The sequence below is a fragment of the Natrix helvetica genome (assembly GCF_964273705.1).
Source record: "Natrix helvetica genome assembly, chromosome: 5".
NCBI classification, from domain to species: domain Eukaryota; kingdom Metazoa; phylum Chordata; class Lepidosauria; order Squamata; family Natricidae; genus Natrix; species Natrix helvetica.
This window is the reverse complement of record NC_138551.1, coordinates 76,687,814-76,831,992: the sequence shown is the minus strand read 5'-3', so window position 1 is coordinate 76,831,992 and position 144,179 is coordinate 76,687,814. Positions and strand designations below refer to the sequence as shown.

General features: G+C 41.2%; 4 protein-coding genes across 6 annotated transcripts in view; 2 read left to right on the top strand and 2 right to left on the bottom strand.

The window, feature by feature from the left end:
* Positions 1 to 11,889, bottom strand: part of LGI1 (leucine rich glioma inactivated 1) — an 18,436-nt gene extending 6,547 nt beyond the window's left edge. Inside the window, exons 1-5 of the mRNA XM_081955988.1 lie at positions 11,081 to 11,889; positions 10,594 to 10,665; positions 5,585 to 5,656; positions 5,408 to 5,479; positions 1,793 to 1,864 (exon numbers count right to left, since the gene is read on the bottom strand). Coding sequence (XP_081812114.1) covers positions 1,793 to 1,864; positions 5,408 to 5,479; positions 5,585 to 5,656; positions 10,594 to 10,665; positions 11,081 to 11,280 — 488 coding nt within the window. The 5' untranslated portion in view covers positions 11,281 to 11,889. The remainder of the gene's footprint in view (positions 1 to 1,792; positions 1,865 to 5,407; positions 5,480 to 5,584; positions 5,657 to 10,593; positions 10,666 to 11,080) is intronic.
* An 18,302-nt stretch (positions 11,890 to 30,191) lies between these two features.
* LOC309392562 (protein FRA10AC1 homolog) lies at positions 30,192 to 78,289 on the top strand. Of its 3 annotated transcripts, XM_081953955.1 has the most exons (15): positions 30,192 to 30,399; positions 48,764 to 48,840; positions 50,952 to 51,038; positions 51,119 to 51,164; positions 52,179 to 52,255; positions 53,043 to 53,126; positions 55,214 to 55,298; positions 57,455 to 57,500; positions 65,747 to 65,860; positions 67,033 to 67,075; positions 71,422 to 71,549; positions 72,645 to 72,683; positions 74,087 to 74,165; positions 75,155 to 75,246; positions 77,287 to 78,289. In XM_081953955.1, exons 1-14 carry the CDS (start codon positions 30,367 to 30,369, stop codon positions 75,195 to 75,197), a joined length of 981 nt encoding a protein of 326 aa, XP_081810081.1. In that variant the 5' UTR covers positions 30,192 to 30,366; the 3' UTR covers positions 75,198 to 75,246; positions 77,287 to 78,289. The 3 variants fall into 3 exon arrangements, with proteins under 3 accessions (XP_081810081.1, XP_081810080.1, XP_081810082.1); XM_081953954.1 differs by lacking the exon at positions 77,287 to 78,289 and having other exon boundaries at positions 30,193 to 30,399; positions 75,155 to 75,270; XM_081953956.1 differs by lacking the exons at positions 30,192 to 30,399; positions 77,287 to 78,289 and adding an exon at positions 30,468 to 30,595 and having other exon boundaries at positions 75,155 to 75,270.
* Positions 78,290 to 86,084: 7,795 nt separating this feature from the next.
* PDE6C (phosphodiesterase 6C) lies at positions 86,085 to 126,097 on the bottom strand (the record flags this gene model as incomplete). Its single annotated transcript, XM_081953924.1, has 22 exons — positions 86,085 to 88,019; positions 89,739 to 89,889; positions 90,891 to 90,974; positions 91,058 to 91,132; positions 94,089 to 94,152; positions 94,242 to 94,349; positions 95,001 to 95,101; positions 95,238 to 95,325; positions 97,974 to 98,083; positions 98,648 to 98,755; positions 100,802 to 100,948; positions 106,058 to 106,126; positions 106,221 to 106,364; positions 109,388 to 109,537; positions 109,704 to 109,751; positions 112,521 to 112,587; positions 112,684 to 112,748; positions 112,841 to 112,915; positions 114,823 to 114,963; positions 115,240 to 115,329; positions 116,018 to 116,170; positions 125,618 to 126,097. 22 exons carry the CDS (start codon positions 126,095 to 126,097, stop codon positions 87,955 to 87,957), a joined length of 2,583 nt encoding a protein of 860 aa, XP_081810050.1. The 3' UTR covers positions 86,085 to 87,954.
* A 9,234-nt stretch (positions 126,098 to 135,331) lies between these two features.
* RBP4 (retinol binding protein 4) lies at positions 135,332 to 143,948 on the top strand. Its single transcript, XM_081953959.1, has 6 exons — positions 135,332 to 135,478; positions 135,740 to 135,889; positions 138,961 to 139,097; positions 139,500 to 139,606; positions 141,565 to 141,777; positions 143,724 to 143,948. Exons 2-6 carry the CDS (start codon positions 135,755 to 135,757, stop codon positions 143,735 to 143,737), a joined length of 606 nt encoding a protein of 201 aa, XP_081810085.1. The 5' UTR covers positions 135,332 to 135,478; positions 135,740 to 135,754; the 3' UTR covers positions 143,738 to 143,948.
* Positions 143,949 to 144,179: the final 231 nt, after the last annotated feature.

Genomic DNA, 144,179 nt, shown 5'->3' with positions numbered 1-144,179 from the left:
CTGGCATTGCCTAGCGGACAGCACCAGGAGGAGTCCCTCCCTGTGTGAGCGGATTGGTCGTAGGGACGTGTGTGGTAGGGTGCGATCCTGCAGATAACTAGGTCCTATGCCATGGAGCGCTTTAAAGATGGTAATCAATACCTTGAAACGCACCCGAAAGGCCACAGGCAGCCAGTGCAGCTCGCGCAGGAGGGGTGTTACGTGGGAGTATCGTGTACTCCCCATGATGACCCGCGCGGCTGCGTTCTGGACTAGCTGCAGTCTCCGGATGCGTCCCAAGGGAAGCCCCATGTAGAGGGCATTGCAGTAGTCCAGGCGAGACGTCACCAGCGCATGAGTGACCGTGCGCAGGGCACTCCGGTCCAGTAGGGGGCGCAATTGGCGCACCAGGCGGACCTGGTGGAACGCCCCCCTTGCCACGGCTGCCACATGGTCCTCCATTGACAGCCGGGCATCAAGGAGGATGCCCAAATTGCGCGCCCGTTCCACAGGGGACAGTTGTTCGCCCCCTATGGCCAGCGATGGTGTCAGCTGGCTGAACCGAGGTGCCGGTAGCCACAGCCACTCGGTCTTGGAGGGGTTGAGTTTGAGTCTGTTGTCCCCCATCCAGACCCCGACGGCTTCCAAACACCGGGACATTACTTCGACAGCCTCGTTGGGGTGGTTTGGGGTTGAAATGTATAGCTGAGTGTCATCAGCGTACAGGTGGTACTCAACCCCAAAACCACGGATGATCTCACCCAGCGGCTTCACATATGCGTTGAACAGGAGAGGCGAGAGGACCGACCCCTGTGGCACCCCACAAGTGAGTGGCCTCAGGGTCTACCTCTGCCCCCCTGTCAACACACATTGCTTCCGGTCGGAGAGGTAGGAGCCGAACCACCGCAAAACGGTGCCTCCGACTCCCATCCCCTCCAACCGGCGCAATAGGATACCATGGTCGATGGTATCAAAAGCCGCCGAGAGGTCTAATAGGACCAGGATAGAGGAACAACCCCTATCTCTGGCCCTCCAGAGATCATCAACCAACGCGACCAAGGCTGTCTCTGTGCTGTGCCCGGGTCGGAAGCCGGACTGGCGTGGGTCTAGATAATCGGATTCGTCCAGGTGTCGTAGAAACTGCTGCGCCACCACATTCTCAACAACCTTCGCCAAAAAGGGGAGGTTGGAGACTGGACGGTAATTAGCTAGCTCCATTGGGTCGAGCGAAGGCCTCTTGAGCAAGGGTCTCACCACCGCCTCTTTCAAGGCGGTTGGTAAGTATCCCTCACCCAATGAGGTGCTCATAGAGAACAGCTAATGCTCTCAGTAGAGACGGCTGAGAAATACATTCCATTCCCGTTTCTATGAAAGGTTACACAGATTGTAATTTCCAAGCATATGAAGTAGTTTTTTCTCTTTCTTTCTCCCTTCCTCCCTCTCCCTTTCGCAGGGCCATTTGATAAACTATTTAAAAATGCACCCAGATATAATTTTAAGAAAATCCGACTGTGAGATAAGGTTGCCGCAAAAACACATTATGGTAGAGGACAATCTTGTTTTAGATGTTCTGCGGCACCTTTCTGCAATCTGGGCATATTTGGAAGCTGCCAGCTTGCAGAAAACTGCCTTGAGGAATGCTCCTAAATGGAAAAAAAACACCTATTAGATGGATGAGATAATCGATGATAAGTGGATATAAAATGGATAACTTCAGGCTCATTGGATGAGCAGTTGTTCCATAATAAGTATCTGTGAGCCTTTTTTCTTCTTCTTTCCTTTCATAATGGGAATATCAAAAAAGTTTTCTTACACATTTGTTAGTGAATCCAATCCTTTGAATATGTCTTTAGGGAGTGTTTGGAGGTTATTGTTTGCAAGACTCCTGTAAAAAAATATAATTAGGGTTAGATTAATCTTGCATTCTTTTTTTCCTGTTTGATGAATCACTACTAGGATGGAAAATAATAACCCATGCAGTGCTATGATGTGATTCACTATTGCAATTAGTTGTAGCAATACTAGTAATGCTAATATTATTGTAATATGGTACATGTTTACTACTTATACTTCAAAAAGCACAATTCCTGCTTAAATATTACACCCGCACTCTCTATTGTTCTAAGCTCTCTGCTGTCTTGCCAACTCCTAACCACGATCCTTGTATTTTTACCAATAAAGGAGAACAATTGTAACTGGGTTGAAATGAGGGGTTCTTGGTGTCTTTGAGCCTGTTTGTTTTCTTGCAGACGTTTCATTACCCAAACTATGTAATATCATCAGTGCTCTGATGAGGTTATCTAGTTTGGGTAATGAACGTCTGCAGGAAAACAAGCAAGCTCAGAGAACATTAAGGATCCCTTGTGTTTTTGTTGTTATTGTTAACAATGAAAAAGATTTCAGGGTATTTTAAGCATTCTCTGTCCTCAAATTCTACCTTAATAGCAATTCTACCTGCAGAACAGGTAGTTAACATGTGTTGACTTCAACTCCCAGAATTCCTCAGCAGGCATGTTGAGAAATACTGCTCAGAGATATCATGTGCTAGTCATTCCCAACTCTAGGGGACAGTGCTCATCTCCATTTGAAAGCCAAAGAGCCAGCACTGTCCGAAGACGTCTCCGTGGTCATGTGGCCATCATGACTAAACACCGAAGGCGCATGGAACACTTTTACCTTCCCACCAAAGGTGGTTCCTATTTTCCTACTTGCATTTTTATGTCCTTTCGAACTGCTAGGTTGGCAGAAGCTGGAACAAGTAACGGGAGCTCACTCCGTTATGCGGTGCTACGGATTTGAACCGCTGAACTGCCAACCTTCTGATCGACAAGCTCAGCGTCTTAGCCACTGAGCCACCACTTCCCTCTTCCCACGTCTATGATCACCCTTAAATTGTTTTCCACCCATGTATGCCCTTTCACTAGCATGGAAGGTTTCCATCCCATCATAACCTTCCAGGATAGTCCAAGAAAACAATAACAGTAATATATTTGCTTTCATCAAGCTGTTTATTATTCATAGTCTTAAATGGGAAGAAAAGATGACTAAACAATATATTACGCAAAAAAATGCCGGTATAACATTGACTCAGTTCCAACATATTACTCAAGGTGTGTCTACAAGCCAATTCCGAGGACTTGATTGTTTTTTTTATCCCTTTATTAACAAAATATCATAATACTAGCAATAGTTTCACTATTTAAGAGTTTGTGGCCTCAGCTTGACTCTTTTGAACCAGGAAAATAATGGTAAAAAGTCTCTGGAGTTTATCTCAACTATCTCAATTGATGGGTAATATATTTACACTTAATTCCAGAGCATTCTGTGGACCATGGACCACTTTGGCCTTCAAGCCCATCATATTCTTGAAATCTGAACAATGGAAAATGCCGAATAATATCAGGATTGCAGGTATCCAGGACAGGTTATATGCCTCATAACGCAACTGTGCAAATGATGCTATTGCATTCATCACATTAGGGACATAAGTCATTTTGATGAAGTGGGGATGCATGCAACGATAGTTGCTCCCTTGCTCCTACAAGGGGCTCACAATTGGGGGGGGGGGTTGTCATTAGTTAAGAAACAAACTGGTAATAGAGGTCTCCACTGTTGGAGCATAATTTGGCTACTTCTCAAAATAATTTTAATTTTAAAAAGGATGAGCATTTCAATCTGGCTTCCTTTTGATGACTGCATCTCAAGCATCTCCCTCCCTGCCTCCCTCCACAAAAAAGCTAGAGTTAAAAAAATGTGCAGGGCCTGGCTACAAAATGTTTTTCAGCTTCACATATATATTTGATCCATTGATGAATGACCAGACACCTAATAAACTAAAAAGATTTACTGTACTTTGGATAACATTCAAACTAAAAAGGTCAATTCTATCTCCTTCACCTTGGAGTCTACCTATTACGAAGCCCACCTGTGCTCTTGGTCAGCCTTTTTGCGCTCTATATAATTGTAAAAAGGCCCTCCTCTTCTCCTGTCAATTATCTGATCAAAGAGCCATCTGAGCTGAGCCAATATTAGGCGGCACTTTGGAGCAGAGTCACTAGAGCAAAGAGAGAAGCCGCAGGGAGTCCTTCTCTCTCTGTGTCACTGCTCAGAACTTAAGAGCTTCCCACTGCTAATGGTGGAGAGAGGATCAGCAAGCTGCGGTCAGCTGGAAGGAGAATGACAATGATGAAGTTTCTCCCCTTACTGTGCGTTTGTGTGTATTACAATAAATACATACACTGCACTCATATGTATAGCCTCCAGGTCAGCAACAATGGTAACTTCAGGAGGCCCCAAATGCTCCTATACACACAGAGAACACAATTCCCATTAGATGCAATGGGGGTCTACTTCTAAACAAAGGCAAGTAAGATGGCGTTGATTGTGAGCTATTGGTGCACCCACAGGACAAAGAGTAAATCTTTGTTAGATCTTAGGTTATTAAAGCAGCCTGGGAGGCGAACACATGATGGGTTCATGTGGTGGTTTTGACCTCTTGGAGAGAGAGGGTGGGCCCATCAGCCTTGAAGGAGGAGGAGGTATATCACTCTTCAAGAGGTCTGGAGGCTGTTAAGGTCTAGATGGGACAGAACACACTTCAGCTCAATCCTACTAAGACCAACTGGCTATGGCTGTTGATGATGTCAGCATTTTTGGTTTTGGATGAGGCTGCACTTCTCCAGTCAAGACTGGTTATGTAACTTGAGTGTCCTTCTGGACTCACAGCTCCTGTTCAAAGAGCAGAAGTTAGCCGTGGCCAGGGGTCCTTTGCACAAGTTCCTCTTGTGCACCACTTCACCCCTTCCTCAATCAGAAGGTCCTTCAGCAAGTCATTCATGCCCTGGTTATCTCACAATTGGTTTATTACAAAGCATTCTACGTGGAGACCACCCGGAAGCTCCAGGTGGTTCAGAATGAGACAGTCCAAGCAGTAACAGATGCCTCAATAGTGTGTCACCATTGCTACACAAGGTTCATTGACTGCCAGTTGGCTTCCAGGTGCAATTCAACTTGTTGGTTATTACCTCTATGGAATAGCGCCCAGATATCTGAGAGCCTGCTTATCTCTAACTACTTTTGCCCACCCAGTATGTTCCAGCAGAGCAGGTGCTCTGCAGATCTTCTGCAGTAAACACTGCCACCTTGTGCAACCCAGGAAGTGCACTCTCTCTGTGGCAGCATCCCCCAGAAATAAGGACAACATCCTCACTCCTGGGCTTCTGGAAAGGTTTGAAAATATGGATTGGTTCAAAGTCTGTGGTTGAAGTTGATTACTTGTTCTAAGATGCCTGTTTTGTTTTGTTGCTTTTGCTATCTATTTAGTTTGGGGGCCTGTGTAATTTAATGCTTTTAAATACTTTTATGTTTTCCTTGGTTTTGTACATTGGAGTTGGAGGGCCAATAAATTTAAACAAACAAACATACTTACAAGTGAATTAAGGACTTCAGCCCGCGAAAAGAAGTGTTGGAAATTGATTTGATGTTGTTGTTTTCTATAAATCTGTAATGGGGTTACAAACACAACTGGTCAACGCTGTCTTCATCTCAGGCATTCAACTCACTCAAAAAAATAAATAAATCTTGGACCATAAATATTTCAACTCACAAATATTCTAGATGAGGAAGGCCCATGAAAGCATCGCTACTAATGGTCTCAAATGTGTTTGCATTAAATAATCTGTAGAAAGAAATATTAGACAAATAATAATGTGACATGGTCTTAGATATACATAGATTTTTCACAGTACGTCATTATTTTTAGGGATGAAGATTATATTGCCTACTCTGCTATGTCCTAACAAAATGAAATACACATACACATATACAGAGTCTAGATTATCTTTCCCCAACCTTACATCCTCCAAGATGTGTTAGAACATTTCCTAGAAGGTCCAGCTAGCAGATCTAGTTCTTCAAGACATAAATATATGTTATAATATATATGAAACAGTGTAATGATATTGACTAAATGAGCCATAATTTAAAGAACTGGCATTTCTGAGTAGCTTCCTACAACTCCACAATGTCTCCTTCAAAGTTATAGAGTTTGTCTTTACGAGAAATACATGCACTGCAGTCAGAAATATTGCCTCAAAATTATATTTTTTTCTAATGCTTGAAGATGAATCAAATTGCTGCAATTTACATAATAGCCCTCATTTGAGAGTGCCATCACTATTCTCAGCTGCATATGGAACTTTTGCAAGGATAATCATTGCTATTCATTCCAACAAAAGAAACATATTTAGGCCCACATCAAACACACAAAATGGTGTGGGTTTTCCCCCTCCTTAAATGAACCACAAATCCATGTATTTTTAATGAACACCAACTCTATATCTATGTGTGTATGTGGGCTAATGGTAAAGGTTTCCTTGTCCAGTTGTGTCCGACTCTAGGGAATTGTGCTCATCTCTGTTTCTTGACCAAGGGAGCCAAGGTTGTCTCTGTGAGGTGGGTTGGGTTGAGACCTGCCCTGAGTCAACCAGTTGGCTTTTATCTCTAAAGGGGCACTAGAATTCAGAGTCATCTGATTTCAATGTAAATATCCTATTCATAGAATAGGACATTGATTTTAGGATTGCTGTTTTGGGCTGTAAAAATCCAGACCACCACTAGAAGGCAGCAAGGAGGTCATACCATATTCCTCCAGATGTTTGCAACTTTTAACAGAATCTGCTCTTTGCTTTCCTCTATCTGGTTCTTTGAAGTTAAACCTTTGCTTCTCACTTAGGGTCAAGAATGTTGCTCTCCCCACCAAACATGGAATTTAAATGAGAAAAAAATAATCCTGAGGTACTAGCAGATTTTTTAAAACCTTTTAATACTCATAAAGGAGATGGGGAGGAAATTTATTTCATTAGTTTATAGGCTGCTCCAGTTGTGAATAACTGAGAAATGTACAACCCACCTCTGTAAGTATCTAAGATGAAAAAGTACAATCTTCCCCAATTCATACACTATCATGATATCGTACACACTTCTATACTTCTTAGAATTATAGAAAATTTCCCAAAAATATGATGGGACCAAAGTAGAGATGTAGTTAATCACATTTAAGCAATAACATATAGCTCTACATAGCATAAAGGGCATCTAACTTCAACCCTTAAGGAAGCCTCAACTGGATGAGAGGGTTGTAACCATTTCTATTTTTAGCAAATGCTCCTATCAACATGATATTTGTATCTGAAAAGGCTTTTTGCAACACGCATGCTACTTAAACCGTTGTACCAATGTAAGTTACATGATTGATGGAGTAATATTTTAATGTTTTTCTGCACCGCTACATCTGTTATCTTGCTAATTAAATGTGATATATTAAATTTAAGTATTATTTTTCCCTGATATTTCCTTTGTACTTAAGTTTAAGCAAATTATATAATTTAAAGAGTTACTACATAAATTAAAGGTAAACTGAAGAAAGTCTTTACAACTTAAAGAGTCTTTATAACTTACAGTTTTTAAAAATAGGCTGAAATGCATACTTTTGTTAAATCTGATTGAATTTATATAAAGGATATCCTAAAAAATAGAGTTTCAAAGTTTTTTATTTATTTTTTAATTAAATATATACTTCCAAATGAAAAATATTAAGACTTTTTGTTATAGTTTTATTTACTGCAAAGATCGGGATGCATAATTGGACTAGATGTAAAACATAGCAATAGAAATAAAAATACTGAAGAAGCGTTTTGTTATTTTAAAATGTTCTTGAAGCATTAATCTCTACTATTGGAACAGTATTTTACTAATGCCTTACATTTTTTTCTTCATCACTAAAAGGAAAGAAAATTTGGTTCTGCCCATCATCCAGATGTCCAAGAGCTAGTAGTAGAATTTTACTTCACTCCCTCTCTGCTTGATGATTTTTATCTTAGTCACTTATCCTTTGTGGAATAAAAGTTTCATCAGATCTATCAATTCTCAATGAGACCATAGAACAATTGCAGCCATGGATGGATATTGTTTGGGTCATCCATTCTGCAATTCCCTCCTGCAGTGATGCTCTCAGGATTAAGATGATTCTTCACGAGATAGGCAAGGCAAGGTATCACAAGATATCTCCCTCCCTCCTTCCCTCTAAAGAAGTTCTGTATACACAAGGTGGAAAGTACCATATTATTTGGAGTATAAGATGCACCTTAAAATGCACCTCCTCAAAAAAGAGGCTGAAAATCTGGGTGCATCTTATACACTGAATACAGCATTTTTTGCCTCCTGTCTTTTGTGTGCCTGTTTTTTAATTGTGATTTACTGCAAACCAGATTGTGCCTCTTGATAGGTTCAGGGCTAATCTCAGCCATCCCATTGGGAGAGGGGGATTCTTGAAAACCCTCTCAACTTTTTCATACTGGTGGTTTCAAAAATAGTTTAGATTCCATCAGGAAGCAGGAACTAGCTACAGGTAGTCCTTGACTTTATTTAATGTCTCTTCAAAGTTACAATGGCACTGCAAAAAAGGGACTTATGACCATTTTTCACACTTATGATCGTTGCAGCATCCCCATGGTCACATGATCAGTGTCCTGGCATCATGGAATCAGCTTTTGTGACCTTCTGACCAGTAAAGTCAATGGAGAATCCAGATTCACTTAACAGTCATGTTAGTAATTTAACAAATGCAATGATTCACTTAACAATGGTGCCAAGAAAAGTCGTAAAATGGGGCAAAACTCACTTAACAAATGTTTCACTTAGCAACAGAAATGTTGGGATCAATTGTGGTTGCAACTCGAGGACTACCTGTACAAATGTTAACTTTGCTCACATTTTTTGTGTTCCTTACATCTCCCTTAGAGTAGCTCCACCTGTCTTTTTCTGTTATAATTGTCATCAGTCTTCATCAAGCTAATGCCCTCCTGGGATCCTGGGACTATATCTTTTATCAGCCAACATGAAGATGCCAGTTAGGGGTATATGGGAGCTGTAATCCAACAAAGCTGGAAGATGCCAAGTCAAAGAAGGCTGATCTACACTATATATTCTTGGGAATTACATTCTGCCTTTTAGCCTTGCCACTAGAGTTTCAATATTCTGAACATGCTTTTCTGGAGAGAAAAAAAAATTATTGGGAAGTGGGAGCAGTAGTTCACCAATGCAGAAAGGATAACATCACAAGGCACAAATGTAAATGGCTTCAAAAGCCCATCTCTCTTTCAATAACCACCTTATTTTCCAAAGATCACAAAGGAGCTAGTATTTTGCATTGAACGTAAAGAATATGCATCAGAAATAATGTGGCATCATCTACAAAACTAAAGTGAGAAAATTGGTATCCTGAGATTCTCTAGGATATCAAGTTACAGATCATAAATATCAAGCAATCTACGTTTCTCAAGTTGCCAATCTGGACCCAAATTGTACATCTATATGTCAAAGGTGTGATTTATATCTACTTACACATTAACATGTACCATTTCCATCTACAAAAAGGTCACGACAAAACCTGCTGAGATGGCACACTGGCATACTCATGGCTAAAATAGCCACTAAAGGCCTTTCCTTCTACAAAAAAACATATCTTTTTCATCATCTTTTTTCTTCCCCACACGATAAAGTGAGATTCTTGCCCTATTCCCAATTATGTTCATTTTATTCTGCAAAAGATCCGGGACAAACTGTATAGTTCCCATGGTAACTATATTTACTCGTTTGTTTGGGATTCAAACCCCAGCTGCATGCACATTCCTTCTGATCAGCTCCCAGTATACAAGGTGAGAAAGAAAAGAACACCACCTCACTGACAAGAGTATCAGCATCAGAAGTGGATAGTGATCAGTCAGACATAATGCTTAATGTTAAAGCAAAATTATGCCCTAGGCCAATTTGTACAGTTCACCGTGTGTGAGACTGCCAATTTAAGGCTCTTCTGAAAAAAATAAGTTGTATTTCCTGACAGGTCTCTGAATAAGACGTGTCTTAATTTATGGACCACATTTCCCCATAGAACTTGGGTTTTTCTTCAGGATCAAAGGATGCTCACCGAAGAAATATATTTCGGCTGGGTTTATTGCAACCAACAGCTTTCAATTCTCGTACAGATCACAAACAGGAAGGATCTATCCCTATCATTGGCATGGAGCTTGCTTATAAAATCGCCCCATTGAAATCTAGGGTTCCTTTCTGAGAGAAGCAAGTTTGTTTAATCAGCCACAACTCTTAGCGTTCAACCGCACCAATTCGGAAAGTGTAGAGAAATGATTTTTGACAAGGCGCCTTTATCCAGCCTCAGACAAGACAGTACATGACAGGGTGGTACACCGGTGTCACTGCCCTAACTAGAATTCACATTTACCAAAGAAGCATTCTAATACAGAGCAACGATGATGCTAAAGCAGACCCCTAAGCAGCACTACAAGAACACAGATCAATACCTTGAAGAAAAATAACAGTCATTATAATAACCTGCAGGTATGACACACCTTTCATCACTTCCACTGGAAACACTAGGTGCATTTTTGTTATATAATAGCTCTGCACTAGCTCCTCCACATCAAACAAGTACTGGTACTTAAAAGCCTGTTAGCGGAGTGGTGGTTTGTTTTTGCTTTTTTTTTTTTTAATAAAGACACCCGTTTCATAACAAGCAATCACCATATAAACCGTTCTCACAGAAGTTGCAGATTGGGCCAGAAGATGAAACTCCGTTCTGGTATTTTCGTGAAAACAGATCTCACAAAGGATCTGGAAGAAGAAAACGGGAAGGGGGGAGGAGGGAGGGGGGGAGAGAAAGCAAAGCAGGGGTTAACAGCACCGGAGCCGGTCGGGGAATCGTTTTGTCACCTGGTTACCTGTCCCGTCCGTCCCCCCCCCTCCTCTGTCAACAGAAGTGACAATTTCCAGCGGGGGAGGATGGCCACCGCCGAGAAACAGACGGTGTCGCGTTCAGAGAAACGCGCAGAGGGATCCAACTTCTAGTCCCCTCCGACACCCCTTCCCCGCTCTTCCTCCTTCTCCATCCCGGCGGCTCCCTTTGCAATCCCAGCGGGTCTTCCCGCCGGACGGACGGTGCGCCCACCCCGCATCCCAGACCCTCTGCGCGATCTACCGATAAGCGTGTCCTCCCCCCCATCCTCCCAAGTGCTTACAGCCCCCTTACAGGGAGGTAATGTCGGGCGGCACGGTGCGCGGGATCGCCCGGGCGTTGTCACAGAGCGCGTTATCTTTGGTACAAGTGCACGAAGCCGGGCAGGCGGTCTTCCCGGGTCTGCTCCCTTGGGTCAGCAACAGGGCGGAGAAAAGGAACAGGAGGGTAGCTGCGGAGGGTCTTCCAAGGGGTGGCCGGCCGGCTTGGCCCATCCTTGGGATCCGTTCTGGTTCTGGCCAGTTGGAAGGAGGAGGGCGAGAGGAAGAAGCGCAGCCCGAATCATGAACGGACAGGCGGGAAACCTCCGCGTTGTTGTTGTTGTTGTTGTTTTACCGGGCTGAGGGAGATGGTCTGCGCGGAGAGCCCGGACGAGACGGCTTCCCCTTCATCCCTCGTCCCTGGCTCGCGTTCTCCCCGTCGCCAGCCTTTCTTCGTTCGCCTCTTCCTTTCCCCCGCGCTGTCGGGGCGGGGAGCTGAGAGGGTCCGAGCCGTTCAGCCGTCGGTTGTTTGGGGATTCGCCAGGCAGCCGTGAGGAGCGAGGGGAACCTGAGGGAAAACGGGGGAAGAGGACGGGGGGATCCAACCAGCTGGAGAGGCGAAAGAGCGGAAAAAAAGGAGAAGGGAAAGGAAAAGAAAGAGGGAGACTCGCATCCCCGCGAAACGCGTAGACACACAAACACACACACACCACGCATACACCGGCGCGCGCGGCGGCTGCTACCGCTCTGCTGCTGCTGGGGGTTGCAAAGTGTGACGCACGCCGCAGAGCCGAGGCACGGCTTTCACTTTTCTTAGGGGAGGCCCCTCTTCTCGCGGCCAAAAATAGGACCACCTTCTGCTCGGCTGGTGGCGGCGGCTGCGTGGGCGGGCGGTGGGTGGAGTGGGGGCTCCGTGGGAGGAGGAGGAAGAGGGAAGCAAGCAGGCGGGGAGGAGGATCTCTCTCCACCCGCGTCAATGTTCCCTTGGGGAGGGAAACCGGGCTTTGCATCTGCCAGCCGAAGAGGGGGAAAAAAAGCCGGCTTTGCGTGGAGGAGGGAAAAAAAAGCGAGGGAAAACATCCAAAGGGCGGCGTGGAAGTGTGTGTGGGGTGTGTTTGTATTTTAATATTTAAAAAAAAACCGGTTGGCGAAGGTGTGAGGCCTTCGATTTCATTTGCACAGGCTGGCTGGGAACCGCTGCAAAAACAAACGGACGCCCCCGGCACAAACACGCAGCCTCTTGTTTTATCAACCGAGCGTATCTGCAAACGGGCACATTAAAACCCAGCCGGCAAAATAAAATAAAATAAAATAATGCTTTCTCGTCTTCTTTCCCGTCCTTAAGCCCTTCCTGAATGTGCAATAGTTGGGTCTTGCGGGCAAGCTGAACCCGCGCTACTATATTTTGGAAACCTCCTTATAGGAACCAGGGTTAGAAAGGTAGAAAGCAAGGAAAGTGCAAAGTGTAGCCATCATGGTTTGAAGCACTGGAGGGTTTATTTGTTACCTATGGATGAACCGGGCCAAGGCTCCCCGCAATATTTTCGCTGTGCGTCTGACACATAAAAGAACTGTTGCATCACGGCGAAAGGAAGCTTATTAAAAATAATTAACATTCCTTATTTCAAATGCCGGGCCAATTTCTCCTAGTAACTTATTTTAGGAGCTCTTTAAAATTCCAACTAAACAAGGCACGTGCTAAGGAGATCCTCGTGCATCTTGCAAAGATTTAATCTTTGTGCAGCTTCATGTGAGCCCTCAGGCCATGTATCTGTGATCCCCCACCGTTTGTCTGACAATTTATTTCTGGCAGCTGCTGTGTACCCCGAAATTGCAAAACAAAAAAGAAAGCAATAGTTTCATTTGTTTCAGTTTTCTCAAATCTCTTCTCCCCCCTACTCCCCCCCCCCCCGTTATCCCTCCTCATAAAGGTTCAGCAGCTACAGGCAATTTTGTAGAGCAAGCTGGCTGAGGTATTCTGGGAATTGAAGTCCACTTATCTTCAAGTTGCTGAGGTTGAGAAATACATCTATAGAATGGTGAATAGAAAATAGAATGGAATGGAATAGAATGGAACGCTTTGACACAAAAGGAATTTGTCTTGGTGCATATGCTCTCTGTACATAAAATAAAAGAATCATAAGGTACAACAATGATACTCATAGGCAATGGTGGGATTCAAAAACTTTTAGAACCTCTTCTGTAGGTGTGGCCTGCTTTGTGGGAGTGGCTTGTTGGCCATGTGACCAGATGGGAGTGGCTTGCTGGCCATGTAACGGTGGGAGTGGCTTGCCAGCCATGTGACTGGGTGGGCGTGGCCAACTTGTAAAATGTGAAACTCACTTAACAACGCTCTTGCTTAGCAACCAAAATGTTGCCTCAGAAACTCTGGCATTTGAATCACGCAAGTCTTAAAGCTGTCAAGTTACAAGACCCTTGCACACCTAACCCTTTAGAAAAAATAACCCCAGGGGAGTTCAAACTTGACAGCTTTAAGACTTGTGGACTTCAACACCCAGAATTCCTCCTCTTGCTCTTCATCTTGATGATGTACGGACGGGCGGGAGGAGGCAGCTGGAACCGGTTCTAAATGGCACTGTAGATTTGTGGAACCTCTTCTATAGAAGAGGTTAGAACTGGCAGGAACCCACCCCTGCTCATAGGGTACAAATAGTAATATCTTAGTTGCTTAGCCTTTCTCCCACAACATGGACTACTGTAAAGGTGTAGACACGAGAGGTTACCACTGACTGAACCTTGTTTGTGGCACAGTTGCACTCTCTTTCTGACAAAAGGAAGGATTGGTTGGCTCACCCAGTTCTTAGACTTTCTCTTAGCGGCAGTCAAAACCATTTACAGGCAGTCCTCAACTTACGACCACCATGGAGCCCCAAATTTATGTTGCTAAGTGAGAAATTGGTTCAGTTTTGCCTCGTTTTACAACTTTCCCTGCCACAGTTGTTAAGTGAATCACTGCAGTTGTGGAATTAATAACCTCATTGTTAAGTGAACCTGGCTTCCCCATTGACTTTGGCTTGCAAAAGGCGCACTGCAACCCTTACCATGGCACACTGCAACGTTATAAACGCGAGTCAGTTGTCAAGCATCTGAATGTAAATCAGGTCACCATGGGGATGTTGCAGTGGTCACAGGTGTGAAAAATGGTCGTAAGGCACTTCTTTCAGTGCTGTTCTAGCTTTGAGTGGTTACTAAGTGAACTAAGTGTAAGTTGAGGACTACCGGTACTTCATATTGCTTTGGGGTGACTGCAGTGTGGTGTGTGTTCTCATCCTGGTAGTGTGGAAGTGTCCACAGAAACAACAGTTGTGTGATTCATTTGATAACACTGAATCACAAACTAGCCTACCATATTTCAGCCAACATTCATAAATACTTGGCAAACACATCTTAATGTGCTCTGTATTCTAATCTACACCCCACACTTGTGGTTTACCACAACGCCATCATACTCTAACAATCCCACCCTTTTCCCATGATTGCTTTGTACTGGCTTCATCTTGTTCCCAGCTCAAGGTAAACGAGTATTCCTAGCGTAGGTGTGCAGATGGTCCTAGACTTAACGACTGTAATTGAGCCCATACATATGGTTTTAAGCAGGGGTGGGTTCCTGCCAGTTCTAACCTCTTCTATAGAAGAAGTTCCACAAATCTACAGTGCCGTTTAGAACCAGTTCCAGCTCCCTCCCCCTGCCCGTCTGCACATCATCAAGATGAAGAGCGAGAGGAGGAATTCTGGGAGTTGAAGTCCACAAGTCTTAAAGCTGTCAAGTTTGAACACCCCTGGGGTTTTTTTCTAAAGGGTTAGGGGTGCAAGGGTCTTGCAACTTGACAGCTTTAAGACTTGCGTGCTTCAAATGCCCGAGTTTCTGAGCCAACATTCTGGTTGCTAAGCAACAGTGTTGTTAAGTGAGTTTCACCACATTTTACAAGTTGGCCACGCCCACCCTGTCACATGGCTGTCAAGCCACACCCACCTGGTCACATGGCTGGCAAGCCACTCCCACCCGGTTACATGGCCAGCAAGCCACTCCCATCTGGTCACATGGCCAGCAAGTCACTCCCGCAAAGCAGGCCACACCTACAGAAGAGGTTCTAAAAAATTTTGAAACCCACCACTGGTTTTAAGTCATGATAGTTGTTAAGAGACTCACAATGTGACTCCAACAGGAGTGTCAAGAGAACACAACAGTTGTTAAGTGAAATCATTTTTATCAATGGGTGGTTTTTTTTACCAGAAACCGGAACAAAATACCAGAAACTAGCCGAAACACACTTAAAATTGCAATCATGTGACCACAACTCACTGCAATTGGCCGTAAATGAAAATTATTTTTAGACACCCACACAGATTGAATAAACATCGGAAGAACCAATTTCAAAAATCGATTGCACAAGTCAGGCATAAGATTTTTTTCAATAAGTGTACAGGTAGTCCTTGACTTACGATCACAGCTGAGCCCCAAATGTATGTTGCTAAGGGAGACATCTGTTAAGTGAGTTTTGCCCCATTTTATCTTGCCACAATTTGTTAAGTGAATCACTGCAGTGGTTAAGTTAGCAACATGGTTGCTGCTAAGTGAATTGGGTTTCCTTGTTTGACTTTGTTTGTCAGAAGGTCTCAAAAGATAATCTTGTGCAACCGTCATAAATACGAGTTAACTGCCAAGCGTCTGAATTTTGATCATGTGACGATGGAGAAGATGCAACATTCTGAAGTGAAAAATGGTCATAAGTCACTTTTTTCAGTGCCATTCCAACTTTGATTGGTCACTAAATGAACTATTGCAAGTCGAAGACTATCTGCATTACCTCTGTTCATGGAAGGTATAGAGGTTTAAGCAACATCCTCTGCCCCTTTCTCTTTATTCTGAAGGTCCATTAAGGAGGAAAAGATGGAATATATTTTTGATTGATAGAATTAGTAGTCAATTATGCAGTTCATAGTCACTTTAATGATGAGATATTTTTTCCACATTTTCCACCACCACATGAATTTTCCACATTTAGTATCCCAATGCATGTGTCTGAGTGTGTATAGGAATACACACCCACGTAAGTCTTTATCTTTATGTCTCTGTTTATGCTTGAGAAAACAGAATGTTAATATTTTCTATCTTGGAACTTCAGAGTTGAAGAGCTGGCTTAAACTATCCGGTTTAGCCACAAATCTTAATGTTGCAATTTATTATTCTTATTGTAGGGCATAACATTTGATCTTGTATCATCCTTTCTGCTGAGTAGAATTCTATTCTAGAATTTTGATGATACAATTTTATGAATTGTGGGAATTTTTAGTGGCTTATTTAAGCGTTAGTACTGGAAATCTAAGGAAATGGTAGAAATCTTCAGCTTCAATTTGAATAAATTTTCTATTAATACCAATGTAATGGTACCTGGTTGATTTTCTTGAAACAGGCTTCGTAACTGTAGAAGTTTCCTAATACGATTGTAAATAGAAGACACAATTCCTAGCTCAAATTAAGGAGGGTTCATATATTGATATGTCCAACATCCAGATAAACCAGATTGAAGATCTGTTCCAATGTCTTAAATCAAGGTGTTGAAGAGTCAAGAATGACTTTTATGGATCATTGAGTAGCATATTATGGCTGTTTCCCCAAATTATATCTTCACTCCAAAGAAATTACATTTGTAATTTTCATCCTTCATATAGCTGGATGTGCTCTGAAGTTGGTCTAATTTTAGGATCTAATCTTACAGTTCTAGTTATCACTTTACATTATTGAAAAGTGGTTGTCTTCAGAGTTTATTTTAATAAGAAATCCACTTCTTAAAATTCGTATGACCTCTTTTCTAAAACTCTGCAAGGCTCTGTAGTTTACATTAGGAAGCGAGTGAACTATAGTATAGTTATTATAAGCTAGAATTGTCTAGTACCATTATCTGGTATATACAGAGGTGAAATCTTCATACGGGGATGACAGACAGACAGCAAGATAATTCACTTATGGTAGATTATGGGTTGACTTTCAGGCTACATAACAGACAAATAAGAAAAATGCAAGTCAATTATCATTCAATAAAAATGTACTCAAAATTAAAAATATAGTCAGAAGAATGATGTGAAATTCCAAGAACTGAGCAGTCAGGATAATATGACAGGAACTGGAACAGATTAGAATAGATTTGTTTATAGCAAATTGACTGAAGCTTGGCTAGAAGTTTTTATACTCAGAATTCTCTGGCTATTTCTCTCCCCTAGCAGTTTTTCAGATACAAGATAAAACTTTGGGTGTTTTCAGAAAGGATCATTTACAACCCCTGATGCATTTTTGGGAATTCAGAAGAGAACTAGCTCCTCTCACAAAGCAGGTGAGTTATTGATCAATGACTTTGTCCACAAGAATACTGGTAGTCCTTGACTTACAACAGTTCATTTAGTGACTGTTGAAAGTTACAACAGCATTGGAAGTGACTTATGACCATTTCTCACAGCAGCATTCCCCATGTTCACATGATCAAAATTCTGATGCTTGGCAACTGACACATGATGGTTGCAGTTTCCATGGTCACCTGAGCCCCTTTTGTAACCTTCTGACAAAGTCAATGGGGAAGCCAGATTCACTTAACAATCGTGTCACTATGATACACTTAACAACTGTGGCAAGAAAGGTCGTAAAATGGGGCAACACTCACTTAACAAATGTTTCACTTAGATCTGAAATTTTGGGCTCAATTGTGGTCGTACATCAAGGACTATAGATAGAAATAAATCCATTAATAAAACCTAATATAGAAAGTGATGTGAACCTCCAATTTTTGAATTAGGCCAAAGGCTGCAACTTACCCTGTATTCCCCTAACAAAACTCCCTTTTATCAGGACTGTCCAAGGCATCTTTCTTTATCTTCCTTCCTTCCTTCCTTCCTTCCTTCCTTCCTTCCTTCCTTCCTTCCTTTCTCTTTCTTTTTCTTTCTTGTCCTTCCTTCCTTCTGCTGCCCATCTTTCCATCGAAAGGAACATTTTTGGGTGTTAAAAGAACAGGATTAATAGCATCCTACCTCCATCTTAGCAAGAACTCATTTCCAAGACAAGCAACAGAGGCAGTATATATACAATATGGAGAAATACTTTGTATTTTGATGAGATCTAAATTCAACTGCCTGAAATGGTTGAATCCATCTAAGGATGGGATGGAGATATATATATCGCACTCGCCATCTTCAATCTCGCTGAAACGTTGCAAAGACAATCTCAATCCTACACAGGAGAAGACCCGAATACAACAAAACCAGCATACCTACACCCGTGAAAATCTATATATATATATATATATGTTATATTTGTGCTGATAAATAAATAAAGGGAGACTAGTATAGATCTATTTCAAGCTATTTAGCACTCATCAGCTAGCCATACCCTTACTGGGATTTGAACCTGGGCTGAACCTGGGCTGTATTACATATTAGGCAGATTTATTAGCCACTAAGCCACAGGCTCTCCTCCTTATCAGCTGAGGCAGGGAAATAGGTATGTATTTGTGTTACCACCCCTGGTATGCCCAAATATGGGAGGGAGCTCACTACTCCCCCTTTCTGTCCTTCGGCTCATTACAGAAGACCATCCACGCAGAAAACCATATTTTTATTTTTAATGTTGCCTTTGCTATCTTTGTGTTGTATTTGTGCTGATAAATAAATAAAGGGAGACTAGTATAGATCTATTTCAAGCTATTTATCTATATCTATATATATATATATATATATATATATATATATATATATATATATATATATATATATATATATATATATATATATATATATATATATATATATTTATTTATTTGCATTATGCCAATTGTGATAGAGGAGGCTATTTCTTGCATTAATGCCTTTTCAGTAACCAGTTCAAATTCTTACATTCTCTTCTTTGGTTAGTAGTTTCAAATATAGGTGCAGAGGTTCAGAATGTGTATGCACAGGAAAAACTTCTAGGCTGAGCTGAACTCTACCATAGGAATCTCTGCGTGGATTAGGACAGGAGATCCTAATAGATCACTAATAACTTTGGCATTTTGAGAGCATGTCATAAGCGCATTTACAGAATGACTGCCATGGTAAGTCTAGCCAATGTACTCTGCTACTAGGAAGAAAACTCACCTCCCAGAATATTCTACAGTACTGCATATCTTTTGAGCTGGCATGTGTACAGTAGTTACAAGCAAGATTTTAGACTGTAGCAAATGCCTTCTACCAATGCCTTTTAGGTAACCCAAAAGCATACTTGGAAGCAAGATTCTTCCAAGACTCAAGAGTCATGCATTCCTGCTTTCTATGCATTTATTTGTAATTAGTAACAAAGAAAGTGTTGGTGGATAACACAGTGATTATGCACAGGATTCCCACAGAACACCGAAAATCTGAAACTAGTCTGATCAGCCCTTTCTACTGTTGTGGGTTAAGACCAGCCAATGGACAGCATCAGAATCACCTGACAGGTAAGCTTAGAATAACAGAATACCTGAGCATCTAATACAGGACCCTTGGAAGTGAGAATATGAATTTTATATCTTGAATGTGCTATATTTGATTCCCCCCCCACACATTTTAGTTTCTCTCTCTGTGACAGCTAGTTAATCATTGTAACCTGGCAACCAGAAATATGCAGTCACGTACATTCTGCAAATCCTATTAACATTTAGGCTGCTACCTCTTCTTATGAATGTCAGCCTTTGCTTTTTGAAGAGCAAAAGTTTGGCAAGCACATCTCGGTTACTTTCCCTCTCCTCCTCCCTATCTCCTCCCCCAGTAGCACTACTATGTCCTGAAACATCCATTAGAAATAAAAAAAGAGTTAGATAGACTACTTTATCCCTTAGAGGAATAGACTTGCTTCTCTCTGCATTTCAGTTAAATCTCTTTTGCCCGGAAGACAACCCAAGAACAAAAATGTGTAATATCTACGCCAGGGGCAGATTTCCAATTTTCCATTCGCTTCTGGCCCTAGTCCATCTGAATGTATAGGAGGGGAGGTGCGACTATCCGGTTGGGAAGTTTTGAGTAAAGTCTGTGCTAAATCAAAAGGAATTGAATTCTTTTACCTGTATGTTTATTAAACTCCATCCTGCCTTTCCTTCAGCTGACCAATTTAGCAATCTTTCTGTCCTTCATATCCCTTTGGTTGGGCTGACAGAAACTGACTAGAACTAATTCCAAATCTCTCTGTGAGTTCCTATGCCTGATAATAGACAGCGCCTGTGCCATTTCTTAACTCAGTCTTTCTCAATCTCGAAAAAATGTAAGATCTGTGGACTTCAAATCCCAGAATCCCCCAGTCAGCATGGATGAAAAGCTATATGTAGGGCTGGCTGGGGGATTCTGGGAGTTGAAGTCCACAGATTGTAAAGTTACCAAGGTTGAGAAACACTGCCTTAACTATTACACCATCCTGGTTTTCTTGAAATCAACACTGGAAATCCTTACAGCAAGGAGAAGTTGCTTTAAGGTGAGACCACCGAGAAGCGGGGTAATAAAATGTTGGCTTGTTGTTACAAATCAGCAGTAGCTGGACACAGTTACCAGGCTCCAGGTTCCTCCTTCCCAACCAACAGAGTTCTGGAATGTTTTTTGAGGCGGAAGGCAGAAATCCAATGAAAAGCTTCCTAACAAGCTGACATATGGCTTTTCATTTACTGCCTTTCGAATATACTTGCTCCAAACTGAAAAGAAAACCTCATGAAGCTGTTTTCATAGCCCAGTTTGTATTATTCAAGGTTTAGGCCTCTCTCTTGTCTCACTGAAGTGATGATTCCGTTTCAGCAATAATCAACTGTGCTTCCATTACTTAAAACATGTTTAGTTAGTTCCCATTTGTCAGAAGCTGTAAGTCTTAAGCTAAATTATGAATAGCTTCTTATAGACATTAGAAGATTCTGATCAATTATATTTGCGACTTTTTTTTTTTTGCTAGATTGCCATGCTGTTTGGAATTAGCCTTTATGTACTTACAAAATTGTTTTTGGCAGCTGATTCTGAATATCTGCCAACTGAACTATTTACCATACATGAAGAAGGAACCAGCCTATTGAAACAAGAACACCAATCAAACATTATCCTTATACCATACTTTATACTGCCGTTATTCAACCTTAGCAATTTTAAGATGGGTGGACTTCAACTCCCAGAATTCCTCGGCTAGTGCAGTTGGCTGGGGAATTCTGGGAGCTAAAAGTCCAAAGTTCTTACAGTTGCCCAGATTGAGAAATGCTTCCTCTATACAAAGGAATACTTTAATTAGGAAGATTTCCTAGGATTTTCAATAGATCTTTGAAACCTTGCTGGTTTGTCATTTATTTTTTTTACATCCATTACATTATTCACTTTAATGGCAACTTATGGCATGCAGAGTGCAGAAAAGGAGCAGAACATAGTAAGCTAAAGACATTAAAAACATGGGGCCGCCCTGGAAACAGCTAAGGCCGTCCTGGAACAGCGTCCTGGCCCGCGGTGCCTCTGCCAGCGAAAATGGAGCGCACAAGGGTGGCAGAGTGCTCATGCCACCACAAGCAGCACCCCCAACATGAGTGACCTCGAGCTGGCCATGCCCACCCTGGCCTCACACACACACACACACGACGTCAAACACAAACCTGATGCAGCTGTCAATGAAATTGAGTTTGACATCCCTGATCTACTCCCCCCCTGCTTCATATTTTTTTGTCCTCATTCTTTCTATATAGCCAACATATTTTTGGGTGATGGTGACCTGTTACTTCCTTCTGTATTCAATCTTCATTTATCCAGTACCAGTTCAGTCTTGTCCTCTTGTTTTATCGGTGGTGCTCAACTTACAACCATTCGTTCAGTGACCATTTGAGGTTACAATGGCTCTGAAAATTGTGACTTAGGACCATTTTTCGCACTTACAATCATTGCAGCATTCCCATGGTCCCATGGTCAAAATTCGGATGCCTGGCCACCGGCATGTATTTATGGCAGATGCACTGTATTACCTCCATTTGTAATCTTCCCAGCCAACAAGCAAAGTCAAAGGGAGAAGCCAGATTCACTTAATGACCGCATGATTCACTTAACATCTGCAGTAATTTGCTTAACAATTGTGGCCAAAAAAGGTTGTAAAATGGGGCAACTGCCTTGCTTAACCACAGGCATTTTGGGCTCAATTGTAGTTGTGTAAGTCAAGGACTATCTGTACCACACTTCTTTTAATTTCTTAATGCTCCTCCCCTGTTGCATTCAGCTTACTTTGATGGGTTTTTCTTTTTCTTTTTGGCATGCCTGAAGGAGAATTTTAGGGACTGAGCTAAAAGACACACACAAAGAAATCTTCCAGGGGAAACAAACTATTGGATCAGCTATATGGTGTCAAATCAAGTTAACTCTGCCAGGGAAACTAAAATGGTCATCTCAGCCATAAAACAAGTAGAAGCTCAAGGACTGCCAATAAGTTAGGAAATAATACTTGGAAGCTGAGCAAAACTTTGGGAAAGGCAAACAAACTCAACTTCCTAGAAAGAAATCTAGGCTGCCTGCACATATTTGTGGAAAGTTATCACCCATCCCTCTCCCAGAAAAATGAAATATCCTAGGAAATATTGAAATGGCAGAATATTATATTTTCCTGGATGTGAAAAGGAAGAAACATGTTTTAAAGAGAGAATAGCTCCCTGCAGCTTCCTGCCCCCACCCACTTTGTCAATGGGCCATTAAGATGGCCAATCCTTTTTCATAATAAAGAGTTCTCCCCTTCAGCTCCAGGAGGATGGGATTAAGGCATGATAATATTGGCCCTTCACCCAACTCCACACGTGGCATCTGAGAACTCAACCAAACCTGGATTCAAAACACAGCCTAGAGAGTTGCCCCTGCATGGCCCCATGGGAGTCTGACAACCAAACAGAAGACAAGATCAAGATCAAAGGCCAGAGAGGGCATAAAACCAGGGACTTTCAGCATCTCAGCCCTTCCTTCTCTTCTTCTCCACCAACATTGAAGCATGTGATCACCTTTTCTGTTCAGGACTCAAGCCATGTGGTCCTGTCCACCAATAAACCATCTTTCCAAGCAGCCTTCATGTCTCCAGTGTCTTTTTCCCCACTTGGAGCCGAACCCAGAAGGACATTTCTTTTAACACATTGAAGAGAAGTTAGGTGTGTAAGGGATCTTCTATCTGAATCACATTCACTCAGAACCAAAAGCTACATCAGACATTAAGAGTACGATGAGAAATGAGAAGTCATATTAAATAAGACATGGTAGAAACTGATCCTTACCTTGTTTAGAGTTAATCATTAACTCTATTACAATCATGACCCAGATTCTTTGGCAAATCTGGTTTTAAAACAAGAACTTGGAAACCAGAAATTCCTTCAAGAACCTCCATCAGGATTATGAGTTCACATTCTTGCCAATACTTTTGTGGCAAGCATCAGACTCAGTTTAACTGAGGCTCTGTTTAATCTCAGCCACAATAAACAAACTGACCCTTTTTAAAACTCCAGCAAGTTCCGCTGAGATTACTAAGATTACTAGACATCAGGAAAAAGAGGGCAGGCAAGGTCCCCAGAAATTATGAACTGCAACATTTATAAATCTGAAATGCAATGTATTTTACTTCCCACCAATTCTTACTTGGTTAAGATTTTAGAGACATACAGAGACCACCAGTGCAATGCTGAAATTATGCAGCCAAGTTAATTTAGAGCAAATTTGTGCAAAACTACCATTGACATTAAAATAAAAAGGCTTCCTGTGTATATTTTCAAAGGAAGTTTTTATAGCTTGGGTGCCTGCCTTCTTTAATGAAAAATAGTGGATTCAGATATCACACTCCCCCATTTATGCAACCATTGTAAATACATGTGAATTGCCAAGTCCCCAAATTTTTATCACATGACTGTGGGGATACTGTCTTAAGTGTAAAAAACAGTTGTAAGTCATTTTTTCCAGTACCATTTATTGTACAGGCAGTCCTTGAGTTACAACCACAGTGGAGCCCAAAATTTATGTTGCTGAGTGAAACATTTGTTAAGTGAATTTGCCCCCATTTTATGGCTCTTTTAAAAAAAAAAACTAAAGTTGTTAAGTGAATAATTGCATTTGTTAAGTTAGTAACATGTTAAGTGAATCTGGATTCCCCAATGACTTTGCTGCTCAGAAGGTCGCAAAAAGGGATCCCATGATCCCAGGGAACTGCCACAGTCATAAATATGAATCACTTGCCAAGCATCTGAATTTTAATTTTAATCATATGATCATGGGGAAGCTGCAATGGTCATAAGTGTGAAAACCAGTCATGCCACTTTTTTCAGTGTTGTAACTTTGAATTGTCACTAAATGAATCACTGTAAGTCGGGAACTACCTGTACTTTTAAGTTTGAATGGTTGCTAAATTGTAAGTAGAGGGCTACCTATATTGGACCTCTACCAATTATTTGAAAGGGCGCTTTATTTTAGAATGAGATTCTTTTGAAAAGAAGAAGTAATCACAGCTCCTTACATGTCTGATACAGCTTGTAGGCTTTCTCAATTTATTTTGTGTGTGTGCTCTATGTAAGCAAGCACCTTGCTGAATAATGTGCACATTTCTATAAAGCAGTGTTTCTCAACCTTACCAAACTTTAAAGACACATACATTTCAATTCTCAGATTTCTCTGAATCAAAGGCTACATAGCTTAAAGTTGCCAAGATTGAGAAATACTGCTATAAATTGTATATTGGTATGCATGTATTAATTATAGTGTAATTTCCCATTTAGTATAAGTCAAACCTTCCTGTAACTGTTTATCTGGCAGTAGATCTTGGCTGGGATTTTTAGCTATTAACATTGCAACATCAATTCTGCAAATAATTATCCTGCTGAACAAAAAGGAGATGCTCATAATCTCACATTTTCTACTAGTGTGGTGCCAGGAGTAACAAAACAGATTCCAAGATTCAGTCAGGCAACCAATAGGCTGGAAGACAAGATGCAGTTGATGTCATTGATTAACTGCTCTGGTTATATAAAGCAGTAGTACTGAAATATCATGGAGAATTGAAAACCCTGATTCTTTTTTTTTTCTTTTGGTTGCTGAGAGTTTCAAACAAGAATGGACAAGCTATTAAGGTTTTTTCTTCTTCTCAAATCTGCAGAACCTGACCAAAGGAAAATATTCAAAGAAAAACACAGCTGTTTTTCTTTTTGTATACACTCAAACTTTCTCAATCCTCATGCCATGCTTACCTTTGGGAGGTTCTTGCTAACCAGCTTAGATCCTTAAGATACAGGTGAAACTTGAAAAATTAGACTATCCTGCAAAAGTACATTTATTTCAGTAATGCAACTTAAAAGGTGAAACTAATATATGGGATGGTCTCATTACAGGCAAAGCAAGATAGTTCAAGCCGTGATTTGTCATAATTGTGATGATTATGGCTTACAGCTCATGAAAACCCCAAATCCACAATCTCAGAAAATTAGAATATTGTGAAAAGGTGCAACATTCTAGGCTCAAAGTGTCTCACTCTAATCAGCTAATTAAGCCATAATACCTGCAAAGGGTTCCTGAGCCTTTAAATGGTCTCTCAGTCTGGTTCAGTAGGAATCACAATCATGGGAAAGACTGCTGACCTGACAGTTGTGCAGAAAACCATCATTGATACCCTCCATAAGGAGGGAAAGCCTCAAAAGGTAATTGCAAAAGAAGCTGGATGTTCCCAAAGTGCTGTACCAAAACACATTAATAGAAAGTTATGTGGAAGGGAAAAGTGTGGAAGAAAAAGGTGCACAAGCAGCAGGGATGACCACAGCCTGGAGAGGATTGTCAGGAAAAGGCCATTCAAAAGCGTTGGGGATTTTCACAAGGAGTGGACTGAGGCTGGAGTCAGTGTATCAAGAGCCACCACACACAGACGGATTCTGGACATGGGCTTCAAATGTTGTATTCCTCTTGTCAAGCCGCTCCTGAACAACAAACAACGTCAGAAGCGTCTTACCTAGGCTAAAGAAAAACAGACCTGGTCTGTTGCTCAGTGGTCCAAAGTCCTCTTTTCTGATGAGAGCAACTTTTGCATCTCATTTGGAAACCAAGGACCCAGAGTATGGAGAAAGAATGGAGAGGCACACACTTCAAGATGTTTGAAGTCCAGTGTGAAGTTTCAACAGTCTGTGTTGATTTGGGAAGCCATGTCATCTGCTGGTGTTGGTCCACTGTGCTTCATTAAGTCCAGGGTCAATGCAGCCGTCTACCAGGAGATTTTGGAGCACTTCATGCTTCCTTCCGCAGTCGAGTTTTATGGGGATGCTGAATTCATTTTCCCGCAGGACTTGGCACCTGCCTACACTGCCCAAAGCACCAAAAAGCACCGACTAGATGGTTCCGCCCCAGGTGCCTGATGGACCCTGAAAGGTTCCTGATGGAGCTTGGGAGTTTTCCTGAATCCCTTGCTCACAACTCAACCGAAGCCCTAGTGGAAGCCTGGGATAGGGCAGCCACTGGGGCCTTGGATCGCATTGTGCCTTTGCGGCCTCTGACTGGGTTTCGATCCCGGGTGGCTCCCTGGTTTACCGAGGAGCTCCGGGAGATGAAACGCCAGAAAAGACGCCTAGAGAGTGGCTGGAGGGCCAGCCGGTCTGAATCTGATTGAACACTAGTAACAATTTATATTAAATCCTACTTAGTGGCGATAAAAGCGGCAAAACAGCAACATTTTTCTGCTCTTATCGTGTCCACAGATAATTGCCCAGCTGCCCTGTTTAGGGTGACCTGCTCCTTGCTTAACCAAGGAACTGGGAAAGACCCCTTGCAGGGTAGGGCTGAAGAATTTGTTCAGTATCTACAGGATAAAATTGCTCAGATCCGGACAGGCTTGGACTCTGACTGGGTAGATTCGGGAGAGTCGACAGGGATGAATCTTGTGGAGACAATCTGGGATGAGTTTGACCCTGTGACCCCCGAGGGCATGGACAGGATTATGGGGAGACTCAGTGCTGCCACTTGTGTGCTGGACCCATGTCCCTTTTGGTTAGTTTCAGCTTCCCAGGAGGTGACACGAGGCTGGCTCCAGGCGATTACCAACGCTTCATTGAGAGAGGGGTTCTTTCCCACCGCCTTGAAGGAGGTGGTGGTGAGGCCCCTCCTTAAGAAGCCTTCCCTGGACTCAGCTTCTTTATCCAACTATCGTCCTGTCTCCAACCTTTGCTTTGTAGCAAGGGTTGTCGAGAGTGTGGTAGCACGTCAGTTTCCCCAGTATCTGGATGAAGCTGTCTACCTGGATTCGTTTCAGTTGGGTTTCAGGCCCGGGTACTGCACGGAGATGGCATTGGTCGCCTTGGTTGATGATCTCTGGCGGGCCCGGGACAGGGGCTGCTCCTCTGTCTTGGTCCTATTAGACTTCTCAACGGCTTTCGATACCATCGACCATGGTATCCTACTGCGATGACTCGGGGGGTTGGGAGTGGGGGGCACCATTTTACGGTGGTTCTCCTCCTACCTGTTGGATCGGTCGCAATTTATGTTGACTGGAGGGCAGGGATCGACCCCGAGGCACATCACTTGTGGGGTGCCCCAGGGGTCGGTTCTCTCACCCCTCCTGTTCAACATATATATGAAACCACTGGGTGAGATCATCTGTGGTTTGGGGGTATGGTATCATCAATATGCTGATGATACCCAACTTTTCATCTCTACCCCAAACCACCCAAATGATGCCCTCAATGTGATGTTCCGATGCCTGGAGGCTGTGCGGATCTGGATGGGGAGGAACAGGCTTAAGCTCAATCCCTCCAAGACTGAGTGGCTATGGTTTCCATCATCCCGATTTGTACATCTTGTCCCATCTTTGATGATAGGGGGAGAATCTATGGGGCATTGCCAAGAGAAAGATGAGAGACATGAGACCGAACGATGCAGAAGAGCTATTGAAGCATCCTGGTCTTCCATAACACCTCAGCAGTGCCAAAGGCTGATACAGTAGCTTTCATGCCACGCCGAATTGAGGCAGTAATTGCTGCAAAAGGGGCCCAAACCAAGTACTGAGTACATATGCATGCTTATACTTTTCAGAGGTCCAATACTGTTCAATGTACAATCCTTGTTTTATTGATTGCATGTAATATTCTAATTTTCTGAGATTGTGGATTTGGGGTTTTCATGAGTTGTAAGCCATAATCATCACAATTATGACAAATCACGGCTTGAACTATCTTGCTTTGCATGTAATGAGTCTATCTCATATATTAGTTTCACCTTTTAAGTTGTATTACTGAAATAAATGAACTTTTGCACGATATTCTAATTTTTCGAGTTTCCCCTGTATGTGATGATATCAGGAAAGGAGGCAGCTATACAGTACTACAGAAAATTGGCTTTCGCAATACATAAAAAGCTATCATTTCAGAAAATAGGTATAGTCTACAGAGCTTTTTCCAGCAATACCATCTTGCCTCTCCCTGAGATATCAATAATCTTTGGCAATACTGTATTCCTAACCTGCCATATGTGATCAAGCGCAACCTACAACATTATAAATCATTTAGGAGCCAAATACAGTCAACAATTGAAAATTGTTACAAATATAAGTAGTTTGGAATAATAGTTCTAAGAAACAGTAGTTGAGGTTCTTATTTTAGTATGGTTGGGTGATAAGAGGTAACAACAGAAATAGGAATATATTCAGATACACATAGATCAATCAGCTTGCTAAATGATTAGTTCTTAAATGCAGGAGGTAAGGTGTTGTTATTATTATAAACTTGTATTCATTAAAGATGAAACTCAAGTCAACTGAACATTTAAAAATGTATCACAAATATTGACTGGCACTGATGGTTGATATGGGTTGCTGCCAGCATTGAAGCATCTTCTTAAAATGTATGTTGTTGTTGTTATATTTATATGCCACCTGGCTTCCAACCTATAATCAGTAAAACATTTTAAAACAAAAAATAGGGAAAATTTCACATAAAAGACACAAGATAAAATCGTGATGTCTGAGTTATGGTATCGGACCCACACTGTTCCTGTTGCGATGCCATGATTGCTGGCAGGTGATGTGCTGAAGAGGCAGCAAACCACAGATTTCAATCTGTCATTCTGCCTATTACATACAGTATTTGGGTGATCGGGACCATACCATTTGATGATGGATCACTTAGATGCCACTAAGTCAGGACTGAAACTAGAAAGGAAGACAACTTTATGCAATTACTTTACAAAGGTCAGAATTATGTACATCATGATATTCCCTGTGATTCTCCATGGGAAGCAAATGTTATGACACTGCAACCGTCATAAATGTGAGTCAGTTGTCAAGTGTCCAAGTGTAAATCACGTGATCACAGGGATACTGCAATGGTCTTGTGGTAAACAGTTCTAGTAATATATGGAACTACCCAAGACAGTAAAAGCGTTCAGCATGACATATATATTCTTTCCTGTATCTTTCACAGCTCTTAGCATAGTTTAAATTTTGCTCATTTACTCACAGTTTCAGATGGCATTTGTGGCTTTACACCTAACTTTTACTTCCTGAAAATCAGCTTAAGCTCTTTGAAAACAGCTTATAATATTTCTGATTACATACATTTCATATTAAGCAGTTTAGAAACAACACAAATTCCATTTTGTTTTACATACAATGATTATATTGATTATATATTGATTATATCAGTCGTAAGTATGAAAAATGGCCATGTCACTTTTTTCAGTGATGAACCTGAATACTCTAGGCTAGTCTAGAGTAGACCTTCACGCTTGCTCTGCTTTGCATCCAAGTTCTCAACTCCGCCCAAAAGCCAGCGCCAAAACAGCCTGTCTTTTGATTTACAACAACCCATCCCAAAGGCTGGGTTTCGATTCCAGGGCTAAAACCAAAACCAATTAGTGTCCAATATTGAATGAAATGTATGTCTCACAGCCCCCCCCCCCCACACCTTTTCCCATTTCCAGATCACACGCGATCATAAAGTCTCTGCCTGTTTTATGAATCTGGATCCCTTTCTCCCCAAAATTAAAGAGAGGGCAAGAGATCGAGCATTAGGCTCGGTTTCTCGGGACCTGCAAAAGAGGGAATCTGCAACGCTCCCCCTCTTCCCGTTTTCTCCCGGCTAAAACAACACAAGAAGGTCCGCTCGCCTCTCCCACCCATCCCGATCAGGGAGCGCCGGGCTGAAGAATCAGCCAGGGAGGCGGCCGCTTCGCTGACCGGCTCCTTTCTTTTCCGCCGCAGTTTCCGACCGATCTTTCTTGTTGAGGGACGCGGAGGCGTCTCTAGGCGGACCGGAGAAGTCGCGAACGAGGCCGAGACGGGGAAGGCGGACTGATTGGGAGGCGGACATGGAGGCCCCCGAGAGGAAGCTGCCCAGGGCTGTAAGTAGCGGTCCTCCGCTCTGGAGGGAGGGAGAGCAGCATGGGCGGCGAGAGGTTTCGGCCCGGGGCGGCGCTGCGCTGGGTGTTCCGGCAGGGAAAACCTTCCCGGGCACCATAGCTGGATGCGTTTTCAGAATATTCGATCGAATTTAAAAATCGGATTATAGGAGGACGGTGAATGGCGGGGATGGTGCAGGTAGTCCTCGACTTACAACCACAATCGAGCCCAAAATGTCTGTTGCTAAGCGAGACAAAGTGGTTTTTGCCCCATTTTCTGGCCAAAGTTGTTACGTGAATCGTTGCAGGGGTTGTTAGTAACACGGTGGTTAATTGAACCTGGCTTCCCCATTGACTTTGTTTGTCAGAAGGTCGGGAAAGGAGGAATCACATGACCCCGGGACACTGCAACCGGCATAAATACGAGCCAGTTGCCAAGTGTATTAATTTTGATCATGTGACCATGGAGATGCTGCAATGTCGTAGGAGTGAAAAATTGACACTTTTTTCAGTCCCGTTGTAACGTTGAACGTTGCAAGTCAAGGACTACCTGTATTTGCATTTCTTGAGTCTGAAGGCTGAGTGTCAGAACTTTAGTCCCATAGTCCCCCAAAAGTGCTTTTTTCAAAAGATAAGTGAACTTTGTTTTTTGAAAACGTTTTGCTTCCCATCCAGGAAACTTCTTCAGATGAGAAGTGAAATGACTTCAAGGAAAAACAAAGTCCAGTTGTCTTTTGGATATTTACCCCCATAACGTTTATTGCAGTGTTAAAATCACAATTCTGATTTCTGTGGACCTCATCCCATATTTAAGATGTTCCTAAGGGAGAGTGTAAGTGCACTAACATGCCTACCATCCCTGTCACTTTTTTTTTTCATTTTGTTCATTCGAATTTGTAATTTTTATTTGATGAATAAATACTTTTATTGTAAAATGTACATCGGCCAGGAGTAGTAATGTACAGTACATGTTGTGCTTGAATGGAGTTTACTAGATGGTCGCTCATCAATAATCTATATGCTGAGGTGGTATTAAATTCAGTAAGTACATTTCATTTTACAGGGGTTCCACATCTTAGGCTGTCATAGTATCATTTCTGTCTTTAGGCCTATGCAAGCTTAAAGGTGAATCAAAACTATTATTGATGATGCATTGAAACTTTGCAAATGCCCCTTATTGCTTCACGCTACAGTTCACCTCTCAATTTTTTTGAAGTGCATTCATAAGAATCATAAAACCATATCACAAAAATCCCTATGTATAGCCAAGGTGAGCATATCCCTCCACTTATAGTCAATTTAGCCACTGTACAGGTTCTGTCATATCTGAATTTCTCTTTTTCTGTTTATTTTATGCCAAAGTAAGTTAATGTCTCATTACGTGCAGAGAGTCTCCCAGCTAGTTGCTTCCCAAAATATACCTTACACACAAGGGAGTAAATCTCAGAAAGCAATTAGGGCAAAGGCTCTGTCTCACCTGAATGTGATAGTTGCAATCTAGATCATAGTTCATATATTAAAATTGTGCAGCTTAATCATATTGAATTTTTCTTGAAGCTTTATGTTAAAAGTGGGGAAAAAAGATGTGCTTGTCTTGAATATTGGGGATACAATTAGCATAATTTTAGCATATCAGCGTTCAATCAAATACAGAATTAAAATGATATGAACTTATTACATGCAGAACTATGTGAAATCACAGCTGCCAATTTAGTTGGTGTTGGCCTTCATATGTATGGAGTTCTTCCCAAGAATCTAGGATGGCGTAATGTTTTGGCGTAATATATGTGTAGATCCAAACAGTGTGTCCTTTTGTAAATGGATAGATGGAAAATCTGTGCAGATTTTTTATGCACTGTACAATATTTTTGGGGTATGATATCCAGTGAACCAATAACCACTGGGACCTGCATGACTGCTTTATGCCATAATCTTTCAGTTTCGATTTTTAGATTTTGATACTTTTTGATCTTTTTCAAACATTTTTGTTTTCTATCCTACTACGCCCTTGTATTGCCACATCAATTATCCACATATTCTTCTTTTCAAACACAGTTCAATGTGATGTGTTAGGTATGGACCAAATCTTTATTAATTTCTTTTTGGAATTCCCACAATATTTTAACTTGATCATTTTCAACTACTTTTTCAAATATAGGATCCCACCAATTTTTTTATTACTGGCCCATGATCATTTTTGCAGATGAACCATTTTGGCGGCAGTGTTATGTTATTGTTGATAAACAGTTTATTTTTGGTCATACAGTCAGCCAGATATTTAGATAGGATTTGGCATTTTTGTCCACCTGTGGAGTCTTTCCCAAGGACCTGGGATAGGAAGAAGTTCTTTGATAATATTAAAGGCATTGTCTCGTAAACTGTTCCAAATAAAGCTATAACTGACTGTGGATGATTTCAGGTGGTGCTCCACTTGTTTTGGGATTGCACTCAAGGTACCTATTATTATTTCTATTGGTACTGTTGGGAGAAATGTCCTTCTGGGTTCGGCTCCAAGTGGGGAAAAAGACACTGGAGACATGGAGGCTGCTTGGAAAGATGGTTTTAATGGTGGACAGGACCGCATGGCTTGAGTCCTGAACAGAAAAGGTGATCACATGCTTCAATGTTGGTGGAGAAGAAGAGGTGAAGAAGGGCTTGCAGGGCTTTTTATAATCTGTTCTGTCCCACCTATCTGTTTCCTGTTCCTGTGTAAGAAATGTATTCTGATTGGTTGCCAGACTCCCATGGGCCCATGCAAGGGCAACCCTCTAGGGTGAGTTTTGAATCCAGGTTTGGTTGAGTTCTCAGATGCCATGTGGTCAGTTGAGTGAAGGTTTATTATCCTGCCTTAATCCCATCACTCTGGAGTTGAAGGGGAGAACTCTTTATTATGTAAAGTGGACTAGCTTGGCCTTCTTAATGGCCCATTGATAAAGTGAGGATGGACAGGAAGCTGCAGGAATTTACTTTGTGTTTAAAATGTGTTTCTCCCTTTTTCACATCCAGGAAAATATAATACTCTGCCTTTTCAATATTTCCTAGGATATTTCATTTTTCTGGGAGAGGGCTGGGTGATAACTTCGTACAGTACTATCTTCATTTTTTTGCCACAGTCATTCTACTTTTATTTATCTTTGTATTTTGTTATCTTCTTCAGTTCTTTTTCTTTCATTCTTCTGTCTCCAGGTTCTGCCATATTTACTAGCCAGACTTTTTAAATCTTTCTTATCAACAATTAAGTCTGGGTGACAAGTGCTTATCTATTTAAATTCTAAATCCCCAGAGCACTTTAGCTTCTTCCTTTTCTGTTATTTGTTTATTTTATGATCCCACCAGCACTTGTTTCCAAGAAAACTACCTTTCTATCAGATCTTCCATTGCCCCATTGTTGCTACTTCCTCATGCCATAGTTTGGCTGTGCAATCTTCTTGCAACAGCTAACTGGATAGGTAGTCTACTATTTCCTAAGCTTCTTTTGTTTATTCAGTGTCAAATTCTATAGATGTCCATCTCAGCCAAGTGCCTCTGGGCAGCTTACAATTCTAAAACTATAAAACAGTTAAAACAGTTAAAAACAATACAACAGTAAAATCAATAAAAGCACTTTTTTTAAAAAAAAGAGAGAATTTACTGTTACCTTATTTTCAATTCTGGCTTTGTTTGCATTTGTTTGAAAAGCTGGTTCTTGTCCAACCAAAATTAGCCCCTCTATCTCTTTTCTCAACTTGTTTGTTTTTATCTATTGCCTGCTTGTTTTTTGTTTTAATGTACTGGCCATATAATACTTTGCCTTGCCTTGTCTCTTTTCTATTCTTTATTTGGTATTTTTTGTAAACCAGTTTGGTTTTTCCATTAATCCTTCATGCTGTATTAGCTTCAGTGTAGCTTCTTCACTGCCCTTTAGATATTCTCCCAATGCTCTTTTTCTTTTTCAATTCTCTGGTGTACATGCAACATTCCACCCCCATTTATACTCCTTGGTCAATAGAGTCTGTTGATATCGTTGTATGGATTTAAGGGCATGATTTATTTTCATTATTTTTCATGTCTTTCTATCCAGGTGTTTTAGATCTGCATGAGTCCAGTCTGCTATTACAGCAGTGCATCTAATGACTGGAACTGCTCAGGTTTTTATTGCCTTGGTGGTATTTCCTCCACTGCATTTGCACTAAAAATTATCTTCACTGTTCTGATGTGTTCACTATTAATCTTCTTCTTGACTTCAGTATGAAGAAGGATGCCTAGGTATTTGGAGCGTTTGTCTTCATCCAGACTCCTGATGTTATTTCCATAGAGCATTTTGATTCCTCCAGTTTTCACTATTTTCCCCCTGTTGATAATAAGGGTGACACATTTGTTCAGTCCAAACACCATTGCAGTATCTTGGCTTTATATGCGGACAGTGTTGAGCAGTGATCCTATTTCAGATAGCGTTTTTCAATACATCTTCAGATTGTCCATGTGAAGGAGGTGGGATAGATTGGCAGATGTTTTTGATGTTTCATAGCCATGACTTGATTTGTTCACTAGTGTTGATGGAGGAATCAGTGCCATGACAGACAGCAGTAGTGATATTGAGTCTCCGTGAAAGATTCCTCCCTTGATGTTAATCTCTCCCAGTCTATCAACATTGACTGGGACCACTCATTTTTGCACCAAGATTCTGATGTTTCTACTCATTCCTATTACCGTATTTATAGGCACTTCATTATCCAGTCTTGTCTTCTTGTAATTAGTCGAAGTTGGTCTTTAAAGTTGGTCTTCCTTCTCTTACAAAGTTTTCAAGAATGATGTTGTCCGTTAGGAGCTGATATGTGCAGTTCTCCTGTGCGCTGCTTGGAGAGTCCAAGCATGGGTTAACACAGCCTAACTGCCCTAGGACTGACTGAGTTTTTTCCTTGACCACGCCCCCTTTGCCTCTGGCAGGTCAGTTTTAAAAACTCAGTCCGCCCGATAGGACTATAGCAGGGGAGCTCCTCAGTTTAGGCCTTTGCTTGGACTCCCCACATCAGAGCATAGGAAAATTCTTGACCTTTAAAGAAATTGAATTCAACTAATCTAATTACAACAACAGCTTCGGTGAGGTCTGCGGATTCCCCTTCATCTGCTTGACTGTAAGCTGAGTGGGGGGGGGGAGGACTTGAAGCTTGCCCGACTTCAGCCGGCGAGCGGAATCGCTGCTGGGACGAAAATCAGCTGTTCGGTGCTTTTTTGCCACTAAATAAAGCCGCAAAAGCCTCTCGGGCGTCCCGGCGTCCCAACGGCTCCGAATTCTGCCCGGCAACAGTGGCGGCCATTTTAAGCCTTTCGCGCCCTTTTCTCCACTACGGGGAGGGTTGCCTTGGCTACTGGTGCTGCGCGTGCAGCGGCGGCCATTTTAGATAGCAAAATTGCCTCATGATATTCCAACGGCAGCAGTAACAGACACAGCAGTCAGACTTCGACAGCAGCAGCAGCAGCAGCAGCCTCACTGACTGAGAGGCCTTGTCCGGGGCTCCGGCAAGGCCGCGTGCTTCGAACAGCTCGTACTCGACTTCCAAGGCAGGGATTTCGCCGGCAGGCTTCCCTCGCCTATTGATTCAACTGCGGACGTTTCCTGGCGTCTGGCTCGTCCAAGCGGTTGCCTCCAGGTCCATCCAGCCATCTTGTGAAACCTAATCACTATGGCAGACGAAGGTTTGGAGGCGCAGGCTGGGCCCTCTGCCAAGAGGCCCAGAGTGGAGCCCCCCCCCCCAAAGGAACTAAGGGAGGGAGAGGCAATCCAAATAGATCCCCTTCCCGGACCTCAGGGGATTTACCCACCAGTAAGGAGGGAACCCGTAGAGGCCATACCTCACAGGCCCCAAAAGCCAGTAGGTCCCCAGACCAGGAGGAGACATGGGCAAGGCCTCATTCTCCCCAAGGGAAGGATCAGGATCAGGATTCTCCCCAGCAGGATGGCTTGCCCCCATCAACTGGGGGGATTTCGAGGGACTCCTCCCCAGATGCTTCCTGGGGCTACCCAGATTCCCCCAGTTCTTCTGTTAGGGAAGAATTGGAACCATGTCAGGATATATTTCAGAGGGAGGAAAGGAGGACCTCCAAGGGCTCCAGAGGGCGCCCGAGAGAGGACAAAGGTCCCGCCTTATCAGCTGAAATGAGGGAGGTGATAGCTAAAGCCATTTCCCAAGGCATAGCTGATGGCCTCAAAGTAAAGGAGGCAGGTCCTTCTGGCACTCCTAAAGCCAGGGCGACCCCTACTCATGTAAGAGACCAAGCCCATGCTTCTCCTGGCACTTCTATTGCCACGGAGGACACAGGATTGGAGGAGGGGGAAATTGATGACTTCGAGTTATCAGAGGATGAAGACCTTCCTCCTGATAAACCGGCCTTTACAGGGCTATTCAAACCATCTTTATTTAAATCGATCCTTCATAAGGCCAAAGCAGCCACTGATCTTGGCTCCACTCCCAAGAGTGCTTCGGCCACCCCTCCTCCCACTAAGGATCATAAGGAGGGCTTGTTCCAGGAACCTACCCCAACCCAGGAACTGATTCCAGTTCCGGATTTATTCCTGGACGTAGTCCAAAGGCAATGGGTCCAACCTGGTACCCTAACCAATCCCAGCGGGGGGGACAAATCCCTCTACGCTGTAGAAGGCAAAATGGATGAGGTGCTGAAGTTGCCTGAGGTAGATGCCCCGGTGGTTTCTCTAACTTCTACTTCTAATCTTCCAGCAGATCTACTTGAAGGGCTCAAGGCCGAGGATAAACGTTCAGAGAAGGCGTGCCACAAGACGCACCAGGCGGCTGCCTGGGCCATTAGAGAATCCACCTCGGCATCATTCTTCACCAGAGCTTCTCTTCTTTGGTTACGACAGCTAAGGTCCAAACCTCCCACAGGGGGTTCCAGATGGCGGCATGACATCAATAAGATAATAACCGCCGTAGAATACTCAGCGGATGCCTCCTTCAATGCGGCCAAATTTGCATCCAGGGCCCTGGCATCCAATGTAACATCACGTCGCCTGCTGTGGCTCCGTCACTGGCAGGCTGATATGAAAGCCAAGTGGAAGCTTGCTTCTGCCCCATTTAAGGGAGGGCAACTCTTCGGGGAGGCCCTGGAGAAGTTTGTCATTGAAACTAAGGACAAACGTAAAATTCTCCCGGCCACCCTGAAGAAGAACGAACGTAAAGGTTCAGGTTCCTTCAGGAGACAGTCATTTAGAGCGCAGGAAACCACTCAAGCTTCCGGATCTACTTCTTCTTATCAGAGACCATTTCCCCAGACAGGAGATAGGGGGCAGGACAGAGCAGCTTACGGGTCCAGGGGAAGGCAGCAACAACAGCATCCCTTTCGGAAGCCATTTCGTGGGGGATCCAATTCCCGACAGTTTCGTAGAGGAAAGTGACCATCACAGGGGTCCTCCCATAGGGGGTCGGCTCCAGATATATGCCGACAGGTGGGAGGAAATAACATCAGACACTTGGGTCCTCAACACAATCAGGAGGGGCCTAGTGCTGGAATTTCTATCCTTCCCTCAACGGAAATTCATCCGTTGTCCCACCCCCAAAAATCCCCAAAAGAAAGAGCTCATGCAGAAGGAGATTCTCCATCTGCTCAACATCAGGGCCATAGAACCCGTTCCAAAGGAACAGGAAAGACGAGGATATTATTCCATCCTCTTTCTAGTCCCAAAGAACTCAGGGGGGTGGAGGGCCATCTTGGATCTAAAGTGCCTAAATCAACATCTGGCCTACAAAAGGTTCAAGATGCAGTCCCTCCACTCCATCCTGGCATGCACTCGACAGGGGGATCTCCTCACATCGATAGATTTGAAGGAAGCTTACCTTCATGTCCCCATTCACCCTGCCCACAGAAGGTTCCTGAGGTTCCACTACGACGGGAGGCTCTATCAATACAGGGCCCTGCCCTTCGGCCTCTCGTCTGCTCCCAGGACCTTCACCAAAATCTTGGCAGTGGTGGCGGCCCACCTCCGAAACCGACCAATTCGGCTAGAGTGTTATCTAGACGACATAATAATTCATTCTTCCAACCAGAAGCAGGCCCGAAGGGACGTTCAGGTGACCATACGGACCCTACAGCATCACGGGTTCTCAGTGAACTTACAGAAGAGTCACCTAGAACCGACCACTCGAATCCAACAACTCGGCGCCATCATCGACTCCGTCTCCTGCCAGGTATTTCTGTCCCCAGACAGAATGACAAACCTCCAGAACAAACTTCGTCTATGCAAAAGGTCCAGGTCAGTGCCGATTTTACAATTATCCCAGCTCCTGGGCATCATGATCTCTTGCCTAAAGGTGGTTCCCTGGGCTCGACTTCACGCAAGGGAACTGCAATGGTTCCTCCTGCCAATGCAGAGATCAAGGGACAGCAACTCGCTGCGACGCGTGAAATTGCAGCCAAAAGTACTTCGCTCCCTGAACTGGTGGAGCACAGCGGCGGTCAGGAAAGGGTGCCTTTTCAAAGAGCCCGAAAGGCTGGTTGTAACAACAGATGCCAGCCTCCAGGGATGGGGAGCGCACTGCCAGGGACATCTTGCGCAAGGCAAATGGACACAGAGGGAGGCGGCCCACAGCATAAACTGGCTAGAACTGAGGGCCGCCCGTCTCGCTCTACGTCATTTTGCGTCTCAGATTGTGGGCCATCATGTACTGTTGTTAACAGACAATGTTGCTACAAAGGCCCACATCAACCGGCAGGGAGGCACGCAGTCCAAGAGTCTCATGCAGGAGGCAGAGTTCCTGGGCAGATGGGCGGAACGACATCTGGCGTCCATAACAGCGGACCACATATCGGGGACAAGCAACCAAGAGGCGGATTGGCTGAGTCGGCAGACGATAGACCACTCCGAATGGCGGCTGCATCCGGACATCTTCTGTCAGATCGTGGAGAAGTTCGGCAAACCGCAAGTAGACCTCTTTGCAACCAACACCAACACACATCTGCCCCGCTTCTTCACTCGTTACCATTCGCCATTAGCGGAGGGGACGGATGCGCTGAGGAGCCCATGGCCCTCAGGACTCCTGTACGCGTTTCCGCCACTCCCTCTCATATCTCAAGTAGTGACCAAATTGCTGTCAGAAAAGGCCGAACTGATCCTAGTGGCTCCTCACTGGCCCAGGAGGTCCTGGTACGCAGACCTTGTCAGCCTCTCCATCCAGAAGCCGTGGAGGATTCCTCAGGAGCAAATCTCCCTCAGCCAAGGCCACATCAAGCATCCACATCCCCAGTGGCTACAACTAGCCATTTGGCACTTGAGGGGGAACTCCTGAGGAAACAGAGGTTCTCAGACAAGGTCATCAAAACTATTCAAGCGTCCAGGAGACCTTCGACCACTAGAATATACAAATACACGTGGAACGCATTTTCTGCCTGGTGTCATGAGAAGGGTGTGCAGGAGTCTTCGGCTTCAGTGCCAAATTTGCTAGAATTCCTCCAAGAGGGTTTGGACAGGGGCCTCGCGCCCAACACGCTCAAGAGACAGGTGGCGGCTCTATCCACCATTCTTACCTGTAAATCATCTCGATCTCTGAGTCAACATCCACAAGTAAAGAGCTTCCTGAAGGGTGCAATGAACATCTCCCCTCAGGTGGTTCATCGTTACCCATCCTGGGATTTGCCATATGTCTTGAAGGCTCTAACGGGGGCTCCCTTCGAACCTCTCAGGAAGGCAAGCCTCCATCATCTGACTATTAAGACGGCCTTCCTCATAGCCATCACATCTGCGCACAGAATATCTGAGTTGGCTGCGCTATCTGTGAGGGAGGACCTATGCATTATCCATGATGACAGGATCATATTGAGACTTGATCCATCCTTTATTCCTAAAATGAATACTCAATTTCACAGAGCCCAGGAAGTGATCCTTCCTAATTTTTGTCCTGATCCAGTTCATCAGAAGGAAAAAATTTGGCATAAACTAGATGTAAGAAGGGCAGTTCGAATTTACATTAAATGATCAAAGGAGTTTCGGTGCTCCGAATCCCTTTTTATATCTTTTCACCCTGGGTCCCTTGGTCGCAAGGTTTCGTCCCACACAATTGGACGTTGGCTGAGGGCTTGCATCAAGCTTGCCTATGAAGCTCAAGGCAGGACTGCACCACGCAGAGTAACGGCACACTCAACTAGGAGCGCTGCAACTTCAGCTGCATGGGCAACCCAGGTGTCTATCATAGACATTTGCAGAGCGGCCACGTGGGCCTTGCCCACGGCGTTCATCAAAAACTATAAAATTGACACCTTTGCCTCGGCAGAAGCCTCCTTTGGAAGACGTATATTACAAAGGGTTGTGGAGGCTATGGAGACCATGGACTCGACCCGCCCTGGGACACAATAGCTTGGGTATGTTCCATGCTTGGACTCTCCAAGCAGCGCACAGGAGAAAGACCGTTGGCTTACCTGAACGGTCGTTCTCTGGGCGCTGCGGGAGAGTCCAACCCCGCCCAGGGTTTGAGAATAGACCAGGACTATGACCTTACAGAGACTTGTTATGGGCGTCCTATTTGAATCTTTCGTTTTTAAAACTGACCTGCCAGAGGCAAAGGGGGCGTGGTCAAGGAAAAAACTCAGTCAGTCCTAGGGCAGTTAGGCTGTGTTAACCCATGCTTGGACTCTCCCGCAGCGCCCAGAGAACGACCGTTCAGGTAAGCCAACGGTCTTTTCAGTTCAGATCGAAAGAACTTATTTTCAGTTAGATGCTATTAGGCTGCATCAGCTAACACACCAATTAGCAGTTTGAAAGTTTTTGGGAATCAAGTATTTGGTCTATAGTTGCCTGGTGCTTTCCTTTTGGGGGGGATCGTTATTATCTATATATATAAAAGCCAAGTACCACTCACTCATCACAAAATCTCCAGAACCGAAAAGCCTACAAACTTGAAATTTGGCATGTATCTTCCTCTTGGCTTCTAGGTGCTCGCTAAGAAAGGATTTTTCGAAATGACAATCAGATCATTAGTATATCTTATACAGTAATTAACATTCTCTGATGCTAAGGAGTTCTACTCCCTCTCCCTACCTAAAAAGAACTCTGTTCCAATTGCCAGTTGCCTCACATTCCGTTACTTCAGTTCAAACTGGCAGATGTTCCACTCCTTCACTCAGGAGTGGTCTTGAGTTCCTTACAGTATTAAACGTGGTACCTCACCAAAATGTCTATGCATTCCACCTATGGAACTGCTTTCGGACTCAAGGCGGTGGGAGCGATATTTCCTTGTGTTTCAATCACTGACCACCACTTAGCCAACAGATTTTGAACCAAATTTCTCCTGCATAGCCCAATCACATTGTTTTGTCACGAAGCACGGGTATCCAGCTATTTGCTTATATAGCTTTTCCTTTCAAAGAGTCCTTCCCCATCTATTATCATTTTACTTTTATTTTATTTTTATTTCAATTTTTAAAATAGAGTAAATAGATTGCTCTCCATCGAACTATTCAATCTAATCAGAAAAGTAGTTTTATGGAAGTTATAGTTTTTATGTCACTTTTAACTGTAGATAACTCTTTTATCTGGTTTTGAATTTGTAACTACTAAGGCAGATAAGAAAATAACTTGTGTGGAGAAGGAGGGGCTGACATTGCGACGACACGACGTGTGATCTTGGAGCTCCAAGATCGCAGTCGATATTTCTGCCATTGGACCGTTCTTTTGGATCTAAATCGTCCCGTAGAGGCGGTGATAGAGAAGAGTATGTCCTGCTGATCTCAGGGATACCGCAAAGTCCCTGATTGATCCAGGAGAAGCTCTTATTTCTGACGACAGAAACACAGCCATTGAAGCTGCTGAAGTTGGGACAGCTCCGGAATGGAAAGAAAGCGGAAAGAGAAAGTGTGTTGAATTGGTGAGGAAATTTTATTATTACAAAAGAGACTACCCCCAAAAAATTAAAGCTAAATTAAAATTGAAGATAGAAGAGAGTAAGCGGTGAAATTAAACTACATTAAACTTAGTGTGTTATCTTTTTTTAATTTTTCTTTTTATGGATGGAATTTTTGCAAATGTTCCCTATTTTCTAAACTGAATGGATTAGTTTTTCTTCTACTACTTTTTATTCTTTTTTATACCTATGGATTAAAATTTTTCTCTTTTTTTTTACAATGCTTGCTTGGATTGTTTTCTCTCTCCATTTAAATTTTTTTATTTAAATTTGGAACATAAAGAAGATATAAAGAGGAATATAAAGAGGGCTGTAACAATCGAGGGAAAAGAAGTAACACTGCCACTTAGAGGCTGGAGGCTTGGAAACATTGTTTTTTCTTTTTTCTCTTTGATCATTTGACACTTTTCAGCTTCTTTATTGAGAGTGATAATAGGAAGTGCACAGGTTGTTTACACAGGTGTTCTTTGGGAGTTCTATCAACAGCTGGATTGGAGGGAAGACAAAGCCTTGACTTGAAAGATTATAATGAACTTGCTTGAAATCTAACAAAAAGCCTTGAATGCTATAGTGGCAGTGTTTACAAGTTGGAAGAATGGCGCAACAGGAAAAAGAAATTTGATTAAAGAAAAAGCAAATGTTTATGTCTGAAATTCAAAAAATATTAGTAGTAACAGAGAAAATTGAGAAGAGATTGGAGAATTTAGAACACAAAACAGAAAAATTTGATGGAAAAATTGAGGATGTTTATCAAATGAAGAAAGTGGAGGACAGAGTTCTAAAAATTGAAGAAAATAATGAGCAGAGATAAGAAAATTGTGGATACTGACAGCAAACTGAGTGTGGTTGCAAATGGCAAGAGTGGAATATAGAAAGGGGAGATAGATGAACTGGAACTGTACCCCAGATTTCAAAGTACAGAAGAAGAAAAGAGAGAACAATTGATGGAGGTAAGGAGAGAAATCTTGACAGAAGCACCAGTGATAACCAGTGATAAAAGACAAGCTGATGGAAGGAGCAGGTAGAGGGTTTCAAGTTTTTATAAGATACGAAATGAACAACAAGTTGCGAAGAGAAGTCCATACAAGACTTACCAAGAAAGTAATCAGAATACTAATGCTACAAATGGCAAGAGACATAAGACAGCACTATTACTGGAAAGATACAGGTTGATGTAATGAAAGCGTATAATAAAAATTAAGTTAAACTTAGTTAAATTTAGAGTATTATGTATAAAATGAAGTGATAATAGTTATAGTCAAATAAATGATTAATAATGATAATAATGTGCATATACATATATACATACATACATACATACATACATACATACATACATACATACATACATACATTGTAACGGCTTGGGTTACAATACAAAACAACAATGCACACACAGCCAGCACCAATCAGCACCAATCTACCAAACATGATACAACCACACAACCAATCATTCCACTTACTGAAACAAAGCCAGCACCCCATCCCCTCCCACCAAGATTTACAGAAAGACGGCAGCTCCGTTCCCATTTTAAGCCCAAGCTTGAAGATGGCAGGTGAGATCTTGCCGAAACGTTGCAAAGACAATTTCAATCTTACACGGGAAAAGACCTGAATACAACAAAACCAGCATATATATATATACATATACATATACATATACATATACATTAGTTTGATAATATGAAATTTTATATAAACTACAAATGGAGACTATGAGAGGAGGTTTAAAAGCTTTGTTATTAAATATAACCAATTTTTAGTTAGAACATGTTATAAAGATGTAATGTTATTGGATGATTTTAGGAGGATTTAATGGAATGCCATTATATAATTTTACTTAAAATTTAGAATATTTCATATAAAAGGTTGTAAAAACAATTATAGTCAAATGAAGGTTGAGGTACAATAACAGTAATATATATAAATATATTTAATTTAAAAAATGTGATTTGATATGAATTGGAAGTCATGACTATGGAAGGGATGCACAGAAATTTTGTAACCAACTGACATACTTCCTATAATTTGCAATGGAAGATGGTTTTATGGGGTTTTTTTGTCCGTTTGTGTTTGTTTAAAAATATTTTAAAAAAAGAACTTGTGTGCATAATTTGAAAGACTGAAGAAACTGTCTATTTTTGGTCCCTCTTTGCAATCTGTTGTATGCATGGTGATAATGACCCATTAGATAATGTTTATGGCTAGAAAATGTGTTTGTCCCTATCATAAATCTATACCGAAGTGTTGCAGATAAAGTATCATTTCATAGTTTGCCATTGTTAGTTGAAAACCTGTTCTAAAGTAAATTGCAAGAGGAAGACCATTTTTTTAATCAGAGATTAGAAACGTTCATGGCCTTTCCATGTTCTGCATTAGTTGTCAAGGTTCCAAAACCTCCGTTAGAAACTGGTTGCCAATTCCAATTGGGAAAAATTATATACTTTTACGATTGTAAAAGGAATGTATGGCATTTTTGAAATCGCTCTTGAAAGTTGAATGACAGAAAATGACATTGATAGAAGGAAGAAAGCTCCTTTTCTCATAAACAAAACTGAAGTTGGATGCTAAAGTATTTGTAAGAAAGGGATATTATGCAATCCTTAAAAACACCCTATTTAATCAATTCCACATTTTCTGGCTGAATTTTTTCCCCTCGTGAACTTAAATCAGGGTTATATGCCTTGCTAAAGAAGAACCATAGCTGTTTGGGAGAAAGGAAATTGGAAATAAATTTTAGGACCCTGCCCTTTGGTGCCTTGTTGTCTGATGCATAGCATGGAATGTTTTTTTTTATACTTTGCTAAATAAGGCTAGGAAAGGGGCACAGTGGCTCAGTGACTAAGACACTGAGCTTGTCGATCAGAAAGATCAGCAGTTCGGCAGTTCAAATCCCGAGCGGAGTGAGCTCCTGTTACTTGTCCCAGCTTCTGCCAACCTAGCAGTTCAAAAGCATGTAAAAAGTAGAAAATAGGGACCACCTTTGGTGGGAAGGTAACAGCGTTCCGTGCACCTTCAGCGTTTTAGTCACGCTGGTCACATGACCATGGAGACCTCTTTGTACAGTGTTGGCTTTTCGGCTTTGAAACGGAGATGAGCACTGCCCCCTAGAGTCGGGAACAACTAGCACATACAGGGAGCAGAATTATTTAACTCATTTTTTGCATCTGTCTTTACACAAGGGATAAAACAGTCCAACCTATCAAAAACAGCACCACAAAAATCAGATTAGGAACACAAATTGAAATAGGGAAAAAATGGTAAGTGAGTACCTGTCTACCCTAGACGAGTTCAAATCACCAGGACCGGACGGATTACACCCCAGGGTTCTGAAGGAACTGGCAGGTGAGATCTCAGAACCACTGAACTATATCTTTCAGAGATCCTGGAGCACCGGGGAACTACCAGAGGACTGGAAAAGAGCTGATGTGGATCCCATCTTCAAAAAAGGAAAAAAAATAGATCCAGGAACTATAGACCTATCAGCCTGACCTCAATACCAGGAAAGATTCTGGAAAAGATAATCAAGCAACGAATTAGCGAACACCTAGAAGTAAACAAAATAATAGCCAAAAGCCAACATGGGTTTGTCAAAAATAGATCATGCCAGACTAATCTTACTGCATTCTTTGACAAAGTGACAAAATTAGTGGATCAGAGGAATGCCGTCGATATAGTTTACTTGGACTTTAGTAAGGCATTTGATAAGGTAGACCATAACCTACTACTAGATAAAGTAGAAGAATGTGGGTTGGACAGCATCACCACCAGATGGATTCGTAACTGGCTGACCAACCGCACTCAACGTGTAGTCTTCAATGGAACTGCATCTACATGGAGGGAAGTATGCAGTGGAGTACCCCAAGGCTCTATTTTAGGCCCAGTACTCTTCAACATCTTAATCAATGATTTGGATGAGGGAATAAATGGGGAAGTCATCAAATTTGCAAATGACACCAAGCTGGCAGGAATAGCCAACACTGCAGAAGACACTTAAGATACAGAAGGATCTTGACAAAATTGAACATTGGGCACTATCTAATAAAATGAAATTCAATGGTGAAAAGAGTAAGGTTCTACATTTAGGCAAGAAAAACAAAATGCACAGGTACAGTATAGGTGGTACCTTGCTCAATAGTAACAACTGTAAGAGGGATCTTGGAGTTCTAGTGGACGACCATTTAAATAGGAGCCATTAGTGTGGAGCAGCTGCCAAAAAAGCCAACACAGTTCTAGGCTGCATCAACAGAGGGATAGAATCAAGATCACATGAAGGGCTAATACCACTTAATAATGCCTTGGTAAGGCCACACTTGGAATACTGCATTCAGTTTTGGTCACCACGATGTAGAAAAGATGTGGAAACTCTAGAAAGAGTGCAGAGAAGAGCAACAAAGATTGGGGGAACTGGAGACTAAAACATATGAAGAACGGTTGCAGGAACTTGGTATGTGTAGTTTAATGAAAAGAAGGACTAGGGGAGACATGAGAGCAGTGTTCCAATATCTCAGGGGTTGCCACAAAGAAGAGGGAGTCAAATTATTCTCCAAGGCACCTGAGGGTAGAAGAAGAAGCAATGGGTTGAAACTAATCAAGGAGAGAAGCAACTTAGAACTGAGGAGAAACTTCCTGACAGTTAGAACAATTAATTAGTGGAACAGCTTGCCTGCAGAAGTTGTGAATGCCCCAACACTGGAAGTCTTTAAGAAGATGCTGGATAGCCATTTGCCTGGAACGGTATAGGGTTTCCTGCCTAGGCAGGGGGTTGGACTAGAAGACCTCCAAGGTCCCTTCCAACTCTGCTATTGTATTGTATTATATATGTGCAAGGGGAACCTTTACCTTTAAATAAGGCTAAAGTATAACTTTGTCAATTATACTTTTTTTGCTGAACAAACTTTGGTCAGTCACACAACTGTTAGGACCTTAGGATCTGAAGAAGCCAAAAACAATTTTTAAATTGTTGCCAATACATAGAATACATTTGGTGTGCAATTTGTCCTGGGCAAAAATGTGAGTGATTATTGGTTCTTCAAGGTAGCTAAGAGTGTCTGCCTTGAAAGTTGTTTTATAGCATGCCCTTGACTTGTGACCAGTCACCTAATGACCATTTGAAGTTACCACGGTAGTTACGATCCAGTTCCAAAGTTCCAGTGGCCACCCCCACTCCACGATCCATTTTGAATGCTCACCAACTAGCCCGCATTTATGGCCATTTGCAACGTCCTATGGTTATGTGATCACAATTTACAACATCCACCCCACCCCAAATGGCATTTACTTCCAGTTTTCAGCAAAAATGTCCATAGTGGACAATGAATTCACTTAACGCCCACATATTCACTTAATGACCAGGGTGATTTGCTTAACAATTGCTGCAAAATTCACAAAATGGGGGTCAATCTTGTGATGACATGCTTGACTATGATGGCGTACGACCCTTAATGAATAAGTTTCCTTATGATCGTAAGACGAGGACTACCTGTACATATTGTTTGGAGTGGGAGGCTTCATTGTAGAAGCCTGCAGCCATTGCAGTTGTCCCGGATTTTTTTTTTCTACCCCTCTGCTCTGGAAAAGAAGAGGAAAGAGTAGAAAAAAAGTAACCCTTTCTTAGTCTACTCCTGGGGTGGGCAATTATAGCAACTTTACGGCCCGTGGACTTCAATTCCCAGAATTCCTGGCTCAGGAATTGAAGTCCACAGAACATAAAGTTGTCCTAGTTGCCCATCTCGGTGTACTCTATGAGCCCTCTTCTCATTTTGCTCTGAAGGGATATGTGAACTCCCTGAAGAGGGAGAAGTACAGGCAGTCCTCGATTTACGACCACAATGGAGCCCAAAATTTCTGTTGCTAAGTGAGACAGTTATGTGAATTTCCCCCATTTTACAACTTTTTTTTTTGCCACTGTTGTTCAGTGAATCACTGCAGTTGTTAAATTAATAACACGGTTGTTAAGTGAACCTGGCTTCTCTATTGATTTTGCTTGTCAACCGACTCATATCTCGGACTGGAACTGTCATAAATATGAGTCAGTTTGCCAAGCGTCCGGATTTAGATCATGTGACCATGGGGATGTAGCAATGGTTGTAAGTGTGAAAAACAGTCATAAGTCCCTTTTTCAGTGTGGTCATAACTTTGAACTGTTGTAAATCGTGGACTACCTATATATGCAGACAGAGATTCCCAGCCACTCCTGCTATATCGTTATTCTTCTTCGCTGTTTTGTAGATTGAAGTTTCTGATGATAATGGATTTTTGCATAACTGAGACGAGGGATACAGAGAAATCTGCTGATGTTTCCCTTTGTTTAGACCAAGTTTTTATTTATGAAGTTAATAGCCATTTTTTTTTTGGTCATTTCATGTTTCCCCCCCACAAAATATGTTTCTGGTTATTTCAGTTTGGAAATTGCCCTTTGAAGCCAATATCTTATAATCCATAAATTTACCAGACTCCATGTTGTATGTTTTTTCCTCCAGATACTTGGCCATGGAGAGTATGACTCTGATTTTAGCGATGATGAAACAGTGGAGAAATCTTGCCAACAGAGAAATAGGTAACATATTGCTCTGGTGGTGTTATAATTTGTATGTGTGCATATAGCAGACTTTTCTTTTTTCTAACAAGGGTGAGCAGAGTATCTTGTCTCAAACAACAGTAAAAAAAATACTGTGGCATCTATTTAGTGGCTGTTTGTCACCCCATTCTTTGTACAAGCAGTCCTTGACTTACAATCACAATTGAGCCCAGAATTTACATGCCTAAGTGGGAAATTTGTTAAGTGAGTTTTGCCCCATTTTACGTTTCTTTCTTGCCACAATTGTTAAGTGAACCACTGTACTTGTTAAACCAGTAAGATGTTTGTTAAGGGACTCTGGTTTCCCCATTGACTTCGCTTGTCAGAACGTTGTGAAAAGGGATCATATGACCCCGGGACACTGCAACGGTCATAAATATGAACCGGTGGCCAAGCATCCGAATGTAAATCGTGTTACCATGGGGATGCTGCAACGGTCATACGGTGTGAAAAATGGTCATAAGTCACATTTTGCGGTAGTGTTGTCACTTTGAAGGGACACTAAATGAACTATTGTAGGTCAGGGACTACCTGTAGTTCTGAGCTTTCGCTTGGAAGATGCTGAGCTCCACTAAAGGCTGGCTAGTGATCCCCCGCTATGTCAAGCACCCAGTGGTCCTCAAGTTATGACAGTTTATTTAGCTACAAAAGTTAATGACAATGCTGAAAAAAAATGATTTAGGATACGTCATGACACAACTATTGCAGATTGTAATATGGCTTGGCAAATGGGTCTCATTTACAACAGTTGTAAACTCCTGGGGGGGGTCATCTTATCCCCACTTGCAACCTTACAGCCAGCTTTTGACAAGGGGAATCAGTGGGGAAGGCAGCACGCGATGTCTCACTTAATGATCATGAAAAAAAAAAGTTGTAACATCAGGTACAGTCCCGTAATGCCTTGCTTAATGATCGCATCGCTTAACGACAAATTTTGCAGTCCCAATTGTAGTCATAAGTCGAAGGTTACCTGTACTGAACAAGAAATCAAAGGAAGTCGAGGTCAGGAAGTTGAGGGAAAGAATACCTGCTGGAAAGAAATGAAGTGTAACTGTCACTTATTACCGTATTTTTCGGAGTATAAGATGCACCTTTCCCCCCCAAAAAAGAAGGTGAAAATCTGGGTGCATCTTATACACTGAATACAGCATTTCTGGCCTCCTGAACCCCCCCCCCCTTTGCAAAAATGGCCATGCATAGCCTTTAGGAGGCTTCCAGAGTGCTCCTGGGGGCTAGGGAGGGCAAAAATGAGCAAAAAATGGGCCATTTTTTGCTCATTTTTGCCCCTCCCCCAGCCCCCAGGAGCCTCCTAAAAGCTATGCATGCCCATTTTTGCCCCCCTTCCCCCCCCCAGCCCCCAGGAGCCTCCTAAAAGCTATGCATGCCCATTTTTGGACAAAATACGGGCCCGTTTTCGCGAAAAACGGGCTGTTTTTGGCAGGTCCGCAGAGTGCAAAAACTTTTCTTTTAAATTTGCCTCTTCAAAATCTTGGTGCGTCTTATACTCTGAAGAAAACAGTATTTTTTCTCAACTTGTCTTTATGCGGGGTCCTTTTCAGCTCCTTGTGACCATATAGAAAGATTTTTCTGCCTGAGTGGGAAATGACATGTATTGCAATCCTATGCTCATTGATTGGGAGTAAGGTTATAAAAAAGGTACATTCATTTATGCTGATTTTTTTAAAATTCAAGTAACACCAGTATTGAATGTGGCATTCAGGAACATTATCTTGGTTGCTTAGAAAATAGACAAAAGGGGAGACCTATAAAAATGGTGGAACGAAAAAAATTGCAAAAAATAATAATAATCTGCTTCCTATCTGCTTTTTCAAAGTCTAATTTTTGCTTTCACAGAGTGTCAGGGGAAAACCAGAGTCTAGACCATTTTGATCTTTGTAGGTATATGAATCCCGGCATCTGAATATGTGTTCCAAGGAAACTACAATTCTAGTTGCCATTCTTGATTCTAGTTATTATCCGAGTATTTTACAATTACTATGTGTACGCAGTTTTCAAAAGAGAGATTCTAAAAATTGCGCAATATCTAAGAAATACTTTCCTTTTTCTTCTCCATTTGCCCTGCCAACCAGCAAAGATGCAATTCTCAAAAAGCCCTTCCAGAAGGAGAAGCAAGACAAGGTGGCCCACAGACAGGTGGCAATGGATGAGTGGGACAGGTACTTCTTCACACTAGTGCAACATTGTCAGAATCGCATTAAGCATCCAAATGACTGGACTAACGTTTTCCTTTTTCCAGGGAAGAAGCCAGAAATAGACGGTTCCATTTCATAGCAATGGATGCTGTATCCTTTAATATTTTAATTAAAAGCAAAAATATACTCTAATATTAAAAAAAGAAACTATGTCTGAACACTCTCAAGCATTTTTTTTTTTTTTTGCGTATGGTTTTATTTTTGCCTTTGTGGTTTTCTTCAAGTATGTTTTAAATTATATTTCTTAAGGCAGAGTTCAAGCATGAACAATTTCGGGTTATCTTGATTTTGTGGGAAGGGAGGAAAAACAGGATATCTGGTTAGATTGGTGTTTCTTTTTAAATGAAAAGAAAATAGTAAGGAAACTCAACTGGCGGACACTAAAATTACATTAGAAAATTGTCAAAGATCAGTCTGGAAGATTAATAGGATGCATTTTCATAGCTATGACTTCAATATTTCAAAATATGAAAATGTAATTTAATAAGGAGAAAGCTGTCTTGTCTTTGCTATTCGCCTATACACATATACATTTATTTAATTATATATCTTAGATGTTCCTTCTCTTTCCTGTAAAGCCATAAGGCAGTGTTTTCCAAATGTTAATTAAGATGAGCAATTAAAAGAAGGCAAGGAATTGTAACTAGGGTTCCTCCATTTCTGAAGCTAACAGCAATACTTACACTGTATGAGCTATGATGAATGTCTATGTATCTCTGCGTGTATGTATTCAAATATATAACAACTGCAGTACTATAAAATGCATATTTATATAATTCTGCAGTGTTTCAGTTTTGATTTAGAATAAATTATTCAAGACACTCAATGTAAATACAGCACCAGTCAGCAACTCTTTAAAAAGTTGTGGGGTTTTTCCAGGTCTCACAACTACTGCATGTATCCTTCAGTTTTGATAGAGGTTGTTGTTGTAATAACTAGGTGTAACTTATCGTTTAATAATCACCATCACTTTAAAATCTTTCTCTCATACACCTTGTATTATAGAAATGTTTTGGGGTTAGTTTTTATGAATTGATCTTAAGATGAAGTTGTTACTAGGCAATCATTAAAAAGAAACATTATTAATTTTCTAAATTCTGTTAGTATGCAAGACATAAGAAGCTTGTAAATGATTACATTTTATACTATGGTGGTAAGAAAGAAGACTTCAGACGTTCAGGGTAAGTACCGTCTTATTTATAGAACTTTATTTCTAAAAGATAGAAAAGCTGAAATCATTAATAATTGAAGACAAATAGAATCAAAATTTATTTGGCATATGTAAATATTTATAAGATTAAATTATGCACGAGTAATTTTTGGATAATTAAAGACTACTTCCTTATTATATTTTACTTATACATTATACTTTACTTGTTCATGCTGAATAGGTTGATGATTAAAAAGTACAGGAAGTTCCTATGTAAATAAATGCACACTTTTCATATCTGGAGATTGTGTAAGAGGTAGTAATGCTGAAACTAATTTTCAGCAGAGCATTCTATCGTATATTTAAGAATTAACTGCAAAATACAAATCCTTTTAATTATGCCAATTGTGTAATTTGGGACTAAACGTAGAAGGCTATATATAAATAGAATATTGTTGAATTGGATCCTATGTTCTGAATGAAAAAGCACACTTCAAATTTATCTACAATGTGGTGGATAGTATTTCTACCTAAACATTATATTTACTAAAATCCACATGGCTAAGTTATAAAAGAATCTGAGTACAGTTATCTTGGCATTTTGTTCTGAATCTTAGAGAAAATCTGAGAAGCATTTTGATGCAGTGTAAGGTAGTCTCAGAGATGTGATTTTTTTTTTTTTGATAAAGAGCGCCTTTTTAGGGGAAAAAAATGATGTGCTAAAGAACTTCACAAAAAAGGAATGAACAGATTTTATTACCAGTTTGAATTAAAAACAACTCTTTTGATCCTTAGCCCCAACTTTTTTTTTTTAACAGAGAAAACGATAAGACTGACCTTGATATTATAAGGGAGAACCACAGGTTCTTGTGGAGAGAAGAGGATGAAGTTGATATGAGCTGGTAACTTGAGCTTTTCTTTATTTCTCTGTCAGGGGAAACCGATTCACCCTAACCCTAACCCCCTTGGTCTGGCCCAAGGACAGCCCATTAACCCCTTCCCAAGCCCATGTCTGCTTGTCTCCCCCTGTATCACAGTATCCTGTGACAGCCCCAAAGGTGGCTTCAGATGTGGCCCCTTTAGAAGTGGTGGGTGTTTTCCTTAGGCCCTACCTCATATGCTCCGTGCTGGTGATGTAGGGCCCACTGATGTGCATTGGGGAAGAAATCTGAAATGAAATGATCGATGCCAGCAGTCTTGTGACTCCGGTTGGTTCTCCCGATTTCCTTTGGGATTACTTCCTTCAGACTAATCCCTGACCTCTTTGCTCACCTTCTCAGTCTTCTTTTGGCTGTAAGGCAGATCAGATCAGATCAACACAAATCTTATTATGATTATAGACCAGCCTAAAGGCAGATCAGTGTTCCCGCTTTCTGCAGATAGTTTAAAAAAAAGAAGTTGGTAAACTGGAGCCTCCAGGCCTTAAAATTGATTAATTCCAGGTTAAGATATGCAATTGAAAGGATGCTAACTGAGCTGCTGTGGTCTGACTGGCAGGCATTCCCTTCCCAGTACTGCTGCTCCCACAGAGAAAGATTTAGCTTCTTGTCTCTTCTCGTCACCCTATCTTCGTAGGATATTTTACAGATTCTCCTAACCTCCTCCTCCTCCTCCTCCTCCTCCTCCTCCTCCTCCTCCTCCTCCTCCTCTTCCTCCCATAATCCATCATCAGACGTTGGCGATCATGTTGGCAATCCTATTTTTGTCAACAGCTGCATGAAAAAGTGCTGCTGAGTTTTGTCCAAACCAGTCCCTTAGGTTTTGAAGCCATGATGTTCTTCTTCTGCCTGGAAACGAAGTCTTACTTTTCTCAATCTCCTAACGTTCAGCAGCACTTAAACAATGCCTGCATTTCATCTGCGCAAATCCCAGTGGCCCATAGGTGGCAGTCTAGAGACATTTTTACAAAAAAACCTCATGGTTGCCATCTACAGTCAACCAACTGATCCATAATTTCAAGGAAGTAGAAGAATAAAATAATTAATGGGTCAGTGTTCAACAGGAAAGAAAAAAAATGCAGTGCATTGAGTAGCCATAATGTTATGCTGGTCAGACAGAGGCTAGGCCTTTTATATATTGAATGACATAGGATGGGACTGGAGTTGGAAACAGAAGGATGGCTCTTAGGATGTTGCAGTATAGGACAGACCCATTACAGGTATATGGGGGGGGGGAAGCACTATGGGGTTAGCAAGATTTAGGGTGGCCTGAATGGGATGGCAGCATGTCAAAATTGTGTGGATGTGACTTCTCGCTCACATTTTAATTCTTAAAGTCTCCTTTGCTGAATATTTTTATTTACTGATTTATTTGATGCCTCTGAGTTAGTCTTGACTCCTGGCGACTGCCTGGATAAGTTGCTGCAGTTTTCTTGGCCAGAGTTTAGAAGTGATTTATCATTTCCTGCTTCTTAGGACTGAGAGAAAGTGGCTGGCCCCAAGGCCACTCAGCTGTCTTCATCCCTAAGGCAGGAAAGACTGGGAGACTCAGAGTCTTCCAGTCACTAGCCTAATACAACACGGGTCCCCAACTCCTAGGCTGCGGCTCACTAATGGGCCCTGGCCTGTTTGGAACTGTGCTGTGGAAGTGATGTGCGAGTGTTTGCGAAGCTCCATGTGCCTGCCGCTTGGAGCTGCATGCAAGCACTCAGCCCGCCACTCACATGGGACCATCCCTTCTCTCCCGATCCCCCTCCAACCAGTCTGCAAAGCCAGGAAGGTTGGAGAACACTACACTATACCATACCGCTTCAGACATTTAGGAAGTGTGAAATAATATACTCTGTATATTATGCTCATGATAAAAGTAAAGTAATCGCAAGCTACTTGAACAATAAATGCCAACCATTTTTTAAAGTTTTCTGTTGCAAGTAATGCCTAATGGCAAATAAACTTGTTGGCGTTTCCACCTATCCATTGTTAAAAGCGGAATACCTCTTTTTGTCCGTTTGTATTTTTTCTTCTGCTCAATCAATCATTCTACCTTTCAGGGAGAAGAGGCTGAGCAAGAAATACTATGATAAATTATTCAAAGAATACTGTATAGCAGATCTGAGAAACTACAAAGAAAACAAGGTAATTTTTAGGTTCTGGCCAAATGTTTTGGAGATAATTTTAGTTCTTTAGCAAATTGTTTCAGGGAATGGGACAATACAGAGAGTTGTTTTACAAAACCATTATTGTTTATGGCCAGTGCACCAGAGGGGGCATTCAGCAGGTTCTGACCAGTTCTGGAGAACTGGTAGCAGAAATTTTGAGTAGTTTGGCGAACCGGTAAATACCACCTCTGACTGGCTCCGCCCCCATCTATTCTCTGCCTTTCAAGTCCCAGCTGATCGTGAGGAAATGGCGATTTTGCAGTATCCTTCTCCTGCCATGCCCACTAAGCCACACCCACAGAATCTGTAGTTAAAATTTTTTAATCCCACCACTGCAGTGCATGAAAACCACATATTTGAGGACAGTTGTTTTTAAAGAGATTTTGTTTAGATAACAAAGCAATGTTGATCTGTTTGTTCCCAATGGCTGTTGCAGAACCATAGCAAATGTTTGAGGCAGCTACTATGTTACTGAGTAGGAGCTATGCTTGGACCTGGCAACTCATGCTTGCTTTGGATGAACACCTAGGGAGCAAACCATGTAGCAGAAAATTCTGTTTCCAAAAGTGGCTCCACAGATCTCTTGCAGTTGTCCTTAAGAAAAGTCACAATGCCATAGTTCTCGCTCACAGATGGTCTGCAGCAGTTAAGACTCAGAGAGATTAGCAAATAAATGGGCAAGATGCATTGAAATGTACCATTAGTTTGATCCAGCACATTTCTTAAGTACAGAACCAGAGAGGAGAATGGTGACATGACTGCATTCCTCTCTTTCATCTTCTTGAAATCAATAGAGAGACTTAAAATTAGCCTTTGGCACAGATGAAAACAGATATAACGTTGGCTATGAATTTTAATGGTTACAATGCTTCTTAGCAGTTGATCGTTTTCGGAAAACCATTCCAGTGTGATGGATGATTAAAAGGAAATATAGCTGAATGGCCAGCCTGTTGAATCTAAGTCGATATACAGGTAGTCCTCAGTTGAGGGTGCTCATTCAGTGACTAGTGGCACCGAACAAGTAATACTTACGACCATTCTTTGAAATGCTGGCTGTCATAGAACATACACAGTCCCCTGATCTCTTCATACTGATGCTTTATATTGACTATCCAAAATTCAGCTGATTAAAAAAAAAGCCTAATAAAAGACAAGCATAACTTTTAAAAAGCCTACTATAAAGCACAGAAGGGACATGGTGGCTCAGTGGCTAAGACGCTGAGCTTGTTGATCAGAAAGGTTGGCAGTTCTGCGATTTGAATCCCTAGTGCCGCATAACGGAGTGAGCTCCCTTTACTTGGCCCAGTTTCTGCCAACCTAGCAGTTTGAAAGCACATAAAATGCAAATAGAAAAATAGGAACCACCTTTGGTGGCAAGGTAACAGTGTTCTGTGCGCCTTCAGCGTTTAGTCATGCCGGCCCCACGACCACGGAGACGTCTTCGGACAGCACTAGCTCTTCGGCTTTAAAATGGAGATGAACACCACCCCCTAGAGTCGGGAACAACTAGCACATATGTGCGAGGGAAACCTTTACCTTTACCTGTAAAGCACAGCTGTGTTATATTCATTTTTTATTTCGTGCACCTCATTCCTAAAATCTGTCACTGCGTTTTTTTGTTCGCCAGCTGTGCTTAAACTGTAAGACATGCGGTAGACTGATCTGACTCTTATCACTAAGCTCACTACGCATGTCCACATTCTTTTCCACATCATTATTCTTTGTTTGCCTGCCAAGAAGGTAGGCAGGAACACTGCCAAAAATGTAATCATTAGCTAGTAAGTTTTGTTTTCATTTTCTTTACAATAAAATGTTTTTCTTAGAATATATCTCGGGTTTATTTTTCTTAATTATGAAGTATACTTCAGGGAAAAACCATGGTTCATCCCTCATTAAATACAATTACCCCAGGAGGGGAACAGGGCTGAATTTCCACCCTGACAAAATCAACCTATGGAATCATGTGACAGTCATTTTCATTATTGATCATTGCTGTTCATTGCTTGCTCTAATAAAAAAACAGTCTTCTAAATATAGAGCCTACTTTCTCCTTCAGTGAATCACATTTCCGTGTGCTTGCTGAATTTGTAAAAGCAAAATACTAACTCTGTATTTGTAAAATCCTTCCAACAGTTTGGATTTAGATGGAGATACGAGCAAGAAGTGGTCTCAGGAAAAGGCAAGTTTTCTTCTTGTTCCTTATTGAGCCTTGGAATCTAACTTAGATGAGCAGAATTCTGTTATGGAAGGGTTTTTCTCACCTATCACTGCAGCCTCTTCAGGCTCCCAAAATCTGATGCTTTGAAGGCTGAAGAACTGCAGGTAAAAATGGGTTTCATCTTATGTTTGTTGGCCTTTCCTAACATCAAGTGTTGATCTAGCATCTTCGTTGACTTACAAAAACCTATTTCTAGTTTACCAGTTACAGCATTGAATTCAGGCCCCAGAGCTTATTGTAGTTAATTGTACCGTAGCCTTCTAATATACCTTAATTTAGTCATGTAATAATTGTTTGGTAAATTGTGATTTTAATGACCTCAGGCTTGCTAAGATTGTTATAGTCATCAAACATCATTGTTATAGAGCAATAATATAGTTTACCACTAAGCATGCCAGATTGTTGTGAGATGCAGTTGTAGGTTTTCTTGAATGTATTATTGGAGTTTCGTGTGTGTGTTAGGATATATATCTCCATCCTCGTGTGTGTGTGTGTGTGTGTGTGTGTGTGTGTGTGTGTGTGTATGTGTGTGTAAAGAGAGAGAACCTCTAATTTATAACCATTTGTTTAGTGATCATTTGAAGTTACAACAGCACTGAAAAAAAGTGACTTATGATCATTTTCACACTTTTTCACACTTACAACATCCCCGTGCAGCATCCCCGTGGTCAAGTGATCAAAATTTGGGTGCTTGGCAACTGGCATTTACGACAGTTGCAGTGACCTAGGATCCTATGATCATTTTTTGAGACCATATGGTGAGCAAAGTCAATGGGAAGGCAGATTCACTTAATTGTGTTTGTCAGACGTGCCTCCTTCAAAATTCAAGAAAGGAAGCCCCCAACTCCATTGTTTTAGAGAAAAGGTACCGTATTTTTCAGAGTATAAGACGCACCAAGGTTTTGAAGAGGCAAATTTTGCACTCTGCAAACCTCCCCAAAATGGCCTGTTTTTCACGAAAACAGGCCTGTTTGTTTCAAAAAAAAAAAAAGGCATGAATAGCCTTTAGGTGGCTTGCAGAGTGCTCCTGGGGCGTAGCCCGCCCCAAAAGCGAACAAAAAATGGGCCTTTTTTTCGAAAACGGGCCCATTTTTTGTCAAAAACATTGCATGCACAGCCTTTAGGAGGCTTATAGAGAATTCCTGGGGGCTGGAGGGGACAAAATTGAGCAAAAAACGGCTCGTTTTCCCCTCATTTCTGCCCCTCCCAGCCCCTAGGAGCTCTCTGAAAGCCTTCTACAGGCTCTGCACGGCCATTTTGGTGAAGGGGGTGGGGCTTTGGGAGACAAAAAATGCTATATACAGTGTATAACATGCACCCAGATTTTCAGCCTCTTTTTTGAGAGAAAAAGGTGTGTCTTATACACTGTATATAGCATTTTTTGTCTCCCAAAGCCCCACCCCCTTCACCAAAATGGCCGTGCAGAGCCTGTAGAAGGCTTTCAGAGAGCTCCTAGGGGCTGGGAAGGGCAGAAATGAGGGGAAAACGAGCCGTTTTTTGCTCAATTTTGTCCCCTCCAGCCCCCAGGAATACTCTATAAGCCTCCTAAAGGCTGTGCATGCAATGTTTTTGACAAAAAATGGGCCCGTTTTCGCAAAAAAGGCCCATTTTTTGTTCGCTTTTGGGGGGGGCTACCCCCCAGGAGAACTCTGCAAGCCACTCTGAAAAATATGGTACTTTTACTGGATATGAAGTGATAGCTTCAAAAGTAAAGCAAGATCTGAGGCTAAAAGGCATGAAATTGTACATATCAAAAGTTTACCCAAATCCCTTCCCCCAACAAACCCAAGCTAAATGTCCAATTTCTAGCACCCAAGGGTGTCTTGTGGGGCCTCATCCATCTGGTATGCAGAGACGGTTAACCTTCACCAGACCTAAACAGGACCATTCAGCCTGCACAGAAGATGGTGAGAACAAAACTCCCTCTTTGTCCCGAGATATCACCTCCAGCACGATTCCCCTCCCAAATACCGAAACCCCCTCCCTCCCCGTTACTATGGCAGCCGATAGCAAGCAAACCGACATAGAGGCTGACTGTGATATTGACTTAACAAGTTAGTAGTGATTCACTTAACAACTGTGGCAAGAAAGGCTGTTAAATGGGACAGAACTCACTTAACAACTGTCTTGCTTAGCAATGAAAATTTTGGGGTTAATTGTGGACATAAGATGAGGGCTGTCTGTAATGTAAATGGTTGTATTAATACCATTATAATATGATATGCCTCTACTACAATTTTAACTATTTGCCATCATTTACATTAAGCAACCCTCTTCTTTTTCATTTCAGATGTAATTATTTTGCTGTTACATAATTTTACTAGCCTATTTATAACTTCTAAAACCTCACCCTGTGATGTCTGCAAGAACTCTAGTTACTGAGTGGTTTAAATGATGTAAACAAATGTAATTTATAAATAATACAATGTATCCAGTATAGTTAGAAAATTAAGTTTACAGGTTGAAATATTAATCCATTAAGCCAAATAGTCTTTGTTTTGAGAAGAGTCTCACTTTAATAAAAGGTGGAAACCAGCTATGGAACTTTTCCATTGTTAAATAATGCTAAATGTCAGGTATTTTGTTTCTTTTCCAAGTACAGGTGAAACTCGAAAAATTAGAATATCGTGCAAAAGTTCATTTATTTCAGTAATGCAACTTAAAAGGTGAAGCTAATATATGAGATAGACTCATTACAAGATAGTTCAAACCGTGATTTGTCATAATTGTGCTGATTATGGCTTACAGCTCATGAAAACCCCAAATCCACAATCTCAGAAAATTAGAATATTGTGAAAAGGTGCAATATTCTAGGCTCAAAGTGTCTCACTCTAATCAGCTAATTAATCCATAATACCTGCAAAGGGTTCCTGAGCCTTTAAATGGTCTCTCAGTCTGGTTCAGTAGGAATCACAATCATGGGGAAGACTGCTGACCTGACAGTTGTGCAGAAAGCCATCATTGACATCCTCCATAAGGAGGGAAAGCCTCAAAAGGTAATTGCAAAAGAAGTTGGATGTTCCCAAAGTGCTGTATCAAAGCACATTAATAGAAAGTTACGTGGAAGGGAAAAGTGTGGGAAAAAAAGGTGCACAAGCAGCAGGGATGACCACAGCCTGGAGAGGATTGTCAGGAAAAGGCCATTCAAAAGTGTTGGGGACTTTCACAAGGAGTGGACTGAGGCTGGAGTCAGTGCATCAAGAGCCACCACACACAGACGGATCCTGGACATGGGCTTCAAATGTAGTATTCCTCTTGTCAAGCCGCTCCTGAACAACAAACAACGTCAGAAGCTTCTTACCTGGGCTAAAGAAAAACAGACCTGGTCTGTTGCTCAGTGGTCCAAAGTCCTCTTTTCTGATGAGAGCAACGTTTGCATCTCATTTGGAAACCAAGGACCCAGAGTATGGAGGAAGAATGGAGAGGCACGCACTGCAAGATGTTTGAACCCAGCCGTCTACCAGGGGATTTTGGAGCACTTCATGCGTCCTTCCGCAGACGAGCTTTATGGGGATGCTGACTTCATTTTCCAGCAGGACTTGGCACCTGCCCCACTGCCAAAAGCACAAAAACCTGGTTCAATGACCGTGGGATTACTGTGCTTGATTGGCGAGCAAACTCGCCTGACTGGAGCCCTGTAGAGAATCTATGGGGCATTGCCAAGAGAAAGATGAGAGACATGAGACCAAACAATGCAGAAGAGCTGAAGGCCACTATTGAAGCATCCTGGTCTTCCATAACACCTCAGCAGTGCCACAGGCTGATAGCTTCCATGCCAGGCCGCATTGAGGCAGTAATTGCTGCAAAAGGGGCCCAAACCAAGTACTGAGTACATATGCATGCTTATACTTTTCAGAAGTCCGATATTGTTCTATGTACAATCCTTGTTTTATTGATTGCATGTAATATTCTAATTTTCTGAGATGGTGGATTTGGGGTTTTCATGAGCTGTAAGCCATAATCATCACAATTATGACAAATCATGGCTTGAACTATCTTGCTTTGCATGTAATGAGTCTTATCTCAAATATTAGTTTCACCTTTTAAGTTGCATTACTGAAATAAATGAACTTTTGCACAATATTCTAATTTTTTGAGTTTCACCTGTAGATGTTACATCGTTAGGAAATGTGTGTATCTTTGCCACTTCAAATTATTTTCTCATGGGCTAAATGCACAGTTTTGACTACATAGTGATATGTAATTTAGATAGTTTTGCCATCTAAAAGAAGCTAAAATATACAGGTATCCTCAACTTAAAATTTCTGTTGCTAAGTGAGACACTTGTTAAGTGAGTTTTGCCCCATTTTACGCTCTTTCTTGACACAATTGTTAAGTGAACCACTGCAACCTGTTAAATTAATAGCACAGTTGATAAATGAATCTGGCCTCCCTATTGACTTTGCTTGTCAGAAGGTTGCACAGGTGATCACATAACCCTGGGACACTGCAACCATCGTATGAACCAGTTGCCAAGCATCTGAATTTTGATCGTGTGATCGTGGAGATGCTGCAAGAGTCACAAGTGTGAAAAACGGTCATAAGCCACTTTGTTTTAGTGCTGTTGTAACTTTGAACAGTCACTAAGCAAACTGTGGTAAGTCGAGGACTACCTGTAGTGTATTCTATTCAAAAAAGAGGTACATGGGGGGATTGTGTTACACTTTTTGTACAGTTGTGTTGGCCTTAAGGTCATTTAGTGGATTTCACAACCTGAACCTCAATCTCTCTGGTTTAAACCAATGTACTTCGCTATTTAACAGAATGACAGAGTTGGAGAATGAAGACCATGGAGGTCTTCTAGTCCAACTCCTACTCTATGACCTATACCAATTCAGACAAATGGTTGTCCAATCCCTTCTTACAAACTTCCAGTATTGGAGCATTCACAACTTCTGGAGGCAAGTTGTTCCACTGATTAATTGTTCTAACTGTCAGGAAATTTCTCCTCAGTTCTAGGTTGGTTGTCTTTTTTATTAGTTTCCATCCATTGCTTCTTGTTCTACCTTCAGATACTTTGGAGAATAGGTTGACCCCCTCTTCTTTGTGGCAACCCCTGAGATATTGGAACACTGCTGTCATGTCATCCCTAGTCCTTCTTTTCATTAAACTAGACATACCAAATTCTAGCAACCATTCTTTATATGAATGCACACTGTCAAATTTACAACGGTGTTATCACACATCACAATACGTTAATGCATACTAGATTTATTTCTCCAGCAACTAATCCTGGCTTGTCTAAAATAACAAGCAATGTTCATGTATTCTGAGAAGCCAGAGAGGAAATAAAAATAAGACACCAAGACCAAATATTTTTAAATTTGCCAAATACTGAAAGTTATTTACGGATCTAATTCTGGATTATTGGGTGGGCTTTTTATTAATATGTATTATTTACATGTCTAGTTGTGGATTATTGGTTATTATTCTAATGCCATACTCCATGTTATGTTGCATAATTATGAGTGAAAGTTAATCAGTTATGGGATATTAGCTAAGCTGATCAAAATTCCTTCATACATTCCCACCTCAAAAACATAACCAGCTAATCCCACAAGTAAATCCTCTCAGCTGAATTTCCCCAAAGTTGCTTCTAGAGCTGAAGCTGAAGCCATTGCTAGAATTAGGAAGAGTGTATTTTTCTAAAAATCATTTGGTTCAGGTTTCTTTCCTCAGTCCTTATTCCTTGCCAATAAATCAGAGGTGCTGGTTCGCACTGGTTTGGGTGAACCCGTAGTGGCGGCGGTGCGAGACTCCGCCCTCCCACCCTGATGTTATCAAGGACCTTTGCACATGCCCAGAAGGTTCTGCACATGCCCAGATGTGCATGCACTCCCGCTACCCAAACGGTAGTGAAGAAAATAGAATAACATCTCTGAAATAAATATATGTGTGGTTATTCTACTTTATATGTATCTTATAGCTTTTCACATTAGTAGGGATTGCTATCTGTTAATTATACAACTCATTTGCTGTCGGTTCTTAAAATAAATTATTCCTTTATAGTTATTGTTGTGGGTAGAAATTCAAAACCCAGGACTTGGATTCATTTTTTCCCCTCTTTTTAACAAGAACTTAATGTTATTTGATGGTGGTGGTCGGGAAATGATTTAGTTCTGTACGTTTGGTGTAAGGTTTAGGATTATGATTGGTTTTATACTGCAGAATGGAAGTATCTGAGGATATTGTCAATCCAGCTAAACCGGACAGTCTGAGGTTAATCTTAAAAAAAAAAAAAGGTTGGGTGGTGAGCATCTTCATACAAATTGGCATCACTCTGAAGGCATCCAGATGAATCCTTCCAAGAGGCCGCATATCGCTTGTGGTTTAGGTAGCATTTAAATGCAGAATAACGTCGAAGAAATCCAGTACGAAACGTAATATATAGCAGGGCTTGGCTGAACCACGCTGTCCCATGTTACAGTCATTTTATTATTGCAGCAAAACGTACACATCACGGCAATCTGCTTTGGGGCAAACGCTTGGAGTCATTTTTGAAGCTAGGTAAAAATACAGCAGGAAGAAAAGTTGAAGAAAAAAAAAATCCTCAGGAAACATCCAGATCAGTGATTCTCCACCTGTTACGTATTATTCATCATCAATTGTTCGGTCAGGGAATCTGAATTTCACACAGATAGAAATAAGAAGGATACTGAGATGTGTTTTTTTTCTGAGGAATATACAGTTAATTCAATTATTATACTTTATTTTTTGTATTGGACCTGATGATCTAAATAGCCGTCTCCAAGATGATAATGTCTTATCATTTGATTTAAGGGTAATGAATATAGGAACTATTGTTTAGGCCAATTTTTACTGTTGTGGCTTTAAAATGCTAACTAAAATATCCCTTTGGTAATTAAATGTCAAAGCAGAAAGCAAGTCTGAAGGACCCATGCTTTACAAGACCTTAGCTATTTTGCAATAAGGGTCAATAGCTATATCATTTAGATTATATACCGCTTCACAGTACTTTACAGCTCTCTCTAAACGGTTTACAGAATCAGCCTATTGCCCCCAACAATCTGGGTCCTCATTTTACCCACCTTGGAAGGATGGAAGGCTGAGTCAACCTTGAGCCTGGTGAGATTCGAAGTGCCAAATTGCATGCAGCCGGCAGTCAGCAGAAGTAGCCTGCAGTACTGCACTCTAGCCACTGAACCACCACTGCACAGCTTCTTACTTCAAGAAGCTCCAAAGGCAGCTAGGGAAACAGAGGGATAGGGAATGTTCCCTAAAATGCAAGGACAATGCGAATTCAACTGTTGTAGGCAGAAATGATTGAAAACAGACAGGAGCAGTGGTGATTTGGACAGAAAAGCTGTTTCTTTTGAAGTTTTTGTTGGCTGTTTTGCAGGAAGACTGAGACACAACAGTTGTTTGCAGACTTTTTGGAAGGCATTTGAATAAACATCAGGACCAGAAGTTTTTTCACGTCAAGCCATAGTAACTGAGCGTCCATTTAAGGTTGAGCACCTAAAAGATCTTGGGCCATGCTTTTAATCACATGTCATTATTTAGATCAAGGGACACCCGTGCCTTAGATTATTTCTGTATTCCCATATCTAGCTGGTGGAGAATCACTGATCTGGATCATGGTCATAAATGCCTGTTCCTACAGATAGAATGCTAAGTTATTTTGTGTGTGGTTGAATATGCTAATTTCTGATAAACTACATTGTAAGTTACATCCATTTATGGCCATTATGTTTCCCTAAGCAAATAATTATGGAGAATTTAAGAGTGCTCCTAGAAAGACTTGTTTTGTATAAAATACCCAATCTCACAGAAATTCCAACAACCTTGGAACAACAGTTAAAATGTGTTAAGGTGAAAAAGTTAAATGAATTGACAATGTATTCTTATTTATAGTGCTAGAAGCTATCCAGAAACACCTGTGAAACAGGCTCATCCCCATTTTTTAAATAACTAATTGTAAATAATATAATGCTTTTTATTTCTATCTAATTATTTTTTCCTTTCCCCATCTATGCAAAATACCAAAAAGATCAGACTAAAGTGTATGCATATGAGTGTATCAATATGTTAATTTTTTCCTCCATTATTAATGATTTGTAGCATTTAATAAATACAATATCCTTAAATATAATACCCTTAAAATGAACATCTCAGCAAGTTATTTACTTGTAAATACTGTATCATGTACAAATTCATACAATTTTGGTAATTTAATTTCTCTCCAGGGCAATTTTCTTGTGGAAGCAAACATTGCGATGAAAAAGAAGGCTTAAAGAGCTGGGAGGTGAATTTTGGTTATGTTGAACATGGGCAAAAGAAAAATGCACTTGTTAAATTAAGTAAGTCCATCATGCAGCCAATATTTATTTCCTTTTCAATGCATCTTAAATGTGTAGAAAAATAACATTAGGAATTTTAAAAATGTTTGTGAAAGGAAATTTAACTACAACGTATTCAAAAGAAAGTACAATTAGGTCCTCTTATAATCCAGGATAGATTGACAGTTAATTTCTGGGTGCATCAATTGCACCCCTCCCCCCAGGTGGCTCAAACTGGTACTTTTTCTTGATCTGTGGAAGAATTTGAGAATGAAGGACATCAGGAAGGTTAATTAGCCAGCTGACTTTCAGCCATCACACAGTCCAAGCAGATACACAACCATTCTAGCCAAAGGTGACCCAAGTGTCTTGATTCCGTGTTATAAATTAGCATTAGGGAATATTTTTTTTCCTATTGAGATTTGCAATATTTATTTCAATTTATTTATTTATTTCAATTGGAGTTATTTAGTTAACCTACAGAAATGCAAAGTGAAATTTTATATTCACTTTATATTTCATTCAGGCAATCCTGAATTATAAAAATAACATTTATATGTGTGTATATGTGCCTTCAATTAGGGTTACTACTACATTCGTATTGAGAGCACCAAAGTGCTTCCGGGTTGAAAGGATTGAATGGTGACATCACCGTTGCCCAGGCTTACCCACTTGGCCTCCTTTGATCTCCCCATTAAATTGACCACCAAAGTGATATCCATCTATCTACTCACAGTTGCCCACTGGGTCAGCAGGAACTGGAGCATGTGATGGAAGCTCTTCTTATCCCGTGGTAGCAACTGGGTCTTGAATGTGAGCCTGTTGATATTTCAGCATCCTAACCTAATGAGCCTGACTCCTGACAACATGCTGGACAAGCCAGTGCCATTTTCTTGACCACATTGGTGGAAGTGATTTGCCCTTGCTTGCTTCCTAGGGCTGAATGAGAGAGACTGGCCCAATGTCACTCAGCTGGCTTTGTGTCCAAGGAAGGACTGAAACTCGGCTTCATGGTTTCTATGCCAGTGCTGTTAAGTACTATACTGAATAGGCTCTCAAAATCATATTAATTTGTAATCACGTATGCCTTTAATGACAATTATTGGTATCCCTCCTATTTGTAGGTGGTTTCCAATCTATGTGTGTGTCTGTATGTGCATATAAATAAAATATGTTCTTCTTTTTTTTTGAAGGACTCTGTCCAGAATGCTCTTTCAAATTAAATTTTCATCACAGGTAATGCACCTTTCAATGAACTACTACTACTACTACTACTACTACTACTACTACTACTACTACTACTATTATTATTATTATTATTATTATTATTATTATTATTATTATTATTATTATTATACAATTGTATCATAGCAGCCAGTTGTTTCGCCGGATTTGGCATTGATTACTAGTCGGGCCCCACCCAGGGGCCTAGGACGTCATAACGTATTTTCGTAATATACGTGCAGATCCAAGCAGTGCAGCTTTTTGCATTTGACTGATGGTGATTTTGTCAAGCTTTAACTGTTTTAAATGTAATTCCAGTGCTTTTGGAATAGCACCCAGTGTGCTGATTACCACTGGAATTACCACTGCTGGTTTGTGCCATAATAGTTGAATTTCAATTTTTAAGTCCTGGTATTTCGTGATTTTTTCATGTTCCTTCTTCTTCTTCTTCTTCTTCTTCTTCTTCTTCTTCTTCTTCTTCTTCTTCTTCTTCTTCTTCTTCTTCTTCTTCTCCTTCTCCTTCTCCTTCTCCTTCTCCTTCTCCTTCTCCTTCTCCTTCTCCTTCTCCTTCTTCTTCTTCTTCTTCTTGTTATTAGGTTAATCTTTGGTGAGATTCACAGGATATAAATTGTTCCAAGTAGGGTGGTTTTTTGTAGAGTCAGAATGTTCAAGTCCGATAAATTTAGAATTTCCAAATAGCGAGGTAGCCCTTTAGGTATTGCTCCAAGGGCTCCAATTACAATTGGGACAACACATGATTTCTTTTTCCACAGTCGCTCATCCTCAATTTGCAAGTCCCGGTATTTTGTGATTTTTTTCTTGCTGTTTATCTTCAATTCATGCATCACCAGGTATTGCAATGTCAATGAACCATACTTTTTTCTTTTCAATTATTGTTATGTCAGGTGTGTTGTAGGCCAAGTGCCTGGCAGGCTGGATTCTGAAGTCCCACAAGATTTCTCTAAAACCTTCTCAACCTGATGGTCCCAGTGGTTTTTGCTCTACTCAAATCCAAACTTTTGGCACAATTTCCAGTAAATAATCTTAGCAACGCGGTCATGGCATTGTAGGTAGTTGTGAAATTTTGCTGCACCCGCTGATCAAGTGGTCGACTGTCTCATCTTTCTCATTACAGAGGCGACATTTGCTGTTGGTGGTAACATGTTGAATTTTTGCCTTCATGCAGTTTGTGGCTAAGGCTTGTTCTTGAGCTGCCAAAATAAAGCCTTCTGTTTCTTTTTTCAGTACTCCTGATCTTAACCAGTTCCAAGTTAGTTTTTGGTCAGCTTTGCCTTCAATACTTTTCAAGTATTGGCCATGCATAGCTTTGCTTTTCCAATTTTCAGCTTGCTTCTCAATTACTTCTTTTTTTTTTTTTAACAGAAATTTTTATTAGTTTTACAAAAAATTTCAGGAAAGGGGATAGTGGATAAAGTTACAAATTTTGGCAGCTACATTATGCAGGAAATGGCATTCCCCCCCAGTTCTCATAACTTTCACTTGTTAATACATTAAGTAATTACTACTTAAAAATATTTTGACAGCATATTTTTACCTTATATCTTCAAGTAATTTCAATCTATTTTATATTAAACAGAAAAAATTCCCTATATTAGCAATTGCATTATTTTTCTAATTCACTTTTGTGATCTAAGTTTTTTCAATGTTGCCTCTTCTCCCCCCACCGGCAAGGCTCCGGCACCTCCCGTGTCTTGTGTATCACATGTGGTATCATCAGCTTTATCTAGGAGCGCTTTGTTTTTTTCCATGAAGGCCTCGGCCTCCATAGTTGTGTTAATTCTAACTCTAGTATCCTCCCAGAATATCAGCATACCTTCTGGCAGAAGCCACCGGAACCAAACCCCTTTCTGGTATAGTTTCTTCGCTAAAAGCGAATATTTTTTTCTTTTGTCTCTAACTTTCTTTGGGATTTGTTTCAGGATGACTATCTCTCTATTCTTGTATTTTAACACTTGCCCCCTTTGTGCACTCAGAATCTCATCTCTTGTAGTCTTTCTAAGAAATTTAATGTGGACCTCCCTTGGAACATTGTGTGTTCTAGCATAAGCTGAATTGACTCTATAGACCAGGTCAATATCCCATTCCAACTGCTGTCTGTCTTTTTTGATATATTCAGCTAATAGCGTTGTCATAATCTCCCTCAAATCCTCATCATCAGCCTCAATTACATTTTGAAATCTAAGGAAAAAAGACATCCTTTCACCCCCCTCGCCTCCCCCCTCATCTCGGCTGTCCCCTCCTCCAAAACTTCCAGTCTCCATTTTTATCTGATGGTTCTCAAGTTCTTGGTTTCCCCTCTGGACCCCCCTCACCTCCCCCCTCATCTCGGCTGTCCCCTCCTCCAAAACTTCCAGTCTTTGTGTATTTTGAGCCGTTCGGTTTTGATTTTCTCTGAGCTGTTCATTCATTTCTTTCAGTTGATTCTTCAAGTCCTCCTGCCCCTTTAAGATCTTTTGGAACATCTGTTGGGTTAGGTCCTCCTCCGGGGGCTTGGGCTGTAACAGAGATGTTAATGTCTGTTGCCCACTGGGGCTGGACGTTGAGGGTGTTGGAGCAGAGCCAGCAAAGCCTGGTTTCCCAGGTGGGAAAGCTTCATCCTCGTTGTGGCCCGCCAGCAGACAGCAGATTTGGACAGTGAGGAGGTTGGGGAGAAACATGGGCCAGTCCTGGAGTCTGTGGAAGGCTCTGATGATGGCTCTGTGTTGGAGACAGAGAGGGGGCCAGAGCCGTATGCCAGTTATCAGCTTCCTTCAGAGTCAGACATCAGTGAGGCTGACGAACAGCTGGAGCCTGTTCCCAGAGTTGTCAGGCGAAGGGAACAGCTAAAGAACAGGGACCGACTTGGGAGTAAGGCTACACATGGACGATGAATGGCCCCTCCCAGAGGAAATAAATGAGCGAAAGGGGGTGGGGAGTTTGCAAGAGACAATTAGTTCGCTTAATTGGTTAGTGACTCTCCGGGAATCCTTGCCAAGTTCTGCAGATATCGGCTTATCAGCTCTCCATAAGATAAGGTCTGTGACTGTAAATCCTCCCTTGAAAGACTTTGCTGGATGTGAATGAGCAGAATTCACAGTAAATTAATAAAAGGGTTTTTTGTCGGGACAAGAAGTTTGCTTCATGTTCTTGGGAAGCCTCGGTCAGAACACTCACAGTTGTAAAATGTCACTTTAGCTAAGCCTATGTCGAATTCAAGGAACAAGAACAATATGAAGAGTTACTGTTCACCTACAGAAAGGGTTTATACGCATAATGACTAGATATACCCCACGAACTGCTGGGGGGAGGGGTGTCCTCCACCCTCTTCCTTCCTCCTAGACATTTCAAGCTTCTTTGTCTCTTAGCCCTCTGATCCTTTCCTCCTGTGACTCTGGCCCAATTTCCACCACATCCTGTTTTGTATTCCCAATCCCCCGCACATTGTGCTAGTCATTCCCGACTCTAGGGGGAGGTGCTCATCTCCGTTTCTAAGCCGAAGAGCCAGCGCTGTCCAAAGACACCTCCATGGTCATGTGGCCGGCATGACTAAATGCCAAAGGCACATGTAGCGCTGTTACCTTCCCACCAAAGTGGTCCCTATTTTTCTACTTGCATTTTTTATGTGCTTTCGAACTGCTAGATTGACAGAAGCTGGGACAAGTAACGTCTTAGCCCCTGAGCCACCACATCCTTTCACCTATTATTGTTGTATAATTTAAGGAAAACTAGTAGAGAATTTACCTGAAAGATAAACAGCGTCGTTATTTTTATTGCCTTATTACTTAATTGGTAATATCATTGCATTTTATTCATCCACGTTTTAAGAAGCTAGTTAGTACCTTTTAAGAAGCTAGTTAGTACCTTGCTGATGAAATAGAAATGCACAAGTGGGCCTGTGTGTGTATAGCCTCTAATTGTATAAGGACAATTGTCTTTGTGGTTAGTAAGTAGTCAGTCCCTTTTTTTCTTCAAGGTGGTATCAGATTGATGAAAACCAGGGTCCTATTTCTTATCCAAAGGACTAACTGCTAGCATTTCCAGATATTTTGAGGTTAAAATTCAGTTTAAATTCTGCTTTAGAATTAACGTGGCACATATCAGTTCAATTGAAATCAGATACTTTTTGAAAGCAGAAAGATTCGGTCATATTTATCTGTAATACAAGCAGAGAAAAGTGTATATTCCTTATTCTCATTTTGTGCAGGCTAGAAACAATGTTGGGCACATCATATTTAAACTATGATATAGGGAAGGTTGATTTATTATATGCAAATATGTATTTAAACTATTACAGTGCTAACCAAATTTTATACATTTTTGAAGATGGATGGACATGTTATTTATTTCTTCTTCTAAAGGAAAAGGGAGGTCAAACCAGGAAAAAAGCAAGACAACAATGAACAAAGTTCCAAAATTTTAAAGGGCAAAAAGTCAAAAGCATCTTCACCACATAGGCACAAAGCGAAGAAAAAAAAGATCCATGAAGGTAAATAGAAAATTTAAAGATTTAAGGTTACCTTTAGGCTCACCATTAATTAAATAACAGGTGCATTTTACATTTTTTAAAATGGGGATATCTGACTCTGAGAGGTTACAATTTAAATTTAGATATAAGACAATACAGGTAGTCTTTGACTGACAACTGGTTGCTTAATAACCAGAGTTATGATGGATTTCAAAAGAGCTACTGACGACCCATCCTCAGAGTTATGGCTATTGACCCTCCCCCTTGGGTACATGATCGCATTTCAAGTGCTTGGGAACCAGCTGTTCTGACCCACGTCCCCAAACAAGACATACCCTCTGTAGTTGAAACAATGATTCCTTTATTAGGAGCACCAGTAGCCATAGCTTACAGCAAGCTAACAAGTCTGTCCGTTAGGAGAGATGAATAGTTGTCTGCCCCATCTATTCATCTCCACCCTCCACTATTTTCCACTATTTCTCCACCCTCCACGTCTCCACTATTTTATCTCCAGAGCTAGGGTGGGGCTTCGCTAGCAGCGGTGGCTCTTCTGTCCCAAGGATCGGCCCACAGATTTCCACTGCTCTCCTCTCCTCTGCCTTCTGCGCAGCCGTGTGTCGGACCCAGCTGTTCCTCCTCTTCCTCAAAAGCTACCTCTAAACCTAGGAGCTGTTGACTCTCCATCTGAGGACTGAGGGATGGCCCAGGCTCTGCCTCTGTGTCTCTCTCTGCCAGCTCCATTCCCTCTTTCCCTTCGGGACTCACAGGTTGCCTTGAAGCTGACCCTGACTTCCATGCCGCTTCCTCTGATTTGGCTGCTGGAGGGGCCGGCAGCCGACCGGCCGCAACACCAGCTCACATTTACAAGTAAAAAACTCCCATTGGATATGCTGGATTTGCTTCACAACTGCATGATTCGCTTAACAACCATGGTGACTTGCTTTTTGACCATCACAGAAACAGTTGTAAAAGTGAATCTGCTCCTGCGGTACCTCAACTTACAGCCACAATGATTTATGTCTGAAACTCTGGGTTCTATTGTTATCATCAACTGAAGGGCACTTGATGGAGTGCAAATGTAAACTAATTATTTCTGAAATGATTTTTTTTTAATAGGTCCAGCATCATTGGAAGAATCAAACCAAACTGATGAAGGTTAGTATTAAAAAAATGTAGGAAATCATTTCTGTTCAGTAAATAAACTTTCAGAATCATGTAATAGGCGAAGCAGGAAGAAAACGAACTGATGATCTAGAGAAAAACATCATAGAAGGAAGAAATGTATTGCTATAGAACCATGATGGCGGACCTATGCACACATGCCACAGGTGGCACACGGAGCCATATTTGCTGGCACGGCAGCCCTCGGCAGCCCACAGCTCCGACATACATGCTCATACTAACCAGCTGATTTTCGGCCTTCTGGAGGGCTGAGGGAGGCCATTTTAGCTCTCCCCAGGCTTCAGGAAAGCCTATGGAGCCTAGAGAGGGCTAAAAACAGCCCCAACGGCCCAACCGGAAGCTCGGGAATGAACTTGCGGTTGGCCTGTTGGGCCTGTTTTTCGCCCAGTTCTGGGCCAGTTCTGTCCAGGAAATCCTACCTGAAGACTTACCTTTATTATAAAGGGCTAGTTTGGTCAAATGAAGTATGAGAGATATCATTCAAAATGTGATAAAGCCACAACACTACAATATAAGCTGTGGGTCTGTGTGTGGGTGCCTTCAAGCTAGCCTTACATCCTAGTGACTATATGGTGAGTCCCTGCAGTTTTTTTGGCAACATTTACAGAAGTGGTTTGCTGTTACCTCCTTCCTGAGGTTGAGAGGATGTGACTGGCCCAGCTGGTTTTGTGCTAGAGGAGGGACTAGAACTTATAGGTCTGTGTTTATAACCTGTGTCTTTTACCACTACACAAATCCCTTCTTAATATAGGACCCCCCAAAAAAGGGCGTATCCAGTGGTGGGATTCAAATAATTTAACAACCGGTTCTCTACCCTAATGACCAAGTGGGTAGGCGTGGCTCTGTGGTCATGTGACTGAGTGGGTGTGGCCAACTCAATGTCACTCATGTCGATGGGCGCTTTAGCCTTAGCTGTTACAATGTAATAAGGGTTAACCGGAGAGGCAGTTTGTGTAATCAGAGCAATAAAGGTTAGGCTAGAAACAACACCAGAATGTTTCCTTCCTGCCTTCCTTACAGGGTTAGCGCTGTAAAGTAGAAAAAACAAAATAAGGTTTCTTCCAACAATTGGTTCTCTGAACGGCTTAAAAAGTTAACAACCGGTTCTCCTGGATAGGTGCGAATTGGCTGAATCCCACCAATGGGTGTAGCTATGAACATGTTTCTTATGTTCCCAATTGGTCACTGCTAAAAATAGTAATTCCAATGGATGGTGATCAGGAATATCTGCTTAATTAAATTTTGTATGGATGATTCCCAATTTTATGTTTAGTGCTTTATTGTTGTTGTTTTTTAAATGTTAAAGAAGTCTAGCTCAAAATGGGAAAATGCTCTTAAAATCATTTTATTTTAAACATTGTTATCTTTTTTAACAGACTCAGATGATCAGGAAGATGGTCCCTCCGAGGCAGATTTCTGGAGAGGTCCACCACAGGATGTTGAAGAAAAAACAAGGTCTTGTTTTTTTCCTGTGACCTTCCTTAAAAGTTTATCTAAACAGAAAAATAATTTAATTAAGAAGCAAAATCATTGTTTTTTCTTTTTATACACACACACACACACACACACACACACAGATATAAATTACCAGTATGTAGGTACTGTATATATACAGTTTTGTGTGCGTGTGTGTCTATCTGTCTATCCCTGAGATGTAAAAATATGAGAGAAATGCATATATACTTGAATAATTGCATTAGATAATTACCATATATATTGAATTGTAACTATTTATAGCTGAACTGATCTATAATACCCTTTTCTTTCATTGCATTCTTTCATCTAAAAAAAAAACACTATGCATTTTCTTTACTTTGATAACACATGCATTTTTATCTTGGTGATTTTTTGCTGTTTCTCGGTCATTATTTTAAAAGCAATCAAAAAATTTAAAAAACATTCAGTAGGCCTATCTAAGATGATTAGATTTTAGAACAAAAATAGATACTTAGCTTGAGAATGTACAAAATAATACGAGCCCTACACCTACTGTGCATAATTATTCATTGTATCTGGAAGATTGGATGGGTTAGTTTCTTATTCTCAGTTTGATCTGTGTTAGGATTCCTTTATTTGCCTCTTCACAACTCTAGAAAACTCAAAAGAACAAAAGTCTCTATCAAATTTCTTCACTATTTAATCTTGAGAACAGGGATTGTTCTTGCTCACGGATATACTTACTTGCCTTACTTACTTGCCTTACTTACTTGTCTTACCTTACTAGAAGTAGAAAGGATAGTTTGCAGTGAATACATTTTGACCTAAAGAGAAATTCCTAAACCTTCAGATGCCTAGTCAGATGAATATTGTCAGCACAACCTTGCTGGTATATCTGTAAGATGTGGAATTTTTGCTGTAGAGCATTTCCTACATGCATAAATAAAAACTGTTATAGTCTTGTTCTGATTCAATAACTCATGTTATGTATTTCCTTTATTTTATAGGGAGGAAGAATTTGATGAATATTTTCAAGACTTGTTTCTCTGAAATGAGATCTCCAAATCTGAAATTTGTTTCTTCATACTCCTCAACATCTGTAAATAAAAAGCAGGTTTTCACATTTTGTTCAAATATTTTTTTTAAAATATGGTTGTTGTTTTTTAAAAAAAATATGTTTTTACTTGAATAGGAAACAGAAATTATCCTCTGTATCTTTCACATCGACCCACAAGTGTTAGTTTAAATTAAAACGTTGGGTAGGAGTTTTTATTTTTAAACATGCCAAGTTTTAAGAATTATAAGTAGATGTAAATCATACTTTCAGTAAGATTCGGTATTATTGATGATGAAAAGAGAATCAGTTTAGAGGAGCTGATGTTAGCTAAAAAGGCAAAAGACATTTGTTTTTTTATGGGTGATCTGAAGCTTAGTGAAAAACCAGAAATTGAAATCCAGTCATTAATAAATACAGTAAGAATTTTAAATACAGATATAGAAATGGAAATTGATTTAGATAAATCTACTACAGGAACAATAAATTGAGGTAAAGTCATAAACAGAAATGGAATTGAAATACCAAATGACCAAACCATCAAGAAGGAACACAATAAAACTTACAATATCTGGGCATTTTATAGCTGAATAATATCAAGCATGGGCAAGTTAAAAATATGTATAATAAAGAATGCATGCAAAGATTAAGAAAACTGCTAAAGACGAATGGTGAAAATGCCATCAAAGCCATCAATACCTGGGCCATACCTGTGATGGTATGGTAACACTGCTGGAATAATTAATTGTACACCAACTGAAATGGACAGTTGGGACTAAATAACAAGAAAACTAATGAATATTCACTATAAATTACATCCTTCTAGATTATATACCAGTGATGGCAAACCTTTTTTGGCTCGCGTGCCACAAGTGAGGGGAGCGCAGGGGGGTCGAGTGCGGGCGTGCCGCACCCATAATGCAATGCGCGACCCCCCCAGTGCGCATGCGTGCACAACGCACGACCCCCCCCATTTTTACATGTTTTTTTTGCCCTCCCCAGGCTCCAGGGGCTTTATAGGAGCCTGGGGAGGGCGAAAAGAGCCTCCCCCGACCCCCCGGAGGCCCTCCGGAGGCTTCAGGGACTGTCCGGAGGCTTCCCTGAAGCCGTTGGAGCGCTTAAAACCACCCTCCGAGCAAACCGGAAGTGACTTTCGGGTTGCTCGGAGGGTCATTTTAAGCGCTCCGAAGGCATCAGGGAAGCCTCGGACGGTCCCTGAAGCCTTTGGAACGCTTAAAACCACCCTCCGAGCAAACTGGAAGTGACTTCCGGGTTGCTCGGAGGGTCGTTTTAAGCGCTCCGAAGGCATCAGGGAAGCCTCGGACGGTCCCTGAAGCCTTCGGAACGCTTAAAACCACCCTCCGAGCAAACCGGAAGTGACTTCCGGGTTGCTCGGAAGGTGGTTTTAAGCGCTCCGAAGGCATCAGGGAAGCCTCGGACGGTCCCTGAAGCCTTCGGAGCGCTTAAAACGACCCTCCGAGCAACCCGGAAGTCACTTCCGGTTTGCTCGGAGGGTGGTTTTAAGTGTTCCGAAGGCTTCAGAGACGGTCCCTGAAGCCTCCGGGGGGCGGGGAGGCTCTTTTTGCCCTCCCCAGGCTCCTATAAAGCCTCTGGAGCCTGGGGAAGGCAAAAAATAGCTTTTAAAAAGGTGAACTCAGCTGGCCAGCGCGCGCATGCACGCTGGCCAGCTGACAGGGCAGCGCCTCGGTGCCCTGACAAATGGCTCCGCGTGCCACTTGTGGCACGCGTGCCATAGGTTCGCCATCACAGTTATATACCTTCTTCACAAAAATGGAGGCAGAGGTTTATTTCAAGTCAAACAAATTGTCATAGAAGAAAAAGTATTCATTGACTGATTATGTAAAAGACAGCCAGGAACAAGCATTGATACAAATTAAAAAATTGGAACTTATTGAATGTACAGGAAACAAAACCTTGAATGTTGAAATGATGTAATAAAAATAAGCAGAATGCCATTACATGATGAATTTCTACAAAAGATCGAGGGGAAGTTGGATAAAGATAAAACTTGGCAACGACTTACAGTTTGAACATTTATAAAAGTTCAAACCTCGCATTTGACAGCTCAAGACGAAACTATTTGAACTAATTCAATCAAAGCCAGAAATGAAAAATCATCAAGTGATTTGAAGTGCAGATTGTGCAAAGAAGCAGAAGAAACAGTAGATCTTATCTTGGCTTGTCTGAGAAGATTAATTATAAACAATGATATAACATCGTCACCAACATGATTCATTTGGAATATCTGTAAAAAATATCATGTGCCAGTAATGAAAAATTGGTAGGATCGTATAGTTGAAAAAGTAGTCATAAATCAACAGGTTAAAATATTGTGAAAATTCTCAATAAAAACTAATAAAGTCTTGGCACTTAACACACAGATTTAACTGGTTGAAAAGAAGAAAGTGTGGATAATTGATATGGCAATACCAGGAGACTGTAGAATAGAAAATAAAGAATTAGACAAGAACACAAAGCATTAAGAACTGAAAATGAAAATTGAAAAATTACGGCATAAACTAGCTGTGATGGCCTCAGTGGTTATCGGCACACTGGGTGTCGTATCAAAAGTCTTCAGTAGCCTTTAGAAAACAGGCACGCTGACAAATTTTCCTTCTGTCAATTACAAAAGGCCACACTGCTTTAAGATGCACCTTGCCAATTCATTATGATACCCTAGGTTTTGGGGAAGAACTCAGTGCATAAGAAGGTCAATACCAGCAATTCCAGAAATGGAAACTGTAACTTCACTTTGTCAGTAATAATAAAAGAATAACAGCTGGAAGGGACCTTGTAGGTCCTCTAGTCCAACCCCCTGCCCAAGCAGGAGGCTCTACACCATTCCCGACAAATGGTAGTCCAATCTCTTCTTGAAAACCTCCAGTAATGGAGCTCCCACAACTTATGAAGGCAACTTCTGTTCCATTGGTTGTTCTCACTGTCAGAAAATTTCTCCTTATTTCTAGGTTGAATTTCTCCTTGTTCAGTTTCCATCCATTATTTCTTGTCTGGCTTCAGGTGTTTGGAAAATAGCATGACCCCTTCCTTTCTGTGGCAGCCCCTTGTTCTGACCTAGGCTTCCTGATACAGCAAAAGGCACACACTTAGTCCCCAAAACACTCATTTCATTTCAACACAGAAGTCTGCCAAAGTCTTTCAGGATAAGGCTGATAAGCACCCACTTTATCTCCCTTGAAACGCTGCCAAAGACCTAACGGGCAATTAGCTTGCAAGGCCATATGGAGCAAAGAGTCAAAAGGAGCTTCAGAATTTAAACTGACCAGAACAAACAAAGTTGCTTCCTGCAAAGGCTCATGTGCTCCTCCTTTATGTCTAAATGGGAAGGGCCAATCACCTCCAAGCCTTACTCCTGAGTCATCCCTTTTGTCTTAACTGTTCTTGCCTTCTAGCAGCTCTGCACATGCGTGCACTGAGAACAGGTTTCCCCTGTTCCTCTGCCTCATTGATATCTGACTCTTTTTTTTAAACAAAGTTTTATTGGTTTTTTTTTATATTTTGCAAAGGGAAAAGGTAAGGGAAAAGTTACAAATTTTGGCAACTGCGAAATGCGGTAGGTGCATCCCCCCTCCAAACTCATAGTATACATTTGCATAAGATTCAATATTAAGTAATAACATATAGTCAGTGTGGTAAATTCAATTGGTAATTTCGATCAGTTTATATCAAGTGACTTTTTTTACTCATTTGTGTGATCTGAGCTTTCTTGATGTCGCCCCATCTCCCCCCACTGGCAGAGCTCCGGCCCCTCCCGTGTCTTGTATGTCTGTTGAGGAGTCTTCTGGTTTTTCTAGGAGTAGTTTGTTTTTCTCCATAAAGGCCTGCGCCTCTATGGGTGTATTAATTCTAACTCTTGTCTCCTCCCAGAATATTAACATACCTTCAGGCATCAACCATCTAAACCACACCCCCTTCTGGTATAATTTATTCACCAATTGCGAATATTGTTTTCTTTTTTCCCTCACTTTCTTGGGGATCTGTTTCAGAATGGTTATCTCCTTATCTTTGTATGTCAAGGCTTGCCCCCTTTGTGCATTCAGAATTTCATCTCTTGTGCTTTTCCTAAGAAATTTAATGTGTACCTCCCTGGGAACATTGTGTGTTCTAGCATAAGCTGAGTTCACTCTATAAGCCAGGTCTATTTCCCACCCCATCTGTTGTTTTTCCTTCTGAATATACTCAGCTAAAATGTTTGTCATGATGTCCCTTATATTTTCATCATCTGTCTCCATCACATTTTGGAATCTAAGATAAAAAGACATTCTCTCAAACTCTATTTTCATTTGTTGGGTGTCAAGTTCTTTGTTTCCCTTCTGCACACCCTCTATCCCCCCCCCTCATCTCAGCCGCCCCATCCTCCAAAAGATCCAGTCTCTGTGAGTTCTTATTAATTTTATCCTGGTTCTCTTTAATTTCTTCTTTCATCTCCTTCAGTTGTCTCTTTATTTCCTCTTGTCCCTGTAGAATTTGCTGAAACATTTGATGAAACTCCAAGTCCGTAGATTTAGGTTGCTTTAAGGCTGTTAACGTTGATTGTGTACTAGGACTGGAGGTTGCAGATGTCGGGGCAGAGGCAGCAAAGCCTGACTTTCCAGGAGGTGGTCTTTTAGATGCCATTGTTTATAAAGTAAAGAGTCCAGTTAATATAGAGAGGGATCAGTCAGAAGGGTAGAACAGCCAGGAGAGTCCAGGAGGCAGAGGGTCCAGGCAGAGGAGAGTTTTTTCTAATCACCCTGGCAGAAGAGCAAAGGTTTTTCACTCCAGGGAGTTCAAAAGCAATCAATCAACAAGAGATTTGTCTGAGTAGCACGGAGACAAAGACCGGAAGCCTGAAGTTTTGAAGGTGGAGTCAGATTTCACATTTCATGAAGACAACGGAAGTGTGCCATCTTGCCCTGCCAGCTTCGGGTTTCGAGGCAACAAATAAAGTTTTCAAAGTTCAAAATTCCCAAAGCTTCCAGATCATCATTATGTTATAAGTTTGAGTCCAAAAGTCCACTTAGTAAGGGCGTGACATCATTGGTTGGCTCTCCCCCTCCTCCTTCCCTTGGGGCTAAGAGCACAATTGCTTCCAGCCGCCTGTCCGAGGGGGGGAAAAATCCCCCTCCCTCCAGCCGCGCCTCTCCAAGTCAAGCCGAAAAGCAAGGTTTACACAGCTGACAAGTTTTGAAGTTTGTAATGGGAATGGGGGAAGTTTACGCCTCACCGCACCGCCGCTGCATCCTTCAGCTTTCTTATCTCCGATCGGCCTCACAGCGAAGACGCCAGAGCGTCTCCCCTTCGTGCTCCTCGGTGCCTGGAGCGAAGTGGGGGCCCCCCGCCGGCCGCCGCCGATCCAGGGGTCCCCCCGCCGCGCCGCTCCTCTGGCAGAACACCTCTGCGGGGCGTCCTGTGCCCCCCAAGGAGTGGGGAGCCCACCGGGGATGCGCGGGGCAAGCAGTCCCTGCCCGTCGCCGTCAGCCGCCGGAACGGGAAGTGATATCTGACTCTTGAGGCAGCACAGAACTCCCAGATGGCTCTGGCCACTCTCTGCCTCCGACGCTGAGCCCTCGTCTGAGCCTCCGCAGGCCATATATATCTGTTTATAAATAACTTTTTTTTTTGCAAAAATCCACCATATTTCCAGTTCCCTTTTCCTCAGGTGAATATGCTTCTTTCTTTTGATTGTCTCCTCTGGTTTCTTAGCGATTCTGTGTTGGCTATCATTGTACTGGCAGTCAGCCACTTTGAGTTTGCCACAAAAGGGGGATGATTAATATTGGTGGGCAGCACTTCAGTCTTGAAGGCAAACCAATGCTTCACGGAAGGCTAGGGGGCAAATTGCAAATTGCAAAGTGACTATCACTTTGAAAGCTAACAGTTCAATGTGCCATCTAATCAGATTCCATCCTTGTTGTATAATGCAGAACTCGGGTGAATGTTCAAATATCTCACTCTGTGCAGAGAAAACACAGATAAAGTTGGCTATTGAAGAACTCTTCGATTAACAAGGCAGTAAATGATATTTGAGCCCTAAGAAGGGAGAGAGGGCGAGAAATAGACTTGAGAATAACTTTGCTTTGATTCTGTATGGGATAAGAAAGGGCAGAGAGAAACCCTGGCAAACGGTTGATGTGCCTACAAGAAATAAAGCAGCATTGCGGACTTTGTGTCCTCACCCAGATTCTCAAAGGACTAACTCTCCAAGAGCTACTTGAAATTAACTGCATTTTTCACAGATCATGCATACAGAAGTAAGGGTGAAACAAGGCTAAACTAGGATGTCCTCAAACGGCAAAGAAAGGTAGTCTTCTTTGAGGGATTCTTTACATAAGAAGGTGGATTTAAAGGTTAATTCTTTGACACGTTGCAAGATGGCAGTCAAATCCAATAAGCGGCAGCCCATTTACATCTATCTAACTGGTCTCTCAAGAGCTTTACAAGAGCTGTTTGCAATAGCTGCTCATCCAAACCCTATTAAACATCTGTCTGTTTTGGAGACTAACTTTCTTGCAGAACTTTGTAGTGCAGTTATTGAAACACTTCTGTACATGCTGATCTAATTCAATCACGTACAAGCAAAGATCCTCTTGTATCTATATTTTGTAAAGAAAAACATGGATATTTATATCTCGGTTGCCTTTCAGTTCTACATTACACCATTATCTTGTGCCAGTCACCCAGAATCATTAGATGAGGCAGCTTACAAATAAAGGAATGAACAAACGAAGTAAGTATAGAACTACAACAGCAACAAATTAATGGAACAGATTTAGAACATGGTTACTCATGGTCATTATCTTTAAAATACAATACAATACAATACAATACAATACAAAAGCAGAGTTGGAAGGGCTCTTGGAGGTCTTCTAGTCCAACCCCCCTGCCTAGGCAGGAAACCCTATTCCCAAGGACGTGCGGGCAGGGGAGGCAGGGGAGGCAGAGCCTCACCTCTCATCATGAAATAATAATATATAATAATAATATCCACAAGGGAGTTTCATATATATAAGAGGAAGAGGAGGGAGGAGGAGGAGCGCGCGCGGGGCGGTGCCAGCTGGGCAACCGGCGGAGGCAGGAGAGTTCTTGGAAGCGCCAATAACCTTCCTGCCTCTGCTGTACTTTGCGCTCTCCTCGCGACTGCAATAGACGTCCAGAAGGGGCAGGGGCTTGATGATGTTGCCGCAGCTGTCATGCGCGGACGGACAGAAGTAGCCAGATTGGCTCCGAGGCAGTCCGGCGGACGAGCGACCGAGGATCAAGCTGCCTGATCCTCCATCGCTTGCTCGCTCACTCTTTTGTCCGCCTGGACCCCTCGACGCCACTCTGGTTACCTCTGTCCAGCCGCGCCCAGCAGCGACGTCATCAAGACGAAGTGGCTTGGAGGCGAAGTGCTTTTCAGTGCTTTTCTGTGCGTCTGGCGTTTAGGTAGATAGCCGGATGTCCTAAATGCCAGATGCACAGAAAAGCAGCTGCTGTTGGGGATAGCGGAGCGCGAGCCGGCGGGGAATGGGATCACGTGTGCTGGAGGCTGAGGCAGCCTCAGCCTCCAGCACACGTGATCCCATTCCAGTGGTGGGTTTCAATTTTTTTAGAACCTATTCCGTAGGTGTGGCCTATTTTGTGGGCGTGGCTTAGCGGTCATGTGACTGGGTGGGAGTGACCAACTTGTAAATGTGGTGAAACTCAATTAACAATGCTCTTGCTTAGGAACCAAAATTTTGGTCTCAATTGTGATCATAAGTTCTCTTCTTTTTTCTTTCTTTCTTTTTCTTTCTTCCTTCCTTCTTCCTTTCTTTCTTGTATCTCTCTCTCCCTCTTTCTTTCCTTCCTTCCTTTCTTTCCTTCCTTCCTTTCTTTCCTTCCCTCCTTCCTTTCTTGTGTCTCTCTCTCCCTCTTCCTTTCTTCCTTCCTTCTTCTTTCTTTCTTGTGTCTCTCTCCCCCACTTACTTTCTTTCTTCATTCCTTCTTGTGCCTCTCTTTCCCTCTTTCTTTCTTTCTTTCCTTCCTTTCTCTTCCTCTGTCTTCCTTCTTTCTTTCTTTCTTTCTTTCTTTCTTTCTTTCTTTCTTTCTTTCTTTCTTTCGTCTCTCTCCCCCACTTATTTCCTCCCTCCTCCCTTCCTTCCCTCCATCCTTCTTGTGTCTCTCCAACGTTCTTTCTTTCTCTTTCCTTCTTTTTCTTTCTCTCTTTCTCTTTCTATCTATCTTTGTCTCTCTCTCTCTTTCTCTCTCTCTCCCTTCCTTCCTTTCTCTCTTACTCTTTCTTTCTCACTCTCCCCCCCCCCCACACACATACCTTCCAGTTGGCGAAAATTTCTGTTTTGCCAGCTGGGAGGCTCGCAAAGAAGCCTCGTTTTGCCTGCTGCCCATGTCACTTCACTTGCTGCAACTCGGACAATGGGGAGGTGGGAGTAGCGCTGTCCGGGTTTGAGGAACGGATGTTCCTTCTGCTCAGCTTACGCACATGAAAGACCCCCGCAGTTCCACATCTACAGCTGATCCCTTCTTGGTCAAAAGGGCGCTTTTCGGTCCCAGCTGGGCGTCTGGAAGAGAGTGGCCGAAGTGGCTTCTCTCTCCTCCTCCTGCAGCTGAAGGAAAAGCCCCGGGGAGACGGGCTCCGCGCGCTGCAGCCCGGCAGTGCAGCGTGTGGAGCCCGTCTCCCCGGGGCTTTTCCTTTGGCTGGTAGGGGGAGGAGAGAGATGGACTCCGTGCGCTGCTCTGCAAGGCTGTCGCAGCCGATCCTCCGCTGACCCCTAAAGAAGAAGCGGTGGTGGATCCTCTTCTTTAGGGGTCAGCGGAGGATCGGCTGTGACAGCCTTGCAGAGCAGCGCGTGGAGCCCGTCTTCCCGGGGCTTTTCCTTCGGCTGGTAGGAGGAGGAGAGAGACGGACTCCGCGCGCTGCTCTGCAAGGCTGTCGCAGCCGATCCTCCGCTGACCCCTAAAGAAGAAGCGGTGGTGGATCCTCTTCTTTAGGGGTCAGCGGAGGATCGGCTGCGACAGCCTTGCAGAGCAGCGCGTGGAGCCCGTCTCCCCGGGGCTTTTCCTTCGGCTGGTAGGAGGAGGAGAGAGACGGACTCCGCGCGCTGCTCTGCAAGACTGTCGCAGCTGATCCTCCGCTGACCCCTAAAGAAGAAGCGGTGGTGGATCCTCTTCTTTAGGGGTCAGCGGAGGATCGGCTGCGACAACCTTGCAGAGCAGCGTGTGGAGCCCGTCTTCCCGGGGCTTTTCCTTTGGCTGGTAGGAGGAGGAGAGAGACGGACTCCGCGCGCTGCTCTGCAAGGCTGTCGCAGCCGATCCTCCGCTGACCCCTAAAGAAGAAGCGGTGGTGGATCCTCTTCTTTAGGGGTCAGCGGAGGATCGGCTGCGACAGCCTTGCAGAGCAGCGCGTGGAGCCCGTCTCCCCGGGGCTTTTCCTTCAGCTGGTAGGAGGAGGAGAGAGACGGACTCCGCGCGCTGCTCTGCAAGACTGTCGTAGCTGATCCTCCGCTGACCCCTAAAGAAGAAGCGGTGGTGGATCCTCTTCTTTAGGGGTCAGCGGAGGATCGGCTGCGACAGCCTTGCAGAGCAGCGCGTGGAGCCCGTCTCCCCGGGGCTTTTCCTTCGGCTGGTAGGAGGAGGAGAGAGACGGACTCCGTGCGCTGCTCTGCAAGGCTGTCGCAGCCGATCCTCCGCTGACCCCTAAAGAAGAAGCGGTGGTGGATCCTCTTCTTTAGGGGTCAGCGGAGGATCGGCTGTGACAGCCTTGCAGAGCAGCGCGTGGAGCCCGTCTTCCCGGGGCTTTTCCTTTGGCTGGTAGGAGGAGGAGAGAGACGGACTCCGCGCGCTGCTCTGCAAGGCTGTCGCAGCCGATCCTCCGCTGACCCCTAAAGAAGAGGATCCAAGCAGGGGTGGTGGTAGCTCCGAGCCTTCTCGCCTTCAGACAGAGCTGATTCTGCACCTTCTACGTTGACCTGGGCATGCGCCCACCAGCTTGCCTGTCTTGTCTTACACAAGTTGGCCAGCTGAAGCCTCCCGCCTTTCCTGAGCAGCTGGTAGCTGCAAGAGGCGCGAAGGGGAGGCAGGTGAGGTTTGCAACCGGAAGGCTGGCATTTCGTCTCTGCAGCGTGAACCAGCTTGGGTGCGACCGGAGAAGCTTCCTTAGTGGAGCTCCTGAAAGGGACGCAGGCTGCCACCGCTCCACTGAAGACATTTCTGAGAAGAGAAACTTCTCCGGTCGCGCCCGAGCTGGTGGAGCGCAGGCAAGCGCCATCCCGTGAAAGGGGCGGGGCAGGAAACTTACTTCCGGGTTCATTGGCCAACCGGATCACACGATCCGGTGCGATCCGGCAGAAACCCACCACTGTCCCATTCCCCGCCTTCCTGATGACATCACCAGCCTCACCAGCCATAAACCTCACCTCACGTCAGACAAATGGCTATCCAACATCTTCTTAAAGACTTCCAGTGTTGGAGCATTCACAACTTCTGGAGGCAAGCTGTTCCACTGATTAATTGTTCTAACTGTCATGAAATTTCTCCTCAGTTCTAAGTTGCTTCTCTCCTTGATTAGTTTCCACCCATTGCTTCTTGTTCTGCCCTCAGGTGCTTTGGAGCATAGTTTGACTCCCTCTTCTTTGTGGCAACCCCTGAGATATTGGAACAATGCTATCATGTCTCCCCTAGCCCTTCTTTCTCTTAAGCTAAACATACCCAGTTCCTGCAACCGTTCTTCATATGTTTTAGTCTCCAGTCCCCTAATCATCTTAGTTGCTCTTCTCTGCACTCTTTCTAGAGTCTCCACATCTTTTTTACATCGTGGCGACCAGAACTGAATGCAGTATTCCAAGTGTGGCCTTACCAAGGCATTATAAAGTGGTATTAACACTTCACGTGATCTTGATTCTATCCCTCTGTTGATGCAGCCTAGAACTGTGTTGGCTTTTTTGGCTGCTGCTGCACACTGCTGGCTCATATTTAAATGGTTGTCCACTAGGAAACATTTAGCCGCTCTTTGTGAAAGGGGTAAATACATCCATCTTTATTCTAAAGATGTTCTATATTTCAAGATAGAAAAACAAAACTATTAGGTATTACCATGCTTGGGTAGTCTTATCATTTCTGTAACCGTGTTTATATTGGGAGACTTATTACAGAGCGGATCGTAATGAAAATCTCTCCATTGCCCTGTGGTCTTAAACTGCCTCTGAAAATGATCCGCCCATATAGATTGGGTGATGAATTCAAGCAATATGGAGACATAAAAATCCATGATTGGATTTCATGACCTTAGATTTCATGGGCAGGCAGCTAATAACTGTTAGCAGGTTTTTCCATTGTTTCTAGCTTTGGGAAAGACAAATTGCTATTGAAAAACTCCCACCTTGTAATTTTCCATTTGGATTGTTTTAAACACCCTTAATGTGGAAATAATGTGTAATTACTATCAACGACACAATTATATACAGTAGATATAATTATAAAAGATATAACTCATTTGTCTGAGTCAATACAACATTTGTAGGCTAAACTGAAAAATCACCCAAAATACTTTTATGGCTTGTTTGCAGCATCCCATACTTAAATAACCACGATTTGCAATGTTTTTTGTCAGTTTGTGGCATTACTTCCAGTTTTTGGACAAAATGCCCATTGTGAAAAATGGATTCATTTAACAATCTCACTGTTAACAATCGCTGTAAAAAAAATATTGAAAAATCAGTTGTCAGGGTTCCGACGGATGCCCTAATTAAATCATGAGCGTAGAGCCAAGCTTCAAAAAAAAATCCAGTCATTTATTAGGAGTTTCATGTCGGCCCATACCCAAGTGAAGCCAGCTCTGACCCCACGTAATTTACGGCTCCAATCATGACCCTGTTTCCTCCCCCTTCCCCTCAGGGTGTGTCATCAATCACATTCGCCAATGGGGCAATTTCACGGGTTGTAGAGACCACTCTCCTCCGGGTGCAGTAAGCTGAGATACAGTTTCGAGAGAGATAAGCCTGGAATATACATTTATCTTTTGCTGCCATGCCGTTTCATCGGTTTCCCATCCCCCCATTTCCTATGGCAACTCAAGAAAAGGTCAGGGATGCTTTGTGAGTTGACATGAGGTCTGATCGTATGAAGCCTTGACTTACCACTACAATGATTTACAACCATAATTCCAGGCTCAATGACGGTCGTAAGTTGAGCACTCTCTGTATTAGAATCCTTTTGCCATATTTAGATACGTTTTTGAAGTAAGCCTGTTTCTAGCCATAAGCTTATGCTAAAAATAGAACTTTCAAAATGACATGACCTATAACTTTATTGGCAATAGTAAAAGTGAAAGAACATCAATTATTCCAGGGGAAGTAACTAAACATAATATAAAACTTACTTCTGTGCATTAATAGTTACAATGCTACAATTACAGTGCTCTGTATTGTGCAATACAGAATTTTATCATGAAATTAACTGAAAGTTGTGTAAAGTTATGGTTTCCTGAAAGTTCACAGGGTTTAATATATTAAATAAAGACTGTTAATTGAGAATAGCAGCAACCAAGAAATGAGACCACAATCACTTTTGACAAAGTAATCTCAGGTTATCCATTTCTTTAAAATGTTCCACTTTCCTTTGGTGAAAATGTTCCACTTCCATTGTAGATGAATAAAGACTGAACAGTTTATGCTCCATTATATTGACAGAAATCCTCGACCTCGCTGAAAATGTTGATCGATTTCTTGATTGTAGCAGAAATACTCTTGCATTTAATTATAAAATTACACATGTTTTTGATTTGCCGTCTGCTGAGTCGCTATTTCCACCATCTTCTACTACTAAAATGCAAAAAAAAAAAAGTATAAATATGCATGCATTTTAATTTTTGAAGTAGTTTATTGGTGTGTATCTTAGCCACAGAAGAATCATCTAAACATTTGAAAGTTCAACTCATTTTCACTGCTGACAACATTGAATGCACTCTGGTGCAATTTTTCCATTATAACCAATGATTAATTATCAGATGTATAAAACATCACACAACATGTCTCAGTGGACATTTTGGAGCATAAAATTAAGTGATAGGACAATATAATCCTCTTTAGTATTTGACCAATATAAGCTTTTTTCTTAGTTGATTTGAAATGATGACACCAGATTGTATTTGTTACGATCTCTCCCCCCCCCTCCCCAAATAATAAATAGTTCTTTTCTGGTTTACTTACATTGGCATTACCAACATTAGAATTAAACTTACATTTGAAAACTGGGGATCACTATGTTACTATGTTATTTTGTTCCTTTTCATTTGTATGGAAACTTGATCCATGGCCTATCGGCGGAAATGCTGAGGTAAAATTAACAGTATAATTTTCAATTGAATTTTGAGGTGCTTTACTTATTTAATTTTCTCCCAAACTTCCTGTTGTAATGGTCCATTCAACTGTATTTTATTTATTGTTAAAGAGTGTGCATTGCACAGCATAATTACATTGACAGCAAGAAGCACTACATGGCTGGTTTCATCCTATTTGGGCCTTATCAGGGGTGGGTAGCCTAATGTTATTATCATCTACTCATAACAAAAAGAGATATAAGTGAATTGATGATTTCTTACTGTTGGCTGATTTATGCTTCCAAAGTAAACAAATAGGGCTATTTATGGGAAAGCCTTGGTTGGATTGGGGCCATTGGATTTTTTATGGGTGTCATTAACAGTCTGAAAAACGTCAAAGTAAATTACAGCCATTGTTATAGAGATTCAACCGCATTTTCAGGATAGTCTTGATTATGGCCTCAAGCATGTGCAAGATACAGCAAAAAAGTAAAAATGAAATATTAAAAAAACTAGTAGCACAAATTGGAATTAATTCAGCAAGCTCATTCTCATTAAATCATACCATTTTCATAGTTTAAGTTCCGCAACCGTAAAGCCAGACTAATTTAGAATTTTAACTTTTGAACTTAGAAAGCTGACTGATTCAAAATGGTTAACAGATAATATTTTTTCAGCTGTGTTTTAATTAAATATGATCTTGGTAAAAATATAGTGGTTCAAAAATTGGTATACCTTATTTCTTTAGTTTTGGTTTATCTGCGTTCTTTTTTTAATTTGCAGCTTTACTGTCCCTCTAAAATATACTATATTAGGATTGCATTCAGATGGATTCTCCTCTAAGTGTATTAGTATTTTCCTTCCTTCCTCCCTCCCCTGAAAATACTAAGGGATTGTGAATTTTGGCTGATTTTCTGCTTTATTGCTACATATTGTTCCAGGATCTTCTGACTAAACCAATTTAAACTCTCTTCATTTAATGGACTCCTGGGATATTTAGATTTTGCTCATTATGATTTGTCATTATTTACACTAATCCCTAAGGATAGCTGGGTTAATCTGTTGCAGCAAAGAACTGATGGAATGTACTGCAGACCATGAAATTATATCAATTAAAACTACATTTGGTACTTTAGGTTCCAAACTCAGCAAAAATTCTCAATGTTATGGAAATGTTTGTATGTACCCATGGGTTGCCTGAATCAGCACATTTATGCCTAACCTTTCTTGACATCTCCTTCTAGCTTTTGCTTTTCTTCTTCGAGAGCTTTCATCTTCTCGTCATAAATATCACCTAGAGCTTTCCATTCCACGCGGTTGTTTAGAAGACCATCAAGCATAGGTGTAATTTCTTTATGGAACCTTGAAAATTCCTAAAGAAATAATGGAGCTCCATATGTTTACCATTGAAACAGAAGATTAGCAGTAGCAGCGCATGCATTTTTATACATAGAAAAATCTTTATTGGATAACAAAGAGGATTGAAAAATCTTATCAGCCCAATATTTTTCTTCAGGGATGCATTTCTTACATATATTATACAAGGGAACTTTATACCTATATTTTATACCTATAAATAACTTTATACCAAATTATTCTCCAAAGCACCGGAAGGCAGGACAAGAAACAATGGTTGGAAACTAATTAAAGAGAGAAGCAAACCTGGAATCAAGGAGAAACTTCTTAACAGTGAGGACAATTAACCAGTGCAATAACTTGCCTTCAGAAATCACGGGCACTCCATCACTGGATGTTTTAAAGAAGATTTTAGATGGTCACTTATCTGAAATAGTATATATTGTCATGCTTGAGCAGGGGGGCTGGACTAGAAAACCTCCAAGCTCATTCATTCTATACTGGCAGGTTTTCCTTTGGCACTTAAGAGTTCCTTCCTTTCGTATAGTTCATTATTTTTAGGTACTATTGTTGATTCCGACACACAACACTAGAATGATGCTAACACTTCTAATATGAAAATAAAGGAGATAATAGGTATCTCTACTGCCAGTTTGTCTCAACCTGCATCAAATACTGAACTCACCAGTCAAGAGGAATATGTAGCTTTGGAAATTGGGAATGTGTTCCTAAATATTTGTTTCTGTTTTAATGCAAGCATATTCTGGCTTTATTGAATGTAATGCATGTGGTTTGACACTTGGCTGGAAATTAATGCTTATAGGAAATATTTTGGGGATTCAACATTTCAGGGCATTCACAAATATATGAGCTTCTTTGTACAATATATTTGCTTGGTTGTTTAATTAACATCTTGTCATTTCAAAAATATCAGCTCTGTGCAGATTTAATCTTATATTTTGTATTTCTACACAAAAACATACATAATAAAATGGAATGATATGAAGTTATCCCTTACCTTATACACAAAGGTACATACAAAATCAATGAAACCACATTGAAGCTTAGGTAATTCATCTCTCTTGGCTCTGTCCATCAAAGGCTAGAAAGAGTTGAAGAAAGTAATTAGTGGACATGTAATCTTATTTTTTTTAAGATTGAATACATGGTATGTAAGATGCTTACAATTGGATTTTGCTGTAAGACAGTTCGTTCAAGATCACCTTGCTCCCAAAATTCACTTGCAACCATCAAAGCAACCTGCGAATGGATAACAATTAATTTTAAGTTTTTCGCATTAGTTGTCAGCTAGTAAAGTAATTAGACCTGTCCGCCATCAAAGCATGCATTGCTCCATGTAAAAGGATATTGTAGAAAAGGACAGAGAAAAGTTTTTTTTCAATGGAAAAAAATGCTAATCGTTTAGAAACTGGGGTTCCCAAACCCAGGGCTGCAGCCCACTACAGAGAATGGAGCGTATGAAGCTCCATTCACTCACCTGCCACTCGCATAAAACTATCCCCGCTCCCTCCCTCCCGCATGGGGCACGCAATCTGGAAAGATTGGGGATTGCTGCTTTAGCACTTTGTTTTTATTTTTATAAAATGTTAACAAAAATAAAATGGTGATAGAAGTGATGAAATGGTCGGTAAACATGGGTGGAGACTATTTTTTAAGCAGAACATGTAAATCTAAGTCCTAAATCAACCCTAACCCTAACCTCCCCCTGGCCAGCTGGTCTTTGGGGCAGGGCACATGCATGGGAGGATCTCACATTGCATTTTGGGGCCTTGAACAGCGCCCCCATGCCCTGTTTTGGCTTCCAGGTTGGTGCAGGAGGATTTCCAGGCTCAAAACAGGGCGCAGGGGGGCAGGGGAGCACGGAAGGGAGGTCATGTACACATGTATGGGAATGGGGCATGCACAGGAGGGGCACATGCATTTCATTTCACATGTGACTATAATACCATCACTGATCTAAGTTAACCATCATTGATCTAAGTAATAAATGTGTTCCTTGTTTTCATTGCTAAAAATGGGTCCTAAGATAAACCATGATCAGATTATTGTCAAGCAAATTCCAGATTAATAAGTACTGTATTTTTTGGAGTATAAGATGCACCTTTTTCCCTCAAAAAAGAGGCTGAAAATCTGGGTGCGTCACATACACTGAATACAGCATTTTTTGCCTCCTGAAACCCCGTCCCCTTCACCAAAATGGCTGTGCAGAGTCTTATGGAGGCTTTCAGAGAGCTCCTGGGGGCTGGGAAGGACAGAAACGAGCAACAAATGGGCCGTTTTTTGCTCAATTTTGCCCCCTCCAGCCCCCAGGAGCACTCTATAAGCCTCCATAAGGCTATGCATGCAATTGTTTTGACAAAAAAGGGACTGTTTTTGCTTGTTTTTGCCTCCCCCCCCAGGAGTACTCTGCAATTCCTCTTAAGACTATTCATGCCTCTTTTTAAAAAAAAAACAATGGGCCCGTTTTCGTGAAAAACTAGCCATTTTTAGGAGGTTTGCAGAGTACAAAAACTTTTTTTCCTTTCAGAAAGCTCTTTAGTTAGAATGATTGATGAGAATTACATTGATCAAGTACTGTACCAGCAGAAACAAAGTCTTAGGTGCTGCAGATTGTCAGTGATTTCTTTGTCCAGCACCTTCTCTCTCTTTCTCCCTATCTATCTGCCTACTGTATTTCTCTCTCCCTACCTATCTACTGTATTTCTCTCTCTCTCTCTCTCTCCCTCCCTCCCTCCCTCCCTCTACCTACCAACCTACCTACTCTCTCTTTCCCCCCTACCTACCTACAGTATTTCTCTCTCTCTCTCTCTCTCTCTCTCTCTCTCTCTCTCTCTCTCTCTCTCTCTCTCTTTCTCCCTCTTTTATTTCTCTCTCTCTCCCCCTCCCTTTATCTACCTACCTACTTAACTACTCTCTCCCCCCCTACCTACTTACTGTATTTCTCTCTTTCTCTCTATCCCTCCATCTACCTACCTACTTTTTAAAAATAAATTTGCCTCTTCAAAACCTTGGTGCGTCTTATACTCCGGAGTGTCTTATACTCTGAAAAATACGGTAATGTGGTCCTCACCACACAATTCGCTGCATGTCATAGTTGTGCTCTAAAGGGGGATTGGACATGACAGGTAGAAAAACGGCCAAAGACAGGCCTAGTTGACCATGGAGCAATAAAAAAAGGCGAGATTTTCTTAACAATGGGCTTAGCAGAAATGTTTGATGAAAGCCATCTGAGGACAGGCAAATCTTTAAAAGTTTGTGTGTAAATTTTCCTTTTCTCAACTCAACTAAAATTTGCCATTTATTTGTAATTTTAAATTGACCCAAAGGGGGAGGGGGATCATTAAAATATACAAACATCAATATGGTCCCTCTATTAAGTACATTAAATGAATTAACTTGCATTGTATTACACCAAATTAGATTTTGATCTGATTCGGCGTAATGCCATTGCCAGCATTCGGAGTCCAGTGTGGCCTTTAGTCTGAAATAGATGCTGTACCTCAGGGCTAGATCGGGCTTTGGTTTGAACTGGAAGGACTCATAACGGGGTTTTGCTTCCTTAAAAAAACTTCTCAAATTTCTCCTCTGTTGCATTATATCTAAATTGCTTTGAAAGTTCAACAAATATTGTACACCAGTGAGGACGAACCTTTTTTGGTTCGAGTGCCAAAAGTGGGGGGAGCGTAGAGGGGTTATTTGCGGGCATGCCATACCCATAATGCTATGGATGTGCTTCCCCACTGCGTGTATAGCCGGGCAACCAGCACTCCCCCCCCCACTTTTGGTGTGCTTTTTTTGCCCTCCCCAGGCTCCAGAGGCTTTCTAGGAGCCTAGGAAGGGCAAAACAGCCTCCCCCCCCAGAGGCCCTCCGGAGCATGAAAAACTGGCCCTACGGGGAACCCAGAAGTTCGGGAACGGACTTCCAGTTTGCTTGTATGGGTGTTTTTTGCCCTCCGGGGGCTTCAAGAGGCTTTTCTGAAGCCCCCGGAGGGTGAAAAATGGTCTCAAAAGAAGGCCAAAGTCAGCTGGCCAGCATGCGCATGCACACTGGAGCTGACAGGGCAACGCCTCGTGTACCCTAACAAATTGCTCCGCATGCCACCTGTGGCACACGTGCCATAAGTTCGCCATCACGGCTGTAGACTGAAGAGCATACATTAAATTCTGAGTTTTGCTTGATTCTTAGGGTGCCTACCTTACTTTGCACCTCCCAGGGTTTAGTGATGGCAGAAAGGTCACAACCGGTCATCATCATAGCCCTTTAAATAAAAATAATTAATTTAGATATTTTTTTTAAAAAAATCAGCACATTCCATGTTGCAGGAAGAGAAACATTAAATCTACTTACATAATTATTTCTTTTTTGGTAGGGTCCATAGTTATGTATTTAATTGCTTCATTCTCATCTTCCATTTTTTCAGTGGCATCCACTATTTTTTGAAACATAGTCCTTTTCCTGAGGAAAAACAGGAACTTTTGTAATAAACATGTCACATTTTTGTGAGTCTGCTTCAACACCCAATATTGTGTGAAGAGTTTGAACTTTCACCTTCCCTCCCTTCCAGTTCCCTGCGGACGATCCAAATCTCTTCTGGATGGTCCCCAAACCCCCAGGCCAAATTTGAGAGATGTGTGAAAAACTCCTGATTAGATGTACTGTAGGTCAATCAACAGAATTGCACCACTGAATTTAATTCATAGATTTTAGGAGCCCGGCCAATAGATTAGTTAACAAGACAGAAAGGAATAATGTTTTATCATGCTATGTTTTAAGTATTGTACTGTCCTGGTGCTTGAATCATGCTGAGTTTTCTTATTAAATCTCAGTATCATATTTACATTGGGTTTTTAAATAGAAATATTACAGAAAGTACATTGAAATGCAATTGTTTTTATGGTCCCAGGTAATTGAATTCATCTGGGATGATGTTTTTATAGACTTTATATCATTTAAGGTTTTATATCATTTAACTTGCCTTTGACAATGATTAAAACCACAAAAGAGCAAAACAGAAGGGCTCTTTAAAATTAGAGTATGACAAAATGCAGTGATGTTAATATGCATAAGAAGACTTCATTGTTTGGTAATAGGAAATAAGGGACTTACTTGAAATACAGAGCCAAGTCAGTTGCTATGATGCAAATTTCAAATATATGTATAACATTTTCATGCTGGCGTTTATTTAGATTTTGGAAGATGTTTAAACTCTGCAGAATAAAGATTTTGTTTTGCAAGTCAGTATTGCTTCCGAAAAATAGCATTTTCTTCATGTAGGAATGCTATTGTTTGGCTATAGCTAGTAGGAATAATTTATCTACCAAATGAACGAAAATAAGCACGGACCTCATCTTGTAGCAGGGTTTTACTGTATTCTAGATGGTGCCTTTCTAAAATGGAAGAGCCATGGAGTCTTGCCAATGGAGCTGCTGTCCTGGTGAAACAGAGAATACATCAGGTTTTGGGGATATTGGCCATATCTTTGCACATTTTAGAACAGTAGTGAACAGCCTGTGGAATAGAGGAAACATTATTTTTGCATGCCCAGAATCATCATCCTATTCTTTTAACGACCCCATAATCCCTTGCGGGGTGGAGTCTGGGCAACTGAAAGGAGCTGTGTTTACTGGCCAGATGCCTTTCCCGTCACCAATGCAGAGCTTTGTTCAGCAGATACATTCTCATTGTGCCCAGAGAGAGAAATACCTGCCTCTACCTAGGATCAAACTCACAGCTTCCTGATTGGGAGGGGAGAGCTCCAGCTCTAGGCCACCGCGCCCCTCATTTTGCACACCTAGAATGTCCCTGGAATAGCTCCTTATTTGAAAAGACCAGGGGCAAAACAGACGTATTAAGCCCTTGTTTAACATACCTATTTTATCTCTTAAAATCCATCGAAACCTAACCTCCAAAGCAAGGTGATCTGTTAGATTTTGAGGAACAAAGTAGGTGCTTTCAGCTCTGCAAAGCTCATGACTTATATTTTGCCCCTTGATGTCCAATGTGGCAAAACAATTTTTCAAAAGTCATTTACATCCCTCCAATGGCATCTGTGTATTTATTTAATGTTAAGCTTGCTACCTGCAAATTCACCATTTCTGATATAGAGTTTTTCATTTCATCAATGGAGTCTTAACACAGATCTTCCTGCTAGTCAGTCTCAGATTCCAGAACTTTTGAGCTCAACATGGGGAATTGCCAAAAGCTCAGAAGATCTCAGCAATCACCGCTGGGGATCCCAGAGACAAGTTTCTTGGGCCAGCAATGACTGTTAGATCAGCCATCGTCTGTTGTCCACCGTTTGCAACCTCTGAGATGTAACTGAGGTTATTAGATTATATTAACAACCTTAATACCAAGTTGTTTTCATTTCAGTAATTTTGAATTCAGCAAATACAAAGTCCCCTTAAAAAATATCATCGCCTTCATCGTGATTCTGATTTATGCCTCTCTCACTTCCAGAGAAGCTCAGAGAAGTTTAAGAAATAAATAAAACCAGATTGCGATGGAAGAATTTGATGTTTAGAAAAACCTATAAAAGAAGGAAATTGTGTTACAATCATAGAGAAATAAGGTAAAATATAAATGGGACTGCTATTAAGAAGAGCAGAGTCTGCTTCTTTATAACAGTTTTTTTTCTTTCCACCTTTTTTAATTTACTTATTATTTTGTTTTTGTTACTTTTTCAGAGTTTACATTGTTTTTATTCTTTGATTTTTTTAAAATAACAATTGCACACTGGCAAGAAAATTAATAAATGGTTTCCTTCTTTAAAATAAACTTAAAATAATCTAAAAACCATCCAGCTTTGGACTGGTTATTTCACAAATTCCTGATTGAATGTTTCTCTTTTAACTTTTTTTTTAAAATCTGACTCCCAGTTAAGCATCTTTCAAGAAAGAATTACAGTATATCAGTGATGGTTAACCGTTTTTTCCTCGTGTGCCGAAATCACGTGCACCTGTGTGTGTGTGCCTACACCCATAATACAATGCACACCGCCCCCTGTGCATGCACGCACTACCCCCCTGCGCCCCCCTTCCGCACATCTGCGCAATCTCCCTGTGCCCTGTTTTGGCCTTGCAGACCTGGGACCAAAAACAGGCTGCGGTATGTGTGGGGGAGGGAAGACACCCTGCCCCATGCCCCTTTTGGGCCTAGCAGGCCTCTCTGAAGCCCCCTGAGGCCTCATCCATCGCTGCATTCGGACCACTGTCTGAATGAATTCAGACCACTCATAAAGGTGGAAAGGAGAGATGGAGCTAAGAATCATCAGCATACTGATGATTTTGAACTCCAGATCCGAGGATGCACAGATGTAGACATCAAATAACAAAGGGGAGAGAATTGAATCCAATGGGACCCACAAATTGGGTGATATAGGCCATGCAAAAATCTATTGCCACACCTTGGGGCAATTCTGCAGGTAAGGTTGGAACTACTCTCTAGTTCCACACCCACCCACCCACAGGACAGTCCAACAATATCTCCTCAGGGGTCTCAAAGACCACTGAGGGATCAAAGAGGATCAGCTTCTAGACTTGCCTCAAAGTCCAGCACTCATCGTGTCTCTCTCGCAGTAGAAGTTATTGATTGAGGGTAGCCAAAGCTGTTTCTCTGCTATACCCACGTCTGAAGACAACATTTAAAAGCGGGTACTGCAATACTACTATAGTAGGCCACAAATAAAAGCACCAAGCCTTGGGTGAAGTATAGCAGGTTTTCATATTTCATATTCAGAAATGAGGAAGAAGAGCAAGCTTTCTCGCAATCCCTATTCCACCTTAAAGAGAACAGTCACATAAGGGTTTGTACTCCCTGACTATCAACTACTGCAGTAGCTAAGTGGAAGTCTACATTCAGCAGCTGTGAATTTCCACGCTTAGTAAGTATTGAGTAACTTTGACTGTAGAGTTCAACTGGACAGAATTGTTTGGACCAACTTATGGCCTTCCCAAAGCATTGCATGCTCTTTATAGTCAAGGATACACAAGAATGATAGCTTAAGCATGAAATGTTTTATAATGACACGAAATGACACATTATTTAGAAACCAAAGATGCACAGAAATGTAGCACTCACTTCATTTGGTATAAGTTGTTGGTTCCTCTGTGATCAATATCATGGCAGAAAGCTGCAGATACCATAGCAAAGGCTTCTAGGTCAGTGTAATATTTCTTTAACTTACCAGTCTATAAAAAAGAGAGCCATTTAAAATCATTTCTTCATATCTACATGTACATGTATATCTATTTCTCTATATAGTATATATCTATATCTACATCGACTGTACATCTATCTCTATATCTCTATGCAGCATATCATTCATATCTATATATATACATACACACACGTACATACACATCTATGTATGTATGTATGCATGTATGTATGTATAGATATATCGGGGGTCGGCAACCTTAAACACTTAAAGAGCCACAAAGGTCCTAACCGGAAGCCTCCCATTCAATTCTGGAGCCAACTGGAAGTCCAGTTCCCACACCATAGAGTCTCCTCCTAGCATGGCATCCTTTTTCTAAAGGTCCTAACTGAAAGCCCTATCAATTGTGGAGCCAACTGGCGACAGGCAGCCACAGCTATCTATCTATCTATCTATCTATCTATCTATCTATCTATCTATCTATCTATCTATCTATCTATCTATCTATCGTCCATCCATCCATCCATCCATCCATCCATCCATCCATTATAATGAAAAGGAAACAAAGGCTTAGATCCAAAGAAACAACCAATACCATTAAAAGAGCAAACATGGTCTGTCCGACATTAAATCCATGCCGCCAGTTGTGGTAAGTGATGTCACGATATCCTTTTCTGATTGTGTACATCCATCTTGTGAGTACCTGTGAAAAATGGAGACATTCCATTCTCTTACCATTGCATTGGTGCTTGTGAACATTGCATAAGGTAACAGCTTCAATGGTCACGGTGAAATGATAAGGCAAGTGAGAGAGATGTACTTTCAGATTCACAAAATTGAGTCAGCCTTACCAGGTAGTCCAGGCAAGAATTACATAAGTATGAACTCTGAACTTTATTTTAAGCTTACATTAACAGAATTTTGAAAGTCTGAAAGTACATCTCTCCCTCCTGACATTCATAGTCCAAAAAACCTAGGAAGATTCCGTTCTGTGATGTTTGCTGCAACCCTTCATTCTGCTGATTCAGCTGCCTCTTATCTGACTGTTACCTAGTTGGCAGCTCTTCCTTTTGTCTCCTAAGGTCATGGACACACCCCAATCCAGTAATAAAGGGAAGATGGATTTGTGCAAGAGTCCCCTGGTTGTGTTGCCAGTTGTTGTTCGAACAGGAGCCAAGAGCTCAAGAGAAATCCCAAAATTGTACACCAATTCTGTTTGGGTGAGTACTACACCCTCCAAAATTAAACATGGAGAGCCCCTCAGATCCTGCGGGCGCTTTATCCCACATGCACCCTTAGACTTGCTAGCATTAGGCCAGAGTCTCCAAACACTGGGAACAGCCTTGATGGCAACACTTGTGCAGCATCACTTGCGCAGAGATGTACAACAGATTATCCTCTGCATACTGATGGTTCTTAACCTCATGCCAATAGATGACATCACCCAGTAGATTCATGTGAATATTAAATAGGAGTGGGGAGTGCACAGAACCATGAGGGAGGTAATAAAATAGGAGTCTAAGGCTATACCTCTCTCCTCCTACCAACAACTGGGACCTCTCCCAGAAGGGAAGGAGAGAAGGCCATGCCCTTTTTTTCATTCCCTGAAGTCAGCCCAGAAGGGTACCCAAACTATTGGTATTGAAGGCCACTGAGAAATCACAAAGGGTCAGGATGGCCCTTGAGCATGAGCTAATATGATCCCTAAACAGGACTACCAACTGGCATTCTGTGGATATAATAAAAGATAAAGGTTTCCCCTGTCCAGTCATGTCCAACTCTACGGTGTGGTGCTCATCTCCTTTTCTTGGCCGAGGGAGCCAGTATTGTCCATATATTTTCCAAGGCCATGTAGCCAGCATGGCTATACACCAAAAGCGCATAGAATGGTGCTATATTCCAATCGAAGTGATACCTATTTATCTACTCACATTTGCCTGCTTTCAAACTACTAAGTGGGCAGGAATTGGGGCAGGAACCGGAGCTCACCCTGTTGCATGGCACTTGGGTCTCAAACCCAGGCTGTCAAAAGCTCAGCTCCTTTAACCGCTGAGCCATCGTGCCCCCTATGGGTACAATAGGAATGGCAAAATAATTAGATTTTCCCATTCTTATCGTGCCAAGATAACCCTTCATAAACGCTTGATTGGATTCACTCTTTGTTCTGTCTCTTGTATCACTCTAGGTGCTCTTTTGCTTCATCTCTCCAAATGTCTACGGAGATTCTCAGTCATCCAGGTCATGGATGTCCCAGAGGTGCTTTTTTCCGCCAGAGGCAACTGGACTTTCTGGTTTTTCTTTAAAGACGTTTTGCTTCTCATCCAAGAAGCTCCTTCTGTTCTGAATGAGAAGCGAAACGCCTTCAAACAAAAACCAGAAAGTCTAGTTGCCTCTTGAAAAATTCATCTCCCCAACTGCCTTTAAAATCCAGGTATTTTTCCAGATCCACATGCAGTAGGAGACTGCCGAGGCACATTCCCATGGAAGGCCATCACATCCCCTCATTCCAAGGTGTGACTAACAGGGTCTTGAATCATGCATCAGAGCCTTAGGAATAACCCCAAATTCCTTCTGAAACCCAGTGGAGCGACCCTTTCATGTCACGTCTAGAATGCGTTTTCTGGTACATTCTCCCCTCAGGTACAGGCCTATTGTGCTATTGCGAAATCAATATCCATTGGCAAAGGTCATATGTCATGGATTTCAACCTGAACCATCTTTATGGGGAAAAAGGTGAAATGAACCCAACCTCTGCTGGTACTTTGAACTTCTCTACAGCTTTTAACTGGAAGAACATCTGTATGCCACACTTGATTAAGTCATGATCTGTAACGGGGAAGTCGCTGAAACGAAATTCAAAGAGTTCAACGCTGCCTGGCTCGGGCAATTCTTCTGCCTGTCAAAGGAGAAAAAGCAAGATAACCTCAGTTGGACAAGTAAAAGATATTGTGAGTCTCTTTTATTTATCATCTTTCTCAGTGTTTATTGTTAGGGGGAAGCGGTGCCTCGCTAGCGGCTTGGAATGATCACCTATGTAGAATTCTCAGGTTTCAAGAGGCATGTCTGAAAAAACTAACCCATTTGATAATTATGAATTATTTTTGCCAGGAAAATATTTTATGGCAGTGAAATTTATTGCTACCTGGCAGTTTCTGTGAGATAAAGAAAATATCGTCTGAAATATAGAAATAGAAAGAAATAGAAATTTAATTTGTTAGCCGCACCCTCTCCGCAAGGGACTTGGGGCGGCGTACAATAAAATATACATACATACATATAAACATAAAAATACACACATATACATACATATACATACATGCATGGAGGAGGTAATAATTAAAAATACATTACATTAATAATAATAAAAATTAAATTAGTCATTAAAATACCCCGAAATAATAATACAATTTAAAAAAGGACTGTCAGGAGGAAAAGGATAAACTATGGTTGAGCCAGGCCAGACAGTTGAAAAAGGTGGGTCTTGAGCTTTACACGGAAGGAGCGGAGATCGGAAGTAATCCTGATATCAAGGGTGAGGTCATTCCACAGGGCTGGGCCCATCACAGAGAAGGCCCTGCTCCTGGGTGTCGCCCCCCGACACTGTTTAGCGGACGGCACCCGGAGAAGTCCCTCTCTGTGTGAGCGGATTGGTCGTAGGGATGTATGGGGCAGGATGCGATCCCGCAAGTAACTAGGTCCTGTGCCATGGAGCACTTTAAAGATAATAATCAGAACCTTGAAATGCACCCGATAGACCACAGGAATCCAGTGCAGCTCGCGCAGGAGAGGTGTTACATGGGAGTACCTTGTCCTCCCCATAATCACCCGCGCAGCCGCATTCTGGACCAACTGTAGTCTCCGTGTGCATCTCAAGGGAAGCCCCATGTATCCAGATCATTTGCTGTAAAATGAAGCTATATTTTACAACCAATTGGCTAAATCAGTGCCCCTTTGGATAAAATCTGGCTCATCAAATATATAGACCCTGTTTGTGCGTGGACCTAGCATTGAGCCTTAAGCTCTAAATTTGGGAAAAGACGCAGAATGTAAAATTATGAGTAGCCTCCTAAGAAAATGAATCTGTATAGTTGTAAAGGGCTCCCTAATCCAGTTTCTTATTATAATGAGCAGTCTGATGCTTTAAGAAGCCTGACAAACAGGGGATTAATAGCACTTTCCAGGTCATGCTCTCTAGCTGTCAAATGTGGCTAATTGGGAATTACAGAATAACAAGAATTGGAAGGGACCTTGAAGGTCTTCTAATCCAATCCCTAGTCGAGTAGGAGATCCTATACCATTCCGGACAAACGGCTGCCTAGTCTCTTCTTGAAACCCTCCAGCGGTGGGAGCACCCACAACTTCTTCTTTTTTAATTAAAACGTTTTTTTTATTAAACATAAATTAAAACATTGGACACTGTGTAAACCAGGTGTGTCCAAACTTGAGAACTTTAAGACTTGTGGACTTCAACTCCCAGAATTCCCCAGCCAGCATAGCTGGCTGGGGAATTCTGGGAGTTGAAGTCCATAAGTCTTAAAGTTCCCAAGTTTGGACACCCCTGGTGTAAACCATCCTGGCAGACTCTATGCCATACATGCTAAGATATTCAGTTATACATTGTATAACTATCATGTTTTTTTAACATTTGATCCATACCATATTTACAAAAAGGAAAAAGGTATCCTATTTCCACCCGTGTTGGTTTGGGTTTATCTTGTACATTCTCACATTTATCATTTCATACATAATTCTAGTCTCTATTCTATGAATCTTGGCTTAGGCCTATTTTGGGCTTTCCCTTTTATATTCCAACCATTGATAAAATTTATCCCAGTTCTTATAATATTCTGATTCATTTTTATTCTTCAATTCCCAACTTCTGAAGGCAAACATTTTCACTAATTAATTGTTCTCCTATTAGGAAATTTCTCCTTACTTTTTGTTTGGGCCTCTCTTTGATAACCTTCGTTCATTATTTCTTGTCCTACCCGCAGGTGTTTTTTGGAAATAGGCTGATGCCCTCCTCAAATATTGGAAGACTGCTATCATGTCACCCTAGTCCCTCTGTTTGTTAGACCAGACATTCCTAGTTCCTGCAACTATTCATCATTTGGTTTAGCCTCCAGCCTCCCAAAATATCTTTGTTTTTCTTCTCTGCATTCTTCCTAGAGTCTCAACATCTTTTTTTAAAAATCATGTTAACCAAAACTGGATGAAGTATTCCAAGGGGGGTATTACTAGTGCAGTATATATCAAGAATACCATGGGAATTCAAATGAAGGGAAAAGAAATATAAAAAATGTATTCCCTTTCCTCCAATTCATAGAAATCCAGCAGAAGAAAACAAGAGTGTATAAAATGAGGAAACACAGATCACAATGCAAACTCTGCCGCTTTAATACATGAGCCATGATGTTACAAGTATGAGCATAAAGGCACCAAGCTAACTTGGTGTAATCACAGTTGGTTCTTGAATAACCTAAAAAAGTCTGTGTTCCAGGAAATACATACTCATTGTTCTGACAAGATCGCTAGATTCAACAGTGCTATTGACAAGATCCCTCGATTCAACTAGTGCTATTGTTCCAGTTGTCTTTGTGCATGGAAGGAGTATAACCTTCATCCAGTGAATGGCCAATCTAGAATCGACGTAATCAGGTCAGCTCGCAGTGACACTGAAACATTTAAATATGTTCCTTGGATGGATCCTAACCTCAGGAGGTTTTACTATATAATCAATACAACCTGAGCAATATGAATCCTGTGCCTTACCAAAATAGGTAGGAAGGTCCAATATGAGTGACATGCTCTGGACCCAAAAAATGCTGAGGTAGCGCAGTAGTTAGAGTGCAGCACTGCAGGCTACTTCAGCTGACTGCTAGCTGCAGTTCAGCAGTTCAATTCCCACTGGATCAAGGTTGACTCAGCCTTCCATCCTTTGATAAAATGAGGAACCAGATTATTGAGGGCAATATGCTGGCTCTGTAAACCGCTTAGAGAGGGCTGTAAAAGCCCTATGAAGTGGTATAAAAGTCTAAATGCTCTTGCTCTTGCTAGATTAGAATATTGTTTTGAATATCATGCAATCATGAAAGAGGCAGAGGGAACCAAACACCCACATTTTATAAAGTCTACTTTGTAAAGGAAGAAATAGTAACCAATTTATAGCAACATAACAATCCCTAGGTAGCTATTACAGGTAATTGATAACATTAGGAACTGAACATGTTTCTTACTTATTATTTATGGTACATTTCTGAATTACATATAGTTTATAGCCCAAAGGGGAGAAAACAGACTGAAATGTGATACTAGGCAGCGAAGAAACAGGATAAAATGGAACATTATATAGCAACAGAGGTAGCCCACTAGTAAAATGAGAGTTACAGATATTCCTCAACTTGCAACTAATAGAACCTGGAATTTCTGTCATATGCCAAGACAGTTGTAAGTCAAGATACCCAGGTGACCAACTGGATGTTACAACATTTTTTTGTGGCGATTGTTAAGCAAACATGGTGGCTATTAAATGAATGAGGTAGCCTGTCAGGCCTGTAGTTAGGTTTCTTTTAGGATCTTTGGCCTGCCACACTTTCTATTAATTTCTTATGCTGTTTCATTAGTGTAGTAGTTGGGAGGGGGGAATAGAAAGGAGTAGGATTGTGGAATGTATTGTTGTCATTCTTTCTAGAAGCTCAAGGTCATCTTTTGTCTCCGCACCTCGACACCTGACCGGAAGCAGAGGTGTGTAGATGCCAGCGTGGAAGATGATGATTGGAACATGTGATGGATTATGGAGTGTGGGGATAGATCATGAACTTTCAACTGGGTGGAATTCCAGGAAGAGAATCAGAGTTGGAATTCCACAGAAGTGCCAACATGCCTGTATGATTAAATTGGAACTTTAAGAATGATTCTGCCTTGGTCTCTGATTGATTTCATGCATGGTAATTGGTTCGCTGACATAGCCATTAAGTGATTGTGGTGATCATTATACAAAATCATCCATAATGAGATGTTTTTGGCCAGAAACCAGAAATAAATATCAGTTTCTTTCAGAAAACATCAAAAATTGCAGTCATGTGCCTACATGACACTGTAAGGGACCATAAGAGTGTCTCCAAAATGTAACTATATGAATATGGGGTAGGGGAATGGTCAGAACCTCAAATCCAGGTCTTAAATACTGTTTTTTGGGGGGGACGGGGGAAGGTCTACCATAGCTTTGAACAATCGCTAAGCAATCAGTTGAGGACTAACTATATAGAGAATTAGATGGCAAAGAAACCAGGTGGACCAGGAGCAGATTATAAGATATGAAGCATCTTCGGCTCATAAGATCTGATTCCAGTCCAAAGTCAACAATGAGTCCATTTACAAAGCCAACTGAAGCATCCTCCCACCTCAAATAACATGAGAAAGTGATGAAGTTACTTTCAGCCGGTAGTTCCTCTAACACGGATTAGTGAAGCCAACTATTTCTATCCAGGAAGAATTATAGCTGGTGAATACAGCTAATCTATTCCATGCTACAGTGGTTTAAGGAGCACCCTTATCCTTGTAAACCAATCCAAATCAGAATGAAGATGACTAGTAGGTAATTCTATTCTGCCAGAGTGGGAATGATTCTCAATTTATTCCCCTTCACCTAAGGTGTTAAAAATTCAACTATTGCTTTAATATTCCTGCTATATTCGCTGATGGAAAACAGAAGTGTATGGGTGTAAGCAAGCCAAGTTCTTGTTTCATTTTGCTAATACTCATTGTAGCAGTTCTGACTACATTTCCCTATAATGGGATCTGTTACATCCTAATTCATAGTTATTAGTGTGTAAAATTTTCTTTCAGACAAGTAGGTATCTCTCCAAGTAAAACCAACAGGCACAAGTTAACAAATAAAATTTAAAAAACCCTAGCTGGTAAATAAATAAATCAGCAAGGATATTTCCACAGTATGATTGTATAGGCTTAAAGTTGACATTTAAGAAAGCATTTGATTACTTACCAGAATTTTAACAAGTTGTTTTTCATCGCAGTCTTCAAAATTTTCTTGATTCAATTTTTCTTGGCATTTCTTAAAGTAAGGAGAAAATGAAATAAATAATTAAGTTTGGTTCATCCAACAATAAGGTTCATACTTCCACCCAGGATGTGCAAGGAACACTCACCAGTATACTTTTAACTTCTGAAGGTGTCGCTTTTGTCTGATACATGAGCATTTCCTGAGCAATATCTTTCCGATTTTCCATCTTATTCAGTTTCTCATATGTGTCAGGATTTAAAACAGACCATCCAAGGAACTGTGTAAGCATCTGAATTGACAAAGAAGTAGAACTGTTTAAGGTTTTCAGTGTGACTTGTCCGATATATTTCAAATTTTGGAAAGGCACATATCCAATAATACTTTTATGCTTTTCTTTAGGATTTCTTAAAAACACATCCAAAGATGTTAAATGATATAGTTGCTAATTTTTTTAGCAAGGCCTCCATATGAAAAAAGAAATAAAAGATTCCATTCTATTACTTAGACCAGGGGTGTCCAAACTTGGCAACTTTAAGACTTGTGGACTTCAACTCCCAGAATTCCCCAGCCAGCAGAGCTCTGGGAGTTGAAGTCCACAAGTCTTAAAGTTGCCAAGTTTGGACACCCCTGAGTTAGACGCTAAATCAAATCCATAGCCCCAATTTAGGCTTCATAGTGTATGTTACACATCAAGAATTCTTTACACATCATATCCTCCAGGTTTTATCATATGTAAAATTTCATGTGTACAATGAACATCTCTTTGTTTGTATGTGCTGGAGAGGGAGTCAACATGTCTGTCAAGTCTTGTCTAATTATGGCATATTATGTATACCTTATGGCTTCTATTTAGTTTTGTAGGCATACAATGTAACACCATTAGGAAAATGAGTCCCCTTATCATCATTAGGACTTCAAAGGTAGGGATTCTAATGGAGCAGACTGAAAGGAAGAAACTACAGAAAGATTGGGAGAAAAGGGACGGATTGCACCATTTTTGGTGTTTGGATGGTGGCCTGCAACAATTATGCAATAAAAAGTTTATGCGATTACATTAAAACCATATTTCAAATATTTGTTGGAAGAGCATGCCAGAGGGTCAATGGAGTGGCAGAGCCAAACTTTGTAGCTAGCTACCAACCTTCAGGTAGGTGCAGAAGTAAGTAGAGGATGGGAAAAGATATGTAGGGAATGCATATCAAAGCCATTTAGAGGCATTAAAATTAATGACCAGTAATGCCTGGGGAAGAAGGTGGCAAAAAAAACCCAAGATGGCAGTCACAATGATAAGTGCCTCAACTCTTTTATGTATGTCTGATATTTACACATACAAAAAGGGTGGCCCTTGATTGACAGTTGCTACTGTTATCTTGACTATTTTGACTATTTTGACACACCCACACCCAGCGATGGCAAACCTTTTTTGGCTCGCGTGTCACAAGTTGGGGGAGCGCAGGGGGGTCGTGTGCGGGCGTGCTGCACCCACAATGCAATGCGCAAGCCCCCAGTGCACATGCGCGCACAATGGGCACGCCCCCCATTTTTACATGCTTTTTTCACCCTCCCCAGGCTCCAGAGGCTTTATAGGAGCCTGGGGAGGGCGAAAAGAGTCTCCCCCGCTCCCCCGGAGGCCCTCCGGAGGCTTCAGGGACCGTCCGGAGGCTTCCCTGAAGCCTTTGGAATGCTTAAAATGACTCTCCGAGCAAACCGGAAATGACTTCCGGTTTGCTCGGAGGGTCATTTTGAGCGCTCTGAAGGCTTCAGGGACGGTCCGGAGGCTTCCCTGACGCCTTCGGAGCGTTTAAAACGACCCTCCAAGCAAACCAGAAGTCACTTCCGGTTTGCTTGGAAGGTCATTTTAAGTGTTCCAAAGGCTTTAGGGAAGCCTCCGGATGGTCCCTGAAGCCTTCGGAACGCTTAAAACAACCCTCCGAGCTTTAGGGAAGCCTCTGGATGGTCCCTGAAGCCTCCGGAGGGCCTCTGGGGGGGGGGAGGCTCTTTTCGCCCTCCCAGGCTCCTATAAAGCGGTGAACTCATATGGCCAGCGCGTGCATGCGCGCTGGCCAGCTGACAGGGCAGCACCTCACGTGCCCTGACAAATGGCTCCAGGTGCCACTTGTGGCACGCGTGCCATAGGTTCGCCATCACTGCCCACACCCATCCATACTAATGATCCATTCATTAGGAGCTGCCATGAACTCTAAGTGGGCCAGATGAGAGCAGGAAATGCTTCAAGGGAAACGAAACTTTCACTGTATCTTTCCAAGATTAGCTTCAAGGACAATTCGCTGAGAACAGAGAGCAACTACATGCCAAAGCTATGCTGGAAGTGCATGTTCTTAAAGCATCTTGTTTGAATTTGATTGGACATGGGGCCCAGTGATGGGAGGCAACTAAGGGAGGGAAAAGTTAGACTTGGGGATTTTGATAGTGATTTTCAGTCCTCGCTATGCATTACTGCAAGTCACTTGACTTCCAGTAAACTATACCTTTCTCGATAAATGGAGTTAAGGATCCTTATTTAGAGGTTCAAGCTGAGGCAGGTCAGATAGTGAGGTTGGGGATGATAACTTTCACGCTGCCTTTACCTTTACCAATATACTGTTCTAACAGCTATAATATTCCACCACCTTTCTTTTTTTCTATTTTATTAAAGGTTTTAACAAATTTTACAAATATTACCCCTTCCCCTTCCCACCCTCCAACCCTCCCTCCCCCCAACCCCCCAGAGCAAAATACAGGGTATGAACATTCAACAATCATACGCTAACATAAGCTAACTGATTTTAACATCCTACCTCCTCTTGTGCTTTAATTCCCCTTTTGTTAAGCTAACTTTAGGTAAATTGTAACATTCTTTGTGAATTCACTCATAAGCTAATTGAAATTTTCTAGTCCGATATTTATTTTGAATATAGTCAATCCATCTTCTCCATTCCAACTTATATTTCTCATCCGAATGGTCCTTCAAATATACTGTAATTTTGGCCATCTCTGCTAGGTTTACTACTTTTAGAGTCCATTCTTGAATAGTAGGCAATTCTTCCCTCTTCCAGTACTGCGCCACCAGCAATCTTGCTGCCGTCGTTAAGTTCCACCACCTTTCTTATCAATGTTTATAACAATGAGTTGCACCTCAGGACATAGTCAAGATATTAATTCCTTTCTTGCAAGGTAAACCACAGCTTGTAACTTCTATTTAAAGGACTGCAGCAGAGATGATCAGATAGAAACATTAGAAAGCGTACATACTTATTGCTTTCTATTTCTTCCTTGCTATAAGATCATAAAGCCAACCAACTTTGAACTTACTTCAGTTATCTGTTCATCATATTCATCAAAGGGTTTGCCATCCTTCCTGTTGTAAAAGGTAGCTACGCCTACAATCTCTTCTTTTTTGTTTACGATAGGTAAAGATAAGACATTTTTGACGGTCCAGCCTGAGTCATCCAGGGGTTCTTTCTAAACAAAAGGAAAAAGAAAAGAAAGGCTATAAAAGTAATTTATGGAGACCAGAATAGCTATATATGATGCAGGTGCATAGGATGAGTCAAACTATATAAAATAAGAATTAATGCTTTTATCTATTTGCTTGCTTAGTCAAATGACCCAGTAAAAATGGTGTTACCTGAAAAGCGAAGTAATCATCTGCTGCTGGATTCATCATATTACAAATCTAGGGGAGAAAATATACAAATAAAGATTGGTTCCTACCTATAAATATTGGCATCCATTAGCACTAATCAAGTACACGTTGGTCCTATTGTTACCTTTCAATAAGGTATTGTATAGGTAGTCCTTGATTTACAACAATTCATTTAGTGGACTATTTGAAGTTACAACAGCATTGAAAAAAGTGACTTATAACTATTTTGCATACTTGAAACCATTGCCACACCCCCATGATCACATGATCAAAGTTCAAATCCTTGGCAACTGATATTTATGACCATTGCAGTGTCCCGGGGTCATGTGATCACCTTTTGCAGCCTTCTGACAGGCTGAGTCAGATAGGGGAGCCAGATTCACTTAACAAACGTGTGACTCACTTAACAACGGCAGAAATAACAATTGTGGTAAGAAAGGTCATAAAATGGGGAAAAAAAACTCCCTTAACAAATGTCTGTCTTAGGAACAGAAATTTGGGGTTCAATTGTAGTCGTAGGTCAAGGATTACCTGTACTCTTTTTCCATCTTACCTTTCTTAACAGGTATTTATTCATTCGTTTGTGATATGAAAAAAGTTAGAAGAAGTCGTGTGAACTGTAAGGAACGCTGAAAGGGAACTAATGAGCACACTTTCCCTATAAAATTCAGTGAAGGAGATTGTGCTTTCCAAATGGAAAAAAAAAATCATTTGGAATTGCCATTTTAGGGGTTCGCCTGAAAGTGGATAATGAAAAAGGCAGTCCTCAACTTATGACCACGCTTGAGCCCAAAATTTATGTTGCTAAGTGAGACATTTGTTAAGGGAGTTTTGCCCCACTTTCCTGGCCACATTTGTGAAGTGAATCGCTGCAGTTCTTAAATTAGAAACACGGTTGCTAAGTGAATCTGGCTTCCCCACTGACTTTGTTTGTCAGAAGGTCGAAAAAGCGAATGACATGAGGGTGGGACACTGCGACCATCCTAAATGTCAGTCAGTTGTCGAGCATCCAAATGTCAATCATGTGACCATGATTGAAAGGCTGAAATGGTCCTAAGTGTTAAAAATGGTCATCAGTCACTTTTTTCAGTGCTGTTATAACTTTGAACAGTCTCTAAGCGAACTGTTGTAAAGTTGAGGACTACCTGTACTTGGAAAGGAATAGTGTATAACAGTAATGGCTAACCTTTTTGTCGTCGTGTGCCGACCCCACCCATAAGGCAATGCACGTGCGACCCCACCCATAATGCAATGCATGTGTGACCCCACCCCCGTGCACCCTGCCCTGGGTGCATGCACGTGTGACCCCCCCTTGCGCTCCCCCTCTACATACACGGACGACCACCCCCGTGCCCTGTTTTGGGCCTAGTAGGCGTCCCTGCAGCCTCCTTGGAGCAAAAATGGGCTGCCCGGGGGGCCGCACGCGCCCCTGCTCATGGGCTCGTATCTCCCACGTGTTCCCCACCCATTGTGCATGCACGGCAGAGACCCAAAAATCAGATGGCCGGTGGAAGGCGTGTGCTTATGCACGGTGGAAATGAGCCGGGGCGACAGCTCATGTGCCCGCAGAGACGGCACTGCGTGCCACCTGTGTCACGCATGCCATAGGTTTGCCATCACGGGTGTATAATAATGGTCAAGACTACCTTTTAGCCTAAATCAGTCTTCAATGCCTTGGTGTCCTTCAGGGTTTTTGAACTAAAATGTTACTGCCGATATGGTCTGTCTGTCTACAAAGCAATACTGATAGTTCTCAACTTACAATTAGTTGCTTAGCAACCATTCAAATTCAATGGACTCCCCACAATGTACTTACAATGTCTTTTGACAGTTCCACACTCCAGGGCAGAGCTATCCTTAAAGTTCCAATTTAATAAGACAGACCTCTTATAAAAATCTAAGCTCCAAAATCAATACAAGTGAAGAAGGAGGCTATTCAATGAAACTTTGGGGAAGGTGGATTTACTGTAAGAGTGCCAACAACTACAGCCTTCCCCGGACTCAGCTTGCAGCTCCTCAAGGAAGGTAAACTTCCTCCTTTGGGAAACCCTGATCTAGAAGCTAGAGCAGGAAGGCTGAAGTAAGATAGTAAGGTAAAGGTTCCCCTCGCACATATGTGCTAGTCGTTGCTGACTCTAGGGGACGGTGCTCATCTCTGTTTCTAAGCTGAAGAGCCAGCACTGTCCGAAGACGTCTCCGTGGTCATGTGACCGGTATGACTAAATGCCAAAGGCGCATGGAGCACTGTTACCTTCCCACCAAAGGTGGCTCCTATTTTGCTATTTGCATTTTTACATGCTTTCAAACTGCTAGGTTGGCAGAAGCTGGGACAAGTAATGGGAGCTTACTCCATTATGCAGCACTAGGGATTTGAACCGCCGAACTGCCGATCAACAAGCTCAGCATCTTAGCCACTGAGCCACCGCATCCCACTAGTAAGATAGTAGGACTCTGCAAGTCAACAGCTTTAGGCATAATCCACAGTTTTTCATGAACAGAGCTGAGGGAAGTCCTGATCTGGAAGCTTGAGCTACTGTCATTCAGTGTGGAGAACATTAAGCTAAATAGACAAATAGTATATTTTTGTGCCACAGAACGCAATTAATTTGATCACAGTCAAACAGCCTAAGTACACATGAAATAAAAGAGAGCTGCGAATAATTGCACCACAATGTTATTCCTTCCCATATACAAGATTGTGAAATTAAATTGATTGGTTCAAATGGGAACATGTAGATTTCCACACAAAACACACATGGCCTGAGAAAGAATTGTAGGGAAGTAATATTGGGAACTTACAAATCCATTTACAGCAACGTAAGTTGGTAAGCCAGTGACAAGACACCAGTGATCTACAGGAGGTGACCTTAAGACAGAGAACGAGATAAAAACCATCATTTCATATTATGCCATGAACTCCTACAGCTATTTACTATTTGAGCACCTAATAAGAAGCACTTACGGAATTACTTGGATTTGTTCTTCTCCATGTAGAATATAATCAATAATCTTATAGAAGTTAACTTCCTAAACACATGGGAGAAAAGCAACACAAGACTCTTAAAACGGATCAACATCCCACAAATTGTAATTTGGACAGATGAAATATATCTACTCACCCGACCATCAGGGGTCTTTGGTCCTTTGTAAGGCTCTACTTCTCCCAATTTAATTGGCCATTCATCATAAAATTCCTGGAAACAATTACATATTATTGGAGTGGCTCCTGAATAAAAGAAGATTCTAAAAACCTGGTGTCTTCCGTAGACAGTATTTTGGTCTTCAATTCTCATCCTCGGCCATTAGATAAGAGAAAATCTGTTTTCCGATTGGTTGCCTAATTCCTAGTATAACTCAACTAAGTATATTGTAAGCTAAATACACTGCAGCATCCACAGAGAAGGACAAGAGAGATGCAATGGGCGGCAAGTATAACCTTGGGAGATGGGAAAGAGCTGCAGCCAGGGCGTTGGTTGGACAAGAGAAATCTCAACCTGCACAAGGAATGGAGATGCAGAAAGGATCTCAAAAGAGACCCACCCATTTTATCTAGACCGTAAAGACAGGGAAGAAGAGAAATGCTTCCAAACAGGAAAGATTTTTTGACTGTAACCTTATAATAAAAAATAATGTTAGTACTCATGGATTTGGTTTCCTGTCTGGACTATTGTTGAATGACTGAGAATAACATCTGTGGCTATTACGAAATGGAAATCCTGTCACTTATGCGTTGTATACTCAATGAATGTAAAAAGAGGGCAGGGCATCTCTCATTCTGCAGGCTATTTTTGAGCCCCTTATCAGAACATTTGGACCAGGCAGGGCCACACTTAATATGGTTAAAACAGCGGGGTCCTCCATGCTCTTTGAGTTTGGTGTTTTTCTTGCAGATGTTCCATTACCAGACTAGTAACATTAGCACTACCGATATTATCATTGCGCTGATGAAATTATCTAGACTGGTAATGAAATGTCTGCAAGAAAGCCACCAAGCTCAAGAGATTTTCTGATTTTTCTTTAAGAAATTTCGCTTCTCAGCCAATTAACTTCTTCAATTTAGAACTGAAGAGGTTTCTTGGATGAGAAGCGACCTGGGCTGGTTCACTCCCTCTTTCGGAAACCTGGTGGTCCTCGACTCTCCAGGGATCACCATATTATTGCCGAACTTAGTCCAGATGCCTGATTGACATAGCCCACTGCAGCCCAAAAGTCCTGAACTCAAGCGATCTGCTAGCCACAGCCTCCAAAGTAGCTGGATTAGTGGCTTCTGCCTCTGCGCCCGGCTGTTGGATGAGATGAGAAATGTCTTAAGGAAAAATCAGTAAGTCCAATTGCCTTTATATAAAAAAAGCACCTTTGGGACTACCATGACCTGGGTGTCTGAGAACCTCTATAGACACTTTCAAGCTTAGAGAGCCCAAGGAACCCACAGTTCAATCCTATGCAACAAATATTAAACAATAGGGTAGGCAAGATTTGCCTTAAACATCAGGTTTCCGAAAGATAAATAACATATCCACTCTAAACACACTTTATCTGAAACTACCGTATTTTTGGACTATAAGACGCACCAGAGTATAAGATGCACCATGATTTTGAAGAGGTCATTTTTTTAAAAAAAGTTCTTGCACTCTCCAGGCCTCCCAAACCCTCTGCATGCCTTGTTTTTTGCAAACGGGGAGGGCATGCAGAGCTATGGGAGGCTTGTAGAGTGCTCCTGGGGACTGTGGGGGGCAAAAACAACCCATTTTTTGCTCTTTTTGGCGCTCCCCAGCCCCCAAGAGCACTTTACAAGCCTCCCAAACCCTCTGCACATCGATTTTTGCAAAGGGGGCAGGGTTTTGGTAGGCCATAAAGGCTGTATTCAGTGTATAAGACGCACCCAGATTTTCACCCTCTTTTTTTGAGGGAAAAACGTGCATCTTATACTCTGAGAAATGCGGTATATTGATTGCAATAGAATTCATGTTCAAAGGCCATGCTTTTCCCTGTATGGGTTTATGGCTTGATTATGATTCCTGCATGGCAAGAGGCTTTTCTTGGAAGCAAGGAATGGTAAGCAGTTAAATTGTTTTCTAGTGGTAAATAAAATTATACTGACCTTCTCTTTGGTCATATCTAGCAGACCAATGGAATATCTTTCGCAGTTTAAATGTTGTCGAACAGTGTACATGGCTTTGTGAAACTGTCGTTCAATATCTGTAAGTTCTTCAAATACTTTATTGGCAGACCATAAAAGTATCTATTGACGAGAAGGCAGGGTGGGATGGGGGAAAGCATTTTAATACGTGGCTGATGAGAGATAGAAAAAACACAATGATGTCTGTTCAAACATTCAAGGCATTTGTGATGTCTGGTAAAGCCTATGACATAATAGGCTGTTTGGAACTAACATAGGTACCAAATATAGGCAATGGCAGCTTAGCAGGTCCTCTCGGAAAGAGAAAAGATAACACCAAACTATCCATACAAAATAATCACATTTCATTGACTATTAAAAGAGATAACAATCATTTACCTGACTCTTTCTAAGTTCAACGTTATACAGGTATGTAATATGGCATTGTTTCACAGCAAGTGAAAGAAACTGAATATATTTATTAAAGACCTGCAAAAAAAAAAGAGAACAAATTTTTGGACGCTATCGGCATTTTCTCAACCTTGGTAACTTCAAAATATGTGAACTTCAATTCCCAGAATACTTTTAGATGAAATATACCGCGTTTCCCCGAAAATAAGACAGGGTCTTATTTTCTTTTGACCCCCCCCCGAAATAAACGCTTGGTCTTATTTTCGGGGAGGTCTTATTATTTTTGAGGTGCAGGAGGCAGTGAGTCTAGTCACCTCATGGCTGCTGCTATATTGCAATATTTTCAGGAAGGCCTTATTTTTGGGGGAAGGATTATTTTAGGGCATGCGCTCAAAACTCCAATTGGGCTCATTATCCATGGAGGTCTTATTTTCAGGGAAACAGGGCAGTACCACTTTCTGCTTAGAGCAGGGGTGTCCAAAGTTGGCAACTTTAAGACTTGTGGACTTCAACTCCCAGAATTCCCCAGCCAGCAGAGCAGAGCTGGCTGGGGAATTCTGGGAGTTGAAGTCCACAAGTCTTAAAGTTGCCAACTTTGGACACCCCTGGCTTAGAGGTTCTCCTCTGATGTGCATAAGAAATCCATGGAGAGAGCTCATGTTAGGCTTCAACAACACTAAAATGTAAGATGATCTCAAGCTGCTCACCGAAAGAGATGAGATTAAGCAAAGCCATGTATTTTCTGGAAAAAGCAATCCGTACTTACATCTTCATCCTCTTTATTGAACTCAGAGGCATTTTGTTTATTAAGTGCCATGAAAACAGCGAGGACTTCCTTGTTTTGCAAAATGGGAATGGTGAGCATATTGTTGGTCGTATAACCAGTTTGCTTATCCACAAAGTCAGAGAAGTGATTATTCTGAAACAAACAGGAACAGTTAATTTATTTTTCACGTGTGAGTTAGGATAATCCTGAGGACATATTTCATCTGCAAAGAACTGAATTGTTACTGCTTGCCTCTAACACCCCTGAGAGATAAGTCTCATTTATCCCTTAACACGGAGAAGTGTAATGAGGGAATGGCACAGTTATATAATGACATCTGCAAGAGGGATATAGGGAGGTAAGTGATGAAACACGCAAATTGTATTGTGAAGTATGTGGATGACACAGCAGTGGTGGGTCTTATCCGAGATGACAATGAAGATGCTTATAGGGAAGAAGTGAAGGCTCGATGCTGAAATAAAAGTAACCTGGTTCTAAATGTTAATAAAACAAAAGAGAGCATTGTAGATTTTAGAAAGAGCTGGCGTAGTCATACCCCACTCAGTATCAAGGATGCAGCTGTAGAGGTGGTCAACAGTATTAAGTATCTGGGGGTGCAGATAATTAACAATTTGAACTGGTCTCCAGATGTCATCCTTAGTGAAGCATGCAAACCAGCATCTGCATTTCCTGCGTCGGATAAGGAGAGCACATCTTTCTCCTTCTGTCCTGGCCACTTTTTTACAGAGGCGCAATTGAGAGTATTTTAACAAACTGCATCACTGTTTGGTTTGGGGGCAGAAGTGCCTCAGATAGAAAGTCCATACAGAGAGTAGTGAGGATAGCCGAGAAGATTATGGGAAGCTCACTCCCCTTTATTCAGGATACTGCTTATAAGTGCTAGGTGTTTAGAGCTCAAAGCATCATTAGAGACCACACACACCCACTTTATGGTCTATTTCTGTTGCTCCCCTCTGGGAGGAAGTTTCAAAGTATTTCTAGCAGGACTATCAGATTCTGTAACAACTTTGTTCCTAGGCCATCTGTCTGGTAAACTTGCAAGATTCGTTTTTCTCAGCATAAACATGTACTGTATACACCCGAACTAGATTGTGTTATTTCTCTGTGTCATATAATATATGTGGGTATATACATAATTTTGCATTTATTTATTTGTTTATTTATTTATCTTGTCATGTTCATGTAGTGTAAAATTGGAGGTGGTGACCTTTAAGAGTTGTATGCAATGAAATTTAATTTTTAATGTATGCCAATTAATGTACATTCAAAGTGACAATAAAGTTATTCTATTCTATTGTCTTCTCTTCTATTCTTGCAACATAAGCTCTGTCATCTACATACCATATTTGCATGTGGTATCATAACCCAAGCATGAAAGGGATGATCTTCTAATGTGACAGACTATTTTGTCATTTTTGCATGATATCCAAATTAGTTCCACTCCAGGTTTTCTCCAAATGTCTTCCAAATGATAACTACACTTTGGATTTGAAGGCAAAGAAATAAATCTAATTACCCAGGTATGCTCACTTAGTGCATTCTAACAATGTGTCTTCTCCTAAAACCACACTGCAGGTGTGTAAGGCAGTTGCTCCAGAGCTGCAAAATATGTTATTGTTCTTTTCCCCCTTTACAGAGTCATTTGAACCAGATTCATACTACCTACAATTAGTAGATATCATGCACATATATTTTTCTTCATTCATGAGTAGATATCCTTGTTCACCCAGATTCAATCAATCCCCAAATGCAGCTCATAGATGAGGCGTCCCTTGTTACGTCATATGTAATTAAGTCTTGTGCATCAGCAGAGAAGATACATCAAATCCTGATGGGTCAATAACCCGTTCTTTGTAACTACAATTCATTGACATTTTATATATTATTACTTTGTTGATATTAATAATTTTAGGTACTTTTACTTTGTTGTAACTGTAGAAGTTATCACATGCAATATAATGTTAGTGTTTACATTATAATTGTATATAGGCTGCTACATCCTGGATCTCACTTATAGATGTCAGTTGGGGTTGTTTTACAAATGAATGTTAACTCTGTCTTAAATTTTATTTTGTTTATTATCTGTCCTGGTCTTTGGCTACAATAAATTGAAAATTGAAATCGATCCCAAGGAAAGATGCAGCTACCAAAGAGTTGCAAATGGGGCCCACCCAAATACTCCACCCCCAACCTCTTCATTACATCAGCCGTTACCTTCAGATCCAAAGTGCTTCATAGACCTCAAAAGGATATTTTAATGAATTACTCAGTTCTGCTTTGGCCTTGTATTTTGTGGAGACATGGAGAAGACAAATGAAATTATTCCAATTGAACTCCACCTTCAATTCCCAGGTAACTGAACCTGTGTTTTCCCTCGAACCTCCATGCATGCATAACGAAGTACTTCTAATTTCGGGATGTGGATCATATGAACATTCCCAAGCATCCTCCCACATACATCCCTGCGGCCAATTCGCTCACACAGAGAGGGACTTCTCCTGGTGCCGTCCACTAGGCAATGCCAACGGGCGACACCAAGGAGTAGGGCCTTCTCTGTGATGGGCCCAACCCTCTGGAATGACCTCCCCCCCCCCGACATTAGAACCACTACTGACCTCCGCTCCTTCCGGCAAAAATTGAAGACTCACCTGTTCCGATTAGCAGGCCTGGCATAATTACAACTGTTCCTCCTGGCAAATGTATTATTAACTGGTTATTTTAGGGGTATTGTTTTTAATTTTATTGTGTGTGTTTTAGGGGTTTAAAATTTAAATTTATATTTATATACTGGCTCTGTACAGTTCTTTTAATTCCATTTTAACCTCCTCCATTCCAACTGTACATATTCAACTTTTTTATTGTATTTTGATATTTTGCATGGACTGTACACCGCCCCGAGTCCCTTTTGGGAGAGGGGGCGGTCTAGAAGCACGGTAAAATAAATAAATAAATAAATAAATAAATAAATAAACCATCTTCTGAAGTTGGTTAGGAGGCATGATCGGTACCAGCCTCTCTTTACCTCTGCACCAGATTTATCTGCAACAGTGTCCTTTTGAGTCTCTCTCTCTGCCTCCCTCCCTCCCTCCCTCCCTCCCTCCCTCTCTCTCTCTCTCTCTCTCTCTCTCTCTGAAAATGGGCAACATAAATAAATAAATAAATAAATAAACCATCTTCTGAAGTTGGTTAGGAGGCATGATCGGTACCAGCCTCTCTTTACCTCTGCACCAGATTTATCTGCAACAGTGTCCTTTTGAGTCTCTCTCTCTGCCTCCCTCCCTCCCTCCCCCCCCCTCTCTCTCTCTCTGAAAATGGGCAACATAGTGGTGGCAGCACCAGGATGTAAGCCCCACTTCATTGTATGTGCAATTTGTCCCATAACAAGTTACTGTCACCAGCTATTTGAACCTTCTTAAATATAAATATGTAGAAGATAAACTGAATTTCAACATATGTATATGAATATAGAGGCACAATTTGCCCAGTTCACAATATGAAACAGTGAATGGATGACATTTCAATATATACTTTGTCATTGAAAAACAAAACTAAACATACACAACACAAGTAATACTATTGCCTTTGGACTATAACTCTATATCGATCCGCTTATAGAAGCAGTTTTATGAAGAAAAAAACCTATTTATTTATTTATCAAATTTGTCTAGTTCCCCATCTCGTGAGAAGTGACTCTGGGTGGCATAAAGCAAAGAAAAAAAAGGATGCAAACCATAAACACATTGAAAAACAATAATATTTACACACACACACACACACACACACACGAGATTCTATCAGTAATAAAGCCACCTCAAGATTCCCCCCCAGTTCCATGAGACCTCCGAGGCTGGATGACAAAGCTAGATCTTCTGGGAAATGAGGAATGAGGCTGATCTCCCTTCAGGGTTGAGAAGGTTCCATGACACAACAGAGAAGGCTTCCCCTCCTTGGTCCTACTGAGAGGTAGGCCTGCAGCCTAGCTCTCTTGTTGGAGCTGATGGGACAATATTTTGTCTTGTAATTGGGGAGATATGGTCCTTCAAATAACCTGGCCCCATGCCATGAAGGGCTTGAAAGATTAAAACTAGCATTTTGAACTGGATCCAGGAGCAGACTGACAACTAATGCATCTTGCAGAGCTGAGACATAACATGTGCTGTTTTAGCACATATAACTGCCCACCCTACTGTATTTTGCACCAGCCGAAGCTTCCAGTTAATCTTTAAGGGCAGCCCTGTGTAAAGTGCATTTCTGCAATCCAATCAGGAGGTGACTAGGGCATTAGTCACTGTGAGCAGAGATCCCCGATCCAGGAATAGGTGGAACTGGTATGCAATACAAAGTTGTGCAAAGGGCTTTCTAAAAGCCAAGACTGCCATCTGCAGTCCTGAGTCTAGGAGGCCCACAGATTGCGCACTGGGTCTGTGATACTTCACCCCATGGTGACAGACAAGGTCACCCAACAGCTTCACATAAATGTTGAATAAGAGCAGGGACTCTGCATCATCTCACATATTTGGTTCTCGGACAGGATCTCTCCTCCTTAAACACACCCCAACTGGATCCAACAACAACACAGTGCCACCTACCCACAATCCCCCCGAGACAATGGAGAAGGATGCTATGTTCAATGGAATCAAAAGCTACGGAGAGATCAAGTAGGGCAAGGATGGATGGATGATTCCCATCCTGTTTTGCCAGAGGGCATTTAAAGCTGCAACCAATGCGACTTCCATTCCATACCAAGACCTGAATTCCGACTGAAAGGAAAACAGATAACCCACTTCATCCAAGGTCCTCTAAAACTTCTGCATAGCCACCTTCTCAATCACCTTCCCCAGAAAGTGGAGGTTAGATAATGGATGAAAATTGCCCAATATAGTGGAACCCAGTGATGACTTCCTTAGGGGGGGGGGAACCAAATCAACCAAAGATAAAGGAACAACTCTCAGTCAAGTCAGAGTTCACCCCTAGTGAGTCCACCCACGCGACAACCCACAGGCTACTTTAACAAGCCAGGAGGTGCATGCATATACAAAACAGTCCTAAGAACCCTGTCAATTTCCTCAGGCCCAAGAGGTTCAAAATAATCACAAATAACAAGGCAAGGCTCCTCTCTAGGCATCTTCTCTGGACCTACAACAAGGCTGGAGTCCAAGAAAATTAAGCCACTTTGTCCAATAGATGCTGAACAAATTACCCTGCACATCTCTGCAAGACGTTATCTGAGTCCATCCTTCCCCACATGACACGTTCCCCCTAAACCACTACCGACCTCCGCTCCTTCCGACAGAAACTCAAGACCCACCTGTTCCAATTAGCTGGCCTGGCCCATTTATAGTTCCATTTTTAACCTCCTGGCAAACATTTTATTCTGGGGTAGCTTTTTTAGGGGTAGTTTTTAATGTATCTCCAATTTTTAATTTTAACTATTATTGTACAGTTTATATGTTACCTCCTCCATCTATATCTATATTTATTTATATTTATGTATTTATATTGTGTTTTAATATGACTGTACACCGCCCCGAGTCCCTTCTGGGAGAGGGCGCGGTTTATAAATTAAATAAAAGTTAAAAGTTAAAAGTTAAACAAGGCCAGAGGATGCATCCACAGTCCATGGATGCAAAAAGGTTGCCGAAGCCTTGATGCTTTGCTACCCTTAACATCACAAGGTAGGCCTTAATAGCAGCTTTAACTCATGTTTGGTCAAGTTCAGCCTTTGTTGAGCACCAGTGTTACTCTAGGTGTCTCTTTTTTTTTTTTTTGAAAATATTTTTTTTTATTTTTGGTTAAACAGACAAACACAACACAGGGAAAAAAATCATATTTCGTTACATATTGTAGAAGTGTGTCGATTGGTTACAAATAACTTTCATACATCACTTCCACAGTCATTACTTATAGTTCATACCACGGTGTATATTTGAAATCAAAAATAATACAATAATACAATACAATAGTAGAGTTGGAAGGGACCTTGGAGGTCTTCTAGTCCAACCCCCTGCCTAGGCAGGAAACCCTATACCGTTTCAGACAAATAGCTATCCAACATCTTCTTAAAGACTTCCAGTGTTGGGGCATTCACAACTTCTGGAGGCAAGCTGTTCCACTGATTAATTGTTCTCACTGTCAGGAAATTTCTCCTCAGTTCTAAGTTGCTTCTCTCCTTGATTAGTTTCCACCCATTGCTTCTTGTTCTACCCTCAGGTGCTTTGGAGAATAGTTTGACTCCCTCTTCTTTGTGGCAATCTCTGAGATATTGGAATAATGCTATCATGTCTCCCCTAGTCCTTCTTTCTCTTAAGCTAAACATACCCAGTTCCTGCAACCGTTCTTCATATGTTTTAGTCTCCAGTCCCCTAATCATCTTTGTTGCTCTTCTCTGCACTCTTTCTAGAGTCTCCACATCTTTTTTACATCGTGGCGACCAGAACTGAATGCAGTATTCCAAGTGTGGCCTTACCAAGGCATTATAAAGTGGTATTAACACTTCACGTGATCTTGATTCTATCCCTCTATTTATGCAGCCTAGAACTGTGTTGGCTTTTTTGGCAGCTGCTGCACACTGCTGGCTCATATTTAAATGGTTGTCTACTAGGACTCCAAGATCCCTTTCACAGTTACTACTACTGAGTAAGGTATCACCTATACTGTACCTGTGCATTCCGTTTTTGTTGCCTAAATGTAGAACCTTACTCTTTTCACCATTGAATTTCATTTTATTAGATAGTGCCCAATAAAATGAAATTCAATGGTGAAAAGAGTAAGGTTCTTTATATATCTTACTATCAACATCCCACAACTCTCATTTGACTATAATTGTTTTAACATCAAATGAAATAATCCAAAATTAAAAACAAAACCACATAATGGTCGGCTGCTATTAACTGTGCCAACCTTTGCAGGACTTTATGTGAGATCTTTTCCATAGCAGCTTCATCGTCCTGGATTTCGGAAAGCAACTCCAAAAGTATCTCACATTCTTCTACCTTGGTCATCTCTTGGACCAAGGTAGTCATTAATTATTTCTAATATCATCCAATAACATTACACCTTTATAACATCTTCTAAGTAAGAATTAATTATGATTGATAACAAAATTTCTAATCTGTTTTTCTCCAAGCTACCATGGGTTTTAGAATATGTCCACTCCCCGCACTCCTGGAAAAAGTGGGGATGGAGTTCAATGGCTGGTGCCCCTTATAGTTAATACAAGTAGTCCTCAATTTACAACAGTACATTTAGTGACCGTTCAAAGTTACAACGGCACTGAAAAAAGTGACTTATGCCCATTTTTCACACTTATGACCTTTGCTGCATCCCCATCCAACATTCGGATGTTTGACAATTGACTCACATTTATGACGGTTGTACCGTCCCTGTGTCACGTGATCATCTTTTGCAACCTTCCGCCAAGCAAAGTCCAGGGGGAAACCAGGTTTCACTTAACAACCATGTTACTAATTTTACAACTGCAGTCATTCACTTCACAAATGCAGCAAGAAAAGTTGTAAAAATGGGGCAAAATTCACTTCACAAACTTTTCACTTAGCAACATAATCTTTGGGCTCGATTGTGGTTGTAGGTTGAGGACTACCTGTAGTGTAATCATCGGGGATACAAGAAAAATATGAAAATGCTCTGTGCGTAACCAAAACCGCATCTTTCTTTGAAATGTATGCATATGAATTACACAGAGATTCTTTTTAAGAAAGCCTAAAAGTGATTTCAACCAAGCAGTTCTTAATAAAATTTATTTCCAATGGTGATGCTAATTAAGAGCCTATATTTTCAGAATTCCCTTATGTAAATGAGAGAGTTTTGACTAAGAATGAAATGGGACATTATTGGTATGAATAGTGGTGGTATCAAAATTATAACAAAATCATAATAGTGAAACAGTTCAGAAGTGCAGGGTTTAACCAACAGGAAGGGAATCATATCAGAAGGAAGAGATCAGTAATTAGGTGCTAATATTGAATTTAAAAATGTCTGAAAAATTACATTCAAAATCTTTATTCAGGGCTGGATATGCAGACAGAGGCGATACTATAATGTTCATAGCTTATATTAGTTACCAACTCCTCTTTTTTACTCTTGTTAGAATCAAACAATCCAACTCTTCACACCTACTTCAAGAGATACACACTTTCGGTAGAAGAATATGTAAACTGCAGTCAAAATACATAGGAAATGTCCCCAAAGTGATGTTCTTTAAATTAGAAGATATAGAAACAGAATAGAAAAATCTCCCTGTATCAATGAAAAATTACGTGTAACTGCTTTTTAAGACAAAAAAATTGTAAAAATAGTAGGCTGCATCAAATTGACAGATTAATTCTATTGAGGATTAGTTTTAGGTATAAAAGGATCAGATTGATTATGAGTTTATAAGTGGTATGAAGTGCATCCACAAGAAGGGAAGGGAAAGGATGAAGAAGGGAAGGAAAAGGAAAAGGAAAGGAAAAGATGTCAGGATTTAAAATTCTACAATAAATTTCTTCCAAATTTATTGCAGATTTAGTACGAAAATCAAAACCGCTGCATTCATTTTGGCTGCATCTCAGGATGACTCCCAGAAAGCAGATCATATTCTAGATCCTTGTTTAATGCTATGCTTCTTATTTATTTCAGTCTGTTTCCCCAAGAGAAAATTCTTAAATGAATTATGCCCCTGGTTCAGAAATAATTGCAGGAAACATAACCACACAGCCAAGAATTAGATTAATTGAGCCAAAAGCCTATTGTGATTCAATCAATCTTTATTATGGTCACAGACTAGAAGTGGTCCGTGGTGGTTTGTTTTAGTCAAATATATCTCTGCAGCACAAAAATCAAACCCAGGTGCTACCTGGGAAATATCAAGCGATATTTGATGCATTGCCTGTTGCTATCAACAAGGGAGCTTGGTGGATAATCCTTTTAATTCATAAAGTAGATTACAGGAGAATAAACCAAGGAGATCAAGAACAATTTTACCTCATTGGACTTAGCACGGCATATTCATGATATAGGGAATTCCCTCAAACTAAAATAGGGCAATCATCTCAAATTATACAGAAACCAATATCTCTGTGTTATTTAATTAAATAAGACTAATTTCAATCCAGTTTGAAATAAAGAGCAACACTACGTAATTAGGAGCTTAGACCTCAACAATCTCAGGCATGGATTTGCTTTAGAAATAGTCCTTCTTTCTTCTGTCTCTAGTTTAAATAATGCTCTAAAATAATCTCATTTAAGATGCTGACGAATATGAATTGTTAAATAGTTTCCTATATGAAAAAAAAAATTACCCTCTGCCAGCCATTTCAGAGACTTGGCACATTTAAGGAAGTCTCTATAGTTCTATAGCCCCCTCATTTAAAAAAAAAAAAGTCTTTTTACACAAGTCCGGAACATAAAGTTAACTATTAACTATATTTATGATTATTTGTATGGTTTTTTTATTTGGTACCTGTACACCGCCCCGAGTCCCTTCGGGGAGAGGGGCGGTCTAGAAATCAAATCAAATAAATAAATAATAAATAAAATGACTTTATCAATTCTCCAAACTCAAAAGAAACTCCTACTCACCTTCTTTACATCTGGAACATTAAATGATTTCTTAGTATGAGCAGTCCAACCTACTATCCCGATGTCCAGAGGAAAAACAATTTCTTTATTAGGATTCACCAAATTGTCGTCATAACTGGAAGTAGGGGTGACGTCGAAGAGCCTGCTAGCTAACTCTGGGATCCCATTACGGGAACGGCAAATAAACATGCTACATTTGTCGGCTGCTATTAACTGTGCCAACCTTTGCAGGACTTTATGTGAGATCTTTTCCATAGCAGCTTCATCGTTCTGGATTTCGGAAAGCAACTCCAAAAGTATCTCACATTCTTCTACCTTGGTCATCTCTTGGAAGGAGATGCCTTCCTTCAAATTCTCAGTGTTGACTCTGAAGAGGTTCGTTAATGCTTCTGGGCGAAGTCTTTTATCATAAAACTCCTTGGCAAATTGCGGGTTGTTGTCCAAATATTTTTCAACATCTTCCTTATTGATTTCACCCATCCTGCTTGGCTTCTCTTTGGCAGGTTGTTGTTGCTTGTTGTTGTTATTGTTGTTGCTGTTGTTTTACTCTTGCATCCCCACCAAAACCCAGGAAAAGTCCGTTTTTGCTTCTAATTGGAAAAGGGCATGTTGTTCATTATATCCCCAGCAACTATAGACTCTAGATGTGTTCTGTGGGCTTTCCAACCTTCTAAAACCCTTGAAGTATGACAGCAGTCCAGTAGCTTATGCCTTCTTAAGTGAAGGATCCAGTGACTGCTAATTAAAGAGATGTCAGGACACTAAATCCTTCAGCACTCTTAACTTGCCTATTCTAAATCAGACATTTAGCATGATAAACCAATCTGGCCATTGCTACATCACGCACAGTATAGAAAATATGCCTATAAGGTTGTACGTGTATATTTTCACTTGCTTTTGCTTGCTCTTTCTTGTTATTAATTTTCCCATGGAGGATTTGCATAGGCAATCTTTTGCTTCCTGGAGATCTGCATTTACACACGTTGTCCCTTTTCAGTATAAATGATTCATCGATCTTGGATAGATAAAACAAGCGAGGATGCTTTTAAAGGATTGATGCTGCTTTCTTCATGGAAGAATGTATGTAGGGCTAAAAAGCATAGCACGGAATTCATATACCAAATAAAAGAGCCAGTTTATATAATGGTTAGGCTACAAGGTGGGAGGTCCTGAGTTCGAGTTCCACCTTGGGCATGAAGCCAGCTAGATGTCCTTGTGCCAGTCACTCTCTCTTAACCCTGGGAAGAAAATAAACAATTCTTGAAAAACTTTGGCAACAGAACTGCAGGAAGTAGTGCAGTCAGGAATCAATGCTGGTGTTCAAAGGCACCAAAACATTAAAAAATAAAAATAAAAACCAACAATCCATCTATCCAGCTTTGAAAGGAGAAGAATTGCTACCAGCCGGAAAGCGGAAATACATAGGAAGGGTCCATAAATACTTTAGGTTATTATTCTACAAACACATAAAGAATTAAGAGAACTTGTAAAAATTGGCTGTAAAGTCCTTGGTGCTCTTTGAGCTTGGTTGTTGTTGTTTTTTTGCAAACCTCATTCCCTTCTAGTTGTCAACTCGTATTGATGATATTGCCTAGGTGGGTAATGCAATGTCTGCAAGAAAACAAGCAAGCTCAGAGAGTACCAAGGACCCCACAGTTCAACCCCAGTTGCAAATATTCGCTTCTATTGGTACAATTAGCTGTATTTTTTAATTTAGTAGTGTAAATATGAAAATGTGATTAAAAGCGTATTATATGACTTTGTATTCAAAGTCACCGTAAGATCAAAATATACTAGATTCCATTTAAGTTAGGTGGAAAATTCATCTATGCACATGATTTGAGAGATTCTTCTACATTCTCTTGCATCTCTCATGATAGATTGACACTAACGGTTACTCCACACAATCAGTTTGTTCCAGCAGAATTATGGTCCATAAGGACTACTAGCCACCTCTCCAAAGGGTCACCATCAGTGAGCTGTTGGACAGCGTTACTTGGTCTGTTGTGTGGATGCTTGGGTGGTTTAGGGGCAGGGATTTTTTGGTGGGTGGGGTTGTGTTTGGGGATTGTCATGTGTGTTGGGCCTGGTCTCTGGGCATTATGTGAATTTCATTGTATGAGTATACTGTGCATATATGTATAATAACACTAAAGTATTCTTCTTCCAACATTGCCCTCTTTCTGCCTCCAGCCCACCTGGAGGCCAATGGAGCTTTTCCAGCTCTATCTATAAGTATAGGAGCTGGTAGAGATTGCACTGTTTGGTTTAGCTGCTTCACTTCACTTCCTTGAAGGTGACTATTTCCACTCCAACTTGAATGTAGTAGAGATGCTCCCCTCCTCTCTAAATGTTGCCTTCCAAAGCTATTTTTATCTTGGGCTTCCAGTTTTCTTCTGAAGGAACTTTGACCAGTGAATGTCTTTTTTTCTCCTTTGTTTTCACAGTAGACTATTAAAACTATTAAAACAGTGAACCTTCAGTGCTTGCAATTCTTTCACAGGAGAAAACAAACTAAACAAAGTGGCTGGATGCACACTGTTCAACTCTTTTTTCTTTCCCTTGTTTCTATTCTATTTGGTGATCAGCGTTCAGTTATGAGTTTTGGTAGAAAAGAAATCAAAAGACCAAGGAGAAAGAACTGGACTGTTGGATTGGTGAAACATTAGACGTTAAAAAAATAATAATAATAATCACAGGATGAGCCCTTTTTTGTTTGTTTGTTAACAAGTTCCCTGAAATTTCATTTCACTTCAATTTTCACTGAAACTGAAGTTTAATGAAATGAAGTTTTAAATTCAGGTGAAATTGGCTAAGAGTTCTGTTAATTTTCACTTTCTAACACATGGGACAGGAAGGAGAATACAGTAAAACATGCTTGGTTTTGTTGTGGCTTAGACCATGCCACTGATGAAACACATCACAGGGGAAGTGCCAAGTAGAAGGCAGCATCAACGCAGGAGGGCTGACGTAAAGGATTATAAATGAAAGCCACATGTCCTCAAAGACCCATACATGAAAAGAAATGGAATTGGTAGTTGCCTTCCCAGAACAGTGGGAGGGGTAAAGACAGAATCCCAGGCTATCCCCGAGGGCCAAAGCAAAGGAAGGGGCTGAAATCTGGAAAGAGGTTTCTTAAGCTGACTTCATTTCCAGCCTATTTACGCAAGGGAGTCAAAAGCTGCTTAAGGCCACAGTGGAAAAAGCCTTAAGAGTTATGCATGTTTACAGAGATCTACGTCTCTTAGAATTTAATAAGACCAATTTCAAATATTTGTTTGTTTATTTCATGCATAGCTCTACACCTTTTTGCCCAAGATAATTAGGGCATTTTTCAGCCAAACAACCACCACCCAAAATAACAAAACAAATCTTTGCAATCTATTTTAAAAAAGGGTAAATTATCCATAAATTACAGCAATGAAAATTACAAATTTCATTGCATACATGTACAATGATAATAAAGGCTATACTACTATACTAAAATAAATAACCAGATTAAGTGAATATCTACTGATATTCAGTAGTGAAGAATGATTTTATTAACATGGTATAATAAGAGGAACAATAGCAGTTCATTCTCTTTTTCCCCCTGGTCTGTTTATTCAGTTAATTCCAAATAGCTTCAAAAGCATGTTTGCCAAAATAGTCATCTTCCAAATGTGTCCAGATCCCTTTATCCCTTTATAACTTTCTTACTAAAAAAAAATTAATGATATCAGTTTATTCTTAAGCAGAAGGTGGAGATTTATGTGTTTGATTCTGTTTTCATGTGAGACTTTTAGGCACATTCCTCACCACCAACGTGATTAAATTTGAATTTTAAAAAAGTGATGAACTAAATAGATTTTGTTCTGATTTTCAGGCAATTTTGGCATAGCCAGAGCTTGTTATTTTAATACGCATGTTACATTTTGCTTTTGATGTTTGTGGTTACTATAGCAAATGCAACTATTTATGGAATCATTCTTAGTGATGCCTCAGCCCTGAGCTTCTGTAGTACGTGGATAGTCTAAGAAGGATAAAAGATGATGATTTAAATAGCTTCAAGTGCCAGGGAAATGCCAAAGGTATTTATGAGATTCTACTTGTTCATCCAGTATTTACATTTAAATACTGTAACCATAGCAATAGCAACTCATTCTCCTACTTATCCCCAATGGCTAAGGTTTTTTTTTTTAAAAGAAAGACAAAAAAAAACCCTGGTTTTTTTTCATGTTATTAATTCAACCTTTGACAGGATATTTAAGGTTAATTTGTTCAACCAAGAAGGGCTGAATATTTCATTCACTGCTTTTTCAGAATCCGGCAAGTTTGAAAAGGAAAAGTTTCTTATGTTTCCTTTTGCATTTTATGCTGTATGAATGTTTATATTTTGAACAAAGAAAAGGTCCAGCTTTTTTTTAAAGGAATGATATCAATCCAGAGCATTGAAAAACGATCTTTGATTACCATTTAAAAGCTGAAACTAGATCAACTTCAAATATAATTTTATTTCTGATAAAATTTGTAGTGACTGTCAGTTTTGGCCAGATGGTGATACTTAGGTAGGAAAAATTGAAATTGTGGCATAAACTCCATAGTTTAGTTGGAATTATGGTGCTATATCATGTGGGTTTTTAAAAAATAAAGCAGCAAGAAAATTTCCATAGTTAAACACATAGTTAAGTCACCTTTTAATGACTACAGACCCGATATACAGTCTTTGCTTAATGGTGATAACTGGGACTAGAATTTATGTCATTACAATCATGTGATGACTAATTCAAAGCTGTTATAATTTTGAATGAACAAAGTGATTGTTAACCAAGGGCTATCTGTATAAAAGCCCGCATATCAGAAGTCAAGTTGCTTCTGTAAGAAGTTTTCTCCTGTAGGGGAAAAAAATAGCTTTGGACTTTATATATGGTCCTTCACTTCATCTGAAAACTAATGGTTCACTTAATGGTGAGCTTAATATGATTTGCTTCATGTTGAGTGAGCATACTGTTTGAACACAGCCACTGAGAACACTCAATAAGAGCTAAAATGGCTTAAAATGATGAATGCGTAAAGACGTATTGGCTTGCTCAAGAAACCGTGGTTAAAACAAATCATGGCATCGCATGCCGAATAAGTCAATTATAAAGAGTTCTGACATGTTTCTCAAGTAATTAAATAAATGGGCTTTCTTCTTGATTCTGATACTGTTTTTTAAACTTATTTGATTTGACTAAAAATATTGATCCGAGCAACAAAGAAATATGTGTTTCCTGTCCAGGTCCAGAGTTTAGGCTTTTTAATGAAAGAAAGACGAATTGATTAACTACATAATCTGGATATTTTTCTTTCCAACATTGTTGCTAGAATTGTCATTCCGTTCAAATATGGAGCCTCGTCTACTTTCAGCTTGCTCTGCGTTGTTCAGCTGAGGCTACCTCTTTAAAGAATATTTAACAGGTTCTTTTAAATGTTTACGGACATGTTGAAACTTCAGAATAAATATTGACTGTGAGGAAATGCCAATGGCTTGAAAAGGAAGGGGGGAAAAACCTTTTTATATAATAATGAAAGAAACCTATCAACCAGACAGGGAAGGGGGTGTGTGGTAAATTCTAAAGACTTTGATTTGCTGATCTCGGTGACCACCTTCTGTATTTGACACACCTTTCAATATCCTTCTTGGGTCTGTTGACTTAAACCCAAAGCAGTATTCTGAATGCACCTCCATAACAATGGATGCCATCTTGAAAGTACGGCATATGAAGAGCTGGTAACATGGCATTCATCTCATACCGTATGTAACAAAACATAAATAAAATCCACACGGAATGATATCATCCATTGTAAACACTTAGGGGGTTTTTGTATGTGTTATCATATGCTTTAAGGGCTGCTGCTGGATGACCTCTCAGATGACTGGAGATAACCTCAGTGTATCAAATTAGGAAAGATTCATACACAATCAGGTGCAATGACTGTTGTTTTGTTCAAAAAAGAGACCTCATTTGTTCTTCAGTGAGCCCTTCGTACTGACCTCAACATTTGACCTGCCATAGGTTTAGGTTTAGGTTTATTTGGATTTATATGCCGCCCTTCTCCAAAAGGACTCAGGGCGGCGTACAACATTAAAAACACACATCACAAAAGTTAAAAAAAAAGATTAAACCCATTTCCAAAAAGACCAAACCGATTTTTTTTTATAAAAGAAACAGTACATTTAAAATAAAATAAAATTAACATTAACATTAACAGGCCAGGCCGGCTTGCTGGAAAAGTCAACTTTTTAGGGCGCGTCGGAAGGACCGGATGTCAGGGATTATGCGGAGCTCCGGGGGCAGCTCATTCCAGAGGGAAGGCGCTCCCACAGAGAAGGCTCTCCCCCTGGGGGTCACCAGCCGACACTGCTTGGCCGACGGCACCCTGAGGAGGCCAACTCTGTGGGATCGTACTGGACGGTGGGAGGCTACTGGTGGCAGTAGGTGGTCTCGCAGGTACCCTGGGCCTAAGCCATGGAGCGCTTTAAAGGTCATAATTAATACCTTGAATCGCACCTGGAAAACAACCGGCAACCAGTGCAGGCCATCTAAAAGGGGTGTGACATGGGAGCACCTAGGTACCCCCATGACAACCCGCGCGGCCGCATTCTGGACCAGCTGAAGCCTCCGGGTGCTCTTCAAGGGCAGCCCCATGTAGAGAGCATTGCAGTAGTCCAGGCAAGAAAGGACGAGGGCATGAGTGACTGTGCACAGAGCATCCCGATCCAGGAAGGGGTGCAACTGGCGTACCAGGCGAACCTGGTAAAAGGCCCTCCTGGTCACGGCCGTCAGGTGTTCTTCTAAACTAAGCCGTGTATCCAGGAGGACTCCCAGATTGCGAGCCTTCTCTGAGGGGGCTAAAATTTCTCCCCCTATCGTCAAAGATGGAACAAGATGTACAAATGGGAATGACGGGAACCACAGCCACTCAGTCTTGGAGGGATTGAGCTTGAGTCTGTTCCTCCCCATCCAGATCTGCACAGCCTCCAGGCATCGGGACATCACGTTGAGGGCATCGTTTGGGTGGTTTGGGGTAGAGATGAAAAGTTGGGTATCATCAGCATATGATGATACCGTACCCCAAAACCATGGATGATCTCGCCCAGCGGTTTCATGTATATGTTGAACAGGAGGGGTGAGAGAACCGACCCCTGGGGCACCCCACAAGTGACGCGCCTGGGGGTTGATCTCTGCCCTCCAGTCAACACAAACTGCGACTGATCCGACAGGTAGGAGGAGAACCACCGTAAAACAGTGCCCCCCACTCCCAACCCCCCGAGTCGTCGCAGTAGAATACCATGGTCGATGGTATCGAAAGCCGCCGAGAGGTCTAATAGGACCAGGACAGAGGAACAGCCCTGTCCCGGGCCCGCCAGAGATCATCGACCAAGGCGACCAATGCCGTCTCGGTGCTGTACCCGGGCATGAAACCCGACTGAAACGGATCCAGGTAGACAGCTTCATCCAGGTACTGGGGAAGCTGACGTGCTACCACACTCTCGACAACCTTCGCTACAAAGCGAAGGTTGGAGACCGGACGATAGTTGGCTAAAGAAGCTGGGTCCAGGGAAGTCTTCTTGAGGAGGGGCCTCACCACCGCCTCCTTCAAGGCGGTGGGAAAGAACCCCTCTCTCAATGAAGCGTTGGTAATCGCCTGGAGCCAGCCTTGTGTCACCTCCCGGGAAGCCGAAACTAACCCAGAGGGACACGGGTCCAGCACACAAGTGGCAGCACTGAGTCTCCCCATAATCCTGTCATGCCTTCGGGGGTCACAGGGTCAAACCCATCCCAGATAGTCTCCTCAAGATTCATCCCCGTCGGCTCGCCCGAATCTACCCAGTCAGAGTCCAAGCCTGTCTGGATCTGAGCGATTTTATAGGGAGAGGTATATGTAGGAGGCATAAGGTAAAGGTAAAGGTTCCACTCGCACATATGTGCTATACGTGCTATTCGTTTCCGATTCTAGGGGGTGGTTCTCATCTCTGTTTCTAAGCCGAAGAGCCAGCGCTGTCCGAAGACATCTCCATGGCCATGTGGCCGGAATGACTAAACAGCAAACAGAAGGTAACAGAACACTGTTACCTTCCTACCAAGGTGGTTCCTATTTTTCTACTTGTATTTTTACATGCTTTTGAACTGCTAGGTTGGCAGAAGCTGGGACAAGTAGTGGGAGCTCGCTCCATTACGCGGTGCTAGGGACTTGAACCGCTGAACTGCTGACCTTTCTGATTGACAAGCTTAGCCACTGAGCCACCATGTCCCCTGTAGGAGGCATAGACCATGGGCAAAAGCTGCCTTATGGAATTGTGTATGTTTTACTGGTGGCTTCTTAGCATTAGATTATACTTGCTACTCAGATACCAATACTTTAGCCACCTTGAGACATTATGGTATTATACATACTGTGCCCACTCTGGGCTTTTTACTAGAAATGTAGTAATGTCTAATCCAGTGATTCTCAATCTTCGGATGTTGAAGATGTGTGGAGTTCAATTCCCAGAATCCCCCCCTCCCAGCACGCTGGTCTTAGCCATCATGATGCCATTGCACAATGTGAATTATAAGTAGCTCTTGACTTACCACAGTTATTTTAGTGAGCAACTGTGTTAGCAATTGTGGCAAGAAGGGTCGTAAAATGGGGCAAAATTCACTTAACAATTGTCTTGCTTAGTAACAGAATTTTTGGGCTCAATTGTGGTTGTAAATCAAGGACTACCTGTATATAATCTTGGCATCTTGCTATCACATTATGCATGAGTTACTTCCCTGTCCCAATTCCCCATCAACCCAACATGGATGTCCATATAATGGCTAGGAAGGATTTGGGGACGAAAACTCCAGCCGCTCAGAGTTGCTTTGAAATACAAGATGGGTAGCAAACAAATTTGATAATAATAAAAAATATACAGCAGTGTCCTGATTTTGGGATTTCCTTGAGGAATTACTGAATTATTGGATGCGAAATATTTTGAACATTAAAACAAATTAATTAATGCCGTAACAACCTCAGATTCTATAACTGCTTTGGCAGATATCTCTATTGATACAACTGCTTCATTTATTCCCTTTATAAGAATGGGTTGACCACAGAGAAGATGGAGTCTCAAAAATCAATTGTTCTCCAGAACTATCACGTTGCCGACATACTTTATGTGAAAGGCAGCTCATCCACAGGAAAACCATCTTCTGCTCTATTTCACATTCACATGTAAGACATTTTTCCTCCCTTTTAAAAAACAAGATAACTAAGCTGGCCCATAGAGGAAAAACAACCCAACCACCATATTGTCATACAATGGATGCTATTCCATTGTAAAAAAATGTCAGAGAGGGCCAAAGCATCGACAACAATGCTAAATGAATGAGAATCCTTTTTGCCTTAACGATGAGATCATGAAGTGTTTCTAACCATGCCCAAATGAGCATGAAAACAAGAACAGTTCTCAGAGACACCAGCAGCCATCAAGCCCTCTTCTGAACCATAACCAGAGCTTGCTGCGTGAATCCTGCTTTCTTGACTTGGCTTTTACTCAGGCGGTGTTACATAAACCGGAGAGACCTCTTTTGGTCCAGAATCCAGGGAAGAGTATGTGCTCTACCCCCTCTATCTAGCCAGTGGTTGGGGATCAAAGATCATTGCTGTTTGCTTCCCTGGCCTCCTGCTGCAGAGGTTATGCAAGATCTTTGTTAGGAGAGTTTGGAATTAATCTAACGCCTGGTCTCTGCTTGCCTCTCCCTCCCAAAAGAACTGATCCACCAACCTCATGAGCTTATAAAGCTCATGTCCTCCTCCTGCTTGCTTTAGAACTTAGCTGCTGGGTCTGCATTTCTCTTCCACAGGCAAGTAACTTCTTTAATTATTTGAGCCCCTTTCTCTGGTGACTATGATATATAGAAGAAGACCTCAAAAAGTCCCAATACTACCCTGATTCAGAAAGATCCTTTTAGAGGGATTCTAGTGCCCTATTTAGGAAGCTTCATAAGACCTCTCATTTCATCTGCCACATGCCTTAAAAAGTCTGTTTTTCATCCTTCTTTTTGGTTATTCTGGACAGTCTTCCTTTTCCCTCCCCATATTATGATTGGTGTTTGATTTTTGTTGCAGACACAGAGGAGCAAGATGTCTTTCAGGTGTCCAACTCCTGCCTGGTTGATGCTGGTGGGATTCCTGGCATTATTGGATAGCAGATGTCAAGCTCAGCGGGACTGCCGAGTGAGCAGCTTCACGGTTCAGGAAAACTTTGATAAATATCGAGTAAGTTTCCTGCCCATATCTTTTCCTTCTTCTAGGTATTCTAGTTTGCTCCCCTACAGCCCATCCCTGCATATATATTTTTTGCTACTCCCCACTTTCCAAATTTTTCCCCAGTTACATGAAATAATCTGAAATGGCTTCTTAAGTGCCTGTACAGTAATGATAAAGCATGGCTAGTCTAGAGAAAAGAAGGTTTAGGAGGGACATGATAGCAAGTATTCCAGTATTTGAGGGGCTGCCACAAAGAAGAGGGATGCTTTTATTTTTCAAAGCATCAAGGCAAGACAAGAAACAATGGATGGAAACTAATCAAGGAGAGAAGCAACCTGGAATTAAGGAGAAACTTCCTAACAGTGAGAACAATTAACTAGTGGAGCAGCTTGCCTTCAGAAATTATGGGTGCTTCATCACTGGAAGTTTTTAAGAAGAAGCTGGACAATTTGTCTGAAATTGTACAGGGTCTCCTTCTTGAGCAGGGGGTTGGACTAAAAGACCTCCAAGATCCCCTCCATCTCTAATCTGAACTGAATTAAATGGTCTCTTCCAAGTAGCCATCTTTTTTACCACCTTCAGTTTCTTCCCTAAAATCTACCTTGTCGCCTTAATTTTCATGCCCTACACCAGGATTGAGAAACCCATGGGATTCTGAATGTTGCTGAAATTTTGTGCAGTCTGAAACCGTTTAGAGAGACACAGACTCTCTATCCTGAAATTCCTAAATATACCCCAGATATGTTTCTTTTTTCATCTATTGCTTCTTTGGTTGCCAAATTTAAAACAGGGAAGGAACTGTCATCTTCTACACTATAAAATGTTGTGTGTTCTATTGCTGCTAAATGGATAAGAGTGTTAACATTGCATGAAGCTAATTCATGGTTATCACTCTTTGCAGCAGAGAAAGGCAGTTAGTTGTGTTCATTGCTCAGCAAACTGTTGAGCAATGAACTGTCCCATTTATTTTCAGAAATACATTTCAAAGGGTGTCATTCTCTTAGAGAATTTTTTTTGTGCATTGCATTACATGTGTTTACATTTCAAATAACATCCGTAACTTGGTTTTACCTGAAGTTCCTTCTTGGAATTATTATTGTTCAAAGACAGCTGATGTATGTAGATATTTCACCTGTATGTAAACTCCAAATGAGTCATCTTCTATTATAAAAGCTAGATTTCAAGTTTTCTTATTGACAGACTGAGACAGGTTTTTTGATGGGGGAAGAGAATTGGTTCCAATTCATCATCCAAATCATTTCTGTGTAATTTCCACAAGGCTGAGTTAATCTAATCCAATTTATCTCTGCTTTACCCATATTAGAGATGACAGGAAAAGGAAAAGCTTTCTAGATCACTTCCAATGCATAGCAATTATTTTTGATACTGATTCTAACTTTGGCTTGCCTTCTACGATGTAGTTTTTACTTTTACATTTTGTAATGGGTCTTTTTCAGTGCTGTAAACTGCCTTGAGCTAAGGTGACCAACCGTCCTCCTTTAGGGAGGACAGTCCTTCTTTTGTAAGTTCTGTCCTCCCTCGAAAAGTGTCCTCCTACATGTCCTCCTTTTCGATATTTGAAGACTAATCTGTTGCGCGTTATGTGACATATTTGTATTTGACATGACAATTCGTCAAGACTCGGTATAGTGCGGTATAAGACATGATATTTTTATGACAAAAAATATTAATTCAATGGAAAAGTACTCATTTAAATAATAATTAACAGGCATGTAAGCATAATTACAATATAAAATGTTGCAAATGTTTTTATTATGCATATATCATATTTTAGTGTATTATTGTTGCAATGAATAAAATATTTCTTTTATTTATGATATATTTTTTCCAATTTATTTGTCCTCCTTTTCATTGCAAAAAAGTTGGTCACCTTAGCATTTTGGACAATAGAACGTGTTTTGTCCTCCTTTTCATTGTAAAAAAGTTGGTCACCTTACTTGAGCATTGTATAAAGGTGGGATGAAACCTAACAAATAAGTAAAAATAAAATAGAGAGACAAGTTACTTTAGATGCAGAAGAGCACATTTCATGAAATATAAGGCACTGATCTTTAGGACTCTGATAGGCTACAGTCATAAAATATTTTAGACTTCCTTTTGTAAGATTGCAGAGAATCCTTCAACTATGATTTTTCTGAGAAAGAAAAATCGGACATTGGAGGTTTCTTACTGGTAGGCAACTTTCCCTATCACCTTTTCTGGTGAATAAGGAAATCAAAATTAGATATAGAAGGAAAAGGTATGGATATACAGGATCTAGTGTTTTCCTTTGACTATTGACTCATAATCAGTAGATAATTTGCGTCACCCTGGAATGGTATATATTTTTACCTTTCATTGGTTTCATAATGACATAAGAACTATCTGGTAAATAAAACAAAGGTTAATTATTAAGTTTGGCATAGTTATTGTATATAGTCTACTGCTCTTCAAAGGAATGGAATGGAATCGAAGGGAAGGGAATAGAATAGAATAGAATAGAATTCTTTATTGGCCAAGTGTGATTGGACACACAAGGAATTTGTCTCCGGTACATAAGCTCTTAGTGTACATACAACAACAAAGTGATAGGACATATATCATAGATCATAGTTACAATCAAACACAAGATATAACAAGCGATAAATCACAGATAACAATAGAAGAAGGTAGTAGGAAAGATGAGAAGATGAGAAAGATAAGATGAGGAGAAGGATGATATCAATACAGCCCTACTGCATGGGTGAATATCTTTAGGCTTATAATCAAAATGTGTACACCTGTCCTCAGAAGTCCCAAAATATGGCTTGTAAGTGGCACTCACCAATTTAATACGGAATAATTATTTTAAGCAACATTTGCTGAGAATCAAGGTTTGTTTCGTTTCCCTCAAAATGTTTTAGAGTTTCTTGAGGTTTATCTTTGCATAGCGTATTTGGAATTTCATTTTTGTCGCAAATGTTAATGACAGATGAACATGGCTGCAATTGAAACTTTCTTCGTTGGTGTTTCATTTCCTCCTATTGACCTATCCCTTTAGAAAGATCAGCTAAGGACTTTTTTTCCTCTCTTTTTGGCAGTACGCTGGCACCTGGTATGCCATAGCCAAGAAAGACCCTGAAGGATTGTTTCTTCAGGATAATGTGGTGGCCAGCTTTATTGTGGATGAGGATGATAAAATGACTGCCACTGCCAGAGGCCGAGTTGTGCTCTTTGGGTGAGTCTTGAGATCCAGTTTCCTTCACAGAAGGTCCAACCCTATCATTAGGGAGAGTAAGGTTGCTACCTTAGATACCTTGGGACATAGGTTTCAGAATGTATTACTATTGTAATAAAGAAGAACAAGGCCGGAGACAATCCAATGGTGATGGGTGGTGGTAGTTTCCATCTTATGCCAAAAATCATATCTGGCCTTGATTATTATACACGTTGACTTATGTTGAAAAGTTCAACACAAGAAGAAAAATGGCTATTTCTCAAGTCAAAAAATGATGTGATCCAGCCTGTTATAGTTTTTGCCTCTCTTTTACATGCTCACATTCTTTTATACCTTACTGGTAAGCACAAGTAGCTACAGATTTACAACTATGACCTTAAATCCATCTCTTCCTCTTTTCAGTACCTGGAACATGTGTGCTGATATGGTTGGCACTTTCACCGAGACAGAGGACCCTGCCAAGTTTAAAATGAAATATTGGGGTGTGGCCTCGTATCTCCAGAAAGGAAGTGAGTATATCAGGAGGAGACTTAAGATACTCAGAGCCCTTGCTACCTTTGACTTCTCAAAGCCAACATTCAATAAATCTGGAAATTACCGGATTGGGAGAGAAGGTTATATATTTAGTCTTTTTTTTTTTTACTTTGTGAAGAGATGTTGGTCAAATCTCTAAACATTATGTACAGTAAATGAAAGCATAAGAAAATCTCCCACGCCTGCCCACTGAAGCTCCAGCTATATTTAAGGAAATTGCTCAGAATAAACTGACATAATTTCCATTGGAATGATTTTGTTACTGAAGTCGCTGAAAATCTGGTTTTAGCTATCCCTTGAAATCTTCAAAAAAAAGACAGATGGAGTTGCTTGCTTTTTAAAGGATTTTTTTCACCCGCTTTTTAGGCTAGAACAGAATAACTCTAGAAATCATCCAATATCACTGGAAAGGCTATTTGGCTCCAGGGTTTTTTCCCCGCCTCCACCTTCAACAGATATTCAACCTTTGGCCTGCCACGAAATCACAACAGGCTGCTTCCTAAGGACTCGGGAGTCCAAAGGCTGGTGTGCTTGTCTGGGTCATGTTAAACACTAAATCTGGCACATCCCTTCCATTGTATCTTATCAAAAACTGGCTCCACTCTTTTAGAAAGGAAGCGGTTAAGAAGTCCTTAACCCTCCTCGAGTTATTTGATAACTTTAAAGATAATGTACTCCTAATGTTGATTCCTGTGCAAATTTCAGGACTTTGGTCACTTAAGCCTGGCCATTTCATGGATGTTAAACCTTTGGCTTCTTCAGCACCAAAATACCATTAGCAACATTTCTGAGAACCATTCTCACGATTGTGTTCACCAATTTGACTTGCCATTTGCCTCTGAAATAATGTTTTGTACGCGAGCAACCAAATGACCTGTATACTAAAACATTTCAGAATCAATTTTAAATAATTGGCACTTTCAAAAACAAAGATAAATCTCATCTCGGATCAATTTCAGAACCTGAATGGCAATACCTTTTACACGGTTAAGTAGGTGCCTACAAAACAGGCTTTGTTCACAAAGAAAGAAGATGTGAAATCACTTTTAAAGTGAATAACGGTAGGTCAATATGTTTACTTTACTTTACTTTATTGTCATTGCACCTCGTACAACGAAACTAAATGTCGTCTTCAGTGTACATTATAACTATACAAATAAAAACACACACATCCTTCACATTCTATATGATTGAATTGAAAACCCGATATTGCATTAATATTGCACTATATCGTAGAATTCAATATAGTTACTACTCTGGGATAGAAGCTGTTTTTCAGCCTATTTGTCCTTGTTTTTATTATCCTGTACCATCTGCCAGATGGTAATAGTTCAAAAAAAGGATGCCCAGGATGAGATGGATCTTTAAGAATGTTTTGAATGTTTCTTAAGGCAGCAGGAGCTATAAAGCTCTTCCAAAGAGGGGAGAGGGCAACCAGTGATCCTCTGGACAATGACGCTAACCCTCTGGAGCGCTGTCGTACCTGCCACTGTGCAATTGACAAACCATACACAGGTGCAGTAAGTTAAAATACTCTCTATGGGGCAGCGGTAGAAGGTCACCAGCAGTTTTTCGTTCAGTTGTTGTTTCCTGAGAAGTCTCAGGTAGTATAATCTCTGCTGGGCCCTTTTGACCAGTGCTACAATGTGAGTGCCCCAGGTTAGGTCCTCTTTTATGATAACACCCAGAAACTTAAAACTGGCCACTTGCTCCACTCAGTCTCCATTGATAAGCAAGGGCTAGATGTCTGATCTATTCCTTCTATAGTCCACTAGATCACAATATGTGATCCTGAACTAAGGGGCTTTGTGGAATAAAAAATGCAGGCAGTCCTCATTTTACAACTATTTGTTTAGTGGCCGTTCAAAGTTATGAAAAAAGTGATTTACACGCATGTAAAGTGATACTGATTTTTCATTATGCTTTATCCTAGATGATGATCACTGGGTTGTGGCCACGGATTATGATACATATGCTCTACACTACTCTTGCCGTAATATTACTGAAGATGGGACTTGCGATGATAGCTACTCGTTTTTGTTTTCCCGGACTCCAGATGGGCTAACACCAGAAGCACAAAGAATTGTCAGGCAAAAGCAGGTGGAAATCTGCCTAGACAAACAATACAGGCGTATTGTACACGATGGTAAGGAATATTTTATTAGAACTTTACAGGAAATCTAGCTCAGGATGGGATAGATTGGGAACAAGAAAGCTGCTAGTTCCAGGGCAGTTAGAATTCTTAGTGGCACACAAATGCCACAATCACCTTAAGAGCCTTGATAAAAACAGGACCTCTCTTCCAGCGAGATGGTGGAAGAAAATAGCCCTATGAGTGAAAGATTATGTATCTCTTGGAATGGGCAAAATGTAAGTTCCTAATACAAGGAGAGCTTCAACCTAGAAATAAGGAGAAATTTTCTGATAGTGTGAACAATCAACCAATGGAACATCTTGCCTTCACTAGTTGTGGGAGCTTCATCACTGGAAGCTTTCAAGAAGAGATTGGACTGGTATTTGTCAGAAATGGTAGAGGGCCTCCTGCTTGGGCGGGAGGGTTGGACTAGAAGACCTACAAGGTCCCTTCCAACTCTGTTAATCTGTTAAATCTCACCCAACCTTTGAGCTGCATGGAGTTCAACTCCCAGAATTCTCCAGGAAACATCTTAAAGTTGTGAGGTTGAGAAATACCGATCTGGATCATCATATGCTTTAAGACTAGCTTTCACCATCTAATTGTTGGGACTATTACTCTTAGAACTTCTAGTCAGTATGACCCAATGGCTGGGAAATTTGTAAGTTGAAGATGGAGGTGGGTTGCTTCAGGGCGAACCAGTAATGGTGGCAGCATGAGGCTCCACCCACCTATCTGGATGCTTCTGCACATGCGCAGAAGTGTTGTGAGTGAGCGCCAGTGTGAGCGCAAGCGTGAGCGCAAGCTTGCATGCAAGCATGAGCGAACCAGTAGCAACGAGATTTGAAACCCACCTCTGGTCTAAGACATCTGTTACATACTGTATGCTTCAAGTTATATTCATGGCAAATCCTAATACCCTGTTTCCCTGAAAATAAGACCTCCCCAGATAATAAGCCCACCCCCCGAAAATATTGCAACACAGCAGCAGCCATGAGGTGACCATGCTCGCCGCCTCTTGCACCTCAAAAATAATATGACCTCCCTGAAAATAAGGCCAACTGCTTATTTTGGGGGTCAAAAGAAAATAAGACCCTGTCTATTTTCAGGGAAACACAGTACATAAAGTTTAGGAGGTGCAATCAGAATTGAGGAGTGAATTATACTAGAAAAAAACTTAAAAACCTATTTATCCATCCAGAATGCCACTGTTTTTCACACTGGATTCCAGTCAGCTGCCTACTTCAAATCTACCTAGGCTAGAATGTCAGGGGACGAAGGAGAGGGTATTGGAAGGCAAATTAGGCATGAGAAGACTCATGAAAGGAATAAAACAAATGTGGCCATGAGTTAAACATTGGGTATTTTTCATAAATGACGGAACTGGAAAAAAAAAGGAGGCCCAGAGGAATTTCTACTCTTCCATATTAATTCATTGTTATCTACCAGTTTTCTCAGATATGATTCATAGTTCCCTCTCCAGGTCTTTTGCAAATAGAGGCAACCTGACTTCTTAATTTAAATTTGGATGATTCTCTCTTTTTGCTAGGAAATCTCCTCCTGCAGTTCGGCAATCCACAAAATATCTGTTTTTCCATTTTGAAATTCATGTCTTTCCCCCACTTCAGAGTACCCAGGCTCAGTTAGCATTGTAGCAGCTGTCATAATATTCATTCACACAATATTGCCTGTCCTGCAAAAAGCTTCAACGTATTACTCATGGAGGGTTTGTCTATATCAGTATTTCTCAGACTTGTCAACTTTAAGACATATGTATTATTCTTTGAGACATCAAGGGTGAAATTAAATAGACATTTATGCTCTAATTTTGTAGGCTGGTTTGTACCATCTACTAGCTTTAGAATCTTATTATACCATATTAAGTCAAATCAGTTCGCTTTATTTTGTAATCCATTCTGGGAATTTTAGCAGATTTCCTTTTCCTTTTTCTTTCTTAGGATTCTGCGACTGAAGACAACATACTCTATGGAAAGCAGGAAAGCATTTTCTCAATAGTTAAAAGCTTTTAAAATGTACTGTTTTGAGACAAGTCCTTAATTTCAATTCAATTCATTCGTGGATTCATTTGGATTTTAAGAATACTTATCTAAATTACAGACAAGTAATTTGTCATTTATCCTTCCACCAGTTAATAAACTGAAATCAGGATAACAGGACCACAATTGTGTTGTGAATGTGTATTCACATTTGGGTTATGTGATTAGCATGTTGTCTTTACAGTGTTTAAAAATTATAAATCCAAATTGTCGGAGCTCATTAGGTGTTGTGTCCTTCTCATTCTACAAATATTACTGTGCTGGCATAACTTCACTTCATGGATAATGAAAGCATATCCTCATCTTGATCAATTGAAAAACTTTTCTTGAGGAAGTTGAAGCTGTAACATAAAATAT

Coding starts and splice junctions, on each gene's coding strand:
- LOC309392562 (XM_081953955.1), top strand. CDS start 30,367: ATGGAGGCCCCCGAGAGGAAGCTGCCCAGGGCT. Junction 51,165..52,178: donor ATTTCATAGCAATGGATGCT/GTATCCTTTAAT, acceptor AAATTCTGTTAG/TATGCAAGACATAAGAAGCT. Junction 53,127..55,213: donor GATGAAGTTGATATGAGCTG/GTAACTTGAGCT, acceptor TCTACCTTTCAG/GGAGAAGAGGCTGAGCAAGA.
- RBP4 (XM_081953959.1), top strand. CDS start 135,755: ATGTCTTTCAGGTGTCCAACTCCTGCCTGGTTGATGCTGGTGGGATTC. Junction 135,890..138,960: donor AAAACTTTGATAAATATCGA/GTAAGTTTCCTG, acceptor TCTTTTTGGCAG/TACGCTGGCACCTGGTATGC. Junction 139,098..139,499: donor GGCCGAGTTGTGCTCTTTGG/GTGAGTCTTGAG, acceptor TCCTCTTTTCAG/TACCTGGAACATGTGTGCTG.